At 50.9% G+C, this 113,812-nt stretch overlaps 1 protein-coding gene across 3 annotated transcripts; it reads left to right on the plus strand.

Moving 5' to 3' along the window:
- Positions 1-13,793: 13,793 nt before the first annotated feature.
- On the plus strand, positions 13,794-95,937 carry ZDHHC8 (zinc finger DHHC-type palmitoyltransferase 8). Of its 3 annotated transcripts, none has more exons than XM_051973239.1 (11): positions 13,794-13,979; positions 63,359-63,480; positions 64,435-64,592; positions 75,464-75,636; positions 76,137-76,239; positions 77,113-77,204; positions 79,181-79,313; positions 79,789-79,897; positions 80,454-80,563; positions 80,692-81,725; positions 93,662-95,937. In XM_051973239.1, exons 1-11 carry the CDS (start codon positions 13,873-13,875, stop codon positions 93,900-93,902), a joined length of 2,382 nt encoding a protein of 793 aa, XP_051829199.1. In that variant the 5' UTR covers positions 13,794-13,872; the 3' UTR covers positions 93,903-95,937. The 3 variants fall into 3 exon arrangements, with proteins under 3 accessions (XP_051829199.1, XP_051829200.1, XP_051829201.1); XM_051973240.1 differs by having other exon boundaries at positions 79,181-79,271; XM_051973241.1 differs by lacking the exon at positions 93,662-95,937 and adding an exon at positions 86,489-88,896.
- The last annotated feature ends 17,875 nt before the right edge of the window (positions 95,938-113,812 follow it).

Below are 113,812 nucleotides of genomic sequence, written 5' to 3' on the forward strand. Positions count from 1 at the left end.
CAGCAGAGGGAGGGAAGAGAAGGAACAGAAACCTGGAAGCCTGAGGACCAACTTAAAAGCCCGGTTTGAGAGGCGGGGAAGGAATCGATTAAAGTTTAAGGCATTTTGAAAAAGCTGCTGCGAGTCTTTCCAGGAAGATGCTTGAATATTCAAGCACTTTGTGCTTGACTAGTGGGGAGGCTCGGCTGCGGGCTCTGCATCTGGACTTCCAAAGTTGGGGGGTGGGCCCCAGATGAATGGAGCTTTCCTGTAACCGTGGTGGGCAAGTGGAAGAGGGCGCCCCCTTCTGTAGCCCTCCAGGGTCTATCACACACTGGTTAGATGCCCGGGATGTGCAGAGCACTGGGGACGAGATGGCACCTCCTGCCCTCCAGGACTGGACTGGCTGGCACCAGGGACCGGTTTTCCATTAGCTCGGGCAGCTCCTGTGATGGAGGATGGGGCGGTGCTCTGTTCCACAAGATCCGGAGCTTTTCCCTTGCAAACTGGGCTTAAGATAGAGTTCTCCTCGCTCGGGGGTCGGAAAGAACCAGCTCACGGGCAGTTCTGCAGCCGATGCCCCCCAGGTCTGCGGGTGGGGACCGGGCAGTAACCCAGTGAGGAGAGAGAAAACGCCCCCATTTTCTGAGGAACCTGTGTCCCAGAATCCGGGCCCAGCTCTAGGATCCTGCCACAGCCTCCTCGGCCGCTTCCCCGCCCTCCTCTGCTCCCACAGGTGACAGGGCTCTCCCCCTCCCCACGCCCTCGGCTGCCTCAGAGCCTCCAAAGGAGGGAAAACCCTCTAGTGGGCAGCTCAGGGCCGGCCTGTGCGCTTCAAACTGGCTGACAAACCAGGGCGGATCCTCAGTGCGCCCGGCTTGGGGACCAATCGCAGCTGAGATTTTCACAGCAGAACCTTGGGGAATCAACCCGCCTTGTGCCGCGGAGCTTAGAATGGGCCGGTTCCGTTAGGCCCTCAGCCATGCCCTGGCCAGTTACAGCATCCCAAGGGCTCAGCCTCCCAGGGCAGCCTTGGGGCCCGCCCCTGCTCAGGGGGCCCGAAGCGGCCCCTCTGACCAGCATCGCTCCAAGCTTTCTTCTCTGGGGGCTCTTGGCCCAGGCTGGCGCTGTGCTTGGCAGGAGGGCCCAGCTGCCCACAGAGTGCTCGGGCACAGAAGCAGACGGAGGCGCTCGGGGCCTCCATTAGTCCATTAGTCCAGACTGGAACTCAGAGCTCTTTCCACAGTGTCACTGTCTCTTGTGGATGAGGTGCAAAGTTAGAGTCTTTGGGAGGTGGGGGTGGGGGACACCGGGCCTGGGCAATGGGGCCGGGAGGGGGAAGCCAATTTTTTTTTTTTGGGGGGGGGCGTCAGAGTCCCCACCTGGGCAGTCTCCATGCTGACAAAGACATACATTCATCCCCCATGAGCATTTATTAAGCCCCTACTATGTGCTGGACCCCTGCATGTAACCCCTCACTGGGGTCTGTGACCTAAGGAGCCTCAGTTTCTCCCCCACTTAAAAAGGAGCTGGCCACCCACCCTGCTTAGCGCTAGGTAAGGGTGGGACCTTGTAAATCCGGGTCGTTGTCAGCCCTCCCTGAGGGGGGGAGGTCCCCCCCCACCCCACCCCCTCAGTGGGCAGGGGAGCCATGTTGGGGCTCAGAAAGACAATGGCCACATTGGAGGAAGGGCCCGAGGGCCTGGGCCGTGTGGGGGAGGGGAGGGGAGTGAGCCTGTGCCCAGAAGGTTTGAGGGTGGATGGGGGGGGGGTAGTGAGTTGGTTTGGCCTTGGGGGGCGGGGGGTGGGGGCGGCCTGGCCCAGAGCCCAGAGCCCCTCCTTCGAGCCCTGTCGCCCAGATGAGGAAACCAAGATTCGGTCAGGGCGGCCCCTGCCGGCCGGAGCCGGGATCTGTCCAGCCCCAGATTGCCGCAGGGCCAGGACTCGAACCCGCCTCCGGCCTCCTCTCCCAGGAGTTGAGGAGACTCCCCGCCCGAGGACAGACTAAAGCAGGGGGGGGGGGGGGGAGGGGAGGGGGGAGAGAAGAGAAGGGACCCAATCCCTCCGCTTCCCCCGAGCCCCTCCAAAGGCCAAGATCCGGGTCCGGAGCACGCGGGGGAAGGTGGATCTGACCCAAGCCCCCCGAGCGCCCCCCTGCCGCCGGAAGGGCTTTCGGGGGATGGAGTCCTCCCGGGGAGGCCCCGACAGCTGGGACCCGGCGCCTGGCGCCCGCCCCTCCCATCGGGACAAAAACGGCCGCTTCCCGGCCGGGGCCGCAGCTCGGTCACATCTTCCTTGCCACAGCCCTGTGCCCGTCATCCCATTTTACAGAGGAGAAAACTGAGGCGAGACCCCGTGAAGTCATTTGCCCAAGATCAGCCGGCTGATAATTTGGAGGCCAGGCTCCTTGGGCTCGCTGGCACTCTGCCCCCGCATCCCCCAGGCCGCCGCGGACCAGTTTGCGTCGGAGGAGTCCCGGCTCCGGGGGGAGGGGGAGGGGGTTAGCTTCCTTCTGCTCTGTCCGGGAGGGCGGAGCCCGGAGCATCAAGGGAGCATCGCAGTTCCCAGGGTTCCCAGCTGATCGGGAGCCAAGTGACCCTATCCCGGCCGGAGCCTCAGTCTCCTCCTCTGCTAAATGGGGGTGATCACACCGAATTGGCTTCCTGGGATTAAGGGGAATCAAGGTTTCCCTAGGGCTGCGTCAGGTATTAATCGTGAGGCTACGAAAAGCCTGGGGCCTGAGTGCGAGTCCTGACCCTGCTGTTTATGGGGGGGGGGGGGGGAGGGCATTAGAAAGTCTCTTTCCTCTTGAGCTTCAGTTTCCTCCTCTGTGAAGTGAACACATTGTGCTGAATTATCTAAAGTCTCTCCCAGCTCTAACACCCCCTGTTCTAAGCCCCCTCCCAGCCCTGACATCCCCTGTTCTAAGCTCCCTCCCAGCCCTGATGCCCCCTGTTCTAAGCTCCCTCCCAGCCCAGACACCCCCTGTTCTAAGGCCCCTCCCAGCCCAGACACCCCCTGTTCTAAGCTCCCTCCCAGCCCAGACACCCCCTGTTCTAAGGCCCCTCCCAGCCCAGACACCCCCTGTTCTAAGCCCCCTCCCAGCCCTGACGCCCCCTGTTCTAAGCCCCCTCCCAGCCCAGACACCCCCTGTTCTAAGGCCCCTCCCAGCCAGACACCCCCTGTTCTAAGCCCCCTCCCAGCCCTGACGCCCCCTGTTCTAAGCTCCCTCCCAGCCCAGACACCCCCTGTTCTAAGGCCCCTCCCAGCCCAGACACCCCCTGTTCTAAGCCCCCTCCCAGCCCTGACGCCCCCTGTTCTAAGCTCCCTCCCAGCCCAGACACCCCCTGTTCTAAGGCCCCTCCCAGCCCAGACACCCCCTGTTTTTAGGCCCCTCCCAGCCCTGACGTTTGTATCCTAAGGTGTCACTCTAGTAGCCAGTCCCCTTCCCTGCCCCACTAGGAAGCTGATGGAGGCTCCTTCTGCCTCAGGCCCCTCGTGGGAAAGGACCCGGGAGCTTGGCCGTGGCTCCGTCAGTTCCACCTTAAAGCCTCGGCGGCCGGGCCGATGGGTGGGATTTCCTGCCTGGCCGGGGGGCTCCCTGACTGCACAGCTGCCTTATAAATGGCCCCAGCAGCCAATGGCAGGCGGCACCAGGCTCAGCCAGTCCTTCTCTCCCCGTTAAAGCCGGCCGGCCGAGGACGGGGCCGGGAGGGTCCCCACAGCTTTGCGGCACCGCAGGGAGGGCAGCCCCCGACTCCCTCTCCTCGGGGCCCTCTACCTCACAGCCCAGCTAATCCAATTCATCCATTTTACAGAGAAGGAAACTGAGGCCCCAGAGAGAGGAGGGCCGACTGGGAGCCAGGTGCTCTGATGTCCCCCATCGCTTTTCCATTATCCCCAACCTCGAGGAAGGAGGGAGGGGCCCAGACGGGGTTCTGGAAGATTTCTCTTAGACAAAGCAAGTCAGGGGATTAACCATGATTGAATTAATATTGGGGAATAATTCATGAAATTAGAGGCCAACCTGAGTCTACTCTGACCTCAGCTTTCTCTCCTGGGGAACATGGGCTAGGAACTGTCTTTAAAGGTGACTTGTGGAGAAAGCCCTGGGCTCAGTCAGAGAAATTGGAGCCAGAAGCCCCCTCTTCCACTTACTATCCAGCAAACTTCTTTCCTCTAATTGTAAACAAAAGCCACAACCTAGACCCCCCCTCCCTCCCTGGGCTGTGGGGAAGTTTTGCAAACTGGCTCCAAAATCACTTCAGGAACACTGTGGTTATTCTGCCCAGGGCTGGCCTCGTGCCTCCTCTCCTCTGGGAGCTCCCGCGGATTGTTTCCAGGGTGAACACCCCCGACGTTCCCCTCTGCCATTTTTGTTTTGTATTTTTTTAAATGCAATTTTAATTCAGTTCTGAATCTTCTTCCCCAACCACGGAGCGGCAGAAAACAACACGACAAAACTAAATACGATACGTGTACCATGTCAGACGAATGCCCCACGAGGGGGCAGTGCTCGGAGGTCGGTCCGGAGTCACAGCCGGGGGCAGAGGTGGATGGCACCAACGGGAGCAGAGATTTCCTGTCCCTATACAGGACATTTGAAACCATCTGGAACAACCTTTTTCTTTTACAAAACAAACTCATTTGCAGAGCTCCCTCATATTGTTTCCAGGGCGAACACCCCCGGCGTTCTCCTCTGCCATTTTTGTTTTGTATTTTTTAAAATGCAATTTTCATGTTCACTTCTTCCCCAACCTTTCTCTTTTACAAATGAAACTCATTTGCAGAGAAGTTATGCTTTGCCCGAGATAACTTGAGCTTCAGAGCCAAACCCCGTGTCCCAAGCCAAGGAGCTGCCCACCGTGGCCCGGTGCCCTGAGAAAATACTCGGTGGCTAAAATAATAATCGCCGCCGCCGCCACATCTGGAGACAGCGGAGGGTGCGCTCCTATTTTCCAAGGTCACCCAAGTTAAAAGGGAGCAGTCGTGGAGTCTGAGCCCAGGTCCCGCATGCAGCTTTTCCCATGGTACCACGGGCTGCCTCGTCGGGAGCGCATTCCGGCCTCACCGACGGCAATCCTTGCCGCTCAGAGCCCCATCGATCGCCTCATGGAACCACGGGATCTCCTAAGGGGGAGAGGGGGAGATGGGCTGTTTAGGATCTATTCGAATCCAAGACTGATTCATGGCCCTCAAGGAGAGAGTCTCCCCGGGCAGCCAGAGAAAGCTCTGTGGCTCAGACATAATTGGGCGGCTTTATCCATTCTCAACCCACATCTGAGCAGCTGGCCCTGGCACAAGCTCTCTGCAGAGTTATAAATCAAGTCACAAGGAGCCTCGGGGAAAGCGAGAAGCAGGCGCTCAAAGGCCTGTTTGTGGTGCTGAAATACAGGGAGATTCCTCACCCAGGAGAGCCCGACCGCTGCCAAAGCCCTAAACGCCGTTGCTTTTCACAGGCCGAGGGCAGACAATCCCGGCTTCCTTCGGCCACCATTGCTGGCGAGCACGATCTATAGTCACACACCCCCGGACGACGTGCCTGCCCCTAGTCCTTGGGGAATTTAATCCACTCCTTTAGAAACTTCCACCGCAGGGGGGAGGCAGGGGTGTGCTAGTAAATGTTTAACACCCAGACCTCCAGAAAATAATACACACGGTATACACGGTTAAGTTTCATCGTATGGCTGACTTTTGGTCGTCACTTTATTACGTTTAGACAATTAACGGCACAATAGCTCAGCTCTGATTTGTAGCATCCTGTGCTTCTGGATGAAGTGATGTGGCAAGTTAGTGCCCTCTGGCTCTGATCAGTGTCCCTGTGACTTGTCCAACGGAAACATCCCTCCAGGACACCACCCCCTGCTGTGGACCATCTTGCCCTATTGGAAAGTAAGCTTGGGGGCGGCTGGGGGCTGAAGTGGGTGGAGCACCGGCCCTGAAGTCAGGAGGACCTGAGTTCAAATCTGGTCTCAGACACTTAACGGGTGTCCTGGTTGTGTGACCCTGGGCAAGTCACTTAACCCCAATTGCCTCATGGGAAAGGAAGGGAAAAGAAAGAAAGGAGGATGGAAGGAAGGAGGAAGAAGGGAAGGAGGAGGAAAGAGGAAGGAAAGAAGGAAGACATACTTGCTACACTGTGCCGGGCCCACAATGTGGACTTACTAAATGCTTTTTCTCTTATAACCACCTTAAAGCCCGTCATCTTGGGCATTTTCTTCTTCTCCACATTCCCGGTGTCCTGCCTGAAACTTGGGGGCTGGAAAGCCATCTTTGGCCCTAGGACATCGGTCCCAGCGGGGACGGGGCTTGGGCTTCCCGGGTTTCTCTGGAGCCGGGCAGACAGCAGGCAGCGGCCGAGTCCCGGCTCCCTCAGCCCCGGCTCTGCGCTCGGCCCGGGAGAATGCAGCAGATTGCTTCCAGATGCTGCCGGAGCCCGGGGTTCTCCTCTGCAGCAGCTGGAGCTGCTCCTGGCGGAGCCACTTTCCTGGCGAGAGCCCAGTGGCCCCAGCGCGCCGGGCATCTGTCCGTCCCTCCGCCTGGCCCCGCCCCTATGACCTGGCCCCGCCCCTCTGGTCTGTCCCCGCCCCTCCGGCCTGTCCCCGCCCCCGGCGCGCTGACGATGGGGAGTGAGTAGCGGGGCCCCTCAGCAACAGGAGGAGCAGCAACAGCTGGTCTCTCCCTGCCGGGCCCTTCCTGCGTGTTGCTCGTCGCGCCGCCCTCCCTCCCCCCCCTCCAGGCTCTGGCTTTCCCCGGAGCAGGTTAATCTCGGGCTCTTTTCAAACCTTTTTCTCCGGCTCCTGTTGCCCCAACACACACGTTTCTGCCAGAGAGAAGAGCTCGGGTCCAGCTCTTCCCTGTAAGAGACTCTATTGCTCCTTCAAGCCCCCAGCTCGCTCAGCAAGCGAAGAAAAAGAAACGTGTGTGTGATAAAGGTGTACGTGCTTCATATAAATAAATGCGCCGGCTAGGCTGATGGAAGGCACACAGATTAAAAAATACAGGACAGTCTTCCCTCTGCCCCAAAGTTAGCAGCCACAGGAAGAACCCACAAATTCATACTGGATAGAGTTCCTAATTCCGGGGGTCTTCAGCCCCTCCGCTGCCCCCAACTCAATCATCCCTTCAAATCCCACCTTCTATAGAAAGCCTTCTCCAGGAAGGCTCTCTCTCTCTCTCTCTCTCTCTCTCTCTCTCCTTTTGCTCTCCTCTCTCTCTCTCTCTCTTTTTGTCTCTCTCTCTGTCTCTGTCTCTGCCTCTCTCTGTCTCTCTCTCTCTGTCTCTCTCTCTCTTTTTCTCTCTTTCTGTCTCTCTGTCTCTCTCTGCCTCTCTGTCTCTCTCTCTCTTTCTGTCTCTCTCTGTCTCTCTCTCTCTCTTTTCTGTCTCTCTCTCTCTCTCTTTCTGTCTCTCTCTCTCTCTCTGTCTCTGTCTCTGCTCTCTCGCTCTCTGTCTCTCTCTCTCTCTTTCTCTCTCTTTCTGTCTCTCTCTGTGTTTCTCTCTCTGCCTCTGTCTCTGCCTCTCTCTGTCTCTCTCTCTCTCTGTCTCTGCCTCTCTCTGTCTCTCTCTCTCTCTCTCTCTTTCTGTATCTCTCTCTCTGCCTCTGTCTCTGCCTCTCTCTGTATCTCTCTGTCTCTCTCTCTCTCTTTCTGTCTCTCTTTCTCTCTCTCTCTCTCTTTCTCTCTCTCTCTCTGCCTCTCTCTGTCTCTGTCTCTCTCTGTCTCTCTCTGTCTCTGTCTCTGCCTCTCTGTGTCTCTCTGTGTCTCTCTCTCTCTCTCTCTTTTTCTGTCTCTCTCTTTCTCTCTCCCTCCCTCCCCTAAGGCAATTGGGATTAAGTGACTTGCCCAGGGTCACACAGCCAGGAAGTGTCTGAGAGCAGATTTGAACTCAGGTCTTTCTGACTTCAGGGCTGGTGCTCTATCTACTACCCCAACTAGCTACCCTGACCTTCCCTCTTTCAATCATTTCCTATTTATTTGGGGTATATAATTCACCTGGTGTAGATTTGTCAGAATTTTGTCTCTCTCGCTTAGTTGGAAGCTCCTTGAGGACAAGGACTGTATTCTATCCCACAAGGTTGGATTCGCTGACTGATTGCCGGGGTGGTCCCTGCCCTCAAGAAGCTTGGCAAGAAGACACACGTGAGAAGCAGTAGCCAGGGAAGAAAGCTTGGATCCCAGAGATCGGGAGGGAAGCCAGAGTCAGTCATGGTCTCAGCTTTCCATTAGCGATGTCAGTAGCAGTTGGATTCCATCCAAGAGATTCCAAGGTACTGAAGACAGGTGAGAAGATGTCCTAGAGGGGTTGGCCAGGGCCCTCACGCAGCCCTGCTCGGGATCTCTCTCTGCGATAGTTTGTTTGGCGGGCTGCTTCTTTCACATGTCTGTCTTTTTGTTCCAACTTTTCCTCTCCTTCCCCCAGATGGCAGGTAGCCCGATACATGTTAAATATGTTAAAGTATAAATTAAATACAATATATGTATACATGTCCAAACAGTTATTTTGCTGTACAAAAAGAATCGGACTCCGAAATAGTGCACAAGTAGCCTGTGAAGGAAATCCAAAATGCAGGCGGACAAAAATAGAGGGATTGGGAATTCTATGGAGTGGCTATGGTTATTATTATTATTGTAGGTGAAACAATCAAGATGCAGAGGGCAAATGTCCAAGAAGAGAAAATGTAGGTGGTTTCCCGATCCCTCCGATGCTCACGCTTTCCCTCTATTCGTTATCTGCAACGTGTTCTGTGTGGAGCTTGGGAGTTGTTGTCTCCCCCAGCAGACTGTGAGAAGTGAGGCTATCTTTTGCCTCTCTTTGCATCCCCGGAGCTTAGCCCAGTGCCCACCCAACAGCATTCGCTTAGAAATACTTGGCGATGACGTGACTTGTTCGGCTCTGGGTTGGGCTCCATCACTTCTGAGACCTCCTCCCGCTCTGGGACTCTGGGATTCCCAAGATATGACTGAGTCTCCATATTGATCATGAGCCAAAGGATTTTCTGGACCTGAAAGCTGAGAGTTGGGAGGAAGCAGCAGACCTGCCAAGGAGCCGGTGGGTCCTCCCCAGACACAACTAGCAAATGGCTGAACCCAGGCAGCTTTCCACTTCTCCGACTTCCTTTTGTATGTACTAATCAATGGCCAATCAGAGTACAGACAGGCTTAAGGACAGTCAGTTTGGGAGGACAGGGTTGTACCAGAGATTGAGCCAGAGGTCAGACAACTCCTCCCCCTCACTCTTCATTGGTTTTATGGCTGCAGTTCATTCCTTATTTGAGATCCTGTGATTAGTGGCTTCCTGGAGTGGGGGGGGGGGGCTTTTCCCACCCACTACCCCATATTAAGTGCCAACCTATTGCCAGGCATGGTGGCCAAACCCTAGTGACACAAAGATAGAAAATCAAATCATTGCTGCCCTCAGGGAAATTCATACTTTATGGCAGGAGCCTTTTGAGTCCCACTGCTCGCACAATCATAGATCTCGAACAAGAAGGGGCCAGTTTGTCCAATCCCTTCCTTCCGCAAATGTGAAAACTGCATCCAGAGAAATCGCCCAAGGTCATGCAGGCAATCAGCATCCGAAGCGGCTCTTGTCAAACAGAAACTTCCCTCCAATGGTACAGATCGCAATCCATCCGGGCCTGTCTGTTCCAGGGGACAAGGAGGGGGACCTTGACGCTTGCAAATCCATTTACAGTCATTGTTATGTCTAAGTTACTGGAGGTGCTGAAGGGATTATCATAATTTTACACAGAAGGAAACCGAGGTTCAGGGAAATGACGCATGCCGAATTACACAGCTGGTGGGACTCTTCTCCATTCACTATTGAGGATCTACTCAATGTTCTGGGAGTTGTCATGGAGCATATGAACTGTCTATTTGAGAAAAACTCTTATAGCAGGGTGAAAAGGTAAAAGGTTCTCCTTGTCTAACAAGTGAGAGAGAGAGACAGAGAGACAGAGAGACAGAGAGACAGAGAGAGACAGAGAAACAGAGAAAGACAGAGAGAGAGAGAGAGAGAGAGAGAGAGAGAGAGAGAGAGGAAGAGAGAGAGAGAGACAGACAGAGAGACAGAAAGACAGAGAGACAGAGACACAGAGAGAGAGACAGAGAGACAGAGAGACAGAGACACAGAGAGAGAGACAGAGAGACAGAGACAGAGACAGAGACAGAGACAGAGACAGAGACAGAGACAGAGAGAGCCAGAGAGAAAGGGAGGAAGGGAGGAAGAGAGGGAGGGAGAGAGAGTGTGTGTGTGGTGGGGCTACTTCTCTTCAACCTTTGGATTCTAAACTAATACAGAGAAGGGATTCTTCCTTTAAGGGGAAAAGCTATGACCTTAGCTGAAGACTAGAGCTGCAGCCAGAGGCCTTCCACAACTTTGTACTTCATGCTGCCACAACTGATGTTTATTTGAATGACTCCGAGGTTCTCCCTTACACAAGGACATGCCTTTATGTTGCCGTTATTTTTTCTTGTATCTAGTCTGTGTATTTAAGTCACGGAGCATTCTACTTCCCAAAGACCTGAGTTGAGTATCAGCCAGAGGGCAACAGAGAGGCACACTGCAGCACTTTACAGATAGAGAATTACACAGAAGGGGCATAAAGGATGCCATCAAAGAAATGTCTGAACGGCAAAGAAAATGACCGGCTTTCCCTAGAGCCTCGAGTGTGACAGGACTTTCCTCTCTAAAGGGAAACCCTTTTTTCCCAGCAGTCTCTCTTTTGGAACACTGAACATCACTAAGACCTGAAGTCACTAAGTTTATTTTTTTAAGCTCAACCTCCTGAGTCCATTTTTTATTAAGCTTATTTTTTAAGCCCAACCTCATTTTTAAGCTCCACCTCGAGACAAGGTGTCTATTGCAAGACTATCTGACTTAGAGTTAGAAAGTCTTTGTAATGTGCGATTACCGATTACCGAACTGCAGCCTTCCAGAAACGTAGGAGGCGTTTCTTTTTCCACACATCCCTAGGGGTTCTCCCGGTCTGGGTCTCCTGGGTTTTTTTCAATCTCAAGATTTCTTTTGGATTCCTATAAAAAACTAAACGGTGGTGGGATGAGTCAAAAGGAATAAATAACCCTAAATAGAAAATCTTTAAAGCATCACTGCCTTCATTCTTTGTTTCCAATTCCTGTCTTTCTTGTGTGATCACCCCCAAACTATAGCACCGATTTCTGCTTACTTCCTTCACTCTTTATGGATTCATATACCTCTTCTCCAGTTTTCCTCCATTCCTCTTCTCTCTCATCCTTCTGGAACAATAATAACTACACTCACTCTAAGGCACAGATAATACATGTTCAGACGTTATCCAATTTATGGGTCGCCTCCCTCCATCTCTCCACCTTTGTTGCCAATTCTTTAGTTGACATAAGTTCTTGCTAGGAATATAGCATATGAATATATATATGAATGTATTATAAATGAATATGTGAACATATATGAATATAGCAGGAATATATGTTCAAACATTATCCAATTTATGGGTAGCCTCCCTCCATCCCCCCACCTTTGTTGTCAATTCTTTCGTTGACAAAAGTTCCTGCTGTGAATATAGCACATGAATATATATAAATATAGGTGAATATGTTCTAGGTGAATATATATGCGTATAATATATGTGAATATAGCATGAATAAGTTATCCAATTTATGGGTAGCCTCCCTCCACCCTTCCCACTTTTGTTGCCAATTCTTTAGTTGACAAAAGTTCCTGCTGTGAATATACATACGAATATATATGAATATATTCTATGTATAGAATATATTCTACGTGAATATATAGGAATATAGCATGAATATATGTTGAGACGTTATCCAACTTATGGGTAGCCTCCCTCCGTCTCCGCATCTTTGTTGCCAGTTCTTTAGCTGACAAAAGTTCCAGCTGTGTGAGAATCTCTCTCCTGGTCTAATGGGGAGATTGGCCATTGAGATCCCGGTCCTTGGAGCATGAGGCCCTTCCCGGTGGATCCTAGAGACAGTGCGTGATATTCTATGCCTGTTGGCCTAGCGGGGCCGGAGAACACCTGGAGGGGGCTTGGGTCATGATGACTCCATTAGTGATGAGGATGGAAAGCCTTCTGGCCTGCAGAGGAGCCAAGACCGAAGAGAAACTGATCCAGAGAGAACCATGGATCTGCAAGGGTTTTCCTCCTTTTTTCTGGGCAGGAGGAAGATTGCTAGGAGCTACTAGGCTGGGGCAGGCTGTGCCCCCCCTTCCTCCATGTGTACATGAGCCGTTTCTGTTTCTTCTTGTCCTTACGTTCTTTCCCCCTAGATCTGAGTTGGATGAAGTGCCCTAGTGGTCTCGCAGTGGGTGCGAGCGGGCTGCCCCCTGCTGCAAATGAGGAAAGGCCACAAAGAAAAGCACAAATGGAAAAGAAGGTGGAATGGCTTCTTCCAGAGCTTTGTGCGCAATAGACTTTCTTCTTTGAAAAGAGACTGGCCAGCGGAGAGCCAAGCTCTCTGGAACAGAGGCGGCCAGTTCCCCAACGAGAAAACGGAGGAGGGAAGGGCAGCTTGCTGCCTTGTGAGCTTGAAAAGATCAGACCAGTCAGACGAGGTCTTGGGAGCTGCTGAGTGGGGAAAGAGGCTCCCCCAGGGGCAAGGGCCCCTGACAAGTGAGTCCCGGAGCTGGTGAAGCTGCACAATGACCTGTTTGAGTCAGTCCAGCTTTAGAATGATCTGTCAGGGGCCGCTAGGTGGCGCAATGGCTAGAGCACCAGCCCTGAAGTCAGGAGGACCCGAGTTCAAATCGGGTCTCAGACACTTAACACTTCCTACTGTGTGACCCTGGGCAAGTCACTTCACCCCAGTTGCCTCAGGAGGGAAAAACACACACACACACCAAGTTCCAAATCACAGATTTATGAGGAGGAAACTCAGAGATCTTATTTTAGAGAGGAGGAAATGGAGGTCCTGGGCAGGGAAGGCACGTCTCCCAAGGCACACAAAGAATGGCCGGGCCAGAATTCAAATCCACATCCAATGCACCTTCACCGATGGCCGGGGGCGTCGGATGTTTAAACTGACAGAAGAGGAAACTGAGCTTCAGGAAAAGGAAAGTATTCTTCAAAGGCGGGACCGCGGGTGTGAGAGGCAGGACCCGAATCCAAGGCCTTTGGCTCCAGAGCTCCGCACTGAGTGTCGGGACACCGCTCCCGCCCGGCCGGGGCCTAGGAGGAGGACCCCCAGAGGGGCATCGCGAGCCACGAGGGGGCAGCCGCCCGCCCCGGGCTTTTCTAGACGCGTTCCCGTGGGATGGCCGCAGTCCCGGGAGGTGACCCCCTCCTTCCCCCGAGGGGGTGTCCCGGGCTGGGGCAGCCCCGGCCGCAGGGGGCGTTCTCGCCCCTCGGGGGCGGGCTCGGAGCTGGGCGCCCGGGTGCCCCGCAGGCAGCCCCGGCGTCGCCGGCGCCGGGGCCTCGGTGCTACCTTAAGGGGCGCTGACATCAGCCTGGGCCGGCCCGCCCCCCACCCCCCGTGGGTGGGATTTCCTGCGCTGCCGCCGCCGCCGCCGCCGCGGGTCAGCTGGTCCCAGTCCCTCCCCGCGCCCGCCCCCCAGCCGTCCCCTCCCGCGCCCGCTCCCGTTCCCCCAGCAGGTTCCGCGGCCACTCCGCTCGCCTCCAACCCGTCCCGTTCCGGCCCGTCCCGGCCCGGCCGCTCCTGCTCTGCCCTGGCCGGCCCACGTCCAGTCGCCGCCGCCGCCGCCGCCGCCGCCGGGGCCGCCGCCAACCCCACCGGCTCCGGCTCGGGGTCCGAGGCCGCGTCTCAGGCCGAGCGGGCGGCCGGAGCGGGGCCGCGGCCCCCGGCCCTCGGCGCCCGGCCCTGCGTGGCCGCCCCTGCCGCCACCCGCGCCCGCCGGGGCCCGGAGGGATGTGGAAGCCACAGGATGCCCGGCCTCGGCACCGGAAAGAGGTTTAAGCCCACCAAGTACATCCCGGTCTCCACGGCCGCCGCCCTCCTGGTGGGCGCCTCCACGCTCTTCTTCGTCTTCACGTGAGTGCGACCGAGGGGCCGGAGGCGGGGGACCGGGGGGCCGGAGGCGGGGGGCCGGGAGCCCGGGGCTCGGGGCAGCCCCGATCGGGGGCCGGAGCTCGGGAGCTGGACGCGGGGGGCCCCGGAGCAGGAGGCCGGAGGCTGGGCACCCGGACAGGGAGGGCGGAAGGCTGGAGGACTCGGACCGGGGACCGGCGGCTGGGAGACCCGAACCGGGGGCCCGGAGGCTGGGGGGACCAGGACCAGGGGTCCGGAGGCTCGGGGGAAGCCCGACCTGGGGGCCAGAGAGCGGGGAGCTGGAGGCGGGGTGCCCAGACCAGGAGGCCAGGAGCCGGGGGACCCGGCCGGGGGGACTTAGGCTGGGAGACGCCGACTAGGAGGCCGGAATCTGGAGCCCGGCGGGGGGAGGGGGCTGGAGGCAGGGGGGACCCGGAGTAGGAAACTGGGGAATTGGGAAAGGCGGAGGAGCCGGCCCAGGGGGCGCAGGGATCTGGGAGGTGGAGGCCAGGGTACTCCGACAGGGGGCCGGAGATGGGGAACTCCAAGCAGGGAGTTGGGAAGCCGGAGGCCCGAGGCCGGGGGCTCCTTCCCGCCCGTCCTGCCCCCCCCTCTCCGCCAGTCGGCCCCTCTCGGGGCTTCCCCCATCCCTGGGCCGGCCGGGGCTCCGGTGCGGGCTGCGGGGGGATGGGGCTGAACTCTGCTCCTTCCCAAGGAAAGGAGGGAAAGAGATGCTGGGGGTCGGCGGGATGGAGCCGCTGGGCCCGGGAGCGGGCGCTGGGGCTGCCCCGGAGGGCTCCAGGGCTCAGGAGGGACAGATGGCCGGGCCCCCTGCCCTGCCCCCTTGTTCTCCGGACGCCGCTCCCCCCCCCCAATTTTGCACTCTCTCCCCTCCCCCCCAGCCTCCTTCTCCATGTAGCCTCCGCTGACCTCTCGCTCAGCTCCCTCCTCTCCCCATCCACACCTCGGGCTCTGGGGGCCCTTCCCGCCTTCCGGCCGAGCCCCGCCGGTATCCCCACCTTCCCCGCCCCCCATCGGTGCAGGCCAGCGCTCCCCTCCAGCCCTGAGTCAGTGGGGTCGCCCCTCCCCCGCGGCCCCTTCTCCGAGTGGGAGTCCCGGTGAGGTGCCGTGCTGGCAGCGCTGGGAGGGGGCCTTGCCTGGGAGCAGGCGGCTCTGCGGGTCTCCCTGGCCTCGGCTGGGGGGGGCAGGGGCGGGCCTCAGGCTTGGGGAGGCTGGAGGTCCTGGAGGCTCCGGGGGCCTCGGCCTCCCCCAGCCCCCCGCAGGCTGCCTCCCTTTGCGTTCCCCAGGCGGTGCTGTGATTAAAACAAATTGCAGCGTTCAGATTTCCTGGGCAATACTTTCCCTCTGCCATTGGCTCCCGCCCCCCAAACGGGCTTGCCAGTCACAACTCGGAGCCTGAGGAGCCTTGGGAGGCAGGCCTGGGGGATGGGCGGCCGGGGAGCCTCAGATTTAGACTGGGAAGACTTGGGGGTTCCATTGCTGCCTCTGTGACCTTGCCCGAGCCCTTTCTCTCCCAGCAGCCTCGGGTGACCTGAATGTGAGGGGAGAGGGCAGCCTTCTCTCCCTGCCCTAGCTCTGCCATTCTCTGCTCCAAGATCCCTGCCTCCCCGTGGGCCTCGGTCCCCAGGCCTCTCCCTGTTGGAGGCCTCCATGCTCTTCCCCTAAGAGGGAACAGCCCCGGGGAGTCCCGGGTCTGGCCAGTTTGGGCCCGGAGCAGGGGATGGTGGGAGAGGAGGGAGGGAGCAGAGAGCACCTTTCACCAGAGAGCCTCCATCTCCCAGGGGCTCCAAACAGCCCTCCATCCCCTAAGACACAGCCGTGAGACAAGGTGACGTCCGGCCTCTGTCTGAGCACTGGTTCTATCCCTTACTAAGTGTGTGACCTTAGCAGTCCCGGGAGGTGACCCCCTCCTTCCACCGAGGGGGTGTCCCGGGCTGGGGCAGCCCCGGCTGCGGGGGGCCTCAGTTTTCCCATCTGTAAAATGGACAAGGAGTGGACTCGGGGGCCTCTTTGGTCCCTTCTGCCTCAATTTCTGTAATCCTGGGAGTACATGATAGCGTCCGGGCTCCTTCGTGTCCTTTCCAGAGATGGGCCGGTGCCATCCTGTCACCTGCTCCTGCCCATGAGGAGCCCCAGCAGTGTCCAGACACTGGCTCTGGGAGAGTGAGGGAGATTTGGGTTCACAGTCTGAGTCCTGTGATCTCTGGCCAGGTCACTTCCTTCTCCCTCCTGGCCTCAGTTTTCCTTCCTGGAAAATGACACAAAATGGGCCTCCTAGTCCCTACTTCATCTGGCTGCTGTGTGGAAAGAACTTGCCAACCTTTAGAGTACTAGAGAAATGGCCAGCGGGCTCTCTGAGTGACCGTGGGCCGGGCTTCCCTGGACCTCAGTTTCCCCATGGGTACCATGAAGGGGATGGGCTTCAGTGACTCCCCGAACGCTTCTTCTTTATGTTATTACCCCGGGCGGGGAGCTTCTGGTGGCTGCTGCCGTGGAATACCCGTGAGGGTCCCCCAGAGGATGAGGGAGAGGCTCCCAGTGGGCGCGAGCGAGCTGCGGGCCGTCGCTGTCCAAGAGTTATGCAAGAGGAGTGTTGCGAAGGCTTGTTAGCGGAGATGTGGGCCTGGGGAAGGAGGCTGGGAGCGGGGGTGGGCTGGGGGGCTGGCACGGACCGGCATTAAGAGTAACAGATGCCCAGCCGCCTAATGACCACACTGAGGGGATTGACGGGAGGGGGACGGCACCGGTCGAGGGAGGGGTTGTGCTCCTCTGGGAAAGCCCTGCTTCTAATGGCGGTTCCCAAGCTCTGAGTCCCCTTTAAAAACATTTCCTGGCTTTCCCGCCTGCCCTCCTGCTTGGGAAAATCCCAGCTACCAACAATGATTACAAATTAAGAGGGAATGGGTTTCTCCCCGGTCCCCAGAGCTGGAGAGGAGTGGGAAGCTGCTCCCTGAGGGCCGGCTGTAAAAGAAAGATAGAAAGATAGGAGTTATGCTACTTATGACGACGGCCAACATTTATATGGCGCTTAAGGTTTACAAAGCACTTATGTCATTCACTCCCCATAACAACCCTGGGATGTAGGGGGTTCACAATAACCTCACTTTACAGTTGAGGAAACCGAGGCAGAGAAGTTCATTGTCTTGTCCAGATAATATTTGGTTGAGACATGTCATATGTATCTTGAAAAGAAAAATATTTGAATTATGCTCATTATAATGATGGTTAACATTTATATGGCACTTAAGGTTTACAAAGCACTTATGTCATTCAATCCCCATAACAACCCTGGGAGGTAGGAGCTACCATGATCCTCCCTTTACAGTTGAGGAAACTGAGGCAGAGAAGTTCATTGTCTTGCCCAGAGAGCATTTGGGTATTCCTGCGTAACCTCAGAAAAGACCCTCTCTCTCTCAGGATCCCAGGACATACAAGGCTCAGTGGGCAGCAGGGGGTCCGGCCCACAGCCATGCTTACTCAAGGCTGGGTGATGGGCGTCTGGCTCAGAGGCCCACCCCCAGACTCCTTTGCGAACTTTCCATTTCCTTATCTGCAGATCGAAGGGGTTTCTGCAGCCGGCCCCGGAGGTCCCTTCTAGGACCAGGATTCATTGTTTTCAAGGCGCTCTATTAAGTACAAAACTCTAGACAGATGTGAGGGGTATTAAGCCCCTTGGCAGATGACAGGCTGAACTCTATTCCAGATGTGAGAGGGCGCCAAGCTTCATTGCAGATGGGAGACTTCAAACCCCGTTGCAGATGGGAGGCCATCGAGCCTCATTATAATGGGAAATGTTAAACCCCGTTATAGAAAGAGAGGAGGGGCGTTAAGTCTCTGGTGGAAAGGATACCAGGCTGGGAATCGGGAGACCCAGGTCTCTGATGGGGCCTGGGCAAAGCCTTTGGGCCTCAACTTCTCCGTCTGTTAAATGGAGTGAGGAGAGGGCAGTTTCACTGTTTTGAGGGTGGAAGCGATTGGGGATGATTTTGGCACTCAAAAACTGGGGGGGCTCAGGAAAGTTCTGTGCAGAAGGGCCTCCTAATATGCTTATCCATATTCGACAGATTGGAAACTGAGGCCAGAAAACTGGCTCTGAATCCAAAGCCCACCTTTGACCCTTACTCCTTGGGTGACCTTGGGCAAGCCTTCATCTCCCTGAATGACAGTTCCCTTGTGTGTGACATGGAGCCGAATGGCCTCTAAGTTGCCCTCCCAGGGTCCCCAAACTGTTGTGCATCAGAGGTGGGACTGGAGCACGGGGCCTCCTCCCCCCCAGCTCCTCCCTCTCTCTGATGACCTTCCTCCTCGTTCCTGTTACTCTCCCAGCTCCTTGGAGGAGGGGCTTCTCCCTGTGGGCCCTCAGGGGACCTTGGGGCGCCGGCTCGGAGTCGCAGAGGCTATGGGTGGCCTTGGGCCCAAGCTGAGCCTCCCTCCCCACCCGGCGGCAGCACTATCCGGCCCAGGGACACCTTCTCTGCTTCCGGCCAGCCTGGGAAGCCCAGGCTGGGGACTGGGGCCACCTCTCCGAGCTAAGGCCGTCACCCCGACGTCTCCCCGAGCCATAGACACAGAAAGGGGGGGAGCTCATCAGCCGATGAGTAGTAATTGGGACAGGGGGGGCCTCTCACAAGTCGCACAGCTTGTGAGTAATGAGAGCGAGAGCTAATGTCGGTCTATTTGCCGAGGCGTTTTTGGATAGATTATTTAATGTTGCCCCCAACAAGCAGGGGGGGCTGTCCTTGTTCTCCTCTCGATGCTGAGGAAACCGAGACCCCGATAGTTTCTCGTCCAAGGTCACATGACCAGTTTTGGAGGCTGGATTTCTTTAAAGTTGCCCCCAAATGGACCAGGCTCAGCTGCCAAGGGAGGCGAAAGGCCAGGGTCCCTGGTCCTGCCAACATCCCAGTCTGTGTCATCCGGATGCAGCAGAGGCGGGAGGTCACCGGGGAGGCGGGAGCCCCGATTCTCCGTTAGGACGGAAGCTTCAGCGGGCAGGGCTGTCTCCCTTCTTTCTGGGCCCCCAGGTCTTCTGCACTTACACCAGGCTCTGGCGCGTGGATCGATGGATTGGTCGGAGCCAGAGCTCTGCCCCTCCTCCACTCCTGCTTGGTGCCCTCCTTGGGAAACTATAATAGACAGATCATGAATAGACAATTCAATTCCAGCCCGGTAGGTAGAAATAGCGAGCGAGGACTCTTGGGAGGTCCCAGGAAGGAAGGAAACAAGTTTTCATTAAATGGCTACTGTGTGGCAGGCCTGGCTGAAGTGCGTGTGCTCAGGGTAACATTGTTACTGTTTGAAAGGAGAGTCAGAGTGGGCTTCCTGGAGGAGGTGGAGTTCCCCTGGGGCTTTAGATAAGATTAGAAACAGCTGGGAGAGTGGAAGGGGAAATCGATCTGTGCTTTGTTGGCGAAAATCACTCACTGATGTGATTGTGGATAAACCCTTTGCCCTCCCTGCCTCAGTTTCCTTATCTGTAGAATGAAAGCTGAAGTCAATTCATGTCTAGGCTTTTTCTGGCTCTAAATCGTGATCCCAAGTCAGTTCTGGATTTTAAAGTGCTTCGGATCTAAATGGAGGAAAACTAAGGAAGCTGGTGAGGAAGGGGAAAGGCCGAGCAGAAGCCCACAGCCTTCCTGGGCAAAGCTTCTCCCTTGTGGGGGCCTCAGTTTCGCCTCTACGACAGGTTGGACTGGAGGCTCTTTGAGGTGTGTGTGTGTGTCTATGAGCCTGCATATGTATGTGTGCATCTGTGTAAGCACATCTGTGTGTGTACTGTGTGTGTGTGTCCCTTGGACCCATTTTAGAGAATTGGGCTAATTTCAGGGCAGGAGCAGGTGTGGAAGCCCCAGCAGGCAACCTTGGCCCTGCTGCCTGATCCAGACTTCTTGAATTAGTAACAGCTGCCGGCCCCCAGCCCCAGGCCCGGGAGATTCTGCATGAGGCTACTGGCAAGAAAGGAAGCAGAGAGAGCCCGGGTTCCCATCCTTGCCTCATTACTTGGGTGACCTCGGGTGGGTCAGTTCCTTCCCGCAGGTCTCAGTTTCCTTATCAGTAAAATGAGGGGGTTGGATTGTTGTCCAACTTTTTGTGACCCCAGAGACACCGATAACTGTCTGTGAGTTTTTCTTGGCAAAGAGATGGAGGGGGTTCCTTCTCCAGTGAATCAAGACAGAGGTTAAGTCACTTGCCCGGTCACATAGCTAACAAGTGCCTGCTTCAGGATTTGAATTCAGGTCTTCCTGGTCCCAGACCCAGCCCTCTAGCTGCCTTGGGCCTTACAGTCAGGGCCCTTCCAGCTTTGAATCAGAGATTAAGCATTTGTAAGGACGTGGCTATAAATCTGGGCTACTGGAGGCTGTAGAGAGAAGTACATAAAAATGTGATAAAACCAGCAAAAATTAAATGCCTACTGTGTACCAGTCATTAGGCACTGGGGAAATTAAAAAGGAGAAGGGAAATAGATAGGGAGAGAGAGAGAGAGAAGGAGAGAGAAAGAAAGAGATAAAAAGGGAGAAAGGGAAAGAAAAAAGAAATAAAGAGGAAGAAAGAGAGATTAAAAAGAGAGAAAAAGAAAGGAAAAAGATTGAGGGAGAAAAAAGAGAGTTGAAAGAAAGAGGGAGAAAGAAAAAAGATAAAGAGGGAGAAAAAGAGATTAGAAAGAGAAAGAGAAGAAAGAGAAAGAAAAAGGGAGAAAGTGAGAAAAAGAAAAAGAGGGAGAAAAAGAAAGAAAGAAGAAAGAAAGAAAGAAAGAGGGAGAGAGAGAAAAGGGGGAAAGGTGGGAGAAGAAGCCCTGCTCTCCAAGAGCTTACACTTTATTCCTGGCATATGACAGACATTTGAGGTGTGTAGTCTGCTGCTTGATTGTGGAGAGATTCTGTTTGTCGAACACATCCAGACAGTATATAATAGCACCTCACATCTCTTATGATATATAGCTGCCGTTTCAGTAGCACTTTCTATATAGGGTTCCATTTGATCCTCACAACCACCCTGGGAAGGAGGGGCCGTGATTGTCCCCATTTTACAGATGAGGTTGCCCAAGGTCACGTAGTAATTGACAGAGCTTGGATTGGAACTTTCCAGTTGAGGGCTCAGTCTACCATCCTCTAGCTCTCCCTTTGTTATTTGATTATTCTCTGAGCAGCTGCTTCAGGGAATGGACCTCTATGTCTCAGGAAGGAGGAGGCACTGGGGTAGATCCCTTGAGGATCGGTCTGCCTTGGAAATGTGTTCTAATGAGGATCTCCTAGCCATCTAAATCATGGCTCCCTAAATCAATGATCCCGAAGAAACTTTTAGGATCATCAATTTCAAGCTGGAAAGGACTTTAGCAAACATTCTAGTCCAGCCTTATTCTTTTACTGATGGGGAAACTGAGGCTGAGGGGGTGATCTGCTTAAAGTATTAAGCTAAAAACAAATCCGGTTCTGGATTTGGACCCATGTTGTTTGATGATACATTTAATACGTTTCCCACTACATCTCACAGCCAGCCATTTCATAAGTAGATTCCAAAGGACCTGGATTCAGATCCTGTCTCTGTTGCTTCCTGTGTGTTTGGTGATGGATAGATCGCTCCCCGATCCCGGCCCCGGTCTCCTCTTCCTGTAAGAGGAGGGAGTGGGAGTGGAGGATCTGGTACCTCCAAGCTCTTAACCTCTATCCTACACCGGAAGGGCTCTACCTCCTTGAAGCCTTCCTTCCCTGATCTCTTTTTTTATCTCCTTTTTTTTTCTTTTCTCTTTCTTTTCCTTTCTTCCTCTTTCTCTCCCTCTTTCTTTTTCCCTCTCTTTGTCTCCCTATTTATCTCTTTCTTTCTCTCTCCTCTCCTCTTTCTCTCTTCTCCCTCCTTCTTGCTTTGCACCGTGCCTGGCACACTAAATTGGGCTCTTTTTCCTGAGAATTTCCTGACTACTGTGTTTTTACTTGTCAGTCAGCCAATCAGAAAGCACTTATTAAGTGCCAATTGTGTACCAGGTGATGGGCATACAAATACTGAATCAATCTCCTCCTTAAGGAGCTTACTAAAGTCTAGAGATACTGCTCTCTGAGTCTAAACATTCTCTTTCTAGCTAGAGTGTGAGCTCTTGTCCTCATGGCACCCAGCTGAGTAGGTGCTTAATACGTGTTGAAACTGTGTTCTGGCTGGGTCTTGCGGCATCCCTCAGGTCCCCTTCAGTTTCCTTCAGGTTTTCCGGGCTCTTTGATTCAGGAGAGTAATAAACCAGACCTGCTGTCAAGTGAATCTTGGCCCAGTTATTTCTAACTCCATGACCTCATTTGGGGTTTTCTTGGCAAAGATACAGGAATGGTTTGCCATTTCCTTCTCCGGTTCATTTTACAGATGAGGAAACTGAGGCAAACAGGGGTTAAGTGACTTACCTAGGGTCACACAGCTAGAAAGGATCTGAGGCTGGATTTGAATTTAGATCTGGAGTCCAAACCTGTTACTCTATCCACTGCATTACCCAGCTGCTCAGGTACAAGTTAGACTCAGTGGCCACTGAAGTGCTTCTGACAAATTTTGTGATTTGAAAGTTTTCTAGGAATGAAAATTTCTATCTGCAGAATCAGCGTGTTCTGCTTTGGCTAGACCCGCTTCCAAGCCCATCTCCTGCAGGAGACTTTTCCTGGTTTTCTTCTTCTAGGAAAGAAAGAAAGAGGGGAAAAGAGAAAGAGGAAAAGAGAAGAAAGCCAAAAAAGGGAGAAAGGGAGAGAGTGGGGGAAGAGAGGCCGTGCACTCTAAAATTGCCTCTCATCTCGTGGGATAGAATCTGGGACAGAACGAGGAGGCTTTCAAGCCAAATATTTACCATGTGGAGCCATCCCAGAGTGGCGTGTGAGCCTTTGGAAGGAGATAGTGGGTTCCCTGTCCCTGGGAGGTAGTGAGCTCCCCAGCACGGAGGTTTCCACACAAAAAGCTTTGCTGAGTTTATCCTAGAAGAGACTGTCCTTTCAGTTGGCTCCATCTCTCCGCTAGCCCCCTTCCAACCCCACTGTTGTGTAGCTCTAGGGTTTGGTTTAACCGCCACTTGAATTGGTGAGTGGTTGTCAACCGAGCCCCCCAAATTCTCTGGCCTGAGATCTAGCTAGCATGGCTAGCTTTATTACTGTGGTGAGTGGACCCCGATTTGGGGAACAGTTGGGATTTGCTGCGGGGAGAGGAGACTGGGGAAGAGGCAGACCTTACTTGTGAGGAGAGATTTCCATTTTCTTCTTTTTTTGAGGATCGGTCTGCCTTGTAGAAACTTACAGGGAAATGTCTTCTACCCATGTCTATGTTTCCTGATATTTTAGCAAATGATCCTGAAAAGAAACTTTTAGGATCATCATTTTCAAGCTGGAAAAGACTTTAGTGAACATCTAGTCTGGTTTCTTCTTTTACTGATGGGGAAACTGAGGCTGGGGGGAGTGATTTGCCATTCGTGGATCTGGCTTTTTTTCAGTTGTAGGAGCACCAAGTGTGGCCATTCCCTAAGGCGGTACGAGCTCAGAAACCCTTGGGAGCTGATAAGTTTGGAGATGTGCCCAGATCACCCCGCTAGGATGTGGCTAAGATCACAGACTGAGAATTCCCAGAGACCCTGGGAGCCAGGGAGTCCCAGCCCCCTCCCTTTATTCCAGAGGATAGGGATCGTGATGTTACAGGACACAGCAAATGCCTGCGGCAGGAATCGAGTCCAGGTGTTCCCTACCTCAAGGCTATTGCCACAATATCTTCCATTTTAGCTGAGCCTACTTGGATGCTTCAAGCGCTGAAGTTTTAGGCAGTGAGCTCAGTGCTGCAAACATTTGTGAAATGCCTCCTGGGTGCCTGATCCAAGAACTTACAGTCACGGAGGCAGGGGGAGATTTGTGACTGGGCCACAGAAACGCTTAGTACCAGGAGGGGCCTGAGGTGCTCTGGGAAATCTGAAGAGAGAGAGAGAAACCATTGTTACCCAGAGGGCATCTGGGAGGGCTTCCCAGAGAACCGCCCTGAGCCAACTCTAAGGAAGAAGATTCCAATTTTCCAACAGTTGGGGTATCTTCTCCTGGAAATGTGTTACACCCCAATAATTGTGGCTTCCACAGAGTTGGATAGCATTGAGTCTACGAGAAGCCAGGAAGAACTCAGGAAAAGGCCTATCTACTCTCCACCCCTCCCCAACTTCAAGGGAGCAGGAGTGAGTGTAGTCCAGACACCAGGGGATTGCTATGTGTAATAATCTGGGAGGAGGGCTCCCTGAGGATGAGGGAAGGGTGCTTTCTGGAGTCCCTGCTTTCTCCCCATATACATTACAGTCTGCCTTGCTGGAGAACAGTTCACATTTGCCTATTGGTTTATGATTCACAAATTACTTTACCCACAGGGCCTCAGTTCCCCCCCCTATGATATCAAGATTAGGATTAGCTCAGGAGTCCTTTTAAAAATTTATTATAGCTTTTTATTTACAAGATACGTGCATGAGATTTTTTCAGCATTGACTGTTGCCAAACCTTTTGTTCCAACTTTTCCCCTCCTTTCCGTACCCCGTCCCCCAGATGGCAGGTTGACCGATACATGTTAAATATGTTAAAGTATAAATTAAATACAAAATAAGTATATGTGTCCTAACAGTTATTTTGTTGTACAGAAAGAATCAGACTTTGAAATAGTGTACTATTAGTCTGTGAAGGAAATCCAAAACGCAGGTGGACAAAACTAGAGGGACTGGGTATTCTATGCAGTGGTTCACACTCATCTCCCAGAGTTCTTTCCCTGGGTGTAGCCGGTTCAATTCATTACTGCTCTATTGGAGCTGATTTGGTTCATCTCGTCGCTGAAGAGGGCCACGGCCGTCAGAATTGTAGCTCAGGAGTCTTAAACTTTTTTGCGTGTCGTGGATCTCTGATGGTCGGGGGAAGCCGGGGTCTCCTCAGAATAGTGCTAAAAAATTCATTCTTGAAAGAAATGCTGGATTTCAGTTAGAGGTCAGTGAATATGAAGTTGTCATTTTTTTCTCCATCCAAGTGCGTGGACCCCCAAGTCCATGAATTTGGATATTCATCTATCCGTATCAAGACTCCTTGAGAGCCCTTCGACTCCAAGTTAAGAACCCATTCAATCAGGCCCCTGATTCTGGGATCCATTTGATCCCTGGGGCTTTAAGGTGGCAAAGTATTTTTGTACCTGCCATCTTAGATCCTCGTGGGGATCTATTTCCCTGGGAGGGAAAGGAGACCAAAGCAAGTGAGGTCTGAGGTCCATAGTGGTCCACGTAGCAGAAAGGAGACTTTGGGGCTGGGTCTCTTGTCTTCTCACCCAGGACGGGGGCTAAAGTCTCGGCCACTTCCTCTCTGCCCCCCTTACTCCTAAGTCCCAAGGACTGGACGTCCTGGGTCAGCAGGTCAGCTCTTCCACCGGGGCTTCAGGGAGCACTTGGGATTCCCAGCCTGTGACCGTAGACAGGGAGGGCAGCCAATAGCTGTCCTCCAATATCTAGGGGCTTTCTGGAGAAGAAGGGGTCAGCCCTGGAGGGCAGGGCTGGAGCAAGTGGGCTGGAACTGGAGGGTGGGGAAAGTTACAGAGGAAGATTTAGGCTGAAGGTCAAGAAAAACTTCCTTGCAGTTGGAGCTGTCCAGAAATGGAAGGGGGTGCACCTCCTTTCACCAGATTCTATAGGCTTATGACTGGCCCCTACTTACAGATGAAAACACTGAGACCCAGGACTCAGTCACACAATGTCACACTGGTAGTAAATGGAAAGGGCAGGATTTAAACCTTCAAGCAGAGGCTGGTTGGCCCTCGTCAGGGACATCACAAAAGGGGTTTACACTCAATACAGGTCCTTCCCTAGGACTCTGTAGCCATCTTTTCAGACATTGATCGCACACGCCTAGGTCAGGAGGCAGAAGGGACCTCCAAGGCTGTCTGATCCAGCCTTTCCCAGAAGATGCTGAGGGCTATAAAATAAAGGAACTTGCCCAAGGTGACTCGGGCATGGCGGGATTAGAACTCAACCTCTCTGGAGATTAGCCTGGAAGGACACGGGAGCTTGATTTAGAGCCGATGGAGACCTTACAGGCTGTTCTGATCCATGAATTTTACAAACGAGGAAACCAAGACCACGGTTGGAAAATGGCCTTGCCCACGCTTGCATCAGGGGTACGTGGCAGAGCTGGAATTTGAACGGGGGTTCTAAGTGAAGTGTTGGCTCTTACCAACCATGGGCACCTCCTCTCCCTCTGCTCCTCACCCTCCACCCAATAACCTTGCCCAGCACAGGCTCTTGGGACAGCAGGGTCAGTGAGCTCTACCCTGAGAGCTACCTCTCCGTGTTCTAGAACCTCCAAGTTAGAGAAGCAAATGCTCATTAACTTCTCCGGCCCACACTCAGTAGGAGCTGAGGGGAACTTGTGCATGGTGTGGTTGGAGTTCAGTTGGGGAGAATACTTTTAAAAATAAGGGGGGGGGGTGTTGAAATCTCTCATGAAATATCCTCTTTTCCCTCCCACCTGTCCTGTGTGTGTCCTCTTCCAGACTCCCGTACTCCTGGGCAGCCCTCATCCTGTCCCATTGGGTTATCAAGTCCAGGTCTGCCTTCCATGGCAATGATACCACTCTGCACATCTCTCTCTTTCTCTCTCCTCTTCTTCCTCCTCCCCTTTGCCCTCTTTTCCTCCTCCCCCTTCTATATCTCTATCTGCTATTCTTCCTCCTTCTATATCTCTATCTACTATAGACTGTGTATCTATGTCTACCATTCTCTCCTTTGCCTTTTTTTCACTTCTATACTCATCCCCCTTCCTTTCTTTTCTCTTGATCTCATCTCTTCATTCTCTTTTTTCCTTTTCTTCTGATTCTTCCTCTTCTTCTTTTACTCCTTTCTCTTCTTTCTCCTCTATTTCCTTTTCTTCTTTCCCTTTTTTAATTCTCATCTATCTGTTTTCTCTTCTCTCCCTCATTCTTTTCTCCTCTTCTTTCTTTTCTTCTTTTTCTGCCTTTCCCTCTTGCTTCTTCTGTCTCCTCTTCTCTCCTCCTCTCTTTCTTCTCTCCATTCTTTTGCCTCTTCCTCTGGGCCACTCCCGTCTCTCCTGCTGTCTGGAAGGTCTGTTCTCGGCTCACCCGTAGCAATCCCTGCTTGAATATGAGAGATTGAGTGTGTTCCCATTTTCTAGATTGTTGGCACTCTCTCCCCCCTCCCCCAAGGTAAGGAGGGCCTTATGGGCACTCGGGGCGAGGCACCCTGACCCAAAGCAGAAGCCAGAGAGCAATGAGTCACTACAAAGGCCAGTCCCATTCTCCAAGAGCCTGAAGCGCCAGCTCCACAAACAGCTTGGAGGGTTAGCGGCCATAACCACAAGATAAGCTATCACTTACTGGCCAGGGGCTGGGCCACTTCAAGCCGGGCAGCCATCCTGCCCGGCTGTGGAAGGTGGTGGAGTGTGAGGACGTGGAGAGGAGCCAGGAGGAGAGAGCCTGGGGACGTGGAAAAGTGGACGCCCCACAGGGATGAGAGGCGGGGTGCAAGCCTGGGATGCTCCAGTGTGAGCCGTGGACCCCCTCGGTCTTAGCCCTGTGCTTGCTGCCGGGGGGTAGGCCGTGGTCCCAGAGCAGCGGCAGCCCAGGTGAGGGAGGTCCGCTAGAGAATGAAGGGTGCTCCTCTGGGTCCCTGATGTGCTTGTGGACAGCACTTTGGGGCAGCTACGTGGCCCGGTGGACTGAGCATCCGTTCTCGATTCAGGAGGAGGACCTGAGTTCAAATCTGATCTCAGACATTTAACACTAATGTGTTAAAGAAGCTGTGTGACCCTGGGGAAGTCACTTAACGCCATTGCTTCACCCCCAAAAAAGACAGACTCTCCTTACATCAAGACCTTTCTTCACTGCCTCCCACAGCTCCTGATTCTGCCCTCCAAGGCCAATCAGAACAAGACTAATAGAACTTGGACTCTCTTTGAATCTTCTTTTTCAAAGGAAAGCATTGTACTCCGTGCTTCAGAGGGCCCTCCCAGCTCAAAGCGGGGATCCTGGGCTTCTCTGGGGAGTGTTGGGCCCGCATGGCAGGGACACACAGGCTTTTTGGAGACAGGGCCAGACGCCACGGCCAGGAGGGAGGGGCGGGCCTGGGACGCACAGGGAGACAGATTTGGCCTCTGTCTTTGTTAGAGCTGGCCCGAAGGGTTACAGGCTGCCTTTCCCTCCCTCAAAGTTAGATCATAGATTTTTAGGCCTAGAAAAGGTTTTATAGATCATTGAGTCCTTCTCCCCTTGATTTGACAATGAGGAAACCGAGGCACATAGGTAGAGGGATTCTCAGGATCACCCAGCATAGAGCTAGCAAATATCTGAGAGAAGATTCACACTCGGATCTTCCGGACGAGTGGTTCGAGCACTGGGCCTGGAGTCAGGAAGGGCCGAGCTCAAACCCAGCCTCTCAGAGAGTTACTTAGCTATTTGACTGTGGACTCTGTCTGCCTCAGTTTCCCCGACTGCAAAGCAGTGGTTATGATAGCCCATTCCTCCTAGGATCATTATGCAGATCAAATGAGATATTTGTAAAGCACTCAGCATGGGCTACCTCAATGTTAGTTGTTCCTTATTGTTATTATTCCTAGCTCTAAGCCCGTGATGCAGCAGGCTGTCTCCGATGACCACCGGGGTGGCGTTCCTGATCCTTGTTGGGTTTGGCTCAGATGCCTCCCGGGTCCTTTTGGGCTCTGAGATGCCGGGCAGGCTTTGCCCACCTGCTGGGGGCGGGGACCCGAAGGGAGCAGGAGCAGCCAAGGGGGGATGGAGGAAGCAGAAAGCCGGCTTCCAGGATGGCACAGTACTGCGGTGTGTGTTTATAAAAAGGCCTGTGTGGACGGGCTTATTTTTGGCATCGGAGAGACAGAATGTGTCCTTGGCAGCAGCTCTGCTGGGGACTTTTGGAGGCACTGAGGCTGGTGCGGGTTGGGGGGGAGGGGGAGGGGCTGTGGAGGAGCAGGTCTGAGAGGGAATCTCTAGGAACCTGGTCACTGAGAATCCCTGGTGGTGGCGCAGCTGGAAAGCTGCCCGCCAGGAGTCACCGATCTATTGCCTGATGGGACTTGGCTTTTTAAAAAACCTTTTATCGATGCTCATCTAGTGGTTTTATCCCGCCACCCCCTTCCCCCCCCAAAAAAAAAAAAATCCCACAACTTTTTTCTGTTACAAAGAATTATAGTTAAGGCCACAATTCGGCCCCGGCTGCCAGCGTCCGCTCCATTGCGCCCCTGTGGCCCGCCACCTCCGCTGAGAAGGGGAGGTTGCTTTTACCTCTTGCTCATGCTTTGGAGCTGCTCAGATTTTCTCTTAATGGCTGTCCCTGACCGGTTGTGGAAAGAGCGTGGGTTTTGAAGTCAGAAGACCTGGATTTGAATTCTTCCCCTGCCAGAAGCTTGTGATGTGGCCCGGACAAAATTAATTCCTCTTTCTCTGCCTTTGTTAAGCGGCACATGGGGGACCTCGAAGGACCCTCCCAGCGCTGACGTTCAGTGTTGTGATGTTCTGATTCCCCCCGGTGAAGTTCTCTGTTCTAATGTCCCGTCCCTCCTCTGGGCCCCAGCTGCAACTTTCTGGGTTCTAAGAGCCCTCCCGGCTCTGGCATTCTGGATTTCTGTGAATTCACACTGAGCAGTAATGGGGTCACTCCCCTGCTCCACAGTCCGGAGTGACTCCCCATTGTTCACATGACAAGGTCCGGGGCCCGGGTCAGCAGGGAGTTTCCAGTGATGTAACCTCCCCATCCTTATTCCTATCTGACTGTCTCATCTGGAACAGTCTCGGTACCCAGAGGCTCAGCTTTTCTGGGTTAAAATTGCTGGAAGGGCCCTTTAAGCTGCCCCCTCCCCCAGCCCCCAGCCCCCTTCGTGGAGTAAACGTGGAGAGATTGAATGACAGCAGGGAGGAGCCAGGGCGGGAGCCTTCCCTTTGTATCTCTCCCTGGCTCTGCCCGCTTCCCCACAGGCCCCGCCATAGCCCGGAGGCCCCTAATGTAGATTTCTGATGGTGGGTGGAGGGTGCGGTTGGGGGTGGTTTGGACCCGAGTGAGTCATAGCCATGAGATTGGAGAGACGCCTGGAAGGCTTGTGTTTAGGGAATGGAGGCAGCCCCGGAGAGGAAGAGGCTCGGGCTAGAAGGCAATTGTCGTCCTTGCCTTGGAGCCAGATCCCTGCCCCTCGGAGGGCCTCAGTTTCCCCATCTGTAACACAAAGGGGCTGGGGCCTGGTAGAGCGAGAAATCGTGGCAGTCTCATGATATCTTCATGGACTGGATGAGAGAAGATACTACTCATTTATTAAGCACCTACTGTGTGCTTGGCACTGTATTAAATGCTGGGTTTAGCAGGAGAGCTAACAAGTGACAGAGCTTGGATCCAGTCCCTGGGCAGCTGAGCTTCCTGCCCTGTGGGCTCCTTCTAGCTCTGAGAGCCAGAGAGGCCCAGTAGGGCAGGGGGAAGGATGGGACTTGGGGTACCTGTGCCGGGGGAGCTTGGAGGAGGCCTGGGGGAAGGATGGGACTTGGGGTACTCGTGCCAGGGGAGCTCGAGGAAGGGCAGAGGGAAGGATGGGCCTTGGGGTACCTGTGCCGAGGGAGCTCGAGGAAGGGCAGAGGGAAGGATGGGCCTTGGGGTACCTGTGCCGAGGGAGCTCGAGGAAGGGCAGAGGGAAGGATGGGCCTTGGGGTACCTGTGCAAAGGGAGCTCGAGGAGGGGCAGGGGGAAGGATGGGACTTGGGGTACCTGTGCCGAGGGAGCTCGAGGAAGGGCAGAGGGAAGGATGGGCCTTGGGGTACCTGTGCCGAGGGAGCTCGAGGAAGGGCAGAGGGAAGGATGGGCCTTGGGGTACCTGTGCCAAGGGAGCTTGAGGAAGGGCAGGGGGAAGGATGGGACTTGGGGTACCTGTGCTGAGGGAGCTTGGAGAAGGGGCTTTGTCTGGCTTCCAGCCAGAGTTTCTGGGCTCCAAAACCAGATGAAAATCCCGGAACACCATTTGTATCGAACCCTGAAGCTAAAAGGCAGATTCAGGAAGGATCCCTTTAAAGAGGAAGAAAGTGGAATCTCCAAAGGGAGGGGCTGACTGGGGACCCTCCCAGACACCGGGCGCAGCCTGTGCAGCAGGCAAGGGCAGGGCCTTAGGAAGGGACGAGGAGGGAGGAGATGGCGTCGGGCACCTGCATGATTCCGACCGGCGGGTGCCAACTTTAGCTTCGAGTTTCCTGGCTCCGAGGACCCAAACCCCGAGCCAGCCAGTCTGCTTGCCCGACAGGACAGAGCAGGCAGACAGACCTGCAGACGCAAACTTTGTCCTGGCTCCCAGCCCGGCCTGGGGTTTCTCCTGCGGCTCCTTAAGGGCCTCCTTAGAGACACTGAAATTCTGCGGGGTGAGATGGCCTGGGCAGCCCCTCCCCCACCATCGGAAGGAGCAGAGGGGGGGGGGTGAAATTCCCACCACACAGGCCAACAGATTGGCTTGAAAAGCGTCTCGGGCCTTCCCCAGCTCACGGAGGGCTCAGGCTCCAGAATGCGGGTTTTAAGCGAATTGTTTGGGACTGGAACTTGGTGTTTTCCTGGAAAGGCTCTGGTGGGCAGGGCCCGGTCTGGGCTGCGTTAACTCCTGCTGTGCCTGAAACGCTGCTGTGTTTGTGATGACTGGAACAGTCCAGGCAGAGAACCAGGAAAACCCCAGAGCTGCATGGGAGCTAAGGCCGTCCTGAGATTAAAAACAACAACAACAAAAACAATCCACCTATTTCTCTGTGACTTAGGTTATCCAAGGCCTTTCCTTGTGACCATCCCGAGCACAAGGGAGTAGAAGTGTCACCATCCCATTTGACAATTGGGGAAACTGAGGCTCAGAGAGAATACGGCTTGCCCTAAGGCACACAGCTCATAAAAGGCAGAGAACCCATGTCCAAACTCCATCTGAACAGGCTTTGTGGCAAAAATATAAAAAAATAGAATGTTGACTATTGGATCATTGATTTATTGCAGGTGCTGGGACTTCAGGGAAATTAGTAAAGTATAAGGAGAAGGTAGAGGGAGATCTAGATTTTGGGCTGGCGCAAGACAAAGGTGGAAATAAGTGGGGATTTATGTTTGACACTGGTTTTTAATTTTTCATTTATTTATTTTTAAATAATAGCTTTTTGTTTTCCAAATACGTGCAAAGATAGTTGTTAACGTTCACCCCTGCAACACCTCGTGCTCCGTGATTTTTCCCCTCCCCTAGATGGCAAGTAACCCAACAGATGTTGACCCAGGCGACGCTTCCGTACACGTTTCCACACTCACCACGCTGCCCGAGGAACGTCAGTAGATCACTTCTGATCAACCTTTGCCAGTGACACGAAGCTGGGGAGACGAGGCCGCGGGAGAACCCTGGGCCAGTCGGGATGAGCTGCAGGGTTGTAGGGCCAGGGGGTCTTACATTCTAGTTCATCTAAAGAAATTAACTTCATACATATAGGGGCAAAAGGGTCAGCCGGTATGTGTGTCTGAAAAAAGATCCGAGGGCTGAGTGTCGCCCAAGCTGAAAGGATGACACGGTAGGGAAGGAAGTTAGGGAGCTCTTGGACTGCAGGAGGAGGGGCTTGGTGTCCGGGTCGAGGGCTGCAGAGGCCGCTGCTGGAATATGGCCCTGGGAAGGGGAGGGGAGAGACACTTTAGCCCACGAGGAGCCCCCAGACTCCATCACAGCTGAAGGAGCCTGGGCTGTTTATCTTGGCGAAGGAGGGGTTTGGGGAGAGCCAGGGAAGGCGGCCTTCCAATAGAGGAAGGATGTAGACCAGTGGGGGAGACTGGGAGTCTGACTCCAGGGGAGTCTATGCAGAGGGAAGGGGCTGCTCTGGGAGGTGGCGGGCGCCTCCCCCGGGGGCTTTCTGACGCGGGCTGAAGGCTCCCCCTCCCGTAGGTGTGCTGTGGAGCATCCCGAAGGGCATCATCGCGCCCGGAGTCTCAGGCTTTAAGGGGATATTGAGGTATTCTTGGGGCTGGAGCTGTGGCCGTCTCAGCTGGCCCATCCGGCTGTTTGGGGCCAGAAGCGGTCTTGTGTTCGTGGAGCTTGACACCCCGGGCTGGGGAGGACGGGTCCTCGCTGGCTGTCACCCCTCCCCGGGAGCTGCAGCCTTGTGCCTGGGCCTGCTGCTGGGGAGGAGCCCTCATCCCCACCTCCCCCAGGGTTTCCATAGCAACCTGCCAGGCCCTGCAGGGGACGTGGGCACAGACAGCTACGCCTCCTCCCAGCCTGGCATTCTGGCCCCGCGTTTGCCCAAACTCACCGCACGCCCGGCTTGCCGGGTCCCGACCGTGGGCAGGCAGGGGGGTGTCTGCCAGGGAGCCCCCAGAGCCGGCCTTATCTGTGCCCGGGGAAGGTCCCGCCCCCCGGCAAAGGTCTCAGAAATGCCAGGTAGGCCCCAGGCCTCGAGGGAGGAAGAAAGCCTTTCCCACAGTTGGTGTGGCCCTGGTGGGTTATGTCGCAAGCTCCCTGTCCCTGGTGGTATCTGAGCAGAAGGGGGGTGGCTGGCTGCCTCACACCTCTGTTTACACGCTGTTTCCCCCATCACTAATGAGCTCCTTGAGGGCAGCAGAGCCATTGCCTTCTATGTGTCCCTATCACGTAGCCATTACTTATGGCCTGGCGCATAGTAGGTGCCTAACTATTGGGGAAACTGTGAGAATGTTTGGAGCACAGTAGGTGCTTAACTCTTAGGGAAGCTGTGAGAAGGATTTGGAGCACAGTAGGTGCTTAACTCTTAGGGAAGCTGTGAGAAGGGTTTGGAGCACAGTAGGTGCTTAACTAAATATTAGGGAAGCTGTGAGAAGGATTTGGAGCACAGTAGGTGCTTAACTCTTAGGGAAGCTGTGAGAAGGGTTTGGAGCACAATAGGTGCTTAACTCTTAGGGAAGCTGTGAGAAGGGTTTGGAACACAGTAGGTGCTTAACTAAATATTAGGGAAGCTGTGAGAAAGGTTTGGAGCATATCCAACCACTAGTCTGGCACATAGTAGGTGCTTAATAATTGCTAATTGGCTAAGGATCTCTTTTAAAAGCCCAGTTCTTGCTTGATCTTACCAAGTGTTTCTCTCCCCCCATTTTCCTACATAGACCTTTCAAAGGCTCCCACACAACTGGAAGGGCTCTTGCTAACGTCCCTGTCCAGTGGCCTCCCAGTCCCCGTCCTCGGAGCACTTGGCGTGACCTCTCCCTCTGTCCTCCCTCCTCTGGGGCGCCCGTGGCTCTGCTCCCTCCTGGTTCTCCTCCTTCTCGACTGACCTTTGCTCTGCCAGACCCTGGTCCAGGTCACACCCACCGACCATGGGCGTCCCCAGGGCTCGGTCCTCGGGCTCTTTCTCCTTCCCCCATGACCTCACCGGTTCCATGGGTTCAGCTCTCACCTCGAGGCAGACAACCTGCCGATGTCTCTGGGGGGTCCGGTTCTCTGCTGAGCCCGTCGGAATCTGCAGGTGCTCACGAGACGTCTCGCACCCCGTAGCCCATCCGCCCCCCAGACTCGTGAGTCAGTATCTGTAAAAAAAGATAACACTGGTGACCGGTACATAGTAGGCACTTAATAAAGGCTTGTTCCGCCCCCTCCCCCAGCATGTCCAGAACAGAACTCATTTTCTCTCCCCCCAAATCCCTCTCTTCCCTTCCCTTCTTACTATCACGGGCACGCCATCGTCTTTGACTCCCACTCTCACTGCCCCTCATCTTCTCCCTTGCTAAATCTTGCTTCCCTGTCTACACTCCCCTCTCCCTGCTGATTCAGCACCACCCGCGCCTGGACAATTGCCATAAACTCCTAATGGATCTTCCTGCCTTTCCCTCTCCCTTCCAGCTCCCACACCCGACCACAAAGTGAGTTCTCTTCCAGAGACACCATCCACAGTCATCAGTGGCTCCCTATTACCCCCGGGATCAGATTTAGGCTCTTCCATTTGTCCCCATCACCCCCTGGTCCCTTTCTCCCTTTCTGGTCTTGTTTTTCACTCATAGGTTTAGAGTCGGACCGAACTCTTTTCTTTGATAAGGAGCAAATGAGAATGAAAGAGTTGAAATGACCTGCCAGGGTCGCACAAGTAGCAAGAACCTTGAATAGAATTCGCATTTGGACCATCCTCTCTCCAAGCCCAGAACGCTGTTCATTGAGCACTTGGCTCCTCCTCTTTGGGCCACCATCCTCCATCCCTCCCGTGCTCCCCCTGTCCTCCATCCCTCCTGTGCTCCCCCTGTCCTCCATCCCTCCCGTGCTCCCCCTGTCCTCCAGCTCTCCCGTGCTCCCCCTGTCCTCCAGCTCTCCCGTGCTCCCCCTGTCCTCCATCCCTCCCGTGCTCCCCCTGTCCTCCAGCACTCCCGTGCTCTCCCCCGTCCTCCATCCCTTTTCCCTGCTGGTCCCTCCTCCCCCCCCCCTTCCTTCCAGACTCCACTGCCGCTTCTCCTGCTGCAGGAGCCCTCCCCTTCTCCTTCCCACTTTTAGAGCCCGCCTGGCCAACGGGTGGGTGCGTTGACTTACATATGTTTTGTTCATGTCTTGGTGTCTAAATGCAAGGTCCTCCAAGGCGGAGCTCTCCCGCTTCTTTGTGTTTGTGTCCTCAGCATCCAGAAGACACTCAATAGATGTTTGCTGAGAGATTCGTTCCTATTCTGGGCCTCAGTGTTCTCCTCTGTAAAATGGACTCGATTAGACTAGAAAGAGCAATGGCGTCACACTCAGGAACGGGTCCCCAGGTCACAGAGTGACTTAGGAGCCTCAAACTTTCCTGATGTTTTATTCTATTTTTAAAACTTGGTTAAATAATTGCTGTGTCTGACACGGGGACCTTCCAGCTCAAAGCTTGTGTGACCCTACAACTGGGCGGCAGGAAGCCCGGCAGAGGGGGACCGTGGGGGGCAGCTGGGGGAGGGGCAGCTGCAGGATTTTTATTAATTGAAGAAGAGGGGAAGCTGGGAGGCACCCCTCCCCCACCCTATCTTTGCAGCGCTCTCTGTTGACATCCCTACTACCCCATGCTGAGCAGAGACAACAATAATTAACATTCAGCTCGGGGAACTGCCAACACATGGAGAGGATGTCGGGGCTGGCGGGGCCTGAGAACGGGAGATGTCAGGGTGGGAGGGGCCTAGAACAGGGGGGTGTCAGGGTGGGAGGGGCCTAGAACAGGGGCTGTCAAGGTGGGAGGGGCCTAGAACAGGGGCTGTCAGGGTGGGAGGGGCCTAGAACAGGGGCTGTCAGGGTGGGAGGGGCCTAGAACAGGGGCTGTCAGGGCTGGGAGGGTCGGAGAACACAGTTTGCTTTTAGAGTTAGATGGAGACTCTGACGTCATCCAGTCCGATCCCTCCTCCAGTTTGGGGGTGACAAGGCAGGACCTAAGGCCAGACCTGGGGGGGTGAGCAGCCGAGCTGGGCCTTGAGCCCGGGCCCCAGCGCTGACACTCCTTTGATTTCATCACACCAGGGCCTTCTTCCCCAGCTTTCTTAGGAGGGTTTAAGAGAAAACAAGGGAGCAGCTGCTGTCCGGGGAGCCAAAGTTTCAGTAAGAGGGAGACTTTCCCAGATGTTTCCTCTCCCGTCAGCCTCGGGCCTCAGACAGGGCTGGGCTCCTCTTTCCGTAAGTCTTCGTCTGGGGCAGCTCCCCAACCTGGACCCCTCCCCAGACCCCGCCCCAGCTCCCCAACCTGGACCCCTCCCCAGACCCCGCCCCGGCTCCCCAACCTGGACCCCTCCCCAGGCCCCGCCCCAGCTCCCCAACCTGGACCCCTCCCCGGGCCCCGCCCCGGCTCCCCAACCTGGACCCCTCCCCAGACCCCGCCCCAGCTCCCCAACCTGGACCCCTCCCCAGGCCTCGCTCTGGCTCCCAGGCCCATCGCTTCCTGCTGGCCGGGTCCCCTCCGGCTTCGGAGGTTGCGGGGGTTTGGGGGCGGGCCTTTGGGGATCTGTCGGGGTTGGGGGGTGGGGGCGGGCCCTTGGGGAGCTGGGCGAGTTCTGCCCACTCCCAGGGCCTCCATTCCCCGACTGTGAGAGGTGGAGGTCGGATTTGAGGAGTCCGGGTGGCGTTTGGCTCTGTCTCCCCCATAAAGCGGAAGCTCCCGGGGCAGGGCGGCCTTGCTTTTGATTTTTGTGCCCTTGGCCTTGGGGGGCAGCCAGCGCGCCTTTATCACGTGCTTCTTAGTCCGTGCGGGACAGGTGCGAAGCGCCGGAGACACAGAGAAAGGCAGAACCGGGGCCCTGCCCTCCAGGAGCTTACACTCCAATGGGGGGGGGGGGGGGGGAGACACACAATCCGGTCTGTACATAGGATCGAGCGTCTGTCGGCGCCTCCGCTGTGCCGGCCTGGGCCCAAGCTACAGAAAACAAGCGGGTCCTTCCCCAGGGGCTCACGGGCCAGCGAGGGGGACACTCCCCATGGGGGGGGAGAGAAAGTGGGGGGGAGGAGAGGAGGGGGGGGCAGCCCGGAGCTCCAGACCTCCTTGGAGGGCGGGACTGGGAGGCTAAGCGGATCCCCATCTGTGCCTGGCCCGGAGCACGTTAGAGAGGCTTCCGGCTCTGCCAGCCCCGCCTAGTTACTCAGGACCTCAGGAAGCCCGGAAAGCTTCCTGCCCAAGCGGGGGATGGCGGGGACATAAAGGAAGCCAGGAGGGTCCCTGGGGGAGGGAGGGAGGAGGGGGTTCCAGGCAGGGAGCGCAGCCAGAGTTAAGGAGAGGTAGATGTCGGGGAGAGTAGGAAAAGCAGAACCTTAGCTTCCGAGCCAGCTAGTAACTAGAACTTTATAGAACTGCAAAAACTGTTGGGCTGGGAGGGACCTGAGAAGGGGAGATGCTGGGTGTCTTTTTCATGTCCTGCTGTGACATGATTTAGCAGAGGCAGCTAGTTGGTAGAGTGGATAGATCACTGGGCATGAAGACCCGAGTTCAAATTCAGACTTAGATACATACTAATTGTGTGATCTGGGGAAAATAATTTAATTTTTGTCTGCCTCAGTTTCCTGATCTGTAAAATAGGAATAATAGCAGCACCTCCTTTCCAGGCTTGTTGTGAGGATTAAATGAGATTATATTTTTAAAGCATTTAGCATGTCTGGCACATAGTAGATGCTTTCCTCCCTTGCTCCTTCCTTCCTTCCTTTCTTCTTCCTTTTCTTCCTTCCTTCCTTCTTTCCTCCTTCCTTCCTTCCTTCCTCCTTCCCTCCCTTCCTTCCTTCTTCCTTCCTTCTTCCTTCCTTTCTTCTTCCTTCCTTCCTTCCTCCCTTCCTTCTTCCTTTTCTTCCTTCCTTCCTTCCTTCCTTCTTTCCTCCTTCCTTCCTTCCTTCCTCCTTCCCTCCCTTCCTTCCTTCTTCCTTCCTTCTTCCCTTCCTTTCTTCTTCCCTTCCTTCCTTCCTCCCTTCCTTCTTCCTTTTCTTCCTTCCTTCCTTCCTTCCTTCTTTCCTCCTTCCTTCCTCCTTCCTTCCTCCTTCCTTCCTTCCTTCCTCCCTCCCTCCCTTTTTCCTTCGTTCCTTCTTTTTTTTTCTCTCTTAAAAACCCGGTGAGAAATAAGCTTCCCAGAGCTGGGAGAGACCTCAGTAGCATTTGGTGCAGCCCAACTTTCCCAAAAGACCCCAGGAGATGAACTCGCAGAGTCCCGGTGCCAGGCTTCGCCCCCGCTGGGGAACAGCTCTGGTTGTTGGCTCTTTACGGCTCACACCATTGCCGGGCATTCGCCCTCCAGAGCCTTGCAGATGGTCACATGTTCCAGAGGAATCCTCACAGCTCCCGGCCTCGTTGGGTTGTTTCGCTGGGGACCCAGGATGTAATGGACAAGGAGCTGGGCTGGCCCGAGGTCCGGCCCCTGCGCTGCTGGGAGACCCGACAGAGCAGGCTTTCCCTGGGGTCTTAGGACAGGGGAGGTCAGGGCTGGGAGGGAGCTTAGGACAGGGGTGTCAGGGCTGGAAGTGGTAGAAAATAGAATGTACAACTGGAAGGTACCTTAGAAATTGCTGAATGACAAGCAGGGGGTCGGAGTCATGCTCAGCGTGACACTGGGCCAGTCACTCGCTGTGTCTCAGTTTCCCTGATAAAATAATTCGGGGGTGTCCTGAGCTCGTCCCTGCGGGCGGGCCCTCCAGGAGTGCAGATTTCATCCCGGACCAGGTCTTCCTAGACTGGGGGATCCCGGCCCGGGTCCTCCCAAGAAATGACGCATAGGGGAGGCTGGTGCTGCCCCTGCCCTTCCCCAGGTTGTTTGAGGCTCATTCTGGAGGGGGTGGGGAATGGTCAAAGGCTGATGGAGGAGGGGAGGGGGCTGCTGAGAGGGAGGGGATCAAGGCTTCCTTTTGGAAATAAAAGCCGGAGCCGCCAGCCTCCATCTCCAGAGGCTCCCAGAGGCCGGCTGCTCATTAATCTGCTTCTGTCAATGGTCGCTATTCAGTCGCTGAGGAAATGAGGGGAGAGTTGACAGAGTGTTAATCATGGACCAGCTGCATTTGGGGCCTCGGGACCAGGGTGTTTGGGCCGGTGAACGTCTAGGTCTGAGTCCAGGATGAGCTGATCTAACTCCCCCGACTCCTGTGAGCCTCAGTTTCCTCAGTTGGCAAATCAAGGGCTTGTGCTATTGGACCTCCGGGACCCCTTCCAGCTGGGCGGTGTCTGAGTTAACGAGCTCCCTGCTTTCTAAGCAGCTCAGCCTGGCCTAGGAAGGAGAGGCCCCTCCCCCACTAGGGGTCTGGGGGCCGGGAGGCCGGCTTTTCTACCCAGAGGCCATCGCGGGGATGCAAGAACAGGCAGGGGAGGGAAAACTGCTCCTCTCTGCAGCCCTGAGGGCTGCCCCGTAGGAGCCCCCATGGGACAGACAAACTCCGTAGGACCAGGGATTGGGCCCTTAGAGCTGGCCGGGATCCCGGGGGCAAACCCTCCCCCTCCCCCATTTATGGAGGAGGAAACTAAGTGACTTGCTTGAAGTTCTCTGTAGTAAGAGAGAAAGGTGAGATTTGAACCCAAGTCCTGTGCCTGCTGTCCCACCCTGGTGCAGCGCGGCTTCTTCCCGGAGGGTTCCACGGCAGGGCGGTCGCTGCCCTTTCAGCCGGCCCCCCTTCCAGGGGCTCCTCATTCGCTGCTCCTTCATGCATCCTCTGTTATTATCTCTGCCCTTGGAGGGGGCCCAGAGGAATATGTCGGGCCCTCGTGTGTGACAAACCAGCCGAGAGGAAGAGAAGGATTATGGGATGGCTCTGCTCCTTTCAGGCCAGAGCTCTCCAGCCCCTCGGGAGGGAATTCAGAAAGTTTCTCTGAGTCTGTTTTCACTTGGGCGGGGAGCAGAATTCAATCGCTTTGGGACTTACATAAAAACCGAGAGCGCCGGGAACATCCCGGTTCTGGAGCCGTGGGCGCGAGGCTGTGCGAGTGTGGGCTTGCTGCGTGGGGAGGGAGCTGAGAGAGCCCAGCTCCAGGCAGCTGGCGCTTGGTGCCCTCCACCTCCCCGTCTCTGCCCTGCTTCTCCCTGGCACCTCCCGTCGGGAGCCCTGGCACGGAGTCCAGGACCCGAGCGCGGCCCTGGGTTTCCAGGGGTCCCAACTGGGCCATCTGTTCTGTAGGGGGTTCTTAGGGTTTAAAAGGACCACAGAACAGAGAAAGGTCCGGGTTGGGAGGGGGCTCAGAATGGGGGATATCAGAATGGGGCAGGACCTTAGACAGGGGATATCAGAGCTGAGAAGGGCCTTAGAACAGAGACCCGGTTTACTGGTTCCCTGGAGACTCTGATTCCAATATCTCTAACCCCTTTCAAGCCGACTCAGAGAGAGAGAGTGCCTACAATTAATTCACTCTGACCTTTTATCACTAAGGCCGGCTGACCCGAAGGAGATTAGGGGGACTGAACTTGGGTGTTACCAAAAACCAAGGGCACATAAGGGAGGAGCCTTGGGGCAGGCAGGGAGGGGCTAGGAAATATCCTCAGCCTGGTGTTGTCCCCAAATTCCAGTGCCTTCCCTCTGAGATCACCTTCTGTTTATGTGGGTTTTATATCTTGTGTTTACAAGCAATTGTTTTCCCATTATTTCCTCCATTAGACCAGGAGCTATTTGAGGGCAAGTATTGGGTTTTTGCCTTTCTTTGTATCTCCAGTGTTGATAGTGCCTGGCAAACAGCAGGGCTTTAATGAGTGCTTTCCATTGACGGACAGAGCATGGGGGTCAGTTCCTCCTTTCCAGGCCCCTGACTGCATCTTTGGAGATGACTGGCACTTTGGGGCAGGGATGTCATTTTTCTACCAAGTATGGATTTCTTTGGCCAATTCTCTTTGTTTTGAGAGCTTTTCATCCCACCGGTTTGAGAGTTTATAAGCATCTGGAAGGGTGACATCTATTAGAAATGTGCTTAAGTCTACCCAGGTCAGTGTTGCGTGTGGGCAGTTGTGTTGCTAGTATTGATTTGTGTTGATCGATTCAGCCGATAAGATCGATTCAGCCGATAAGATTGCGACTCTCCCCAAGAGAAGAGAACATGTGTCATCTAGCAATTTTGGAGGGCTATGGGATGTTGCATTCCCCTTCACATGCAGTCACGGAGATGCTAAACTTGCTCTTTGTAACCAGAGAAGGCTCCGTTTGGAGGTGGGGTCCAGAAGAGGGAGCGGATCCGGAAACGAGTGTGATGTAGAAAATAAAAGGCATTAATTAAATTTAATAAAATAAAATGGTCTTAATGCGTGCCCTGCCTCTCTCTCAGGGCTGTTGTAAAGACCAAATGAGAAAATGGATGGGAAAGTGTCTTGGAAATGAAATGCTTGAGGGATTATTTATATGACTCCAACCCACAGTCCATTCCTTGGGGAGTCACGAAGCACATCTGCTGTCCAGACACGGCCCGGGGCCCGGACCTCTGACCGAGGCGTGCTGGAGGGAACGGGAGAGGGCTCGGAGAGTGGGACTGGGAGGTCACCTCTGCCCCCGGGACACAGCTGGAGCTGCCTGCAGTTACACGGATGGCTTTCCCCAGCAGTGTGTTGTTTAGCTAAGTTACTTCCGATTTGATAGATCTCAGTAACTTACTAAGGATGATAATGATAATAGTGAACACTTAGAGACCACTTTAAGGCGTGCAAAGCTCTTTGTAAGTATGACTTTTATGCTGAGAACACGATGGGACCCAGTTGCCTCATGAGCAACAGATCCCAACTCTGCCACTCTATGACTTTAGGCAGGTCAGCGTGCCTTTAAGGCCATCGGTTCTGCCAAGTGAGGGCCCCTGGTCCTGATCTCCGTATGTTACTGCCAGCCAGTCAGATACTTAAAGCAAACCAGGGAAACCCCCACAAGCAGCAGCGCATCCAGAGGGGCCCAGGAAGCCATCCAGAGCAGTGATGGCTTCCCGGCTGGGGCCACTAGCGAAGTCTCCCTCGCCTTCCTTACAGTGTCTCCTTCCCACAGAAACCATTCTTCAGCTGAACGAGGTCTCACAATCTCAGTGCCCCCGGTGGCCTCAGAGCAGGAGAGAAACTGCTATGTTCCTGCCCATCCGTCCATGGTCTTGTTGCCACGGCTGTTGTGATTCACGTAGGACATTTACCTGTCTAAGTCCTGGGAGTCTGTGTGGCTCTTGGGGCAGCTGAAATTGTTCTATCATCTCTCAGTTCCCTGCTGTTCATGATGGGAGCTCCTCTGATGCTGGCCCATGGGGGTGAGGTTTAGGGTTCACTTCCTCAGGGCCCCAGTTCTGGTATCTTATGTCTGATGCTCCAAGGTTCCTCTGAGCTCTGCCAATTTGTCCTCTATTCTAATGTTCTCCTGGTTCTGTCGTTCTGTGACTTATGTTCCAAAGTTCTTTCTTTCTCTGACATTCTCTGTTCTCAGGTTCCCTCCTGGCTCTGTCCTTTTCCCTTATGTTCTAAGGTCCCTCCTGGCTCGGACATCTCATGTCGGATGTTCTAAGTTTCCTGTTCTCCCATCTTATGTTGGATGTTCTAAGATCTCTCCCAGTTCCACATTATGTGTCCCCAGCTCCATTCCTCCAGGATGTGGTGTCCCACCATTGTCCAGAAGGCGGGGATCCCGAGGAGTGTGTGTCTGCCCACTCCCATCCCTGCTCCAGACCTCTCAGAACATTCCCCAGCCTGAGGCAGAGGTGGGCCAGGAGAGCAAGAGCAGAGTCTGCAGGGCTGTGAGCCCGAGCTCTGCCAGCTCCCCGCCCCGCCTTGGGGGTAGTGCTGGGCTCTCCTTGGGGACCATCCCACATTCCTTTGGCTGCACAAACATCTGGAGTGCTGCTGATGTGTGCTGGCAGGGAGCCATTCTGGCTCAGTGACCAGAAGGCCTGCCAAGAATAATGAAGGGGGAATAAAGGGCTACAGAGCGGCAGGTAGGCAGTGGGGCGCAGTGGTAAGAGCACTGCTCACAAGTGGATGGGCCTGAGTTCAAATCCTGCTTTTCCCCTTGCTGCCTCTATGACTGTGGGCAGTTTCTCGGGCCTCAGTTTTCTCCTCCATAAAATGAGTTTCCCTGGACCTTTAGAGCCAGGATCTTGTGATAAAAAGCTTGACCTCTCTCTTTCGAGATGGATCCAGGCGTCAGTCCTTCCCCAGCGGTGATGTCACTGGAATGAGATTACATTCTGGGGGGGGGGGGGGGGGGGGTGAAGGGAGCAATGGCCTGGCAGGACTTCTGGGGCCGCTGGGCAACACGCCTACATCAGCCGCCTCACCCGGCCTGGCTCCCAGTGCTCCACCTTCCAGGCACGGTGGGATGCTTGAAAGAACACCGGACGCAAAATCAGAAGACGCAAGTCATCCCCAGTGCTTCGTCTGACTTTGGGCAAGAATCCTTTCCCTTTCTGGACCTCGGTTTCCTCATCCCTAAAACAAGGGGGTTGTGTTGGGCGATGCCTCTTCCAGATTCAACAGGTTGTAGTCCCGTGTCTGTTAAATGAGAGCAGGTGGACTAGACTATTCCTAAATCCTCTCAACTCCAAGTTCTTTGCTCCTGTCTTGGGGAGCCCTTTGCCAACCAAGGGAAAATCTGCCCCCTGGGGAGCATTTTCCACTCCACTCCCCAGGGGCTTTCTAGAGTCCAGCAGAGAAAGTCTGCTCCCTCTTGCAGATGACAACAGCCTTCTGTACTAAGACAATCAGTGTGGGCCTTCAAAGGCTCTTCTCCAGGATTCAGCCTCAGATCCTTTAAGAAGTTCTGAAGCCCCCTCCCCATCCTGGGTATCTTCCTCTGGATGGTGTCCTCAAGTGGGGCTCCTAAGACTTCAAATATCCCCAGGGTGGAGGACAGCAGAATCACCTCCTTATTCCTCCCCCAATTTGTGGTAACTGCTAACCTTCTTGCCACAGTCCTGATTTCTGGTGACCACATAGCTTTCTAAGACACTGATTTTTTTCCAGACAACTTGTTACATAACCACACCTCGTGTACTTGCACTCACCCATTTTGTACATAAGACTGATTGAACCCAAGTGTGCAGTAAACATCTTTTACTCAATATGTCTAGAAGAAAAATCATTCTTTCTCCCTAATCCCTCCCCGCTCCTCCCTTCCCTGAGGGTTCCACTTTCCTTTCAGTCCCTGTTAGGAGTCATTCTGGACTCCTCTCTCACACTTCATGTCCGAGCTGGTGTGTCAAGGTTTGTCAGTGTCACCTGTGGAACATATCTCATAGATTTCACCTCTGCAGGATCTCTTGTAGATTTCACCTCTGCCACATCTCTCATCAGTTTGCCTGTGCAGCATCTCTCATCAATTTCACCTATGCAGAATCTCTTGTAGATTTCACCCCTCCAGAATCTCTTGTAGATTTCAGCTCTGCTGCATCTCATCAGTTTCACCTGTGCAGCATCTCTCATCAATTTCACCTATGCAGAATCTCTCCTCATTTCCACCCTGCAGCATCTCTTGTCAATTCCACCTGGGCAGCATTTCTCAAACAACCCCCCACTTCTCTCTTCTGCCACTGCCCCCATGAGGGTGCAGGCCCTCTTTACCTCACACTTAGAATAATTGGTGGGGGTGGAGGGAGGAGATGCTCTGCCTCCAGTCTCTCCCTACTCCTGGCCATCCTCCATTTATCCACTAAAACTCAAGTCTGATCATGTCTGTCCCCTACTCAGCAAACTCCAGTCATTTCTTATCACCTCCTGCCTCAAATGCATAATTCTCTTGTTTGTCATTCAAAGCCTTTCAAAATCTATCTCCCTCCTACCTTTCCAGCCTTCTTCCTCCCCATCAAGTACCCTTTGATCCAGAGACAATAGTCTTCTGGTTGTTCCAGGAACAAGATCCCCATCTCTTGGTTCCAGGCACTCTCTCTGAACATTCCCAATGTCTGAAATGCTCTTCCTGTTCCTTTCTAACTACTGACCTTCCAGCTTCCTATAAAGATCTCATCTTCTACGGTAGCAGCGGGGAACGTCCAGCCTGCTGGTTGTATAAGACTCTCGAAATCATTTGCTAAGGCAACCGCAGGGGATGATGAGCTGAAAGCTAGGTACAGCAGCCTCCCACTGCTTCAGTTTTATAAGTTGATAATTTTGTATGGCTCACAAATGATATTATAAATATCCAAATGGCCCTTGACAGAAAAAAATGTTCTCCGCCCCTGTTCTCGAAGAAGCTTTCTCCAACCTGTTTTAATTCTAGTGCCTTCCCTGTTTATTTATTTTTATTTTTTGTTCTAATATTTTATCATATTATATATCACATTATCATTATATTTATGTTATTGTTGTATTGTATTTATTTTTATTTATTATATCATCTTTACATTTTATTGTTTCCTATTTATCCTGTCCATAAGTTTAAGACACTGGAGTGTTTTGCCATGTCCTTCTCCAGCTCATTTAACAGATGGTGAAACTGAGACAAACAGAATTAAGTGACTTGCCCAGGGTCACATAGCTAGAAAGTGTCTGAAACTGAATTTGAATTCAGGTTTTCCCTACTCCAGGCTCAGCCCTCTATGTACTGTGCCACTAGCTGCCCTGTCTAAAGTTTGCTTTGTACATATTTGCATGACGTTTTTCCTGTTAAATTGTAAGCTCCTTGAGGTCAGGGACTGTATTTTGGCCTCTTCTATCCTTAATACATTGCCTGGCACACAGTAAGTGCTTAATAAATGTTTATTGATTGATGGATTGAAGTACAGATCTTTATATTTATTCTTCTCAGGCTCCATTTTCCAGATTGAGTCTAACAATCTAGCCTGTCAAGGTGTTTTTCAATCCTGACTCAGAAAGGTGTGAGAAATAGACTTTGCAAACCTTGGCATCTAGAGATATAGGATCTGGTATCTTTATTTCCTTTCCCTAACACCTAACCAGGTCAAACTTAGCTCTAACTTGTCTGCCTTTCTCTGGGACTTCCTGGGCGACTGGTTACATGCTGTTCTCGACAGAACACTGGTGACCTGGTTCTGCAGTTTAGTAGGAATGGGATCCTGGGAAAGTCCCTTCTGTAAAACAGGGAGGACAATCTCTGTTTTGTGTCTCTCGTTGGGACTGTTGTGGAAATTAAGTGAGATCATGGATGGGATGTTGCTTGGATGATAATAATGAGGAGGCCCAGGCTACAATGTGGATCATGGCTGACTGTGCTCTCTCTCCTTCCTATGAACATGTACCCAGTGCATGTGAGCTCCTCCGGCGTTTCAGCCCAGAGGGAGAAGTTGGGAGAGAATTGGCAGTCCCCAGAAAGCCTTAGGTGTGATAGCTGAGCAGGGTGCCTTTCCTGGATATACCACGCATCATCTCATGTAGGTGGCTGCCTGTTCTGCCAAGTCATAAAGCCAGCTTGCCAGGGAGGGATGTGGGGGCGGACGGGGTAGGATTCCTCTGTCACTTTGACATCCTTTGGAACCAGATGATGGTTCTCACCTAGAAGGGAGAGGCTGGACTCTTAGGGGGGGTCAGCCCCCAATCTGACCATGAGAGGGGGAGCAGGCAGATCCGTGGCTCAGCACCAAGTGATGGGAAAACATTCCTGAGGCCTTGGTGGCTTGGAACCTCTGTAAGAACCCACAGTGAGAGACCCAGCAGCCCCAAGCCCATTAGATCTGCGGGTCCGCTAAGAGAGATAGGAAGAGGATGTGACGGGGAGACCCTGATCTGGAGGGCGGGCCCAGAGGCAGGGACCTACCTCCCCAGCCCTGAGATTCTGCCTGCCTAGAGACAGCCGCAGCTGGTGTTGTTACAGCATCTCGGCGTGTGCAAGGCACGGCACCTAGGGGAGCTCGCTGGGAGGCTGACTGCTCTTCCCATGGACGGGCCTGGACTGCATTGTCCCCGTGCCAGGGGAGAGTGTCCGGAGGAGACCAGTCGGAACGGGGGGGGGGGGGGGGTTGGGGGGGGGGCTCCTTCCCCGTGAACGGAGCCATTGTGGGACCTGGAGAGGGGCTCGCCTGGAGAAGAGACACGGGAGCTCTCTTGGCCATTTAAAGGGCTGCCATCGGCTTTGTTCCGCTTGGCTTCAGGGGCCAGAATCAGGAGGAGGAGTGGGGGGAGGGGCCTAGAGGCTGAGTGAGACCGGATAGGCAGAAAGCCTTCCTAACAATGGGAACCGTTCAAAAGGGGAACAGGCCGCCCAGGGAGAGGTAGTGAGTTTCCTGTGGCTGGAGGTCTTTGAACAAAGACTCCGGGACAACGGGCCTGGTCTGTTGGAGAGGGCCTTTCGTTTTCTTTTTCCTTTTTTATTTCCTTTTTTGAGAAGGCTTTTCTTTTCTGGGTTACCAGAGTGTAAACTCTGCCCTGAATTCAATATTTTCCCATCTCTAAGACAAGTGCCCTGAATTCAATAAGTGCTTAATGCCATATTGGTGGGAGTTCAGACCACACCCTTAAAATAGTAGAAGCATTTATTAAATACCCTAATGGCAACAGAACTCTGCTCTCAGTAGGTATTTAATAAATGCTTCTGCTATTTTATTAGGGAAGACAGGGAATTCGACACGAATCCTGTCATCCTTGGGGCTTATTCTCTAGGAAAATACTATTCCTGAATAGGTCACTAAAGTGTACAGCTGTGACCCCAGAGCTGTCGGGAACCTTAGAAATCACCGTCCCCTTCAATTTAGGGAGAAGGAACCTGAAGCTCATATGAATGAGGTTCTTTGTCTGGGTTCACACAATTAAAGTATATGAGGCGGGATTCAAACCCAGATTTTCTTAACTCCAAGTCTCCTGCTCCAGCGGTGACACTTCCTGCCTCAGTTCCATTCAGTTCCGATCTCACCCTCGGCGGAAGACTTCTCCCAGTCCTAGCTGCTGGGACCTTCCCTCGGGGATTATTCCCCATTGAGGCTCGTGTGTCCCGTACGGACCTTGTGGTTTACGACGCTTTGGGTCCCGCTTTGATCATGAGAGTCGGGTCGGTCTTTTGCTGTTCTGTGTATCTCCAGGGCTTAGCACAGTGTCCGATATACAGCAGTGGCCTAATAATTGCTTGCCTAATGAACCTTTGACATGAAACTTTTCCTAGCCCCCCTCCCCCTAAATTATCCACTGATCATTTTTATGTTGATCCGTCTATCGGTCTATCGTTTGTTTTCATCCAGGAGAATGGAGGCTCCTCCAAGGCAGGGATTGTCTTGTTTTTTTATCTCTGTTCTCAGGGCCTAGCAAGGTAATTGGCTCCCGAGGTCATTGATGAATGAATTAATGAATGAATGAGCGAATGAATGAATTGGAACCCTGGCTTTCAAAGTCTGGCTTTATTTCCAGGACAGCTCCTGGTGCTCGCTGAGGCTCTCACACCCTGGACAGGACGTCTGCCCTCCCATAGCTTAGTCCGAGGCTTCCCTGAGCCCCTGTGGCTGTACAAGGGGCAGGACGCCGCAGGCCAGGCCGGGGAGGGGGGCTCCCATGTTGTACATCCCCGATGTCTATAAGTCCTGCGTCTAAGCCCACTATTGGGGAACCTGGTGGTGATGGGCAGTCTCTCCTGTCCTTGGGGATGCGCAGGATGTTCCCTCCAACAAGTCTGGGAGTTCTGGAAGGCAAGGACCACGGGACGGGCCTGCCTGCGGGGCCTGGATGGCTTCTGGTGCCGTGGTCCATTGGGTGGAGGAAGAAGTCAAGGCCCTGAGGGAGGAGGGACTCCCCAATTATCCAGATGCTTAGTGGGCGGCAGCAGGAGCCCAACGCAGGCTTTAAAGGAAACAGGAGACTGTGGCTAGAGCTAGGAGAGCTCTCAGAGGCCGATTGCCTCCTTTTTTACTGCTGGGGAAACAGAGGCTCAGAGAGATACAGTGTTCTTCCCAAGGTTCCGCAGGTAGTGAAAGTCAGAGTTAGGACCTGAATATAGATTTTTTAAAAAATATTTTATTTTATTTTATTTAATAATAACTTTATGTTGACAGAATCCATGTCAGGGTGATTTTTTTTACAACATTATCCCTTGAACTCGTTTCTGTTCTGATTTTTCCCCTCCCTCCCTCCATCCCCTCCCCTAGATGGCAAGCAGTCCTAGATATGTTGGATATGTTACAGTATGAATATAGATATTTTTTACTCCAAATCCAGAAATCTCCATAAACACCCTTTCCCAGCCATGACATCCCCTGTTCTAAGCCCACTCTCAGCTTTGACATCCCCTGTTCTAAGCCCCCTCCCAGCCCTGACATCCCCTGTTTTAAGTCCCCTCCCAGCCCTGACACCCCCTGTTCTAAGCCCCCTCCCAGCCCTGACATCCCCTGTTCTAAGCCCCCTTTATTCCCTGACATCCCATTCTCAGGCCTCTTGTAGCTGCAGCCTTGGGTTGCCGGGTGTGGGATTCGAGGAATAAGCGGCTCCTCCCCGCCTCCCAGGGCTGGATGGGCTGCCATTGGCTGGCTCTCCCCTCCGGACAGCAGCATCCCCATCTGGAGTTCAGGTCCAGGCTTGCCGGGCTCCCGCCGCCTCCTGGGCCACAGCCAAGGCTCCCTCCTGTCCTTGTGGGCGGCTGGGCTCCCAGGCCCTGCAGCTCTGCGGGGGCGAGCTCTCGAGGTACCTGTCCAAGGCTATTGTTAGCTCCTCCGGAGCCTGCCCGCCCCCCCCTCCCCCGGGGCCCGCTCCTGCTCCATGAGCAAGAAGGGGAGGCTCAGAGCTGGTGCTGAGAAGCCCGAACCAGCAGCCCGCGGTGCCCGCCGTCGGCACCCTTAAAATAGCCTCTCACTTCCCGCTAAAAATAACCCCCCAGTGATGGAACCTTCCTATTAATAGCGGCTTCCCTCTCCGGGCCAGACTGGCTGGGCCGGGATTCTCCTCGGGGCCGGCCTTTCCCTTTCAGAGGCCGGGAAGGCTCGGCTGGGGGTCCGGGCTCCGCCACCGACTCGCTGCGACCTTGGGCTTCTGGGCCTCACTTCCCTCATCGGCAAATTAGTACTTCTCGGAGACTCCGAGGTCCAGCCGAGCCTCTGCCCTGCCCCAGTGGAGGGAGTTTCCACACCTGGAATTCCCTCATTGCAACAATGGCCGGTCCAGCCCGGGAGGAGGAGGATCCCTCCCGCTTTTGCTCTGCCGGCCTTCATTTAAGCTGCACAGCAACTGTGGAGGGAGGCGCGACCTCCTGTTTTCAGAGGAGGAAACTGAGGCACTCCGAGCTTTGTGACGGGCCCGGTCACCAGTCTTTGTTTGGATCAAAGCCATTGTTTCAGGAGAGGCTGCCCTGCCCCGAGGCGGGCTGGCTCCCTCCAGGTGAGCGTCATGGCCCCTCCGGCCGGGTAGCCAGGCCTTGGTGGCGGACGTGGCTGCAAAGAGGGAGTGTAGCCCAAGAAGGGGATGGTTGGGGAAGGGAAGGGAGGTGTAGACAGGGTCCATGGTTCCCCCGGCCTGGGGAACTTCCAGGGAGGAGGCCGTCCTGCCTGTTCTGCCCCTGGGTCTTCCAGAGATGAGCACAGGTGTACAGTCAGTGTGGTAAAGGCTCTTCCCAGCCACGGAGGCCGGCCTCCTCCCCGCCAGGCAACCCAGCCGGGGGCCGGGCTCCAAGAGGATCCTTCTTCTGCCCCAACGAACGGCCAAGAGTCAGCAGCAAAACTCGCGCGGCCATCGCTGAGGGCCGCCACTTCACATCGTGGTGGGCACCCGCCCGGCCCCTCCAAGCCGGCCTCTCCCATTGCCAAAGTTCCCTAAGGGAGGGAGGCTCTGTCACTCAGTCACCATCCAACATGTGTTAAGTGCTTACTGTTCGTGCTGGGGATAGAAAGGCAAAAGCAGGCCAGGTCCACTGGGTTTGGATAACAAGCATTTAGTAAATGCTTACTGTATGCTGGGGCTAGAGAGGCAAAAACACAATTCACGTCCTCAAGGACGCAACATGTAAATAACTAGGTTCTGTTAGTTGTAACATTGTTAGTTAACAGGCATTTATTAAGCACTTACTATATGTTGGGAAGACAAAGAGGCAAAACTACTGTCCAGGTCCTTAAGGGCTCAACATGTGAATAATTAGGTTCTGTTAGTGACTTTAACATTGTTAGTTAACAAGCATTTATTAAGCACTTACTGTATGCTGGGGATAAAAAAAAGCAAAAACACAGTCTAAGTCCTCAAGGGTACAACATGTTAATAACTAGGTTCTGTTAGTGACATGTAACATTGTCTGTTAGTTAACAAGCATTTATTAAGCATTTGCTGTATACTGGAGATAGAAAGGCAAAACTACAGCCCAGGTCCTCAAGGACACAGCATGTAAATAATTAGGTTCTGTTAGTGACATGTAACATTGTCTGTTAGTTAACAAGCATTTATTAAGCATTTGCTGTATACTGGAGATAGAAAGGCAAAACTACAGCCCAGGTTCTCAAGGACACAGCATGTAAATAATTAGGTTCTGTTAGTGACATGTAACATTGTCTGTTAGTTAACAAGCATTTATTAACCACTTACTATATGTTGGGAAGAGAAAAAGACAAAAATACTGTCCAGGTCCTTAAGGGCTCAACATGTAAATAATTAGATTCTGTTAGTGACATGTAACATTGTCTGTTAGTTAACAAGCATTTATTAAGCATTTACTGTATACTGAGGATAGAAAGGCAAAAACACAGTCCAGATCCTCAAAGACACAACATGTGAATAACTAGGTTCTGTTAATGACATGTAACATTGTTAGTTAACAAGCATTTATTAAGCACTTACTGTATGCTGGGAATAGAAAGGCAAAAAACATAGTCAAGCTTTTTAAGGACGCGACATGTAAATAACTTGGTTCTGTTAGTCAACAAGCATTTATTAAGCATTTACTGTATGCTGGGAATAGAAAGGCAAAAAACATAGTCAAGCTTTTTAAGGACGCGACATGTAAATAACTTGGTTCTGTTAGTCAACAAGCATTTATTAAGCATTTACTGTATGCTGGGAATAGAAAGGCAAAAACACAATCCAGAATACCCTATGTAAATAACTAGGTTCTGTTAGTTAACTGGCATTTATTAAGCACTCACAGTGTGAGAGGCACCGGGCTAAGCCTTAGGCACACAAAGAAAGGCCCTGTGGGGCTCTTTCCGCCATACTATGCTGTCTCCAGTCATAGAGCTCATAGATGGGGGTCCATGAATAGGTAAAAGCGGGAAAGGCATAAAGCCAGTGCATGGGGATGTGGGGGAAACACCCACACTAGAGGGAGGCAGTGTCATAGGTCGCCTTGGGAAGGAGGTGACCCCGGCGGAGGGGCTGGGCTTGCCAAGTAGGGCACAGACGGCCGAGAGCCTGCCCAGACGTCGACACCAGAGCCCGACTGGGCCCGTTTCCCTTGGGCCAGGAAGGAGTTCAAGTCACGTTCTGGGGAAACACTGGAATCGTTTCCCCTCGCCAGCTTCCCTTGGACTTGGGGACAACCCTGGCCCTGAATCGCCATCCGGGCCCTCCTCCTCCGCTCTCATGCTGCTCCTGGGGGATTGGAACTTGGGACTTCTTGACTCGAGGAGGTCAGGCTGCCCCTGAGGCAGCAAAGGCCAGAACCCCGAGCAGAGCAGAGTGAGAAAGGGGGAAATGGACAGTGAGAGGCCGAAGTTCTCCCTGGGGCAGGGTCTGCCTTTGCCTGGGCTCTCCCACCAGCCATACCCCAAGGCGCCTCCTCCGGGAAGCCTCCCCTCCATCGCGATGTCTGCGTCTCCTGCCTTATCGTGGCTTTTGTCTGGGAGGGGACACGGAAGGGACCCACAGTCCCGAGGGTGAAGACCCCGACGGGGCCATTGTCTCTTCAGCCTTGACTGGAGGGCCCGATGTGGCAGGAAGAGCCCTGTGTCGAGAGGTAGAGGCCCCGGGTCCAAATGCTGCTTCTGCTGCCGACTCCCTGCGCGCCGTGGGGCACCCTTACCCTCATGCCGAAAGTGGCTGGTTGAACCAGATCTCGGAAGTGTCTCCTTTGATTCTGCCGGCTGGCTAGGTGCTTCTAGCACCTCCTGGCAGCCAGGGGGCGCAGTGGCTAGAGCCTTTTCCTCCCGATTTCGCATCACTGTCCGGTTTTGTCTGACTCTCATGAGCCCACTGGGAGTTTTCTTGGCAGAGATACTGCGGCGGTTGGCCATTTACTTCTCCGGCTCATTTTACAGGTAGGGAAACTGAGGCATAGAGCAGGAAGGACCTTGTCCAGAGAGTCCCCCAGCTAGTAAGTGTCTGAGGCTGGATTTGAACTCAGATTTTGACTCCCGGCCTGGGGCTCTATCCGTTCTGGCGCCACCTAGCTGCCCCTGAGAATTTACATCCTCACAGCGGTGGTCAGGCTTGAAGTGCAGGACCAGACTGACTGAGTGGTTGGGATGGCTTCTGCCCGGCCTCTGCCCTCACAAAGCGTTATTATTGACGTGTGACCCTGTCACAAGTTTGGCGCTGGCAGGGCTGCTTGGGCCGGGGGGCGGGGAGGGGGGGGCAGCCGCCCTCCCCCCACTCTCAGGCCCGACTCCAGGTCCCGGCCTTGTTGGCCAGGCTGGAGTCCCGGGGGCTCGGCATTTGGTAAAGGTCACGGTCTCCCGGCCTCCCTCGGCCCGCCGGGACACAGGGGCCTTTGTGGGGGCCGCAGCCTCTCCCGCCTCACTGCAAAGGGCACGGAAGGGGCGGCGGCCTGGGGGCAACGCGGCTGCCTCCCACTCTCTGCCCTTTACCAGCCAGCCAGGCAGGAGGGGACGGAGGGGAAGGGGGGCTGTTCCGAGCCAAGGGGAGGCCGGAGGAGCGACTGAGAAAGCCCGAACGCGGCTAGCCCAGGGATGGAGGGATCTCGGTGCCGTCTAGAGAGGAACGCCAGCTGGCTGGGAAATGAGGCCCGGGAAAAGCCCGAGGCAGTGTGGTCTAGTGGCCAGGGGCTAGACCTACAGTCCTGGGTAAAAATCCGGTGCGATCCCATAGCAAGCCCCTCCCTGGGCCTCAGTTTGCTTATTGGGGAAATAGGGGATTAGATCTAGGGTCAGAGCTTCTTTCAGCTCCAGACTTAGCATCCTAAGAGCTCTTCTCACCAAGTCTGGGAATCTTGAACTTTTTTTTTTTTTTTTTGCTGAGGCAATTGGGGTTAAGTGACTTGCCCAGAGTCACCCATTTAGGAGGCAGGCTAGATTTGAGCTCACATCCTCCTGACTTCAGGGCTGGTGCGCTACCCACTATGCCACCCCGTTGTCCCCGAATCTTGAACTTCTCAGTCCTCCCTCCTCAGCCAGCTCACCAAGGATTTCAAATTTTGACTTTTTGTTTTTAAAGCAACTTCATTTCCCAGCGTAGTCCTCCTTCTTTCAGCCAGCCTTCCCAGGGAGCAAAAAAATACAAAAGAAATAGGAAAAAAAAGCAGTTTAGCAAAAAGTGACCAAGATATTAACTGAATACGGAAACACGCATTCATTATTCCACATTATTCCACCGCCTAGAGGGGAAGGAAGCAGTTTTTCTTATCTCTTGATAAGAGATTAGAGGTAGCCGGGAGCCAAGCCTCAGACTCTTAACTGTGTGACCTTGGCCAAGCGGCCTAATCTTTATCTGCCTCAGTTTCCTCAACTGTAAAATGTGATGACAGTAGCACTAACCAGTGTTGTGAGAATCAAATCTAGTACTGTAAAGTATTTAGCGCAGTGCCTCGCACACAGTCGGAGCTTAATAAATGCTCGTTCCCTTCCTTCTCGAGTAAAGCCAAGTTGCTTTTTTTTTTTTTTAAATTACAGTGCTCCGTTTTCTGAATTGTTTTTTTCTTTTATGCTATTGTAGCCCTTTGGGTAGTTTGCCTTCTCGACTCGGTTTCCTCTGCGTCCGTTTATTACCATCTCCCCACGCTTGTCTCAGTTTTGCGATCCATAAACTCTTTATTAAGCGTCTTCTAGGTCCCAGGTACTGTGGCAAGTCCTACAGATACAAAAAGGGCCTGAACCCGCTCCTGCCGTCAGAGGGTGCGGGATGAGGGATAAGGGCGACCACATGCAAGTAACTGGGTGTGAAGCAAGTTCTAGATTGGATAAATGGGGGAAACTAGAGGGAAGGCCCGGGCATTGGGAGGGGTTGGGAAAACTTCTTGGAGGAGGTGGGATGTTAGTTGGGACTTCAAGGAAGGCAGGGAGGTCAGTGGTAGGGGGCTGGGGGAGGGGCCGCCACCTCCCTCAGTGACGGGGGTCACTGGTGCTGGAAGGAGACCATTTCTGAGAGCTCCCGGGGCACTGAAGCAGAACCGGCCATCGGTAGAGTTCGGACTCGGCTCTTGCGGCCTCCGGGTTGCCTCTCTATCCACCAGTCCGAGCTACCTCCGACAAAGAGACTGGGAGGGAAAGATCCCCTTTGAGTCACGGGCGGAGGCCCCTTGGTCTGGCCCAGTTCTTTGGAACTTGTCCATCTGGCCCAGACCCAAAGCTGGGTTTTTGCTGTGGGAGAAAGCTCACTCGTCTCTTCATCATGAGCCTCCCTGCGAGGAGAGGTGGACAATTGCTCTCGTCGTCTCTTAGGGACGGGGAAGCTGAGGCACAGAAGCGTGACTTCCATGCAAGTTTCCAGGCCTGGGCCCCGGGCTCTGGCTCCCGTCCCCTCTTGGGCTGAGGAAGATCTCTTTATTTGGTTAATCATTATGAGAGGAGGTGGGTGGAAAGCCTCCTGATTGGCCGGGCGCAAACTTGGCATTGTGGAATGGGCGGCTGAGCTGGGTACAGGGCGTCATGTACCTAGCGGAGCACCTGGCACCAAAATGGGCACTTAATAAATGCTTGTTGATTGATTGATGGAGTCAGGTGAATCTGAGATCGGGCAGTCTGGTTGATGGAAGCCGGGCGCACGAGTTCTGGGGAGATTGTTGACTTAGCTAAGGTAAACAGTCCGCTCCTGGGAATCGGGAGACTTGGCAGTTCTGCCTCTGACTTGCGTCACCCTTCGCCGCTCTGGGCCTCAGTTTCCCAATCTGTCAAGAGAGGAGGATTGATTTTTTTGAAGCTAGGACATCCACTGAGTCTCTGGGTCAAGATGATGGTTTTTGTTTGTTTGTTTGTTTGTCTGTTTTAGCTCCTGAGCCTTAGAAAAACACAATGAGCGCTTTAACCAGCCATGGGCTAACGTGGCTATGTCCCAGGATGCCCTATGAGGGGAGGGCACGCCTTTTCCCCACAGTGACCACCGGCCTTGTAGCAATGGGGAATGGCTGCCAGCTCTAGGGTCCCGTCACTTTGGCTGCCCCTTCCTTGGGGCTCCCAGCTGCACCCCCACAGCAGCCAGAGTGGACTCCCGGCGCTCGGTATAAAATGCTTCTTAGCTGCAGCTCAGATCCTGGGAATCACTCATCCCCAGGACGGCAGAAAAGGAAGAGAAGTCTAGGACCTTCCAGTCCAGCCATTCTCCACCAAGCGTCCTTTGCCAGTGGGCATCCAGCCTTCACTTGTGGGCTCCGGGGAGGGCCCCAGCCCGCCCCCTCCTTTCAGCGTTCCTCATTATCAGGAGCTTTTCCTCGGACCCAAATCTGCCTCTCAGATTCTTCCCCTCACGCCCCTGCCGAGTCGAACTTGGGCTATTATATCCCCCCGGTCTTCTCTTTCCAGACTGAACAACCCCAGGTCCGTGAGCCAAAGCCCTCCGCCATCTTGGTTGTCCTTCCGGCCTATCAGTACCTTTGTAAACCATGGCACCCTCCAGATAGGGGCCGATGTGAGCAAAGGACAGTGGGACGGGTCAGGAGGCCGAGTGCATCTCGGAGTCCCCCTCATAGGCGTGTTGGCTGCTACGTCATGTGGTGAACTTCCGGTCCACGACTATTGAGGGAAGAAGCTTGGTGCAGCAAGTAGGGCCTGGAGACAAATCTTGCTTCAGACCCATACTGTCTGTGCTGCCCCGCTCGCTTAACCCCTCTGTGCCTCGGTTTCCTCATCTGTAAAATGGGTGGGGGAGATTCAATGGCCCCTTCTAGCTCTTGTGACTTTTGTAAGCCTCCTGTCCCCACGTGAAATAGCTTCTTCTAGTCCTCTGGCCCCCAGTTCTGTGGTCCTGTCACCCTCCTCCTTGTCCCTTTTCTGTCTGACCAGACACATTCGCTTTGGGAGCCGATCCCTGTTCTTGGAGCTTTGTCAGGTAGGCCGGGCTCTACCTTCTGTAGAGCCTTCTGCTGTACCTTCTGATGGAAAATGACTTTTCCTTTGCTCCCCACCCCCTCTTCCTCCCCCACCTCTTGGCCACCAACTTAAAAGGAGGACTCATCTTTCTCGTACTTGTTTCCCGGCCTCCTCGGCCACTGTCTGCCCATCATGTGGAACGGGCACATCGAGTGGCTGGAAAGCCCTCACTCCGGAGAACCCCTTCTGCAGGGAAAGGGGCCGTTCAGGAGCCACGGGGCCCTGTCACTTCATCACCGCTCCCTGCTCAGTCTCCCTAACTGTAAAATGGGGATAACAGCATCCAACGAGCCGACGTGTGACACACTGAGCCGGTGGTCTTTTTATTATTTGTTACTGGAGACCTTCCTCCCAGATGGAAGATTGGAATTGTGGGAAATGGGAAGCGGGTGGGGATGGGCGGAGAGGCTAGAACTTCATAGAGGTGGAGCTGCAGAGGAAATCATGACTTCCTCAAAGTAAAATGACGTACCTAAGCTCACTCAGGAGACCTCCAACACCATCCGAGCCTAGCTTCCACTGTATCTTGGTGCATGCCTGATGTACAAGTAAATGGGGGATGGGGAAGGGTGGATGGTAACAAAGGCGGCCCACGGGGGTGATACCATATCCTAAAGCACAGGAGTGACTGTTACTCCCCTGCTCCATGAGCTTCCATAGCTCCCTGTTACCCGTGGCATCCAATGTCACACCTCTTTCTGGATGTTAAAGACTTGAGAGAAGACACTTCCGCCCTGTGCTGTGGGCATGGTAGGGGCTGCCTTTGGGGGAGGAGGGCAGAGAAGCGCCACGGTCTTGCCGGGTAAGCTTGATCTTGGGAAGGACGAGGTAACAGAATCCAGCTGAGTTCCCCAGGGATGGAGAGGCAGTTTGTCTGAGGAACAAAGCCCTCGGTTTGGGGTCAGGGGACCGTGGTTCAGAGCTTGGGCAAAGCATCTCTGGGGCTCAGTCTCAGTTTTTGTAGGACCCCGTGGCCTCTGCATTTCCTCCGGGCTCGAGCTCTCGATCTCCAGATCCTGAGTGGGGGGGAAGGGTTGGCATCCTGCTGCCGCTCGGCCTTTGGGAAGGTGCTCTCGCCCGCTTTCCTCCCCCACCCCGGTCCCGTCAGTTCTTTGTAATGGGCATGTGACGGCCTGGGCGGGCTGGGGAAGGGCAGGGTGGAGGGGAGGCTCTGGGCAATGCTGGAGCTCCACGAGAAAGTTGGAGGCTGCTTCTGGCAGGGCTCTCCCGGATGGTGGCTGGCGCAGCTGGCAGCCTGCAAGGCGGGACTCTGCCCTCGCTTCCTCGTTCCCTCCCGGGGCAGCCTGACCCCGTTCCTGCGTCCCAGAAGGAAACGCCGGCTCTCTGACTGCCCCACTCTTAATTGAACGACGTTATCATTTCCTGCGTTCTCTGGGCCAAGGGGCCGGCGATTCTTGGGCTTTCTCGTCTCGGGCCCAGCCGAAAGCCTGGCAGACTGTGCTGGAAGGGCCCAGAGACCAGCAGGTGCGATGCCCTGGTTTTCCTGAGAAAAAAGGCCAGAGTCTGAGGGTCTTATAGGGAGTCACGCAGACATCCATTTTACAAATAAAAAAACAAGACCTGAGATGAAGCGATTGGCCCCCAGTCCCCTAGTTAGCCAAGGCCCAGAGTCCTTCATTTGGGCCTCCCTGAGTGACCTCCCTAGGCCTCTGCTTGGCCCGCATGGCGCTGAGAGTCCTGCTCACTCTCGGTCCTGGCGTTCTCATCGTCTCCTGCAGCCTGCAGCGGAGCAGGATCTCCTGCCAAGCCCCCCGAGCGACGGGCATCCGCCTTCGGCTCCAGCACGGACCTCCCAAGGCGGCCCGTCGCTTTGGAACCGTTCGGATTTGGGGGAAGATGCCCTGATTTCTCTTTCCTCTCCCCGACTTGTGATCACCGCATATGGAGCTGGTCACACAAATACTGGAAAAAACAGGATTTGAACCTGGGACAGAGATCTGAGATCATTCAATCCAATCTCCTTATTTTCTAGAGAGAGAAACTGAGGACCAGGGAGACCTCAAGAGACAGGGTCCAGAGGCAGATTCTTTGCTTTATGTATGAGAACACTTCCCAAGAATGAGCTTGGGCCGTCACCAGATGAAACAGATTACCTTGGGAATGGTGGGGGATCTCTCCGGAGGTCCTCCAGGGATGTCTAGAGTGCCCAGCGTAACCGCTGGAGTCTGGCGCAGCTCTGTGACCCTGGACAAGCTGCTTCGTCTCTGTCTGCCTCAGTCTCCTCACTTGCAAATTGAATGAATAAAGAAAATAGCTCTTCTTAACTGTTTGCTGTGTGCCAAACCCATATATTAGTATTTATAAGTGTATATATATTTGTATTTATAAGTGTATACATTTATATTTGTATTTGTAAGTGTACATACATTTGTATTTATAAGTGTATACATTTATATTTGTATTTGTAAGTGTATATACATTTGTATTTATAAGTGTATACATTTATATTTATAAGTGTATACATATATTTGTATTTATAAGTGTATATGCATTTGTGTTTATAAGTATTTATAAGTACATTTATATTTATAAGTATATACATATATATTTGTATTTATAAGTGTATATGCATTTGCATTTATAAGTGAATATACATTTGTATTTATAAGTATGTACATATATATTTGTATTTATAAGTGTATATGCATTTGTATTTATAAGTGTATACATTTATATTTGTATTTATAAGTGTATATACATTTGTATTTATAAGTATATACATATATTTGTATTTATAAGTGTATATGCATTTGTATTTATAAGCATATATGCATTTGTATTTATAAATGAATATACATTTGTATTTATAAGTATATACATATATATTTGTATTTATAAGTGTATATACATTTGTATTTATAAGTATATACATATATTTGTATTTATAAATGAATATACATTTGTATTTATAAGTATATACATATATATTTGTATTTATAAGTGTATATGCATTTGTATTTATAAGTGCATACATTTATATTTGTATTTATAAGTGTATATACATTTGTATTTGTAAGTATATACATATATTTGTATTTATAAGTGTATATCCATTTGTATTTATAAGTGTATACATTTATATTTGTATTTATAAGTGTATATATATATATTTGTATTTATAAGTTAATACATTTATATTTGTATTTATAAGTGTATATATATATATTTGTATTTATAAGTTAATACATTTATATTTGTATTTATAAGTGTATATCCAATTTGTATTTATAAGTGTATATCCATTTGTATTTATAAGTGTATATACATTTGTATTTATAAGCATATATATATTTGTATTTATAAGTGAATACATTTATATTTGTATTTATAAGTGTATATACATTTGTATTTATAAGTATATACATATATTTGTATTTATAAGTGTATATGCATTTGTATTTATAAGCATATATGCATTTGTATTTATAAATGAATATACATTTGTATTTATAAGTATATACATATATATTTGTATTTATAAGTGTATATGCATTTGTATTTATAAGTGCATACATTTATATTTGTATTTATAAGTGTATATACATTTGTATTTGTAAGTATATACATATATTTGTATTTATAAGTGTATATCCATTTGTATTTATAAGTGTATACATTTATATTTGTATTTATAAGTGTATATATATATATTTGTATTTATAAGTTAATACATTTATATTTGTATTTATAAGTGTATATATATATATTTGTATTTATAAGTTAATACATTTATATTTGTATTTATAAGTGTATATCCATTTGTATTTATAAGTGTATATCCATTTGTATTTATAAGTGTATATACATTTGTATTTATAAGCATATATATATTTGTATTTATAAGTGAATACATTTATATTTGTATTTATAAGTGTATATACATTTGTATTTATAAGTATATACATATATTTGTATTTATAAGTATATATGCATTTGTATTTATAAGCATATATGCATTTGTATTTATAAATGAATATACATTTGTATTTATAAGTATATACATATATTTGTATTTATAAGTGTATATGCATTTGTATTTATAAGTGCATACATTTATATTTGTATTTATAAGTAAATATACATTTGTATTTATAAGTGTATATACATTTGTATTTGTAAGTATATACATATATTTGTATTTATAAGTGTATACATTTATATTTGTATTTATAAGTGTATATGCATTTGTATTTATAAATGAATATACATTTGTATTTATAAGTATATATGCATTTGTATTTATAAGTGTATATACATTTGTATTTATAAGTATATGCATATATATTTGCATTTATAAGTGTATATACATTTGTATTTGTAAGTATATACATATATTTGTATTTATAAGTGTATACATTTATATTTGTATTTATAAGTGTATATGCATTTGTATTTATAAATGAATATACATTTGTATTTATAAGTATATATGCATTTGTATTTATAAGTGTATGCATTTATATTTGTACTTATAAGTATATACATATATATTTGTATTTATAAGTGTATATGCATTTGTATTTATAAGTGTATATGCATAGTATTTATAAATGTATACATGTATATTTATGCAAGTGGACCGCTTCATCTCTGCCTCAGTTTCCTCACCTGCAAATCGAAGGAATGAAGAAAACAGTGCTTCTTAAGTGTTTGCTATGTGCCAAACCCAGTGCTGAGTGCTGGGAGTGGACAAGTGAGTCAGCCCTGCCTCTCACTGCGCTCCCATTCCGAGGGAAGGAGAAGGTTCCACTCTGGAGCTCCCATGGCGGGGGGAGGCTCCTCCACCTCCAAAGAGAGTTATGGAGTTTAAATGGGAATGTCCTCCAAACTCTCTGGAGACTTGATAATGCTTGGCAAGAGCTAGTTATAAATAATTGAAGAGCGTTTATTAAGTGCTTACTATATACCAGGCAGCTGGAAGAAACAGTGTAGAGAGCCCTGGGACTGAGACCTGAGTTCAAAACCAGTTTCAGATTTTTCCTAGCCGTCTGACCCTAGGCAGATCACTTACTCTGCCTCAGTTTCCTCATCTGTAAAATGGGGATAATAATAGCACCTACTCTCAGGGATCTTGTGAGGATCAAATGAGACAATAATTGTAAAGTGCTTAGCACAGTGCTTACGCGCCGTTAGGCTTTGTTACTGTTATTATTATTGTTGTTACCAGCCACCATACCGGGTGCCCCAGCCAGAAGCCTGCCTCCGAGGCACTGCGGTGTGATATGGGCTGTGGAGCAGTGACGAGGAAGGGTGTCTGGGAAGTCCCAGGGCGGTGAGAAATGTCCCGCGCAATGTCCCGCGGCGGCCCATGGAGGAAACATCCTTCCTTTTCCGAAGCCCTGATGCAGCGATCTGCTTATATTTCCCAGAGGGGGTCGGGAGAGGGAGGCTCAGCAACGGGAAAATGGCGGCGCTTGGGTCTTGGGTAGCTGACCAGTCCGGGCAGCTGGAGTGGGGCTGAGGGGAATCCGCTGGGGGACAGATGAGGTCACGTGTCCTCTGGGACCGAAGGCCTCCGGTGCCTGAGCTGAGATGAGCAGGATGAAGAAAGGCAGCCAGATTCTTGTCTGGGGGAGCAACACAAAGCCCCCCCAGTGAGGACTGGGGTCCAGAGACTCGGCTTTGAACCCCACTAGCTCTGGGCCTTTGAGGATGAGTCTCCCTCTCCGCACCGCCTGGGGGAGCGAGCCTTCGGACCGAGGCCTTGTGGGTCCCCTGTTACCCACTCCGTATTAGGCCCCCTTTTCTGTTTCCTCTGCGCTAAGCCCCTGGGGGGGGCACCTTTTCTGCTTCTCTCTTGGTATAACCCTGACGAGTGGCCGGCTTTGGAGCTCCCTCTGACCGCGTTTCTGGTCCCTCCACAGGTGCCCGTGGTTGACCAGAGCCATCTCCCCAGCCGTCCCTGTCTACAATGGGATCGTCTTCCTCTTTGTGCTGGCCAACTTCAGCATGGCTACCTTCATGGACCCCGGTGTCTTCCCTCGAGGTAAGCGGAGCGCGGGGGAGGGGCTCGGAGGCACAGCCGGGTCCCGCAGGCTGGGTTACAGGCGCCCCTGGGTCCCACGGAGGAAACGGGAGCCAGGGGTGAGGAGCGAAGCTGACCCCGGGGAGCATGACTGAGACTCCGCCCCGCGGGGGAGCCCGTGGGCGCCATCTTCAGGGCGGGAGCTCTGCCTCCACAATGACCGCTCCTGCTGCCCAGCCAAAGTGTTTATTGTGAAGGAGAGCTCAGGGCCAAGATGCAGGCAGAGCAGGGAGGGAGCCCTGGGTCTCCACAGGGAAAGGGAGGCAGGGCCGGGGAGTCTGGGGCATCTGGGACACCGCCCGGCTTCATTCAAGTCCCTTTTTTACTCTGGTCCTCAGTTTCCTTTTCTGTAAAATGAGGGAATTAGCCTGAGGTAAATCCTGGCTCTGCCTGCTATTTGTGTGCGGTGGGCACGTCCCTCCGCGCCCTTCCGGGCTCACTTTTGGCCTTGGTGCAACCCACGAGGAGTTGGACTCGATGCCCCGCAATGTCCCTCTAGACAATGACCCCTTTGGGCGCCGGGACAGTTCTGGGTTGGGTCAGGCTCCCAGGCTGGTGCAAGGTTGGACATGGATCTGGCCGCCCGCCTCTGGGTCCGAGGCCTGGGTTCTGTGGGGCCGGGGTCTGTGTCCTCTGGTTCCGAGGCCTGGGTTCTGTGGGGCCGGGGTCTGTGTCCTCTGGGTCCATGGCCTGGGCTCTGTGGGGCCGGGGTCTGTGTCCTCTGGTTCCGAGGCCTGGGTTCTGTGGGGCCAGGGTCTGTGTCCTCTGGGCCCGAGGCCTGGGCTCTGTGGGGCCGGGGTCTGTGTCCTCTGGGGCGATGTCCTGGGTTCTCCGGGCCGAGGCCCAGAGGGTGGGCGGACCCTTCTTGGGGTCAGTAACTCTCCTCCGGGGCTTTGCCTTTTGGGGTGTGAGCAGCGGATGAGGACGAGGACAAGGAGGACGACTTTCGAGCTCCGCTGTATAAGAACGTGGAGATCAAGGGGATTCAAGTACGGATGAAATGGTGCGGCACCTGCCACTTCTACCGGCCCCCGCGCTGCTCTCACTGCAGCGTCTGCGACAATTGTGTGGAGGTACCCATGGGACAGCCCAGGGAGTTGGGGGAGGGGGGGGAAGAGGGGAGGGGAGAAGAGAGAGGGCTGGAGATCCGGGCTACAGCCGGAGGGCCTAGGGCTGCCCGTGAGCTGTGGGCCTTAGAGCCGAAGGAGGGTGGGAAGAGTAGAGACTGACTTCCGAGCTGAGCAGGGCATGAGCTATGAGAGTGAAGTCACAGCTGGGAGGAGCGACTGACATCAGAGGTAGGGACTATGAAGGTGACGTCACAGCCTGGAGGAGCCACTGATATCAGAGCAGGGTGGGCTATGAGTAACATCACAGCCGGAAAGAGGGTGGGATCGAGGAGACCCCTATCAGAGTTGGTGGGAGAGGCCTATGAGAATGACGTCATACCCGGAAGTAGCCTAGGATCAAGGAGACCCAAATCAGAGCTGGGGACGGGGCCTTTAAGGGTGACATCATACCCGGAAGTAGCGTGGGATCGAGGAGATCCATATCAGAGCTAGGGGTCCGGCCCTATGAGAGTGACGTCACAGCCGGGAGGAGCACCGATATCCGAGCTAGGGGCGTGGCCTAGAGAGTGACGTCATACCAGGAAGTAGCATGGGATCGAGGAGACCCATATCAGAGTTGGGGGCAGGGCCTTTAAGAGTGACGTCATACCTGGAAGTAGCGTGGGATAGAGGAGATCCATATCAGAGCTGGGGGCATGGCCTAGAGAGTGAAGTCTATACCCAGAGGTAGCTGGAGGTCGGGGCCTATGAGAATGATGTCATAGCCGGGAGGAGCCACCGATATCACAGGTGGGGGGGTATAAGAGTGACGTCACAGCCGGGAGGAGCCACCCGATATCCCAGCTAGAGGGAGCTAGAGGCCTAGAGAGTGATGTCATACCCGGAAGTAGCCTAGGATCCAGGAGACCCAAATCAGAGCTGGGGGGGGCAGCCTATGAGAGTGACGTCATACCTGGAGACCCATATCAGAGCTGGAGCTGGGGGCGGGGCCTATGAGTGTGACGTCATACCAGGAAGTAGCGTGGGATGTAGGAGACACATCAGAGCTGGGGGCGTGGCCTATGAGAGTGACGTCATACCAGGAAGTAGCCTAGGATCCAGGAGACCCAAATCAGAGCTGGGGGTCAGGGCCTATGAGAGTGACGTCATAGCCGGGAGGAAGCAGCGATATCAGAGTCGGGGCGTGGCTTATGAGAGTGACGTCATACCCAGAAGTAGCGGTGGGATGGAGGAGACCCATATCAGAGCTGGGGGAGTTGGTGGCCTATGAGAGTGACCTCATAGACCGGAGGAGCTGGGGGTGGGGCCTATGAGAATGACTTCACAGCCTGGAGGAGCCACCGATAACCGAGCTAGGGGGCGTGGCCTAGAGTGTGACGTCATGCCCGGAAGTAGCATGGGGTCGAGGAGACCCATATCAGAGTTGGGGGCAGGCCCTTTAAGAGTGACGTCATACCTGGAGACCCATATCAGAGCTGGGGGTCAGGGCCTATGAGAGTGACATCATAGCCGGGAGGAGCCACCAATATCACAGCTGGAGGCGGGGGCTGCTATGAGAGTGAGGAGCTGGGGGCGGGGCCTATGAGTGTGACGTCATACCCGGAAGTAGCGTGGGATGTAGGAGACACATATCAGAGCTGGGGGCGTGGTCTATGAGAATGACGTCATACCCGGAAGTAGCATGGGATCGAGGAGACCCATATCAGAGTTGGGGGCAGGCCCTTTAAGAGTGACGTCATACCCGGAAGTAGCGTGGGATCAAGAAGACCCATATCAGAGCTGGGGGTCGGGGCCTATGAGAGTGACGTCATAGCCGGGAGGAGCCACCGATATCACAGGTGGGGGGGTATAAGAGTGACGTCACAGCCGGGAGGAGCCACCCGATATCCCAGCTAGAGGGAGCTAGAGGCCTAGAGAGTGACGTCATACCCGGAAGTAGCCTAGGATCCAGGAGACCCAAATCAGAGCTGGGGGGGCAGCCTATGAGAGTGACCTCATAGCCCAGAGGAGCTGGGGGCGGAGCCTATGAGTGTGACGTCATACCCGGAAGTAGCGTGGGATGTAGGAGACACATATCAGAGCTGGGGGCGTGGCCTATGAGAGTGACGTCATACCAGGAAGTAGCCTAGGATCCAGGAGACCCAAATCAGAGCTGGGGGGGCAGCCTATGAGTGTGATGTCATACCAGGAAGTAGGGTGGGATGTAGGAGACACATATCAGAGCTGGGGGCGTGGCCTATGAGAATGACGTCATACCCGGAAGTAGCATGGGATCAAGGAGACTCATATCAGAGCTGGGGGTCAGGGCCTATGAGAGTGACGTCATAGCCGGGAGGAAGCAGCGATATCAGAGCCGGGGGCGTGGCTTATGAGAGTGACGTCATACCCGGAAATAGCGGTGGGATGGAGGAGACCCATATCAGAGCTGGGGGAGTTGGTGGCCTATGAGAGTGACCTCATAGACCGGAGGAGCTGGGGGTGGGGCCTATGAGAATGACTTCACAGCCTGGAGGAGCCACCGATAACCGAGCTAGGGGGCGTGGCCTAGAGAGTGACGTCATACCCGGAAGTAGCATGGGATCGAGGAGACCCATATCAGAGTTGGGGGCAGGCCCTTTAAGAGTGACGTCATACCTGGAGACCCATATCAGAGCTGGGGGTCAGGGCCTATGAGAGTGACGTCATAGCCGGGAGGAACCACCAATGTCACAGCTGGAGGCGGGGGCTGCTATGAGAGTGAGGAGCTGGGGGCGGGGCCTATGAGTGTGACGTCATAGCCGGGAGGAGCCACCAATATCATGGGGGTGGGGTTTTTTTTTTTGCTATGAGAGTGACGTCATACCCGGAAGTAGCGTGGGATGTAGGAGACTCATATCAGAGTTGGGGGCGTGGCCTATGAGAATGACGTCATACCCGGAAGTAGCATGGGATCGAGGAGACCCATATCAGAGCTGGGGGTCAGGGCCTATGAGAGTGACGTCATAGCCGGGAGGAAGCAGCGATATCAGAGCCGGGGGCGTGGCTTATGAGAGAGACGTCATACCCGGAAGTAGCATGGGATCGAGGAGACCCATATCAGAGTTGGGGGCAGGCCCTTTAAGAGTGACGTCACACCCGGAAGTAGCGTGGGATCGAGAAGACCCATGTCAGAGCTGGGGGTCGGGGCCTATGAGAGTGACGTCATAGCCGGGAGGAGCCACCGATATCACAGGTGGGGGGGGTATAAGAGTGACGTCACAGCCGGGAGGAGCCACCCGATATCCCAGCTAGAGGGAGCTAGAGGCCTAGAGAGTGACGTCATACCCGGAAGTAGCCCAGGATCCAGGAGACCCAAATCAGAGCTGGGGGGGCAGCCTATGAGAGTGACCTCATAGCCGGAGGAGCTGGGGGCGGGGCCTATGAGTGTGACGTCATACCCGGAAGTAGCGTGGGATATAGGAGACACATATCAGAGCTGGGGGTCAGGGCCTATGAGAGTGATGTCATAGCCGGGAGGAGCCACCAATATCACGGGGGTGGGGGGGGGTTTTGCTATGAGAGTGACGTCATACCCAGAAGTAGCGTGGGATGTAGGAGACTCATATCAGAGTTGGGGGCGTGGCCTATGAGAATGACGTCATACCCGGAAGTAGCATGGGATCGAGGAGACCCATATCAGAGCTGGGGGTCGGGGCCTATGAGAGTGACGTCATAGCCGGGAGGAGCCACCGATATCACAGGTGGGGGGGGTATAAGAGTAACGTCACAGCCGGGAGGAGCCACCCGATATCCCAGCTAGAGGGAGCTAGAGGCCTAGAGAGTGACGTCATACCCGGAAGTAGCCTAGGATCCAGGAGACCCAAATCAGAGCTGGGGGGGCAGCCTATGAGAGTGACCTCATAGCCCGGAGGAGCTGGGGGCGGGGCCTATGAGTGTGACGTCATACCCGGAAGTAGCGTGGGATGTAGGAGACACATATCAGAGCTGGGGGTCAGGGCCTATGAGAGTGATGTCATAGCCGGGAGGAGCCACCAATATCACGGGGGTGGGGGGGGGTTTTGCTATGAGAGTGACGTCATACCCGGAAGTAGCGTGGGATGTAGGAGACTCGTATCAGAGTTGGGGGCGTGGCCTATGAGAATGACGTCATACCCGGAAGTAGCATGGGATCGAGGAGACCCATATCAGAGCTGGGGGTCAGGGCCTATGAGAGTGACGTCATAGCCGGGAGGAGCCACCAATATCACAGGGGGGGGTGCTATGAGTGACGTCATACCCGGAAGTAGCGTGGGATGTAGGAGACTCATATCAGAGTTGGGGAGGGGGCCTTTAAGAGTGACATCATACCCGGAAGTAGCGTGGGATTGAGGATATATATCAGAGCTGGGGGTCCGGCCCTATGAGAGTGACGTCACAGCCGGGAGGAAGCAGTGATATCAGAGCAGGGGGCGTGGCTTATGAGAGTGACGTCATACCCGGAAGTAGCGGTGGGATGGAGAAGACCCATATCAGAGCTGAGGGTCCGGGCCTATGAGAGTGACGTCACAGCCGGGAGGAAGCAGCGATATCAGAGCTGGGGGCGTGGCTTATGAGAGTGACGTCATACCCGGAAGTAGTGTGGGATGGAGGAGACCCATATCAGAGCTGGGGGTGAGGCCTATGAGAGTAACGTCACAGCTGGGAGGAGCCACCGATATGCGGACTAGGGGGCGTGGCCTAGAGAGTGACGTCATACCAGGAAGTAGTCATGGGATCGAGGAGACCCATATCAGAGTTGGGGGCAGGCCCTTTAAGAGTGACGTCATACCCGGAGACCCATATCAGAGCTGGGGGTCAGGGCCTATGAGAGTGACGTCATAGCCGGGAGGAGCCACCAATATCACAGCTGGAGGCGGGGGCTGCTATGAGAGTGACGTCATACCCGGAAGTAGCGTGGGATGGAAGAGACCCATATCAGAGCTGGGGGGGGGTTAGTGGCCTATGAGAGTGACCTCATAGACCGGAGGAGCTGGGGGCGGGGCCTATGAGAATGATGTCATGGCCGGGAGGAGCCACCGATATCACAGGTGGGGGGCTATGAGTGACGTCACAGCGGGGAGGAGCCCCGATATTGGAGCTAGGGGGCGTGGCCTATGAGAGTGACGTCATACCCGGAAGTAGCGTGGGATGTAGGAGACCCATATCAGAGCTGGGGGTGAGGCCTATGAGAGTGACGTCACAGCCAGAAGGAGCGAAAGAACGTGGAGGCTGTTGTCAGAGCTGGGCAGTTGGATTCTGAACAGAGAGAGTGGGGGCTATAGCTGGTGGGAAGAGTGGAAGGAGCCCCAGGTTGGCTTCTTGTTAAGACCACAGAACTTTGAATCAAAGGATCTGGTTTCAAATCCATCCCTGTCCTCTTGATGATGTCCCCTTCTCTGGACCTCAATTTCCTTTTTTGTAAGATGTACAAAATGACTGCATCTCAGCTCCAAGCGTCTCTACGCTCAAGATATCATGTAGGCTCATTTTATAGAGAAGGAATTTAGACTCATCCAAAGAAAAGGTCAGTAGTTAGCTCTGAAATCCACTGCTTACTCCAAAGGGCTTTTTTCTTCATTCGTTTGTTCATTTGTTCATTCATTCGTTCATTCACGAACAACACTGACGCTGGCCCGGGACTGCCCAGCATGGCGGGCCCTCACCGGAGAAGGGGCTGCGCTCTATAAGCAAAGCAGAATTGAATCAGCCCAGAAGAAACATGAGAGGCACAAAATTGGAGAATTCCACCCCACCCCCCATAGTCATATGGACCGTGTCCTATCTATGGCAGAGCACTTGGAGCTCCTATCGGTCCAATCAGCCGCATTTGGACGCGCTGGAACCCAAGTCTCACACAGTGAGGTCCTTTTAGACGTCCTCCTGAGCGTGAAGGACAACAGCCACTAGATCGTTCAACAACAACAAAAAATGAAGTGCCTGCTTTACAAATATCTTTGGCGATGGACAACAGGGTGGGCACCAGTGAGTACTGAGCAGCAGTGCCCTAGAAGGGCTCGGAAATATAGACTGATGGAGTTGGAAAGCGAGCTCCCCAGAGACCTTGGACCTTTTTTCTGTTGTAGAAATCAGTTCCCTCAACAACACACCCACCTTTCCCTTCTCCCATTAGTCTTGGAGCTCCTTGAAAGCACCCATTGGTGCCCACCCTGCTTTCCATCGTCAAAGATATTTCTAAAGCAACTACTGGTGTTGCCCTTTTTTGTGTGTCTTCAGGGCTTAGCACGGTACCTGGTACATAATAGGTGTTTAATAAGTGCTTGTTAGTTGACTGACTAATGGAGCCTCCAATTGAAAACCTCCAGTGATACTCTGTTGTCGTATTTACAAGGCAACTCGTGTCATTGGGAACAGGAAACCCTGAATTGTCTCCCTATATATACCTCAGTGATTCTGGGTTCAAATCTTATGACATCTACTTTATGCAATCTTGGATGAGGCCCTTTCCCTCACAGGATCTCAATTTCCTCATTTGTGAAATGGAAGAATTGGATTCAAATCATCTCTTAAGTATCCCTTCCTGCTCTTTGTTCTAAGACTGCCCTCTCTGCTCATACTCAGACTTTCTCTATTCTAAGCCCCTTCCCACCTGTGACATCCTCTGTTCTAAGGCTCCTCCCAGCCCTGACATTCCCTGTTCTCAGGCCCCTTTTCTGAGGCCCCCTCCAAGCTCTTCCATTTTCTGCTTGATCTAAGGTCTTTGCAGTTGCAGTATCCTGTGATTCTAGGCATTAGAATTCTTGAGCAACTGACTTGAGCCCTGAGGTTCCATTATCCTCTGATGGCAGGGACTGCACTCAATAACCTGCCTCTCCTAGGGCTGGAAGGGTCTGAGCCATCAGGGAGTCCCACGCCAAGGGGCTGGGATGAGCCCAGCTGGCTCTGTCCGGGATCTCTGGACAACGTTTGTGCCGGGGTTGGCTCTGAACCCAGAGAGGGGTTTGTTACCTTATGTGCTCTTCCGCTATTCTGCTGATCGGACACGATCTCAAGCTGGGTAGAGTGTGGTCCCTCCACAGAGGGACTTTAATGCCTATTGGACATCTCTGTGGCTATTCCTTAGCCATCCCTCAGTCCCAAACTGAGCTTGTAATTGTCCCCTAAATGTAGCTTCTCTTCCAGACTTCCCTGTTACTGTTGAAGGTAGCGCCATGCTCCTTGTCACAGGGCTGCTGACCTTAGAACCATCCTTACTCCTGATTCTCTCTCACATCCTCTCTTCATGACATGAAGTATGCTCTAGGTCCTCATCGCTTCTTGCTCAGGCCGCTGTTGTTTAGTCAGTTTGTCTGACTTTCTATTTTTCACTCTCCCCCAAAGTCTCTCTCAGCTTCCACGACACCCTCTCTTCTCTACATCTCACCCTGTGCCATCTCCATTTTCCTTTTGCCTTCTATCTTTCCCAGCATCAAGGTCCTCTCCATGGAGTCCCCTTTTCTCATCATGTAATCCCAGTATCCGGCTTCAGTATTGGATCTTCCAGTGAATGGCCTAAATAAACGTCTGTAAATGTGAAATGATTAGGTGTCCTGGTTGTCCGAGGGACTCTCAAAAGTCTTCTCCAGCACTCCGATCCCAGCGCATCATTACTGAGGTACCAGACTGTCCTTGAGGTACCACAGCCATTCATGCTACTGGAAAAACCAGAGCTTTGACTCTATAGGCTTTGCTGGCAACGTGATGTCTCTGCTTTTTAGTATGCTGTCCGGATTTGCCGTAGCTTTCCTTCCAAGGATGCCATTTCATGGCTGCAGAGATTTTTGAGCCCAAGAATAGAAAATCTGAAACTCCTTCCATTTCTTCTCCCTCTTTTTGCCAGGAAGTGAGGCGACTAGTTGCCAAGATCTTTGCTTTTGGGGAGGTTATGCTTCAAGTCAGCTTTTACACTTTCCTCTTTCATTCTAATCAAAAGGTTTCTTAATGGCTCGCCCCTGTCTGCCATTAGAGAGGTAGCCTCTGCACATCTCACAGGATATTTCTCCTGGCAATCTTCATTTCAGTTTTTGATTCATGCAGCCTGGCATTTCTCATGATGTCTCCACATAGAAGATAAATAAGGCAACACTATACAGTCTTGTCATACCCATTTCCCAATCTTAAAATCAATCAGTTGGGGCTGCTAGGGGGCACAGTAGATAGAGCATCAGTCCTGAAGTCAGGAGTTCAAATCTGGTCTCAGACACTTAATACTTCCTAGCTGTGTGACCCTGGGCAAGTCACTTAACCCCAGTTGCCTCAGCTAAACAAAACAAAACAAAACAGAAAACCAATCAGTTTTTCCAGTTCGGGTTCTAACTGTTTTTTCTTGGACTGAATACAGGTCAGGAGACAAGTGAGATGATCTGGTCCCATTTTCTTGTGATCCACACAGTCGAAGACTTTAGTGGTCAATGAAGCACTGGAACTGCCTCGCTTTCTCAAGCAAATGTTGGCAATTTGGTCGCTAGTTCCTCTGCTTCTTTAAAAACCAGCCTGGTAATTCTCAGTGCACATGTTGCTGACTCCTGGCTTCCAGAATCACCTTGCTGGTGGGTGAAAGGAGTTCATTGTTTGCTAATTTGGACATTCCGGGGCATTATCCGAATCAGGATTGGGACCTAAACTATTTCCAATCCATGGCCCCAGTTGAGTTTTCCCAGTTGGCCTGGGTTGAGTTTTCTAGTTGGCCCCGTTGAGTTTTCCCCGTTGGTCCCGGTTGAGTTTTCTAGTTGGCCCCGTTGAGTTTTCCCCGTTGGTCCCGGTTGGGTTTTTGTTGGCCGGCATATTGAATGCAGCCCTTTAACAGCATCATCTTGTAGGGTTTTAAAGAGCTCGGCTGGAAATCCTCTACCTCCAGCGTTGTCTTCTACCCGGGCTTCCTTTCTTGCCGTTCCCTGGCATTCCACATCATTTGGGCATCTCTCTCTCTTTCCCTTTCCCTTTTCCTTTCCTTCTTTCCTCAGTTATTTGTAAAGCCTCATCGGAAAACCATTTTGTTTCCTTCTGTTTTTGGTTGCTGACTCCTGTCCAGTATCGAGAATCTCTGACTTTGTCCTTCCTTTGAGCTTTTCTCGGCAAAGATACTAGCGTGATTGGCCATGTCCTTCTCCAGTTTATTTTGCAGATGAGGAAATGGAGATAAACAGGGCTAAGGGACTTGCCCAGAGTCACACAGCTAGTAGCTGGGGGATGCAATTTGAACTCAGACTTAGGAGTTTTCCCGAGTCCAGGACCAGCACTCTGTGCACTGTGGCGCCACCTAGCTGTCCACCAGACTATTGTAGCGTGCTCCTGGTTTCTGGTCTTCCCTTTCTCTCCTCTCTTCCTTGCCCGATCTGGGGTCCCCTCCATTTAGTGGCTCCCTGGATTAAGCACCTTGTATGGTTTTTGAAGTGAGCTTTCTGCGTGCCCGGGTTCCCTGGTGGGAAGTGAGCCCACTGAAATGTGAAGGGAGGGTTTCACACCCATGTGTCTATTCCCTTCTGCTCAGCACAGCGCTCATCAATGCTCGTGACTGAGCCATTGATTGAACCTCAAGGTCTTCGAGGCCTTCAGAATCTCTCACCAGGGGGCCAAGCCCCCCACAGCTTGGAGACCCCCGGGGATGAGGAGTTCTCAGAGAAGAGCACTGCGTCTCCAAGCAACCTTTCCAGCTTTTGAACAGCAACATGTGAGGGGCTTTCCTCTTAGAGACAGCCAAAATCTGCCCCTTCCTCCCACTCCTTCTAGTTCTGTTCCCCGGGACCAAACAGAACCGAGCTACTCCCTTTCCCATGTGACAGCTTTCCAGATACTTACGGAGCCAGCGGCTCTTTCCCTCCAACCTGTCCCAAGCCATTTCTCTTCTTGGTTCAAAGGAAAGAGCTCTCGACTCTGGAAATCATGGAAGTGGGGAGTGGGTGTCCAGGGACTGAGCCTTCCTTTGTTTGGCCACGTAAGCAGGAGAAACCCTGGTTCTAGGCTTTGAGACGTGGCTTTGAGTTCCCACTTGGACCCTTATCACTCTTTGGGTCACTTAAGCTCTCTGGACCTCAGTTTCTGAATCGACAGTGAGTGGACTTTCTCTTAGAGGGCAAAGGACCTAAAAACAGGGACCGCCCCCTCTTCTCTTTTACCCCCAGCGCCTGGCCCATAGTAGGTGCTTTCCATAGTGGATGGTGGATAGTCAGGGCTTCTCCTCCACTCCTCTGCCTTCCCCCATGTTCAAGGAATCTAGACTCAGTAACGGCTTCAGGTCCTTCCCAGCTCTGGGTCTGGGACTTTGCTGCTCGTCACATCGCATGACCTCAGTGCACAGTCTGCACTCTCCTTGTAGTCCCTGGGAGGTAGATACTGCTCTCATTCCAGTTTTATGGGGCTAAGACGGGACACTGAGGCTGAGAGAGGCACGGCCAGCCAGCTGGTGAGCAGAAGAGGCAGGATTTGAATCCAGACTCTCGATTCCACATTTTGGGCTCCAGCCCTTTCCAGGGCTGCCTTCCAAACCCAGACCCCTTCAGCCTCCTAGAGTCAGAAACCTGAAAGAAAGCTAGTGGGCTAGAAGAGGAGTCATGGACCCATGGTCAGCCATACTGACCACCTCCTCTCTTTCTCTCTCTCTCTCTCATCTATTTTCTCTCTTCTTTCTGTTCTTTTTTCTCTTCTCCTTTTCTTTCTGTCTGTCTCTCTTTTCTCCCTCTCATCTATTTTCTCTGTTCTTTTTCTCTTCTCTCTTCTTTTCTCTTTCTGTGTCTCTCTGTTTCTGTGTCTGTTTTCTCCCTTTCTATTTTCTCTTTCTTTTCTCTCTTCCCTTCTCTGTTCTTCTCCTTGCCTCTTTTCTCTCTGTCTGTCTCTCTGTTTCTGTCTCTGTCTGTCTGTCTGTCTCTCTCTTTCCCCTGCAGGACTTTGACCATCACTGCCCCTGGGTCAACAACTGCATCGGGAGACGCAACTACAGATACTTTTTCCTCTTTTTGCTGTCCCTCAGTGCACACATGGTTGGCGTGTTTGCTTTTGGGATGGTCTTTGTCCTCCACCACCCTGACCAACTAGGGGCAGCCCACACAGCCATCACGTATCCTTGCCTGCCTTCCCGCCCCTGCCTGCCTTACTTCTTTCTCCTCTCCCTCCCTTTGTTTTTCCTTCCCTCTCCTCCTCCTCTTTCTTTCTCCCTTTGCCATCCTCCCTTCTTCCTCTGTTTTAAGTCTCTCTTTTCCCTTCCATTCTTCTTTTCTCTTCCTTTCCTCCTTCCCTCCACATTTCCTTCCTTCTCCCCCTCTTTCTTTTTCCCTCCTTTTTCCCTCTTCTTCTTCCTTCCTCTCATTCCTCCCCACTCCTTTCTCTTCCCCCAGAGGGCGGAAGAGTTGGTCAAGGATAGTCGTGAGCTGGGAGACAATTCTCCCCACGGGGCATTGCATCTGGGGAGTGGGTTCAGTGACCTGGCTTCTCTCCCTGGCCCCGATGGGTTCTGGGAAGGCTGGCTCCCAGCCCAGGGACAGCAAGGAGAGCTGCCTATCCAGCTCCTGTTGTCGGGCTCCCCTCCCTCCCACCAGCATTTGCCTTAACGCCTCCCAGGATGGCCGTCATGTGCGTGGCGGGCCTTTTCTTCATCCCCGTCATCGGCCTCACTGGCTTCCACATCGTCCTGGTGGCCCGGGGCCGAACCACCAACGAGCAGGTAGGGACTCGGCCTTGCAGGGGCCGGGGAAGAAGAGGGGCCCAAAGGCTGGAGCGGGGAGGAGCACGGACCTAGGTCGGGCTCAGGAGTGTTGTAAGACAGCTTGGGCCAGTGGAAATGATGCTGTATTTGGAGGCTCTTGGGAGCTAGAAGGAGGGTGATTGTGGGCAAGTTTCTCCCGCTCCTACTCCCATCCCCTAGCCTATTTTGTAAAGTGGGGATAATAATCTTCTCACGTTTTCCCCCAAAGTCGTTGTCAACAAGAAAGCACTTTGCAGAGCTTTCTATGGTGCCAAAGTGTTAGATAAGTGGGTACAGAAGCCCATGCTATGGATCTCTCCTCTCTGATTCTCAGCTTCTTCATCTGTAAAATGAAGGTATAAATAATCTAGTTGGTCACAGGTTTCCTTAGGACTGCTCCCCCATTCCAATTTGCAAACTTGGGTCCCTGGTCCCCCATGTCACTCTTCATCATCAGAAAGATCCCAGATTCTGGAGTCAGAGGAGTGGGTTTCAGCTCTCCCCTCTGATGCTCACTTCATGAGGAGCACATTAGCTCATCACCTGCTCATACCTCCTCTTATTTTTTCCTCTGTAAAATGAGGGAGTCTGTCCCGTTAAGCTCTGAGCTCCTCCGCCTTGGGCTCTGGCCTCCCTCTCATGGCGATGTGTTACCGCTTGCACTTCTAGTTGCCAGAAGCTTTTCATGAATTTCCCCTTTTGATCGTCCCAAAAGCCTTGGGAAGAGGTGTATTATTCCCATTAAGCCTTTATTATTCCCACTTTACAGATGAGGAAACTGAGTCACAGGGAAATGAAGTGACCCAGACTCAGAGCTAATGGATTGGGGGGGGGGGGTGAATCTTTTTACAGGTGACAGGCAAGTTCCGTGGAGGCGTTAACCCCTTCACTCGCGGATGCTATGGGAATGTGGAGCACGTGCTGTGCAGCCCACTGGCCCCCAGGTAAGGGAGAGCTCTCAGTGTGGAGGGGAGGGCACCCAGTAAGGAAATCTGGGGGGGTCTGTACCCTCTGGACCTAATTCTGTGCCTTCTAAAGAACACAATTTAGTACCTGGGGACCCAGTTTCAAATTCTGGTTCCGCCAATTGGTCTAGGGGAGAAAGCACTGACTCTGAAACTAAGGGACCTGCACTCAAATCCTGTGTGGGACCTCACTCAAACCCCTTCATTTCCCTTGGGTTCAGTTTTCTCATCTGTAAAATGGAGGAGTTTGGCAAAGTGCTATAATCCCCTAAATTTTATAATTGTGTGGAAATCTCTTCCCTGGCTGGGCTTTAGTTTCCCACCTCTGTGAAATGAATCCGGAGCTAGAAGGGACCTCGGTGGCCTTGTTCTCCCCACAGCGCCCCCAGCGCGAGGTTCTCCCACACTGGCAGACCCCCGGAGAGGGCAAACCCGCCGCCCCCTGGGGTAGCCCGGGGCCCTCACTCTCGGACCCCTCTGATTTGAGGGAGGCGTTCTGGGGTTCCTCCCGGCGCCGAGTCCTTGCCGTCTCTGGCTGGGGCCAGTGGTCAGGTGTCCATGGTCTCGGAGGCCCTCAGTCAGTGGCTGGCCAATGCTCGGCCGAGGGCGCTGTCCGTGGTCGGTGGTCAGCCGTCCTGTTTGGGGCTTCTGTGGTCACAGACAGGTGCAGAGGCAGGCAGACCACAGCCACACGGACACGCTTCCGTCGCCCCCACGCGCCAGCGCGGTCGCACGGCACGCAGGCCCCACACTCAGGCTCACATCTTCCCGCACAACTGCACCTTCCCCGGGGAATCGCAGGCCGTGTGCTCGCCCTGGTCACAGGGACCTTCCTGCACGGGGGCCCCGCGTCCTGAACTCCCTTCCCGGCCGTGGCCTTGGCCGGGGGTCCCCCTCGCGGGGTCCCTGTGCTTGTGGGTGCGGTGCTGGGTCCCCACCCCCCATCACTCTGTCTCCCTCTTCCCCCTCTGTGCCCTGGCCCGAGTCATCTCCCATTCAGGGTCAGGCTGAGCCGCTGGGAATCCCTCCCTCCCCCAGGTCTCCGGAGCCCCCAGCGCCATTCTCCTGGGGGGGGGGGGTTCCTTGCTGTCCATGAGGGCCGTTCTTAGAGACTGATCCGGAAATCTGAGCCGGCTCCTGCCCATTCCCTCTTTTGTCCTGCTTCCCCCTCCTGCTTCCCCAGTTCTTGTTCCTCTCTTCCCTCCCTTCCTCTTCCTTCTCTTTTCTCTCTTCCTTTTCCCAGCCTTTTTCCTCTTTCCCCTCCCTCCTGCTCTCCCTCCTCCTTTTCCTCTGCTCTCCATCTTTTCTTTCTTTGCTTCTTTTCCTCTTCTTTCCTTCCCTTTTCCTCTCCTCTCTCCTCTCTGTTCATCTACTTTTATCTTCCGGTTTCCTTTCTTTACTCTTTTCTTAAAGCAGAAAAAGCCCCTGAGGTCGAATTAAACAGCATAGTCAGTGTCCCGCTCTGCCTTCCCGGCTTTGGACACGGCTGCCATTACTTCCTTTGGAGAGGGAAGGGACATGACATCGTCCGGGCCGGGCCCTTCTTTTTTAGATAAGAATAACGGAAGCCGTGTCCGCACTGAAAAGAAAGTTGAACTCGCAGATCATGAGACCTGAGTTCAAATCCTGGCTCTGCTCCCTTCTACTTATGTGACCCTGGGCGAGTCCGTCAGTCCTCCCAGTAAAGTGATGGACTTGCACTAAAAAACCTCGGATGGCAGCGTTCTAGGCTCCGAAGCCCCTTTCGGTTCTAAATGCTACAAACCCACCGTGCTCTTCCTCTGTCCTTCTCCACCGAAGGCAGGGGCCGGCGGGGCCCTTCCCACCAGTTCTCTGACAGCCCTTCCAGCTCCAAATCCTACAAACCCCCATCCTCTTCCTCCGCCCCTGGCCGCCGCCCTTCTCCCTGGGGGGCCGGCGGGCTTCCCTCCCACCAGTCCCGTCCTCCCCTCCAGGTACGTGGCAGAGCCCAGGCTGAAGCTGGCCGTGAGCGTGAAGCCCCCCTTCCTGCGGCCCGATCTCTCCGACAGGCAGGTCTCAGTGAAGGTCAGTGACAATGGAATCCAGGCCAGCTTGAGCCGCAGCAAGGTGAGGCAGGGTCCAGGCCTGGCCCCCTTGGCTTATGTGTGGGGGCTCTGGGGCAGCTGGTGTGGGAGAGGAGCTGAGAGGGGGCTTGTGTGACTCCGGGCCAGGGCTTTCCCTTCCGGGAAGCTCAGTTGTCACAGCTGTACGATGGGTACAAACGTTACAGCCTCCTTTGCTCAGAGGGCTGCTGGGAGCATCCCCCGGGATAATGGTGTACACATCTTCTTCTTCTTTTGAGATGAGGATGCAGGGAGTGGAGGCCCGAGACCCGGGGCAGAGGCCAATTAAAGCCCATCTTGGGGAGGAGAGGGATGGAGGATGGCAGCATTCACACGCAGCAGGATGTTGGGGGAGAGGGGGAATGCCCAGGAAGAGGGACCCTTCCCAGGTGACCCCCACCCCTTGACCTTTTCACCAGGGAGGGCAAAGGGCAGAACAGACTGGCTACAGCCCTCTGACCACCATCTCTCTGATTCAGTCCAAGATTAGTCTGGGCGGGCTGGACGAAAAGTCCCTGGATCTGCAGCCTCCCCTGCCCACCAAGGGAGAGCCCGGCAAGTACACTGAGCTTCAGGGGAGCAGCGACGGTAAGCAGGGCGGGGGCGGGGCGGGGCCGGCCTCTGGGCCACAGCAGCCGGCAGGCTCTTTGGGGGACGTGATGGGGACCGAGGAAGGAGAAGGAAGAGCAAGAGAGAGGAAAGGGAGGGGCGGAAAAGGAGAAGGGAAAGAAGGGAGGGAGGGAGGGAGGGAAGGGAGAGAAAAGGAAAAGCAGAAGAAGGAAAAGGAAGAGGCTGTGAGGGGCGAGGGAAGCGGGGAGGGGAGAAAAAGGGAGGGGAAGAGGAGGTGGCAGAAGGAAGGGAAAGAGGAAGGGGAGAAGTAGGCAGGGGAGAAGGGAGAGGGAGAAAGGGAGCCTAAAAGGGGAGGAGGGAGGGAGAGGGCCACTCATCCACAGAGGGCCTATGGAGAGCTTGAGACACCCTGGGCACGAGTCCTGAATGCCAGCCTCAAGGTGGGCTCACCCAGTTCCCAGCCCCCTCTGCCCTGCAGGGCTCCTCACGTGGGCATCCCCTGCGGGCCCCACCTCCCTGAAGCCCACCGGCACTCCTGACCTCGGTGGGTGAATCTGTCTGTCTTTTTCCCCAGAGGGGGGCCTGTCTCCCAAGCTGACCAGCCCCCCAACCCCTGCCATGTACAAGTATCGGCCCGGCTTCACCAATAGCTCCAAGATTCATTACCACGCCACGGCTGACCAGGTGAGCGACTGCTCAGGCTCCCGGGGCGTGCGGGTCGGGCGGGGACCCTCCGCGGCCCTCACTTGTTGAGCCTTAAAAGCCTGGGGAAGGGCGGCACTCCGGGGCCTAGCATGCTCTTCCTCTCGCAGATCACCCTTCAGGATGGCAGCCTGGGGGAGGACGATGGCGGGACCCTGGACTACCAGTCGGAGCCCAACCTGGACCTTCCCGACCACCACCGGAGTGCCCTTCACAAGACATACCGGTCGTCCCCGCTCCACATGGATTCCTACGCCGCCAACTCGCGGTCCCTGAGCCTGAAGTCGGCCAGCAGGCAGGGGACGGACCAGGTTGCCCTCCACCCCCTGAAACCCGAAGGAGCTCCCCCGACCCCCTACAAGACCATCTTTTCTCCCAACTCCCTGTCTAACCGCAACAGCAGCCTCTCGTACGACAGCCTGTTGAACCCCATGTCGCCGGCGGGCCGCAAGTGCCCGGCCCACTCGGCGATCGGCTCGGCGGGCTACCACTCGCCCTATCTGTCGGCCAAGATGTGCCACCTGCGCGGGGGCGAGCTGCAGCGGCCGGGGCCCCGCAGCTTCAGCCCGGTTCTGGGCGGGGGCGGCCCCGGCTCGCACCCCCGGGACCCTTCTCCGGTGCGCTACGACAACCTCTCCAAAACCATCATGGCCTCCATCCAGGAGCGCAAAGAGATGGAGGAGAGGGAGAAGCTGCTGCACTCACACCCGGACTCGGTGTTCGGAGACTCCGGCGTCTACGACACCCCCAGCTCCTACAGCCTCCAGCAGGTCAGCACGCTGTCCTCGGACGACCCTCGCAGCCTGGCGCTGCCCTGCGGCTCCCGCGAGAACCTGACCTTGGCCAGCGGGGGCTTCGGCGCCCGGAGCCCCTTACTGCAGTCTTCTCTATCCTCCCTCTCGGGGGTCATGGCGCGCGCCCCGAGGACTTCCACCACCTCCCTCCAGGCCGACTTGGCCAACAATAACGTTCAGAGCCACCAGACGCTGCAGGGCCGGGGCCCCGGTGGTCCCTTCATGTCCCCAGGCCACCAGGTCCCGCCTTCCCCCTCTGGGATGCCCAGGTCGCCTTCCTATGGAGGCCCCAAGGCCGTCTCCTTTATTAATACTGTGGAAATCACAGAGCCACCTCCTCTAGTTCAAAGGTAAGTGCTGGCTGGGGTCTTCCCACAGGACCCTTCTCTTCTGGGCGGCGTATCCCCCACACCCGCCTTTGGCTGGGTAGCAGACCGTTCCGCTAGGGCCCTCGGCTCCCTGGGGGAGGTATAAGAGGCAGGCCCTCTGGCCCTCTGGCACTCTGGCCCTCTGGCCATTGGCTGCTCAGCATTTCGCTCCAACATACCCCGCCTGGCCCAGGACCCTTCTCTTCTAGGCGGCGTATCCCCCGCACCCGCCTTTGGCTGGGTAGCGGACCGTTCCACTAGGGCCCTCGGCTCCTTGGGGGAGGGGCGAGAGGCAGGCCCTCTGGCTCTCTGGCCCTCTGGCTCTCTGGCCCTCTGGCCATTGGCTGCCCAGCACCTCGCTCCAACATACCCCGCCTGGCCCAGGACCCTGCGCTCTGGGCCCACCAGCGATCGGTGCCCATCCTGCTCCGGGACTCCCTTTCTTTTACCCCTTCCTGACCACATCTGTGCTGCATCTGGGGTCTCATCAGCCCAGAAGTATCCCCCAGAGTGGGGCCAGTGGGGTCAGGGAGTGCTTCCCCCAGACCAGGCTCCCCAGTCCCTCCCCAAAGTCCCAGGTCTCTGGTCCCGTTCCCAGGAATGGCAGAGCCGCGAATGCCGGCCCTTCTCTTGCCATCGGCTGCCCCATCTCTTTCGGGTACGGAAGCCTTGTAGTCAGGGAGAGCTGTATTCTAGTCCTGCTCTGGCACTCCCTGATCATGTGACCCTGAGCAAGGGATTCCCCGTGTCAGCGTTGCTGGAAACTCCCGAAGGGATAAGGTGGAGCTGCAGCCACCCGCCCGGCTCGGGAGCTTTTCCCAAGAGTTTCCTATAAATAGCTCTTGAGAGGGGAAGTTCCTGGGGAGGAAATGTCTTTTTCGGTTGAAATCACAAGCTGGTTCCCTGCCTCCACAAAGAGTGATAGCGGCCCCCCATCGCTCCGGATCTGCTGCGTGTGTGTCTCTCACACCCTCATACATAATACACACGTGCTCTGTCTCACACACACTTATTTACAACATTCACTCGCACACGCACACACACGCATGTACATGGATTCTGCCTCACACATACTTACACAGTGCACATACATTGACACAGATAACTCACACACATAATGCATCCATATTCTGTCTCTCACATATATGCACATGTGCATACACACAATACACTCACAATACATATATTCTCTGTCACACACATACACACATATGTGTACACACACTCAATACATTCCCACACACATACAGTCTCATGCGCACAATACACATTTTCTCACATGCACATATGCACGCTCACTCATATACACACAATGCACACGTGTCCACCGTCTCTCGCATACATGCACAGATTCACACACACATATATAGTCTGTTACACATATGCACACACAATCCACTCACATATATATACACACATATATTCTGTCTCTCACACACTTAAAACACACATGTACACATGCTCACAATGTACTCATGCACACATACATTCTCCCATACACAATATACTCATTCTCACCCATACACACGTGTACACACACACACACACACACACACGCACGCACACATGTTCCATACTTTTTTCCCTAATTTTTTCCCCCAGGGAGGAAGCCTCCCACCCCTTTCAATCCTGGCTCTTTCCATGCCCCACACCAGACCTGGAAAGTCCCAAAGTCTGCTCAGATTCTGGGGGCTGGGCCCAGAAGGGGGGACCTAGAGGGTCACTTAGCTTTCCGGCCCTCTTCCCCGCACTGATCTGACCACCGGGCCATTAGACCCTTTGGAGAACACGGCTCTGCTGGAGTGGAGGATCGGAGGCTGGACGATAGGGGGGCAATGAGCCTCAGGAGGAGGGAAATGGAGGCAGTTCTTGTGCCTTTTCAGATGTAGCTGTGTCAGGGAAAAGAGATCTGGGATCCTGTCAGTGGGAGCTGACGGACCAAGCGGACTCTGATTTCTGGGTGGCGGAGACACGAGCGTGTTTGTCGCCACAAGGGAAGGAGCCAGCGGGGAGCCAGGGCAGGCGACAGAGGGAGGGCAGTGTCTCGGAGGCGGGATGGAATGGGATCGCTCAAACAGGGAGCTTTGCCAGGCTGACGAAGGGCATGCCGTGGTCAGGAGCAAGAGTCATTTCGTCATGGGACTCGGGGGGAAGGAGGGGAGACTGGAGGAGGAGTTCGATCAATTGGTGGGGAGGAGGGTTCTAGAACTGATTGAATGACCCCGGAGTCCAAAACTGGAGCCCGTAAAGTCGGACCTGTCCTTGGATAGGAGTTTACCATCTCCCCGACAAGAAGTCCTCCAGCCTCTACTTGGAGAGCTCCCCTTTGGGGAGCTCATTACCTCCTGAGGAGCCTGTCTCATTTTGGAGCAAACCTCCTTGTCAAGCAGTTTTTATGTCACATCAATCTGTCCCTCCCCTCCCCCCCACTACCATATTGCTCATAATTCTGCCCTCCGGGGCCAGCAGAAGGAAGCTATTCTTCAGCTCATCAGAGGGCCTTGAAGACAGAATCAGCCCAACCTCAGTCTTTTTTCATGGGCAGTCACTCACATCTCCGGAGCCTCAGTTTCCCCAACAGTATAAACAGAGGCGATGGACCAGGTGACGTCCCTATGACGTGATTCCCTTCTCCAGTCTAACCTTCCCAGCTCCTCCAGGCTGGTCTTGAGGCGACTTATCTCCCCGCCTTTCACAAAGGTCATCCTCCATTGGACAGCGCCCAGCACGCAGTAGGCACAGGTGACTCGCTGACTCTGGACACTTCCGGCTCCCCAGCGTCCGACCTCTGTAGGAGGGAGGAGACGCCCCGGTCAGTGATCAGTGGGAGGAGCAGAGAAGTGGGAGTCTGCGGCATCAGAAGGGAAGGATTGTCATGGAGAAGGGAGACCCAACTCACCCTACTCGGCTCTGGTGGCCCAGACCATTAGTCGGGGAAGGGTGGGGGGAGGCTCTGGGCTCGGTCTAAACAAAGCTTCCTGCCAGAAACTGGGCAGCTGGGTCATACTGGCAGGCAAGGAAGCCTTGAGTTCAAATCCCCCCACAGGCAATTACTAGCTCTGTGGAACCAGGAAGGGCAAGCCACTCAACTCTTTCAACCTGAGTTTCCTTTATTAGGCAAATGGGGTTCATAATAGTATCTACCTCCTGGCTGGGCTGTTGTAGGAAACAAGCTACGTCATGTGTGCCAAGGGCTAGTCAGAGAATGGCCAGGATGATTAGCAGTCATTTTTCACTCACTCCTGGCTAGGATTGTAGTCTCGGAGCCGGAAGTGACCCCAGAGGTTCTTGGTGGCTGTTGTTCAGTCATATCCGGCCCTCTGTGACCCCATTGGGGGTTTTCCCCGAAAAGACTCGGGGATGGTTTGCCATTTCCTTTTCCAGTTCATTTTACATATGGGGAAATGGAGGCAATTGGAGTTAAGTGACCTGCCTAGGGTAAAACAGCTGGCAAATGTCTGAGATAAAATTTGAACCCAAAGATCTATCCGCGTGACCAGCATTACCCAGCTGCCCTGGAGATCTTAGCCTCTAACACTAATCCAGCCCCCTGTTTGCAAATGAGTGTTTGAGGCCAAATTTCCCCAAATTGCAAAGGCAGTAAACATCTGCGGCAGGATTTGAATTCAAGTCCTCACCCCTCTCTTTTATTGTCCCAAGAGGTTTGTCTTCAAGAAGAGTCCAGTCATTCATTTATTAGAGAGGAGGATCTTGGGGGAAATTGGGGCCTTTCCCCAGATCTGGGAGAGGGAAGAGGAGAGAATGTGATTCTGGGGGATTTTGTCCAGGGTGCGTCTGGGAACAGCTGCTGCCCTTGCAGCTGCTGCTCCCTGAGGCTGGGGCTCACCCGCCTTGCCCAGCCCTCGGACTTCCCCGGCAGTGCCCATGGCACCCTCTAGTGTCTGAGGGAAGGAGAGCACTCCTAGGCTTGAGCCAGAGGGAATGGGACTTGGGAGTGGTGGGAATCATAGTCTGGGGGGGAATCGGGGGGAATCGGGGCTCCTCGGGAGCGAGCACAGGTATGGAGGCTTTGTTCCAGTCCCTCCCTTCCATTTCCCGCTGGGGCAAGGAGACGCTTTCTGGGCTGGATAGGACTGGGACTGTGGCTCTAGGAGTGGAGACTCTTGGAGATCCTCCCTTGGTGGGCCCAGAGAGGGGGCGGAATTCGGAAAGGGCACCCAGCTCCCAGGGAGCAGAGCCAGAATGTGGCCCCGGGCCCCTGGCTCTTCCCCCTCCCCCCAGCGCCCTGGGGTCCCCTCTGGGACGTGTCCTTCAGGACTTTTGGCCGAGCTCTTCTTCCATGGCTGCCGGCAGGCTCTGGGGGTGCGCTCTGAGGGCACGAGGGAGACTTCTCCCGCCTCTCCCTGCTCTGGCGTCCTGTCGGGGAAGAAAAGTGCCTCCCAGAGTTCCCCAGGAGAGGGTAACGGTGCAGGAAGGAGACGGGAGTCCGGGGCTGGGGGGCAGGGCCGGGGCCGGTCCTCCTTCCCTCGGTGTCGGACTGGGTCCTGGCGGTGTGGTCCGTGTCCGTCCCGTCTCGTCCCCTGTTCTTGTGGCCGCCGAGGTGTCCTGTCCCAGAGCCCGTGGGGGGAAGGGGGGGCGCCCTTTTGGCCAGGAGGGTCTGTCCCCGTGCCCTGGCTGCTGAAGTGTCGTGTCAGTCCTCCGTGTGTTCACGTGTTTGTGTGTGTGTGTGTGTGTGTGTGTGTGTGTGCGTGTGCGTGTGTGTATGTGTGCTTCTTTCCCCACAGGGAGCACGTGCTGCTGAAGACCCCTCAGAGTATTCTAAATGGACAGTCTAAAGGCCTTCCCAGACTGGGGCCCGTGGCCAGCACCCAGGGGGGCCCGGGGAGCCCTTCCAGGCACACGAATGTTAAGAAGGTGTCCGGAGTCGGGGGGACCACGTATGAAATTTCAGTGTGAAGAGGGAGCCTCTCCTGTCCTGCCTTGCGACCTTTGGTGCCCCAAAGACGGAACCCGAAGCAGATGCCACCTGGGGGGGCCCGATTCCCCCCGTATTTCTCTCTCTTCTTCCCTACGAGCCCGCCTTCTTCAGCCCCTCCCCTCTCAGCGCCCCCAAGGAAGGGGACGGACAGTCTGGAATGTCAGAAGAGCCGGGCCCGGCCCGGGAGATGCTCGGACTTGGGCGCCATTTTTTGAGACTGGGTCGGCTCGCTCTCATTTCCCAGGGCGCACGGCAGGCCCGGACATCCCGCGTCCGTCCCGGCCAGGCCCGTGTGCGTTGGCGGCCGGCGGGGCCCCACCTTTATCGTGCTGCTGTGACGATGGGTCCAAACAGAACCTTCCTCATCTCCAACCCGTCCGTGTGGGTCCCCGTCCCGCAGCGCTCTCCCTAGCGGCCCCCTAGGGCGGCTGTGGCCGTGGAGAGCGTCGGATGGACCGCAGGAAGCCCGGTCAGCTGGGGCGGCTTCCCCTCAGGCCCCCGGCTCTCTCCTTGTTTCCCAGTCCGGCCGCCATTGAAGCCGGCGCCGCCACGGGCTGGGCAGCGAGAAGCGGGAGCCTCAACGTCCCGTGCCGAGGGACCCCCGACTGCGGGGCCGGGCTTGGGCTGCCCCCGACTGCCCCCGAGGAGCTGACCGTGCTCTCTGGCTGAGGCTCCCCTCTTCCTTCCTCTGGTCACACAGACTTTTTTCCCCACTTTGGACTGAGCTCATCTACTCTGAATTTTTCCAGGCAGAGCACACATACCTCATTAGGCTTGACCACAAAGATGGGGGTGGGGTGACTCCATTAAGAATCCAAAGGAAATCTCTTTTGTTCCCACCGATGTTCTTAGAGGGAGAGAGGAGGGAGCCTCAAAGGCCCAGGCCCAGCTGACCAACGTGTGGGGAAGAAGGCGCGTCCCTCACGAAACTATGCAGAAATTGCTTGCCAGGAGTGTGCCCGAGCCCGGCCGAGGGTGCCCCCGGTCCCGCTGGCTCTTCCCAGCTGGCTCTCTGCACCGGGCGTCACGGGCTGGAGCTGCCCCGCGGACTCTGAGGGGACGGAGACCCAGCCGCCTTCTGCCCAAGACCTTTCCCGTATCTTCCTGAGAACCGTGTCCCTTTGGCAATGGGGGTGAAGAGCTGAGGATGCGAAGGGTACCGTCGGCTGTCTGCTGCTCTGGGCTCCGGGTAAACGAAGAGCGCGGGCTGGCTCGTCTCGGGGCCGGGGGAGCCCAGAATTCTTTGTGGTCCGACTGGCGAGAAGCCAGCCAGCTGTCTCAATCTTCCTGGAGCCGGTAGCCTCGGTGAATACGTGCCTGATTCCAACAACAAAAGCACCCAAAGTTGCAGTACCCAGAACCCTTGGCCACGAACCGTTGGCAGGCGCTCAGAGGCTCCAGCGAATCCCCCTGAGCGTGGCACACGGAACCCCCATCTGTCGCTATTAACAAGTTGCCTTTTCCCTAGCCTTCTTCGTGATGATATTTAGCTTCACAAGCTTTCCCTCCTTCCTTCCCCCTTCCTCTCTTTCTCCCTCCAGGACTTCCAGATCCTCGGTTTCTCTCAGCTTTTAGGAAGGGGAGAATAACGTTCCCCTCCGTATTTGTGGAATCCTTCTGTGCCCTGTGTGACAAAAAGGGTGTGTGTGGAGTTTTCCAGGATGAGTAGCAATAGTCTGGGTCTTTAGTCGCCCCTGTGTGTGGGTTCCCCATCTGTTCCCCCCACCAAGCAAATGATTCTGTCGTCTTTGTTCTCTGGTCTTCTAGAACCCGTCATTTGTCCATATCTCGTATTAACTGTATAACGTGGTGGGGGGGAAATTGTGCTTATGGCTGTGGGGACATGTACTTGAAGCCTTAATTCTCTGTGTTTCTATTGCTGGGTGGGTGGGGGGGGGAGGGTTGATGTAAATGGAAACCATGAGCTAATCAACCGTGGGAATCCTAGAGCCGTGAGGATAAAGTAGGGTGGGTTCATCCCCCGATCTCCACCCCGACCTCTCGAAACCCCCATCAGAAACGATAACTCCAGAGCTCGATTTCTGCCGTTAAAAAATCGGCCAGATCAGGAGTTTGGGCCAAAGAGGTGCTCAGATTTACCCCGATGAGAAGCGCTTTTTTATCACTTGCTTCTGTGTGGGTTACATGCTTTATTTTTATTTAATTTGGGGGTTTTCTATAATTTTATTAAAAAAAGAGAGAAACCACATTTAATCCATGCATTGTCCGAGTGAACCTTTGGGGTGCCTCCCATAAGGCTCTTTTCCCTAGTCAAAGGACCCGCAGTTGCAGTATCTAGAACCCTTGGCCATGGACTATTGGCAGGCACGCGGATGCTCCGGCGAATCCCTGGGCTTGGCACATGAAAATACCCTCAGCTTCCCATCCTTATTAAGAGTTGCCTTTCCCTCAGTCTTGTTCTTTATTATATTTAGCTTCCGTCCCTCCTTCCATTCCTTTCCCCATCTCTCTGGGACTGACGTGTGAAACTCCACTTGTGTTTCTATAATAGGGGCTGGTAGAGGGAAAACCATCCCTATCCAAGATGGCGACCAGGTCCATGGACTATTCTTTCTCCCACCCATGGAACAGATGGGTTTAGGAGTCCCTCTGATTGGTCCCATCCAGTGTGTTAGGGATGCCAAGGATTCAACTCGAAGGGCCAGATCTTAGAGATCAGCTAATCTAGTTCTGTGGGCACTTGGCTATTTTTGGTATATTTCTCCTCCCTGAGCCTCAGTTTCCTTCTTTGTCAAATGAAAGTTTGAATTAGATTATCCACCAACAAAATCCAACAGCAAGAGATACAAAGAGAAATTCCATTCAGAATAACTGTTGATACCATAAAATATTTGGGAATCTATCTACCAAAGGAAAGGCAGGAATTATCTGAGCAAAATTATAAAAAAAAGTCTCCACACAAATAAAGTCAGACTTAAATAATTGGAAAAATATTAAGTGCTCTTGGATAGACCGAGTGACTATAATAAAGATGACAATACTCCCTAAACTCATCTATTTATTTAGTGCTATACCAATCAGACTTCCAAGAAAATATTATAATGATCTAGAAAAAAATAACAAAATTCATATGGAACAATAAAAAGTCGAGAATCTCAAGGGAATTAATGAAAAAAAAAAAATCAAATGAAGGTGGCCTAGCTGTACCTGATCTAAAATTATATTATAAAGCAGCAGTCACCAAAACCATTTGGTATTGGCTAAGAAATAGATTAGTGGATCAGTGGAAAAGGTTAGCTTCACAAGACAGAATAGTCAACTATAGCAATCTAGTGTTTGACAAACCCAAAGATCCTAACTTTTGGGATAAGAATTCATTATTTGATAAAAACTGCTGGGAAAACTGGAAATTAGTATGGCAGAAATTAGGCATGGACCCACACTTAACACCATATACCAAGATAAGATCGAAATGGGTCCATGACCTAGGCATAAAGAACGAGATTATAAATAAATTGGAGGAACATGGGATAGTTTATCTCTCAGACTTGTGGAGGAGAAAGAAATTTGTGACCAAAGATGAACTAGAGACCATTACCAATCACAAAATAGAAAATTTTGATTATATCAAATTAAAAAGCCTTTGTACAAACAGAACGAATGCAAACAAGATTAGTAAGGAAGCAACAAACTGGGAAAACATCTTCCCAGTTAAAGGTTCTGATAAAGGCCTCATTTCCAAAATATATAGAGAACTGACTCAAATTTATAAGAAATCAAGCCATTCTCCAATTGATAAATGAATTAGATTATCTCAGAAGTCTCTTCAAATGCTCAATCCTAAAATCTTTTAAATCCTTTTTACAAATGGAGAAACTGAGGCTAGAGAGGGTAGACTTCCCACAGCTAGTGTCTAAGAGTCCGGTGGGCCATTGCTGACGTGGATATCAGGGAAGTCCCAGGCAGCCCAGAATGTGCTCTGCTTCCCGTGGTTGCTGGGAGGGCATCTGCCTGGGGATCCCGTGGCCTCCTTGGCTCAGCATCACTGAGCCTTTGCCTCAGTGTACAGTCAGAATGGACCTGGAGTCTAGAGAGGATGAAGAGGAACACCTAGGCTTCCTGGGGCCAGGCAGCCAGCTGTGAATGGAGCCTGAGGGAGGAAAGCCCACAGCCATCGCTGAATCTCCCCGACCTGGACACGTGCCAGCTGGAGCTTGGGCTCCCCTACCCAGAAATGGTCCAGATCTAGCTATCCGGAGCTTAGAGCTCAGAGGGACCTGGAGGTGGTGGAATCAGCCCTGGCTTAGGAAGTAGGAGGCCTGCAGTTGATGCCAAAGTCCTCCTTTGGGGAGCCTCAGTTTCCCTAATCCCTAAATCAGCGGATAGGGCTAGATCTCATGGAGCTCTCCGGTAATTCTCAAATTCGACAATTCTTGAACTGCTTATAATTTTTTAGGAAAGAAATGTTCTCATTTCTTACCCAGGCAGAGACACTTGGCAGAGGATCAGAACCACGCTCTGTCAAGATGGACCCTACTTTTTGTGGTCTACTTAGGAAAAGATGACAAAATGGGACTTCTGAATACTGATCCCCGAGGGGAGGCTGCCCAGAGGCAGTGGGGGAGGCAGGAGGAAATAGTTGCAAAATATGTTCAGATCTTAGATCACAGATTTACATCAGAGGGAAACTGAGGCCCAGAGAAGTGATCCACTCAAAGTCACAGAGCTCAAAAACAGCAGAATTAGAATTTTGAGCCAGATCCTTTGGCTCCCAAGGTAGAAGCGCTCTTTCCATTACACTGGCTTTATGGGAAAACTGCTGGGAAGGGAGGTCTGGAGGCCCTAGTAACAAGGCTCTTTGAGGGGCCTCGTAGCATGAGGGAAGGTCAGGACTAAAGGAAATCTGAAGGGGTGTGTGTGTGTGTGTGTGTGTGTGTGTGTGTGTGGTGTGTGTGTGTGTGTGAGAGAGAGAGAGAGAGAGAGAGAGAGAAGAGAGAGAGTAAGAGAAAGAGAGGAGTGTGTGAGAGATAGGAGAGAGTGTGCGTGTGTGTGTGTGAAAGAGAGAGGAGAGTGAGAAAGAGAGAGAAGAGTGTATGAGAGAGAAGAGAGAAGAGTGAGAAAGAGTATCCCCAATGGTCCTCAATTGTTCTAACACCAGAGTTCAATGACCTCCAAAGAGCATGGATGGCCAGTAGGAATTTGGTGGATTTGTAGTCCCCACTCTGCTGGCATTTGGACCTTGTGAAGACCCCAGGGGTGAGTGATCCCATGGAAAGGATTAGCTAGAGGCTTTGGGAGAAGAAAGGTGGATATGGGGATCCTTCTAGTAACCAAGGAAACAGACTCCTTCCCCCTCTCCCTCCATCCCAACTAAAATTTCTCCCTAAGGCTTACAGTTCTCCCCAGGGACATGGTCTGCTTGGCAAGTGGGGATGGGTACCTCGGGGAGCTGTATGGAGGAGGTCACAGGACTCATAGAGGAGAGCCCAGGTTTAGGGCTGGGAGGGCTCTGAGCCATCATCCGCTGTGCGAGAGGAGGGGCACCGAGGGCTTGAAAGGGGAAGGGACACCCCAGCAAAGCCGGCATAAAAGGTGGAGGGACTTGTCTTTTTCAAGAATGAGATCTCAAAGCCCTGACGTTGCAGTTGCTACCCAGATGTCTTCTAGTAACCGTGGCCCAAACCAGGCCCTTATTGGGGAATGAGACAAGAGGTGTCCCTTTCTGCCAGACTCAAGTGTTCTGGGAGAATGGCCCAGCGTGCATCCAAGGGCTGAGCCTGTGACGAGGAGGGGACTAGACAGGTCAGAGCTAATGGTTTATTGGGATCCAGACATGTTAGGATAAGATGGTGGCATTGAAGGGTCCCCAGAACATAGAACAACAGAGTTGCAATGTAGGGGAATCTGAGAAGAGAGAACAGAGGGACCCTTAGAACAGGACATCAGTGCTCGAGGTGGGACTTAGAGCAGAAAGCAGCTCTGGCATCTGCGTGGAAAAACCTTAGGCCAGGGATTCCTAACCCTCCTGTATCATGGACCCCTTTGGCAGGCAACTGAAGCCCATGGGCCTCTTCTCACAATAATAGTGGTTACTGACATTCATAATTTTTTAAAGTCTTTTTTTTTTAGTTATTTTGTTAAATATTTCCCAATTATATTTTGCATGTACAATTTTTAATTCATTTTTAAAAAATTCTGAGTTCTAAATGCTGTCCCATCCTTCCCCCCTTTTCCTACTTGAAAAGGCAAAACCTATTTCTTTGTTAGTCTTGCCCACAGTCCTGATTGAGGGAGACACTAAATTTTAATTAGAAATTAGTGAATATAAAGATGTGGTTTTTCCCTATCCAAGTCACAGGCCCCTGAAATCCATCCGTAGAGCTCATTGGGGGGCCTGCACCTAGGCTGAGAGCCTAAGCTTCTCTTAGAACAAGCAGTGTCAGGGCTGGGACTTAGAACAGAGAATTTCAGGTTTTGAGAGAGGCCTTAGAACAGGGGATGGCAGTACTGGGAGGGACCTTAGAGAATGTCGGGCTGAGAGGAACCTTAGAACAGGAAGTGATAGAGCTGGAGGGATTTTAGAACAGAATGACAAGAGCTAGGAGGGATTTTAGAATAGGGGGTGACAGCTGGGAGGGATTTTAGAATAGGGGACAATTGGGAGGGCCTTTAGAACAGGGGGTGACAGAGCTGAGAGGGTCTTTAGAACAGGGGTGACAGCTAGGAGGGATTTTAGAATAGGGGGTGACAGCTGGGAGGGCCTTTAGAACAGGGTGTGGCAGAGCTGGGAGGGGCCTCCGAGAGGATCTGGTCCATCCCTTCTTTTTCCCGAGACCCTGTGATGGCGAGGACTTGTCGGAAGCGCAAAGGCCGGGAGCAGGCGTCGGCAGCCGGGTCTTTGGCTCCCCGTCGGAGCCCTGGCTGCCGCCTTCGGGCGGGGCCGCCCAGCCGCCCCAGGGGTGGCTCTTGCCTGACTTGCCTCTCCTCCGTTTCTCTTCCTGCTGCGGCCTCCCCTCAGGGGGCGGATTGGAGCCTGCGGCCGAGGATGCGGGAACAGCGGGCGGCTGAACCCCAGGAGCAGCCTCCACCTCTGCCGGTACCACTGCGCTAGCTCGGCCCTCCGCCCCCCGTGGAGCCCCACGGCCTCCGGCTACTGCCCCCCGGTCGGGGTGCCCCAGCTGGCCGCCGTCTGCCGCTTGCATTCGGCCGCCTCCACGCTGTTCCCGAGCCTCTCCTGGCCGGAGCGGGACGCCAAGTAGAGGCCGTCGGGGCCTGGCCCGGAAGGCCGCCGTCCTTTCCAGGACTCACTCAGGACTTTGGGGACCCAGGAGGAAGAGTTCCGGTTCCAGGCCTCGGGCGTGAAGGGGCAGGGCGGGCCGGGCAGGGCCGGCGAGAAGCTGTCGGGAAGATCTGGCCCGAGCTCGTGCTGCCGGACGGTGCAGGCCGTCGGACTCGCTGTGTCCTTCCTTGGATCCCTGCCCGCCGAGGGGGCCGAGGCTTAGTCTGGACCTCTTGGCGGGGAAGCCCGGCCCCCAGTGCTTCTCTGAGACCTCCCAAGGGCCCACAGGGGGTAGGGGTGGTGCCGGGGCTAGAAGGGGACCAGCCCTCCTGCCTGGAATAATCCGGAGAAGCCACGGTCCCCTCCCCACCCCCACCCCCCAAGTCAGCAAGCCATCTTGATTCCGATCGGAGCCCAAGTCATTTCTCCAGTGTCTTGAGAATCTCGTTTCTCCCAGCTTGTCAGTAGCACTGGGGGGAGGGGGACGATGGGGGAGAGAGCTGAAGCGGAAGGTTTGTGACCATCTCTAGGGCCCGCTGGGATCTCCAGGCTCTTGGGTGTCAAGTACCTGCTGTGGAGTAACTGGTTGTCCCCAAGAGCCGAGTCCTCCTTCTGAAAGAGGCTCGGCCGGGTTCTGACCCGGAGAAAGTCGCTCGTTAGGAGCTGTGCCCTCCCTCCTCCCTGCTCCTCGGTTCCTAGCTCTTCTTCCCTAACGGTGTTTGTTCTCAGAGGCCATGGTGCTCGGATGCGACAGCTTGAGGATTTCCCTAATAAAAGTCCGCGAATCCCCAGCTCCCAGGGTGCACCTGGGGGATGACTAGGCCCCCTCCCCCCTCCCCAGAAATATCAAATCATAGCACTTTAAATATCCTTTCCCTAACGCTAAGTTTTTTGGCTTCAGGTAATTTAAGAAACGTCAGGTTGCACGGGGTGGGGAGAGGGGTCATCCCGAGCAGGGATTGCCCGGAGGGTCCATCCGCCTGAAGGACGGCTGTGCAAAAAAAAAAAAAAAAAAATCCAGGAGGCCTGCTTGCCAACGGCTGCTCCCTTGCCCCCCTCCCCAACCATGGCTAGTCCCATTTCCCTCCCACCAGGGCGTGCTCGCATGTTGCCTTAACCCCCACCATCCCTGCTGCGTTACTTCCCACTCCGGAGTCTGGCTGTCCGTTTGGCCACCGGCCTGTCTCGTGTCTGTACGGAGCCAAACCCCAGCAGTCCTTGTAACTACGACAAGCCAATATCTCAGGCCCGGACCAGGATCTGGGCCTGGGGTGGGGAGGCCAGAGGCCTCCCCAGAGCCAGACTCAGCCAGGCTGGAGCTCTCCTACCTTTCTTCACAGAGAGCACCACCACGCTCCTCCCCCACCCCCACGCTGCTATGTTTCCACTAAAGGAACGACCCTGACTTTCTTCCTTTCTCATGCTAATTTCAATGTTGTACAAACCATCCCTATAGATGCCTAGAGAAATAAATGTATTTATCCGCTCCCCGGGATCATGGGCACAGCGGAACGAAAACTTGCCTCAGTCCTCCTCCCTTAGTTAAGATATCCTCTCCTGATCCACTGGTCCCGGACCAAGACCGAGGGAGAGGGATGTGGGTCCCAGGTGTTCCCAGAGGGACTGGAGGGAGGGCCAGCCTTGGGAGCTTCGTACTGCTTGGATGCCCTTTGCCAAGCCTGTGGGTAGTAGGTTTTAGGTTTGGGTTGTTCCCAGAATGCCGAGCAAGGGACCAATCTCAGGAGCGCCAGCAAGTAGGGGCACATTGGATTTGCATGAGTTTATTTAACTGCCTTGAGGAAGAATGAGCAACAAATCTATTTATTTTCAATTGTACTGAAGCACAGAATGACATTTTCAGACCCTATAACCCCCATCTATGGAATATAAAGTATATATTATGGTCGCCTAACTGTATTTCTTCGAGTTTTTGAAAAACAAAACAAAATTATGATAGATTGTTCTACAAGGGTATTTTTTCCATTTAATTCCCTGAATAAATTTTTGGTGTTTTATCTCCATGGCTCCCGTCTTTATCCTTGATCCGAACTCCCCAGGCTTGAAGGAGGGAAACCAGGAAATCTAAGACATTTAGGCAGGATTTGTCAGAGCTTGTCATTCTGAGTTATTGGAAGTGGTAGCAGTGCGAGTAATTAAGAGGCCTGAAAGGCTAATCTTTGGAAGAAGGAAGGAAAGAAGAAAAAGGAAGGAAACAAGCGCTTATTAATTACCCAGCATGTGCCAAGCACGATTGTTTTAGCCATTCATCGTTCACAATTCTGCAAAGTAGGTGAGATGATGTTCCCATTTTACAGTTGAAGAAACTGAGGCAGACTTGCCTAAATTAAGTGACTTATATAGAGTCACATATCTGGTGAGTATCTGGGGCTGGATTTGAACTGACTGCAGGTCTAGTGCTCTGTCCACTGCACCAGCCAGCTGCTCAAGCCAAGGTACTCTGGAACACCCAGAAATATCACCACTGCAATCCCTGGAAATGCTTTGGTGAGGATGAGGAAAACAGTAATGCGGACCAGCCCTGATGAGGCACGAAATGGGTTGAAGCCATCGATGCCTTAATTATACACCAGGACTACAGAATCACCAGACTCAAAATAGATCTTGCCAATTATAGGCAAGGATCTGATGGTGGTTTTGTGTCTGTGATAATAACCTCCTTGCTAGTCATATAACAACATGTTGGGATTAATGTAGGGCCTTCATAAGAAATATTTCTTAAAACCAGGAAATAAAAGTTAAAACATGACTTAGATCTGGGGGAAAAAAACAATGTGAGAGCACTTGAAAGTCTACACATAGGAATTGCCATTTTATGATGAAACCGATGGAAAAGTAATGCCGTTGTCTCCAATGATTTTGAAAAAGAGATGAGCATACTTAGAAAGGAATTTTTTAAAATAACTTTTTATTGACAGAACCCATGCCAGGGTAATTTTTTACAGCATTATCCCTTGCACTCACTTCTGTTCCGATTTTTCCCCTCCCTCCCTCCACCCCCTCCCCCAGATGGCAAGCAGTCCTTTACATGTTGAATAGGTTACAGTATATTCTAGATACAATATATGTGTGCAGAACCGAACAGTTCTCTTGTTGCACAGGGAGAATTGGATTCAGAAGGTATCAATAACCCGGGAAGAAAAACAAAAATGCAAGCAGTTTATATTCATTTCCCAGTGTTCTTTCTTTGGGTGTAGCTGCTTCTGTCCATCTTTGATCCATTGAAACTAAATTAGCTCTCTTTATCGAAGAGATCCACTTCCATCAGAATACATCCTCAAACAGTATCATTGTTGAGGTATATAATGATCTCCTGGTTCTGCTCATTTCACTTAGCATCAGTTCATGTAAGTCTCAAGAAAGGAATTTTTTAAAGCCCCTTTTTTATTTTGATGGAACAAATTCAACTACTAGACCAAAAAACCCCAAGCATAGCAATTTTTACAAAAATTGCAATTTTTATAATATTTTTATATGCTCGGAGAGGTAGTGTTGTCTAGTGGAGAAAGAATCAACCTTCTGCACATACTGGCTGCCTGGGTTCTAGGCAAGTTTCTCAGCCTCGCAGTATTCCAGGAAACTCTCCACAATTATAAATTACAAAGAAAGTGTCAGCTTACAAGGGCAAAGAGTTTCTTCATGACAATTCTATCAGTGATATCACAGCTTCATTATGTATCCTTGATAGACCCACCCTAAATGAATGTATTCTCCAACAATACTAGATATTATTAAAGCTTTTCAGGATTTGCTTATGTGTTGCAGCTGGTACTCAAAATAAATCATACCAGAAATTCTGATATTCATAATTAATGATAGCTTAATTAACAACTAAAAAGTAAAAATAAAATGGTTAAGGGGATACAAGGATTCGATAATTATTGGAACAAGCCACTTGAAAGCATGGCAACATTTACACTAATTTTGACTCAGTTTTGCACTCTTGACTTTATCATATATGGTGAATAACATATAGAAGACATGCAAGGATTGGTTGTGTTTGTGCAAAAATTTTCAGTTTTGTGTAGTCAAAGTTATCTATTTGGTCTTCTGTAATTGCTTCTATTTCTTGTTTGGTTAAGAATACAGCTACAAACCTGTGAAAAAGTATATATCTCCTCTCCTGATTTTTAAAAATCATTTTTAAATGATCTTTACTGTTATGTGTATATGAATATATATATGTGTGTATATATATATACACACACATATAGACACACACACACACACACACACACACACATATATCCTCATGGAAAACTTTTCTTTTTAAAGCATGCCCTGAGCATAATACTGTTAAAAACAATTGATAGAAAATAGGCATCTTCCAAGAAGATGGTATAGAGCTTGCTATAGTTCTGCCTCACCTTAAATCCATCATTACTCCTGAAAAAAACTAAGTTTAAATTTAAAATAAGAAAAGATATGCTACCCAAGTATCATGTTAATTGCTTGATATATAGGGTATATATATATATATCTCCAAGTTATTTATAGGTCTCCACTCAGGGAAGAAGACAACGCCAGTCCAAATAGCATCTCCATCTCGTGGACTTTTTTCTCTAATGATCAAAATATCTTTTGGACTCAATCAGTATAAAATTTAATGCGTGCCAAAGAAAGACAGATAATAAAAGCTATGAGCTTAGATTTAAAGGTTGAATTGAACCAGTTAGCAAATATTTTTAAATACTTTGGTTTCTTCCAAGAAAGACATAGTAAAACATCAATCTATCAAGAATCCATGTATGTAAAGAAAACTTGGCAGCATCCTAAAATCACAACTTGCTGAGAAAAATTCATTTAAAACAATTAACACCTATGCAAAACTCACCTCAAAGCATATTTTCAGAACAGTAAAATGCTCCATAATAGATTTGAAATATTAACAAATTAAAGGACCTTTCACCTAAAGCAACTATGAAAAGACTAATACTTCCTCAGCAAGAAGGAGGAAGAAAATATATAGACATTTGCAAAGAATAGGAAAATGGGACAAAAACTTATAGACAGACTTTTAGAACAGGCATCAGATCACATGTGACAATGGGGTAATTCAGAGTCCTTAATTGCTAGAAGTCCTTTTCTCACTCCTTCAGGGGACCTTCTTGAGGCCCTCCTCTAGAAAAGTATAGTTTTCTGCCAGGCTCCCTTGAAAAAAATTCTCCTGCAAACAACCTTACAATAATTCCTCACAACAAATTTTGGAGTGGTGAATCAGCTTACCAGCACAGAACAATACAGAGACTCAGTAGGAAGGGTCTGTCTAAGTGGGGTGTAAGGGGAGCCTGATTGGTGAGCAGCAGGAGCACTTTGTACCCCAATCCCAGGATGCCAGTAGCAAGGCCTTCCTCCAGGGACAAGCCAGAGCAGAGTCTCACCTCTAGGACAGGCCAGCGGTGAGATCCCATGCCCAGGGCAGGCCAGAAGGAAGACTTCTAGTGTTAGCCGGAAACAAGGCTCTGAGCCCTGCCTCAAGAAGCTTGGAACAGAGCTGGAGCAGAGCCCAACTCTTACATAAAAGCACAAAATCATAAAATAGGTAGAAAAAAAGTGAGCAAAAAAAGGGGAAAAGAAGCTGACTAGAAAGTTATTATGGTGATAGGGAGAATTGAGGCAAAAATTTAGAAGAAACCAAAATGGTTGCATTAAAGAAAAAAATTAACACACAAAGAAAAAGAACTCTTGGAAGAGTTCAAAAAGGGTTTTTTTTAAGCAAAGAAGAGAAGTAGAAGAAAAATTGGAAAAATAAATAAAATTAGTGTAAGAGAATCATGAAAAAAGATTCAACAGCTTGGTAAAGGAAGCACAAAAAATGGAAAAAATATCTAAACATTTACAAAGAAAACAACTCCTTGAAAATTAGAATGGGGGGGTGGGGAGAGAAGAAAAATAGAGCTTGCCAAATGAAAAAGGAAGCATAAAAATTAACCGAAGAAAAGAACTTCATAAAAAGTAGAACTGGCCAAATGGAAAAGGAAGTATAAAGGTTCATTGAAGAAACAAATTCCTTAAAAAGCAGAATTGGGTAAGTGGAAGATAATGACTTCATAAAGTATCAAGAAATGATAAAACAAAATCAAAAGAATGAAAATATAGAAGAAAATATTCAATTTTTTATTGGAAAAACAAGTGACCTAGAAAAAATATACAGGAAAGCTAATTTAAGAATTACTGGAAAATCATGATCAACTTTCCCTCCAAGTTCACAACAAACTATTTCGGCTCAGAGAAGTACTCTAATTGGTTGACATTAATTCTTCTGGTAATCTTTTTGTCTTTAGGTTGCCAATTCTGTTCAATGCAAATATTCAGCTTGGAGAGGCTAAGTCTATAATCAATCCAGCACCCTGCAACATACATTGCTTTTGTCATATCCTGTCTGTCTTTTCTCCTTACAACCACAAGCTCCAATGTTTATTGTAAGGGTTGCATCCATAAAATATTGTGTTTAGGTAACTGGAATACAGTGTTGGTGATGAGAAGGTTATGAGATGCATAATCTTTCACAATAAGTGGCCATTGTTGTGGCTGTTTCCAACTCCATTCCTCCCAAGGATTCCCTATCATGTCTGATAATCTGAGCCTATTCTTTTTTTTTTTTTTTTTTTTTTTTTTTTTTGCTGAGGCAATTGGGGTTAAGTGACTTGCCCAGGGTCACACAGATAGGAAATGTTAAGTGTCTGAGGCCAGATTTGAACTCAAGTCCTCCTGACTTCAGGGCTGGTGCTCTATCTGCCACACCACCCGGCTGCCCCTAATCTATTTTAACCTTAAGCTTGCTCTTCTTGGGCCCACTGATGATAAGGGTCTCCAAGCTTTAATACAATTTTTCTTTGAGCTCATCAGGGTCCATCATGATGGGAGCATGGGCACCAATGATCGAGGGATGGTTTTTTCTCCTGCAAGTGGCAATTGCATTGTCACGAGCCTGTCATTCACTTTTTTTGGAAGGCACATGAACTTGTAGACCAGATTAATTTTGCTTGCAAAACCTATGCCAGATTCACGGTGCCCTTCATCCCTGCAGCCATTCCAGAAAAATGTGTATCCAGCTCCAACTCTGCAGGCTGGCCTTCAGTTGCCAGCCTTGTTTCACTCAGGGCTGCTATTTGAATGGGAGACCTGCTGGTTTCTCTTCCAACAAGAGCTGTGAGTCTCTCAGATCAGCTTTATTTTGGATTGTCTACAAGTGCACACACGTTCCATGTGCCGATGGTAAAGGGAATCATATTTGTAAAAGTATTTGGAGGGTTTTGGGTGTGTGTTTCAACTGCAGAGTGAGATCACTGCCTACTCTGGTAATCAGGCCAGCGTTGGGTAAACGGACAATTTTTCGAGCACTTTTCCCAGCCCCTTCCTCACACCGGGAAGTGAGCTGTGTGATCTATAAAAAGCTGCTCAGTCCTGCTGTGGGATGACTCTATGACTTGGACCAACTGTGGGCAGGATTGTGACTACAGCTCCCAGGGCATCAGCACCTGCTGTTCTGTCACCTATTGCCACAAGACATTGAGGTAGGTCAAAATAGCAAAATGGTTTGGGCGATGTCTTCTGATCCCCACATAGACTGGACTTAAGTGAGGTGGAGTGCTCAGTCACGGAGTTCCCTCCTTCTTGCAGAGTCATCGCTGTCCAATGTCCGGGCAGAATCAAGGTGACTGGTGATAGCTCGGAATGTAGTAGATGACCAAGCTCTAAGCATTCCAGTACCTCCATGGCTGTTGCAGCAAATTATTCTGTGCACATTAAACTGGGGGAAGTCTTCACAGGCTTGGAGAAGATACCCTTCCTGACTCACTGATGGGCTTGAGACTTCTTGCTCACTCTTAGCCTGGTTTGGTCTTCTGCCAAAATGGTTTACTGAGGTGTGCTCTCTGTGTATGCTTCAGCTTTGGACCCACAGGTGAGAGCTGGGTGAATCAAGTGGACCAAAGATGGAAAAGAGCCTTCACACCAGAGGTGAGTGTCTTGGTTAGAAAACTTTCAGTAAATCTGTCAAGAAAACCCCAAGTGAGATCATGAAGAATTGAACATGACTGAAATGACTGAATAATAACGTTCACTTCTTTTTTTTTAATTAAAGTTTTTTATTTTCAAAATGAGGTAAAGGGACCCGCATTTGCAAAAATACATGTGACGAGCCCTTTTTGTAGTCCTTAGAAACTGGGAACTGAGTGGATGCCCATCACTTGGAGAATCACTGAATAAATTATGGTATATGAATGTTATGGAACGTTATTGTTCTATAAGAAATGACCAACAGGATGATTTCAGAGAGGCCTGGAGAGACTTACATGAACTGATGCTGAGGGAAATGAGCAGAACCAGGAGATCCTTGTACACAGCAATAACAAGACTATACGGCGATCAATTCTGATGGATATGGCTCTTTTCAACAATCAAATGATTCAAGCCAGTTCCAATGATCTTGTCATGGAAAGAGCCATTTGCACCCAGAGAGAGGATTGTGGGAACTGAGTGTGGAGTACAACATTGCATTTCTACTCTTTCTGTTGTTGTTTGCTTGCATTTTGTTTTCCTTCTCAGTTTTTTTTTTTTCTTTCTAGATCCGGTTTTTCTTGTGCAGCAAGATAACTATATGGATATGTATACATATATTGGATTTAACGTATTTTAACATGTATTGGAATACCTGCCATGTAAGGGAGGGTGTGAGGGGAAGGAGAGGAAAATTTGGAACAGAGGGAACAATCATGATCTCAATAAAGAAAAAGCAAAAACAGATCTAATTAAAAAGAGATAAAGGCCCCAATAATTTATTGAAAGGTACCATAGACAATGAAGTTATATCAATATTAATTGTATGTGCAACAAATGGGGGGTGGTATGTGTGTGTGCTCAATTTTCCCTCTTCAGAACTAAATAAATTTAACCACAAATTAAAAAAGAGAGAAGTTAAGAATGTGGATAAAGTTTGGAGAAAGCTAGATAAGGTAGATGTCTGGGGAAAATTGAATAGGAATAGAAAGGAATATATCTTTTCTCAATAGTATATGACACCTACACAAAACTGATCATGTATTAGGACATAAAAACCTCACAACCAAATGCAGAAAACAGAAATAGGGGCAGGTAGGTGGTGCTGTGGATAGAGCACCAGTCTGAAATCAGAAGGCCTGAGTTCAAATGTGACCTAAGACTTTCTAGTTGTGTAGCCTTGGGCAGGTCACTTAACCCCAATTGCCTCAGGAAAAAAAAAAGAAAGAAAGAAAGTAAAGAAAACAGAAATAGTAAATACATAGTTTTCAGATCATAATGTAATAAAAATAAAATTCAATAATGTACAATGGAAAAAAGATTATAAATTAATTGGAAATTAAATATTCTAATCCTCCCAAAACAAGTGGGTCAAGGAACAAATCATAGAAATAATCTGTAATTTCATTAAAGAAAATGGCAAGACAACATACCAAAATTTATAAAATGCAGTCAAAATGGTATGTAGGGGAAAATGTATACCTCAATCAATGAATTGGGCATGCAGCCAAAAACAAACAAACCAAAAAAACCAAACCCTCAACTAGAAAAAGAACAAATTAAAAATCTCCAAATATCAAATTGGAAAAATTGAAAATCAAAAGAGAGTTTAATAAAACTGAAAGCTAAAAAAACCATTGAACTATTAAGCAAAACTAGAAATTTATTTAAGAACAATTCACTATTTTAAAAAATAGGTGGAGTCCTACTAAATTCCTTTTATGACCATATTTTCCAAATATGGTACTGATATCCAAACAAGAAAGAGTTAAAACAAAGAAAACTATAGACCAATCTCCCTAATGAATATTGATGCAAAATTTTTGAACAAAATGTTAATAGTTTATAGGAATTTATTACCAGGATAATGATCAGATGGGATTTATATTAAGAATACAGGCCTAGTTAACATTAGGAAAAATATTTGGAATAATTGACCACATCAATCACAAAACCAACAAAAATCATTATGATTATCTCAGTAGAGGTAGAAAAAACTTTTTAATAAAATACAGCAACTTTTCCTATTAAAAACACAGGAAAGCATAAGTATAAATGGTTTTTCCCTTAAAATGACAAACAGTGTCTATTTTAAAACCATCAGCAAATATATGTAATGGGGATAAGCTAGAAGTTTTCCCTATAAGATTAGAGGTGAGAGAAGGATCACTATTGTTCAATTCAATATAGTACTAGAAATGTTAGGTTTAGCAAAAAAAAAAAAAAATCAAAAGAATTAGAATAGGCAATGAGGAAACTCTTTACAGATGATATGATGGTATGCTTATATGATATATTAGATATGGTGTTATACTTAGATGGTATACTAGAGAATCAACTAAAAAAAGTAGTTGAAATAATTAGCAACTTAAGCAAAGTTGCAGGCTACAAAATAAGCCCCCATAAATTATTGGCATTTCTGTGTATTACTAACAAAGCCCAGCAGCAAGAGATAGTACAAGAAACTCCATTTAAAATAACGAAATAATATAAAATATTTGGGGTCTGCCTGCCAAGATAAACCCAGGAACTATGTAAATACAGTTATAAAATACTTTTCACACAACGTCATAGCGAAATAATTGGAAAATTGGGCAGGCCAATCTAATATAATGAAAATGACAATTCTACCTAAATTAATTTACTTATTCAGAGTCATAGCAATCAAATTACCAAAACTTTGTTTTATAGAACTAGAAAAATTAATAACAAATTTTATCTGGATTAACAAAAGATCTAATTGTACCAGATCTAAAACTATATTATAAAGTAGCAATCATCAAAACTACTTGGTACTGGCTAAGAAATAGAGTGATGGGGGCAGAGCCAAGATAGTGGAGTAAAGGCAGGAACTCACTCAACCTCTCCCCCAAACCACTCCAAATTCCTTTAAATAATGACTCTAAACAAAATTTTGAGCATCAGAACATCCAAAAAGATGGAGTAGGACATTTTTTCCAGCTGAGGGCAACTTAGAAGCTTAGCGGAAAAGGTCTGTGACTCCAAGTTAGGAATCTAATGTGCAGTCTCTATGCAGGATGCACTAGTGCAGTCCCAGGCTCAGCCCCAGCATTCACCTGGGCTAATCTCTGAATCAGATGCAGTACTAGTGGTTTCCAGACCTCTTAGCTCAGAAACACCAAAGAGAACCTGGAAGGTAAGCAGAAAAGGAATTCTGTAGAATGAGGGTGGGAGCCCACTGTGCAATCCCAGCACAGCCCTAGTCCTGGCCCCAGCCCCAGCCCTGGCCCAGACTCCAGCATCATCGAGGTGGGGATAAGTAGAAGTGCTAGAGACTTCTGAGCCTCTCAGTCTAAGGACATCAGGAAGAACTCAGAAAGTCAGGAGAAAAGAGCTGTAGCAATAAGGTGGGAATCTGATGTGAAGTTCCTGCACAGCTTCAATCAATAGAACCCCAGCCTGGGGCAGCACACTAGATCTTATAGCTACAGTGGGGCAGGGACACACATAACAGCTCCAGGGAAGAGAAGAGCGCTTGTGGTCAGATTCCTAGAAGGATCTCAGAAAAGAGCTGCATAAACCCCCTGAAGTTTGGGACAGTGTACTCTCCACTCTGGAGACAGAACCCTACTTGAACAAAGAGTTAAAAGCAGAGTAGTAGACTAGGAAAATGAGCAAAAACCAAAAAAAGTTCCTGACCATTGAAAGTTATTATGGTGACAAGGAAGCTCAAAACACACACTCAGAAGATAACAAAGTCAGATCTACTACATCCAAAGCCTCCAAGAAAAATAAGAATTGGGCTCAGGCCATGGAAGAGCTCAAAAGGGACTTTGAAAATCAAGTAATAGAGATAGAGGGGAAATTGGGAAAGAATTGAGAGAGATGCAAAAGGAAATACACAAAGCTAATGAGGAGAAGAATGCTCTAAAAAATAAAATTGGCCAATTGGGAAAGAGGTACAAAAAGCTCACTGAAGAAAACAATTCCTTAAAAAATAGGATTGATCAAATGGAAATGAATGACTTTATAAGAAATCAAGATACAATAAAGTAAATCCAAAAAAATGAAAAAATTAGAAAAAATAGGAAATATCTCATTGGAAAAAACTGACCTGGAAAATAGATACAGAAGAGAGAATTTAAAAAGGTATTGGTCTACCTAAAAGTCATGATCAAAAAAAGAGTCTGGACATCATCTTTCAAGAAATTATCAAGGAAAATTGTCCTGATATTTTAGAACCAGAGGATAAAATAGAAATCGAATGAATCCACTAATCACCTCCTGAAAGTGATTCCCAAATGAAAATTCCAAGAATATTATAAGTCAAATTTTGGCACTCCCACTCAAGGAGAAAATATTGCAAGGATCCAGAAAGAAACAATTCAAGTACAGTGGAGTTACAGTCAGGATAACATATGATTTAGCAGTAAAGGTCTGGAGGGCTTGGAATATGATATTCTGGAAAGCACTGGAGCTAGGATTGCAGCCAAGAATAATCTACCCAGCACAATTGAGTATAATAATCTTTTCCTTCAGAGGAAAAGGTGGTCATTCAGTGAAATAGAGGATTTTTAAAGCATTTGTGATGAAAAGACTAGAACTGAATGGAAAATATAATTTTCAAATCCAGAACTCAGGAGAAGCATGAGGAGGTAATCGGGAAAGTTATATCATTGGAGACTTAATAAGGTTTATCTGTTTACACTGCTACATGGGAGGATGATACTTGTAACTCCTTAGAAAGTTCTCATTATTATGGCAGTTAGAAGGAGTGTATATAATTAGAGAGTGAAGGGATAATAACTTTTTTTTTTAATGATGAAATTAAGGGTGAGAGAGGAATGTACTGGGAGAAAAGGAAAGGGAGAAGTGGAATGGTGCAAATTATCTGCCATAAAAAAAGAGGTAACAAAAAACTTGTACAGTGCAAGGGAAAAGGGGAAGAGAGAGGGAGAGAATAAATCCTTACTCTCATTAGAATTGGCTCAAATAGGAAATAACATACATACTCAATAGGAGTAGAGAAATCTATATTACTCTGCAGGAAAATAGGAGGGGAATGAGATATGGGAAGAAGGGAAGGTGATAAAAGAGAGAGAATATTGGAGAAAGGTGTAATCAGTAGCAAAACACTTTTAAAGAGGGACAGGGTGAAAGGAGAGAGAAAATAAATAGGGGGAAATACAATTAACAATAGTAATTATAAAAAATATTGTGAAGCAAGTTTCTCTGATAAGGCCTCATTTCTCAAACAGAGGGAACTGAGTCAAATTTATATTAAAAAAAAAAACAACCAAGAGCCATGTCCCATATGTTAAATGATTAAAAGATATAATCTGTTAATTTATTCATATCCTTTGACCTAACAACACCACTACTAGTCATGAATACCAAAAGAGATTTGGGGGAAAAGAGAGAAAAATGACCCATATGTACCAAAAATATTCGTAGCAGCTCTCTTCTCAAATAAAAAAAAATTGAAAATTGAGGGGATGCCCATCAATTGGGGAATGGCTCAATAAACTGTAGTGGGTGTTTGTGATGGAATATTATTGTTCTTGGGAAATTGATAAGTAGATATTCTCAGGAAAAAAATTACCAGGAAAGTTCTCAATGAATAAAGTGAAATATCCCGTATACAAAGTAATAGCAATGTGCCGGGATGTAAATGATTTTGCTGTTCTCAGGAGTATAATCATCTACAACTCCTCTGAAGGACTTATGAAAAATCCTATCCATATCCAGAGAAGTAACTGATTGTGTCTGAATATATACTGAATATTCTCTTTTTCTCTCTTTCTCTTTTTTAATTTAATTTTTCTCTAGGGTTTTTATTTTCATTAAGGTAGGAGATCTATGTTTTCTTTTGTAATTTGACTTTTATGGAAATGTTTTGCATAACTTCACATGTGGTTTCTTAATTGTGGATGGAGATAAGGGAGAGAACCTGGAACTCAAAAACCTTAAAAACAAATCTTAAAAAAATTGCTTTGAATGTAATTGGGAGAAGATACTACATAAATAAATAAAGAAAAGACAAAAGAAATAGAGTGGTAAATTATTGGAGTATGTTAGGTACACAAAACACAACAGTCAATGACTATAATATTCTGTTGTTTGATAAACCCAAAGACTCCAGTTCCTGGAATAAGAATTCTTTATTTGACAAAAACTGCTGGAAAAATTGGAAAATAATATTGCAAAATCTAGGCATTGTTCAGCATTTCACATTATATACTTAAAAAAGGCCACAGTGGGTGTGTGATTTAGACATAAAGGTGATACCATAAGCAAACTTGGAGAGCAAGGAATAGTTTGTCTAGAGAAGGGAAGGATTTATGTCCAAACAAGAGATAGAGAACATCATGAAATCCAAAATGGATAAATTTGATTACATTAAATTAAAAAATTTTTTTGTCCAAGTGAAATCAATACCACCAAGATTTGAAGAGGAGAAAGCTGGGAAGCATTTCCTCCCCTGAGGCATTTGGGGTTAAGTGACTTGCCCAGGATCACACAGCTAGGAAGTATTAAGTGTCTGAGGTCACATTTGAACTCAGGTACTCCTGACTTCAAGACTGGTGCTCTATCCACTGCACCACCTAGCTACCCCAGAAGCAATTTTTATAGCTGATAAAGCCTTATTTCTAAAATATGTGAACTGATTCAACATTCTGGAGAGCAATTTGGAACTATACCCAAAGTTTATAAAATTGTTAATATGCTTTGATTCAGCAATACCATTACTAGAACTATTTCCCCCAAAAAATCATAAAAAATGGAAAAGGACCAACATGTACAAAAATATTTATAGCAGCTCCTTTTGTGATGGCAAAGAATTGGACATTAAGGGGATGCTCATCAATTGGAGAATGGCTGAACAAATTATGTATTATGAATTTTGAAATGGAATATTATTGTGCTACAAGAAATGATCAACAGGCAGATTTCAGAAAAAACCATGGAAAGACTTACATAAACTGAGGCCGAGTAAAGTAAGCAGAACCAGGAGAACATTGTACACAGTAACAGCAAGATTAACATCAAACTGTGACAAATTTAGTTCTTTTCATCAATACGATGATCCAAGATGGTTCCAAAAGACTCATGATAGAATATGCTATCCACATTTAGAGAAATAACTGTGATCTGAATGCAGATTGAAGCAGATTAATTCCACTTTTTTTTTCTCATGGTTTTTCTTTTTTGTTCTCATTCTTTTGCCTCAGCATGACTAATATGGAAATTTGTTTAATATGATTTTCATGTTTAACCCATATCTGATTGCTTGCCATCTTGGGAGGGAGGGAAAGGAGAGAAAAAAAATTTTGGAACTCAAAATCTTATAAGTGAATATTGAAAATTAACTTTACATGTACTTGGAAAAAATAAGTGGAAAAAATTAAAATAAAAATGGAAAAAATAAAGGTAAACCTTCCCAAATCCTCTTTTAGCATTCAAATGAATTTAAGTCAGAACAAAAGGGAAATGAAAGACAAAAACCCAATTTCGGTCTTTATTATGCACACTTGTCAGTTTTGTTTTGTTTTTTGTTCAATCAAGTCCAACTCTTGGAGACCCCATGGACTATAACATTGTCAAACCCTTCTATCCCTCACTATTTCTTGAAGTCTGTCCAGGTTCATGGTTTTTTTTTTTTTCTTCCCCATGATACTATCTCCCCTTCTCACCCTCAATGTCTAATCAATTGCTTGTATTTTGACCAGTGAAAAACTTGGCTCCCAACACTGACAAATTACGATTTAATTTAATTTAATCTTATCTCTTCCATATCATAGTTGTGAAAGTGATTTTTTTAAACCTGGAGAGAGGAATTTTTAAAATCTATCTCTATCACATTTCATCCTACTAGACTCATCCCAATATTGTGGGCAGCTGATCAGGGAGCACAGTTGCAGGCAGATATTCCAAGATGGCATCTTGATTGATGTAAAGGACTTGAACCTGAGCTGCTGTTCTTTCCTGTATGTATAACCTGGGCTGTTTCAAAAAGAAAAGTGAAGGGGTGGGAGTAGAGCAGGAAGACTAGATAGGTGAACTCCACGGCCTCCTAAAATTTGAACACTTTATGAAGTGTTTCCCAATAATCCTTCCATATGATCCTATGACTTTGAAGTTAGGGGAAGAATAACTATATTGAAGAATACAAAATTGTCCTGAACTGGAACACTAATGAATTGTTGGTGGAGTTGCAAACTGATCCAACCATTTTGAAGAGCAATATGGAACTATGCCCAAAGGTTTATCAAACTGTGCTTACCCTTTGATCCAGCGGTGTCTCTATTGGGCCTGTATCTCAAAAAGATCATCAAAAAGGGAAAAGGACCCATATGTGCAAAAATGTTTGTGATAGCCCTTTTTGTGGTGGCAAGGAACTGGAAACTGAGTGGATGCCCATCAAAATTAGGGAATGGCTGAATAAGTTATGGCATATAAATGTAATGAAATATTATTGTTCTTTAGGAAATGATGACCAGGGTGATTTCAGGTCCAAAATGGAATTAGCCTTTTCTTCTCCAAACTCTCTTCTCTTCTGAATTTCCCTGTTACTGTCAAAGTTACCACTATCCTCCTAGTCATCGAGTCCTGAAACCTAAGTGTCCATCCTATACTCTTCACTTTGTCTAAAGTGTTTCCAAGCCTATAGTTTCTACCTTTATAACATATTTAAATACCTCCTTCTCTCTTCTGCCAGCCACTGACTTGATGAAGACTCTTGTCACCTGGAATATCACAGTACTCTACTGATTGGTTGTTCTGCCTCAAGTCTTTCCCACATGCAATCCATCTTTTGCTACCAAAATGTTCCTCCTAAACTATCGATCTCATCATGTAGTTTAATAAACTCTAGTGGCTTTCTACTACATCCAGGATCAAATAGAAAATCTCCCATTTGTTTTTTGGAGCTGCTCCCTCCCTTTTTAGTGATCTCATAGTTTATTTCTTTCCACGTGCCTCATGATGCAGGCTCTTGGGCTTCCTCGTTGTTCTTTGAATGAGACATTTCACCTCACGACCCCATGAATTTGTGCTGGCTGTACCCCATGCCAGAATATTCATCTCTACTTTCCCTATCTTTTTTTTTTTCAAATCTCAGCTAAAAGTCCATCTTCCCCAAGAGGCTTTTCCAGTTCTCCTTCACTGCCGATTCCTTCCATCCAGGATGACCTTCCATTTATCTTGTATATATCTCATGTGTACATACTTGTGGGCATATTGTCTCTCCCATTAGCCTCTGAACTCATTTAAGAGTTAGTATCTTTTTGGGGAGGGGGGCAACCCTAGCAAATAGCACAATGAAGGCACTGAATGCTTGTTGACTGCCTGGCAGATAGGAGATGATGTGTTCCATCTCCATTGTTGTAGCTGAGTCATTTTTCAGTGATGTCCCACTCTTTAAATTCCATTTGGAGTTTCCTTGGCAAAGATTGGAGCGGTTTGCCATTCCCTCAGAGGTTTTCAAGCAGGGGCTGGAGGAGAGTGCCATAACCAGTGGCTATGTTAGATTAAAATGGTTATTCCTTCAGGGTATGACTAGAAAGTTGCTGTAGTCCCTTCTAGCTCTTGAATTCTGTGATTCTGTGACTAGGAGCACAGTGATGCATGGAGAGATCACAGGACCTGACAGGAAGGGGACCACATAGGGTCAAACTGGACATCCTACTCTTAGGGCACCACATTTCCTTTCTAAGTCTCAGTTTCCCCAACTGGCAAATGCGTATGATAACATTTGCGTTCCCTGCCTCTCAGGATTGTTAGGGGAAAACCTTCAGAAACTTAAGTCACAGAAGAATGGGTGATTTCCTCCCTGGATGGCCTGTGAACTCCCATCCCAGCCAGCTATGAGCCATCCCTGATTCTCTGCCTAGCAAGTTCCATTCATTGTAAATGCCAGTATTTCAGGCACAGTGGGAGTTAATGCAGCCCAGATTGGGCCCTGCCCACCATTTCTCTCCAGAAAAATACACCAAGTTCCCAGTTCAAAACAATTCACATAAAAATGGGATTTGGGAACGTGACCTCTTTGTAAGCTGGAGAAGGCCCGAGTATGTTTTCAATCAGAGTCAATGTGACTTTATGATGTTGTGAGAATTTCACAACCTCCTGTGCTCCTTTCCTCCATCTTTAGCTGGTAAGATCCATGCTGGGGGTTTGGACAGATCCCGGCTCTGCCCTTTGTCGGGACGTCCCACTTTGGGCCCTGCAGCATCTTTCCCCACAGACTTCCAGTGTCTCTCCCGAGGCTCCACTGAATCATTTTGTCTCTTTAGTCATCCAAAATCTTGGACATGAGGACACGTACAAGAAATTCCTGTCTGGGGCGAGATCCAGGAAAAAACAGTCGATTTCTGCAGGTCTGTCTGTTGGCCTCTGCTTCCAGGAATCTTGGAAACAAACCCAGTGCCCAGTAGTGGGCGTCAGCTCCCTCTAGGTGATGGCCCACATTCCTCCTTCTTGTTCTTTTATTTGGGTTATGCCCTACCTTTTATTCGTTCACTCACTCATTCATCCATTCACTTATCCATTTATTTATTCATTCATCTAGTTCTTTATTTTGGTAGGCAGGTAATGCAAAATTTGTAGTCAAGAAACCTGGGTTCAAATTCTGCCTCTGATACTTTCTAGCTATGTGGTTCTGAGCAATTCACTTAATTTCTCAGTTTTCATTTCCTTATCTGTAAAATAGGCATAAGAATAGCATTTCCTTCCATTGTTGTGGGAGTGGGAGGATCAAATGAGTATTATATATAATATATTACATATTGTAGATATATAATAAATTATATCTATAAATTATTATATAAACCTTAAAGAATTATATAAAATCTATTATTGTTGTCATTATTGCTATCCCTATTGTGTTTTGCATGTTATGTTTATGTAGAAAAGGTTGAATTGATCTATAGGAGCCATGAGAGGCCCAGGGATGCACTGGAAAATGACTTGGCTCACATCAGAAGCGCTGGCTGCTTTCAATCACATGATAACCCAGCAACAAAGAAAGCTAAAAGGTGCAAACTCTGAGGGCTCCCTTGGGCCTCTCTCACTCCATGACCCTGGTAGAAGTGCGGGGTGCGAAAGCAATTAAAAGAGGCAACTTTGTCTGGCTCCTTCAATTCTCCAGCTGGCACCAGGTAATGTCAAAACTTCCAGGGAGGGATGTGGGTGGGCTGGTCTTTCTCTACTCTCGCATCGTGGGATCCCGACCCTCACAGTGGCTAATGTAGATGGGCTCAACCAGATAAGCTTTCACCAGAGTCTGTCCCTGGCTACTTTTTCCATATTTCTGTTTACTCTTTCGATAAATGATCTTAAGTAACTGGGAAGTGATCTTGAGATGCCTAGGTTTGAAGTAACTTTGTGAGTTTGAGAGTCCTGAGCTAATTTAGTGCAGGGGAATTTCTTCATCTGAGAAAATTACTGCCAAAAAGAAGAGAACTGACCTGAATCTGACCTATTTTACTAAAAAAATAGGTATAAGGAGTTAGGTAGACAGTGCAGAGATGAGGTGAAATGTAAACTAAAAATCTAGTAATCTCACAAACTGCTTTATGCTCTAATAATGTTTAAGTATCTGTCTTAGCAGATCGTAACAATTCTAAGCTAAGTGACTGAATCCTGTTTTAAATTTGTTTTTGCCAAATGCAGTTTTGTGAGTATTTTGTAATAAGCATTCTTTTAGCATGTAAGAATAAAATAACTGTCCTGTCAGATTTGTAATTTATATTTTTAGTTTTTATTCCTGACTTTGGCAAAAGTACAAACATGAATTTGAACATCAGGTTTTAAAAATTTGCTTTCAGAGTACCAATATTGTAGTTTAAGTAGTCAATGAATGTTTAAAAAAAAACCAGAAGGAAGATTAGTTTATTCACCCTTCCATGA

This window comes from Antechinus flavipes, chromosome 1 (assembly GCF_016432865.1).
Source record: "Antechinus flavipes isolate AdamAnt ecotype Samford, QLD, Australia chromosome 1, AdamAnt_v2, whole genome shotgun sequence".
Classification (NCBI taxonomy): domain Eukaryota; kingdom Metazoa; phylum Chordata; class Mammalia; order Dasyuromorphia; family Dasyuridae; genus Antechinus; species Antechinus flavipes.

Coding starts and splice junctions, on each gene's coding strand:
- ZDHHC8 (XM_051973239.1), top strand. CDS start 13,873: ATGCCCGGCCTCGGCACCGGAAAGAGGTTTAAGCCCACCAAGTACATC. Junction 63,481..64,434: donor CCCCGGTGTCTTCCCTCGAG/GTAAGCGGAGCG, acceptor GGGTGTGAGCAG/CGGATGAGGACGAGGACAAG. Junction 79,314..79,788: donor CCAGCTTGAGCCGCAGCAAG/GTGAGGCAGGGT, acceptor TCTCTGATTCAG/TCCAAGATTAGTCTGGGCGG.